At 42.1% G+C, this 112,565-nt stretch overlaps 5 protein-coding genes across 6 annotated transcripts; 2 read left to right on the top strand and 3 right to left on the bottom strand.

The window, feature by feature from the left end:
* Positions 1–7,940: 7,940 nt before the first annotated feature.
* LOC134802797 (uncharacterized) lies at positions 7,941–21,731 on the bottom strand. The gene is made up of 7 exons (XM_063775510.1): positions 21,672–21,731; positions 21,447–21,582; positions 20,785–20,896; positions 19,818–19,977; positions 11,167–11,283; positions 10,518–10,658; positions 7,941–8,094 (listed from the first exon to the last, which is right to left on the bottom strand). The coding sequence occupies exons 1-7, from the start codon at positions 21,726–21,728 to the stop codon at positions 8,026–8,028; spliced, it is 792 nt and encodes a 263-aa protein (XP_063631580.1). The 5' UTR covers positions 21,729–21,731; the 3' UTR covers positions 7,941–8,025.
* On the top strand, positions 12,683–15,539 carry LOC134802756 (differentially expressed in FDCP 8 homolog). Its single transcript, XM_063775446.1, has one exon. The coding sequence runs from the start codon at positions 12,999–13,001 to the stop codon at positions 14,322–14,324; it is 1,326 nt and encodes a 441-aa protein (XP_063631516.1). The 5' UTR covers positions 12,683–12,998; the 3' UTR covers positions 14,325–15,539.
* A 7,625-nt stretch (positions 21,732–29,356) lies between the features above and the next one.
* On the top strand, positions 29,357–45,380 carry LOC134802772 (uncharacterized). Of its 2 annotated transcripts, none has more exons than XM_063775469.1 (12): positions 29,357–29,591; positions 30,898–30,967; positions 33,294–33,337; positions 33,941–34,080; positions 36,090–36,199; positions 37,371–37,639; positions 37,937–37,987; positions 38,361–38,416; positions 40,390–40,546; positions 42,090–42,194; positions 43,422–43,464; positions 44,978–45,380. In XM_063775469.1, the coding sequence occupies exons 2-12, from the start codon at positions 30,907–30,909 to the stop codon at positions 45,109–45,111; spliced, it is 1,170 nt and encodes a 389-aa protein (XP_063631539.1). In that variant the 5' UTR covers positions 29,357–29,591; positions 30,898–30,906; the 3' UTR covers positions 45,112–45,380. The 2 variants fall into 2 exon arrangements, with proteins under 2 accessions (XP_063631539.1, XP_063631540.1); XM_063775470.1 differs by having other exon boundaries at positions 29,357–29,639; positions 30,906–30,967.
* Positions 45,381–51,339: 5,959 nt separating this feature from the next.
* LOC134803016 (actin-like protein 6A) lies at positions 51,340–77,477 on the bottom strand. Its single transcript, XM_063775743.1, has 9 exons — positions 77,115–77,477; positions 76,167–76,318; positions 75,041–75,267; positions 74,054–74,171; positions 73,513–73,644; positions 71,338–71,488; positions 70,116–70,229; positions 53,093–53,179; positions 51,340–51,575 (listed from the first exon to the last, which is right to left on the bottom strand). The coding sequence occupies exons 1-9, from the start codon at positions 77,314–77,316 to the stop codon at positions 51,472–51,474; spliced, it is 1,287 nt and encodes a 428-aa protein (XP_063631813.1). The 5' UTR covers positions 77,317–77,477; the 3' UTR covers positions 51,340–51,471.
* Positions 77,478–95,687: 18,210 nt separating this feature from the next.
* Positions 95,688–106,138, bottom strand: LOC134802594 (uncharacterized). Its single transcript, XM_063775231.1, has 7 exons — positions 106,039–106,138; positions 105,456–105,576; positions 105,254–105,329; positions 105,064–105,186; positions 99,298–99,363; positions 97,371–97,610; positions 95,688–96,005 (listed from the first exon to the last, which is right to left on the bottom strand). The coding sequence occupies exons 1-7, from the start codon at positions 106,136–106,138 to the stop codon at positions 95,808–95,810; spliced, it is 924 nt and encodes a 307-aa protein (XP_063631301.1). The 3' UTR covers positions 95,688–95,807.
* Positions 106,139–112,565: the final 6,427 nt, after the last annotated feature.

Raw genomic sequence — 112,565 nt, 5'->3', positions numbered from 1 at the left:
TGTAAAATTATTGTGATACGTTTACAATTTAACAATATTGTCGAATTGTACACTTGTAAAGTTTCGTGGTATAGGCCCCTGAACTTCATTTTCTAGCAATAATGATTGAATGATTTTTCTAATAGTTTAACCCTTTACCAGGCTAAGGGATATATATTTCCCACATACGGATACGGCACTTCAACATGTGTTCTATTTTCGATGAGTAAGACTAACATTCGATTGTCATTTTTGAAGCCTGATAAAGGGTTAAATAGGCAATGTTCGTCGTGGCCAGTAGAATAGGATACTATGATATCCGTTTTTAATTATTAACCCATGATGAAACTATTATCAAAATCGTTCACCCAATTTACGTTATTGTTTCTACGGAACTTGCAATATTAACTGCCTTAAGTAGTTGTACAGTAAGCTGCAGAGCTATCTGACCCCCCTGCAAATGAATTTCTATACATGGGTCAGTTATCTATGCAGCTTACTGTACCAGTGGAGTTTTATCCAAAAAACATTAAATTACTGGTACTGGTACCTGTATACTAAATACTGCACAATCTTGTTTCAGTACACAAACTAGAATAATCTATACGCTTAGAATAATTGACGAATACGATTTTTTTACAATGGATTATGTTGGAATAGAAAGGTATATTATACGAGAACCAAGGTAACTTGGAAGATTTTAGGGAAAGGCGTTTTGTACAGTGACAATCAGATGTGGTCGAGATTTCTTGTTGTCAATGAGTGCATTCAGGTATTGATGAGTACATTGGACGTGCTCACAAATATCTGAACACTATTGTCAAGGCGTTAGAGCGCGTGTTCAGTTATTTGTGAACACCTTGGCCGCTCCGATATATCTGATGGTGACTGTATAAAGACAGTGCTACGGAATAAGTATCGAGATTCGAGAGAGTATCGATATACACTGGATTAACAATATTTGTAAATTTTGTATTGAGATGCATAATATTAATTTGTTACGTGTTGTAGCCCAAAAGTCAGGGCTACAACACGTCAAAAAACCGGGCAACTGCGAGTAGGACTCGCGCACGAAGGGTTCCGTACCATAATGCAAAAAACGGCAAAAAAAAAAACACGGTCACCCATCCAAGTACTGACCCCGCCCGACGTTGCTTAACTTCGGTCAAAAATCACGTTCGTTGTATGGGAGCCCCACTTAAATCTTTATTTTATTCTGTTTTTAGTATTTGTTGTTATAGCGGCAACAGAAATACATCATTTGTGAAAATTTCAACTGTCTAGCTATCACGGTTCGTGAGATACAGCCTGGTGACAGACGGACGGACGGACGGACAGCGGAGTCTTAGTAATAGGGTCCCGTTTTACCCTTTGGGTACGGAACCCTAAAAATCAAGTTTCGGTCTTGTAGGATTCGATTATGTTGTGGTCCTATCAAAAATAGGTAGTTTTCGATACTTACTGGTGCATTTTGCTACTAGTCCAGTCCATTGCTCTACCTTTGGATCGAGAGAACTAGAGACCAAGCTAAGTTGGCAGCGATTTTAATAGCCCAGGCGATGCCAGTGTTATTTACACGTCATAATCTCATAGGAGTTTGACGTTTAAGTTAACACTTGCACCGTCTGGGCTATCGAAATCGCTGCCAACTTAGCTTGGTCTAACTCTACAAGTAATTTAAAGAAATCCAGTGTATGCATGGCCTGCGAAGGATTTAGAGTAACATACAATTTGGTTTCGCCAAAGTAGTCAGAGATGTAGATTTCATTTAATACTTAGGAATTAATTATGAGTACGAGATAATGTTAAGGTAACGTAAGGGTGCTGGGCCGAGCAGCGATCTTGGACTTACTGTACTTTATGTGATTCAACAAATCTATTTTTCGATATTCTCTGCTCAATTATTGCAAGAGTGACAGAGATGGGGACAGAATTTCGAAAAAGGATTGTGCTGTTATAATCTATGCTTCTATTTCATCAATATGACAATTCTCACCATACATATGTAGTGATTAATTAGGCATAATTGTTTTCCATCGTTCTCGGAAACGTTCGTATTTGTCACGCTACTTCAGTCAACCTCAGTACTTTTTGTACCGAGACTGACTGAAATAGCAAGACACGTTCGTAAGTTTACGCGAAAATACGATGGAAAATAATTATGCACTACATCTGTGACAATAGTCAGATGGTAAAATAGGGGTGAGGCGGGGTAAACTGGTCGCGTATGAGAAACATCACATTTACTCCAACGGGTGCCACTTACCCCAACTGACAATGTTAATTTTGTATTCTATTTTATAATGTCGGAATATGTATGTCATGTTTAGATCGACTAGGACGTGTGAGCGAACTTAAAATCTATTTTAATGGCATATAAGCGCAAAATTGCATGCGGCAGTGCAATAATGTAAGGTTGGATATGACGCGTAGATTTTGTAAGAATTGCTATAAAATATTAGAATTAAAGTTTCTTAGAATGCTCGGGAACGATTTGTATAAATTTTGGGTTTCATTATGTTCGACAGTCTCGTCACTGTTTTTGTATAAAAATATTTATGAATATTGTATTATATGTAAAATATCTGTTATCAAAAGAGCGAACTTGACGCAAATATGATTTCGCTGTTTACAATATTCTTTAAATATTTTATACCTATGTACGGGCATAATTTCTTTAACTGAAACCTTGTGTCAAAAGTAACCATGTTTGTATATTTTCAATGAAATTGTAGAACAATTGGTTATGAGTTTAGTTTAAATTAAACAACTTACGTTCAGTATGATTAATTTTATTTCTAGATTATTACATGGAATGGCGGCGGCTGCTGCATACAGAAATTATGTAATCTCGAATAAATTGAAATTTAATTTCCTTGAATCGTTTTATTTTATTCTACTTTAATATCAGAAACAATTACAACTTTATCGATTATTATTTTTCTGGACAAATATGTAGAGTTCGACCAAGCTAAATCTGCAGCGAACTTGATAGAACAGAGCGAAGTGTTATCATAAACGCTAAATAAGTATCTATAAAATTATGACGTTTAAAATAACACTTCCACGCTCTGTGTTACCAAATTCGCTGCAGAGTTAGCTTGGTCTAACTCTAATACGCATTGAATATTTGTCCAGGGAAATCAGAATCTTTGTAATTGAAATATCTTCCATGTTTTATTAATTAAGTAGAGTCACACACAACACCACCTTTCCGCTATCTGGACATATATGGCACTCTAAAGTCTCTAAACTCTAATAATGTAAAACATGGAAGATATTTCGATTAGTCTAAATTATCCCCCTGCGCCTTTTTACTTTATATTAGACGCGCGAAATTGCTAACTGTTAGTCTGTCTGTATCTGTTATACTATGCCTACTAGACCTATTTCAATGTGTAATTTCTTCCTTAACCCTTTACCAGGCTGACATTTCAAAAATGACAATCGAACGTCAGTCTTGTTTATCGAAAATAGAACACATGTTTGAAGTGCCGTATGTGGATATATATTTCCCACATATGGCACTTCAAACGTGTTCTAATTTAGCCTTAGCCTGGTAAAGGGTTAAGTGGATAACAGCAGAATAGGCAAATACCGTGTAGGTACATCTGCAGAAACGGCAGGACGGACATAGAATAAATGTATATCTTATAGTTATTAAATACTTTAAACTTTTCCTAACTCATCGCCCTTGTGATGGGAAAAGTGCTTTTACTGAACACATAATATTTATAAATAGATAATATTTATAGGTAACTAAATTAGCATTAAATAAAACTACTATAAATTAAACTAATATTAGGTACATAAAACTATGTTTAAATTTAAGACATATAGTATTCCGAATATACAATCCACTTCTCTAGACTCTAGGATAGTATTATGGCCAGTTGCAACAACCACACTTAACAGACTGATCAACATCACTCAACAGAGTATGAAAATTCCCATACAATAAAATTTAGCGAACACTAACGGTGACCGACGGTTTGGTGCCACCGGGCAGTGGCGGATTTGCAGTCTTTGCCGCCCTAGGCTAGGCCCCAGGCCCTGTAGTAAGCACTAGCCGCCCCTTTCTCACGACCCACCATAGATTGCCGCTCCTAATATCTGGCCGCCCTAGGCCCGGGCCTACTGGGCCTTAAGGGAAATCCGCCACTGCCACCGGGGTCGGTGAACATTGTTTATTGGAATATAATACTTTGGAAAACTCGTTACGAAATTAAACTAGAGTGAGACCAAGCTAAGTTGACAGCGATTTTGATAGCCTAAACGTTGGAAGTGTTATTTTAAACGTCATTCTTCTATGAGATTATGACGTGTAAATATGCATTGCATTTACTATGAATCGCTAAATATTGCTTTATTTTTTATCTACAATTACATAATTATGAGTAGGTACTTAATCTAATTAGTGCGTTTTCATTTTATTAGCCTACAATTATCCATCTAATATATACATATAACTTGCAAGAATTATGATTAATCCAAGGCAAATTATTAATACTTAATAAGTAATATAAAGGCAATAAATACTTTAAATGTAATGAAAGTCTTTTAAGTGTCATTAAATATTACAATAAGCAGTCTGTTTGATTTAGCTTATTTTTGATCGAAAATTAACTAATATTCTATTGTTTGATGATTATTTGTTAGGCCTTTTTGCCTTGACTAGACCTGGTAAATTAACTTTGCCCACCTGGGCAAAGTTACAAGGCGTTGGCAAAGTTGTCAATCCACTGTTTACAAATAGAAGAAATAAATAAGAGCTTTAACGTCTATATGCCTAAATACATTAATGATTTAATTAAACTACTTTATTGCACATGAATGACCTTAATTTCTTAAGTATGAATTAAGCACCTCACGACGTGCCTACTTTTAACCTTCTGGCAAAATTGTAGGGCATTTAAGCATTCTTAGGTCGGCAATATTTTAACCCCCCAAGTAACAATTTGTGGTACTATAGTGGTCAATAGAACGTTTCCTAAATACCACCTAAGGTCCTATAAAAGACCTAAGAAGGTTGTATAAAGCCGAAATGGCGTATCTTTAGTGCCATTCAGTGATATAGTAGACCTGTAGCAGTGTCAGCCGTGACGTTTTAGGTCTATAAAAGTGATGTAATGCATGACTCTTGTGCTAATTTGTTGTCAGAAACGCCATTATAGTGTTAATTTATACTATAGTAGCATTTGAGATTCCATTATAGTGCTTGTTTTATACTATAGTAGTATTTGAAATTCTATTATAGTGCTTTTTTATACTATTGTAGAATTCATAGTTCCTTTACTACTTGTTGTGTGTTTACTTCACAAAAACGGTACTAAGTAAAATGGTGATAAATAAAGACGTTATATTAATATGCGCCATTTAGATGTCGAATAATTCGGTCTTTAGTGCAAAAAGTATATGGGACGGAAGTTTTACCGTTAGAATAGTATTAGGTTAATGAGGAATTTTAAATGCCCCCTCGATTTATTTATGTTTTTAATAAAATAATTTAATAAAATATATGATATTCACCATAGTTACTACTATACAGCCAAGAAGTAAATCCGACGCTTTTATAGGCTAACTATAGAACTTAGGACGAAATATTCACCGCCATCATGATTAAAATTAGGGTTCCAAAAGAATTTTGCTGTGACCCAGTTGCACCTACAAACTCTTTAGAAAGATATAGGATTTTTTTTTAATTTAGATGTAGTCATTACTGTTGTTTCCTTTTTCAATGAGATTGGTAAAAAAAATGTGCTAATAATGGATGTCGATAAATATCTAAACCGTCACGATTTTATGCTTGTATTAAATCATTGATGATAAATCTCACCTACAATCACTAATATCACTGGGGTCTTTTTTATCAATTCATTAAAATATAAAAATATTTTGTACGGAACCACATTATGTGGCTTAGGCCTGAACTTATATAAGCAAGATATAAGTAGCCATTACAGATCAAATTGATCATTTACAAGTAGTCGTTTTCTACCTTTATGTATCTAACTCGGTTTATAAAAGACATAAAAACTCAGCTATAACGCTGTTGTCTTTTAAAAGAAAAAACAAAACCACTATACAACAGTTTTGTGATATAAAAGAGTCATTGTGACGTTTACAGCGATGAGATATAATAGGGATTTTAAAACTACTAAAGCGCTTTTTAACGCTATAAATATGTCCCAAAAACGCTACTATAGAGCAAAACAGTTCTATAATAGTGTTCATATGACTACTAAAGTATTATGTACTATAGCAGTGATCTCTAAAGCCACTATATCCTATAATCGTTGTATAGTTGGGTTTTTGTCACTGTTTAAACACAAAACTATAGCGGCTTGCAGGGAACCTTAATAGCGCAAACTACTAAAGTATTATGTACTATAGCAGTGATCTCTAAAGCCACTATATCCTAAAATCGTTGTATAGTTGGGTTTTTCTCACTGTTAAAACACAAAACTATAGCGGCTTGCAGGGAACCTTAATAGCGCAAACTACTAAAGTATTATGTACTATAGCAGTCATCTCTAAAGCCACTATATCCTAAAATCGTTGTATAGTTGGGTTTTTGTCACTATTAAAACACAAAACTATAGCGGCTTGGCAGGGAACCTTAATAGCGCAAATTAGTTGCATAAAAGTGATTCCAAATACTATTATACAGTAATATTGCTCTATAGTGATTATATTTGAACCTGTTATAGTACACGCCTGTAACGGCTCTATAAAATGATGATGTAAACCTTTACATCAATTGCTTATAGAATATATATTATTAGCTGTATAAGCCTATAGAGCAAAAAGGTGTTGCCAAGCGCTTTTATACGACAGGTGGTCATCTCTGAAACCTTAATACGACGTCTATACAAGCTTTTAGCGATAAAAACTAAAATTATAGGACTAAAATGTTACTTGGGCCTTTTCCAGGCATAGTGCACATAGCGACCACATACTCGCCATTAGAATTTCAACCTTAGGAATCCGATTTAAGGTTCATATTCGATTGGTCTTTCATGGGAAAAGTTACTTATCATTAAATGAATCATCAAAGCTGCATACATTTTAATATATTTGAATTTTTTGGAAAAACCTTGTAGTTTGGTGCGGCATGGAAAAGGGTTAAGCAAATGAGTCAGTCACAGGCAAAATCAAATCACATTATGATTGGAAAACAGTGTTATACCCTGAAAGAGCCGCAAAAAAACGAATCTGGTTGAGAAATGAGACTATTGTAGAGGAGAACAGCAGGTTTCGGACTTTCGGCATAAACATCATGTTTCGGTCGAAACCACAGAATAACTAATTCGAAACTAGAGCAAAACCGAATCTTCGGTTTCGGTCGGACGTTCTGTAGCCAGCTTAGAGAATATAACCAAACGGAGTGGTCATTAACAGGCGTTCCCCTCTGTCGAAAATAGGCGGCCAATGGTCAACCACATGTATGGACTGGCGTTTATCTGACATGACTATGTTTACGTTACGTATACATTTGATGTGCCCCTCCCCCGCAAAAAACGGCAGACTATTTTGTACCGAAAATTATAGACATGGCGTCTCCGTTGGTTATATCCTCTAAGGTAGCCAGAGTTAAATTTAAATAAAATAGGGCAGCCGTATTAACCCTTTTCCAGGCATATTACGATTTATCAACCACATACGCGCCACTAGAATTTCAACTTTAGCATTCCGATTTATGATTCAAATTAAATTGCACTTTCGGGAAATGTGACTTGTCTTCAAATGAATCATCAAAGCTGGATTAATTGGAATATATTTGGATTTTTCGGGAAAACCTTGTAGACGGCCTGGAAAAGGGTTAAATACAGATAAGGCGGCGAATAAAGGTGATGGTATTTCTTAAGCTAGGGCAATGCCCCAAAGACCCCCCCTCCCTTTCCCCCTAGCTACGGCCCTGCTAATTGTTGCCCAAGCTGAAACACAGACGCTTCTCGCTCGCACGTTCAATGACCAACGGTCAGGGAAAGCACGATGACCCAACTTGAGGTCAGGGTCGGGGTCAAACACGCCCGTTTTGCTGTCCTACTGGATACAGCAGTGGAAGGGATGGGTGAGCAGATAGTTGAGGACTATCGGCGTGCCGGCTGCGACCTGAAATCAAACATTATAACTCGTACTAGTCGTAACCACAGTGCAAAAAGTAACAGTGGACCGACGCCTTTGATGTTTGCGTAAATGCCGACGCCGCACAAGAAGACAGTAGGGTTGTCACAGACTTTTACACAACTGCCCAAAAAACTGCACAATTCAAATAAGACACGTTAGCCCTGTAAGTAGTACCGAGCTACTAACAATGGCGATGTATGCAGCTCGGGTGCGCGGGACCCACCCCTCGCCTCTCGCACCCCGCACGATTACCCTGTCTAGACGGCTTCGTCGAATGACTGTATTATTTTATAGACTGTGGTATGAACTAAACCAGTGGTGGGCAAACTTTCTTCATGAGGGGCCAAAACTTTAAGGAATTTCAGAGGAGGGCCAGATTTACAGCAAAAATGTATTTTTATTATATTGCTGGCCATATTATACATTTTTTTAAATGACCGGCGGCGGGCCAGATAAACCCTTTCGCGGGCCGGACCTGGCCCGCGGGCCGTACTTTGCCCACCACTGAACTAAACGAAGACACAGTGTCAACAAATACCTAGAAATAACCAACAGGATTCTTGAGTGGCTACGATCCTGACAATGACCAGTGTAGGTGGCATTGGTCCATCTGCCAATCTGCTGATTAATTTCGCATCGGTTGCTTCAAGGCAAGCAGGACCAGTTGTTGTGAAGGTCCTTTATTAGAGGCAGTACAGTAACGTCTTTACCATAAGGGCACACGGGACCCGTGCCCAGGGCCCCCATCCTCAGGGGGCCTCGAAGGAAGGGCAGTAACAGTATATTTGATTACCCATAATAAATAAAAGATCATAAATAGTACAAAAATGTTAGTTTGATTAGCTTTCTTTACTTTCCAAAAGGATCCCAAATTCTTATGTGCCCAAGGGCCCCAGCATAGTTGAAGACGGCCCTGATTAGAGGTCCAGGTCTCTATTAGAGGACTTCACAACAACTGGTCCTGCTTGCCTTGAAGCAACCGATGCGAACTTAACTTCAGCAGTGAAGCATTTTAGGGTGGTATTCCATCTGTCCAATATCTTGGTCCAATGTAATTGCGTCTCACTCTCTCATTAAGCAAAATGTGAGATATAATACACATTGGACAAAGGAATTGGACAGGTGCAATACCACCCTTATGTACCACCTTACTACCTTCTCTCGAGGTGCGCGTCCGCTTCAGGCTCCGTGTTACCGGACACGTTGTCCGACGAGACGGACTTCTCTTTAGTGAAACTACTGAGCAACTTGTACCTACCTCCATCTCGAGGTGCGCGTCGGCTTCAGGCTCCGTGTTATCGGACACGTTGTCCGACGAGACGGACTTCTCTTTAGTGAAACTACTGAGCAACTTGTACCTACCTCCATCTCGAGGTGCGCGTCGGCTTCAGGCTCCGTGTTATCGGACACGTTGTCCGACGAGATGAACTTCTCTTTAGTGAAACTACTGAGCAACTTGTACCTACCTCCATCTCGAGGTGCGCGTCGGCTTCAGGCTCCGTGTTATCGGACACGTTGTCCGACGAGACGGACTTCTCTTTAGTGAAACTACTGAGCAACTTGTACCTACCTCCATCTAGAGGTGCGCGTCGGCTTCAGGCTCCGTGTTATCGGACACGTTGTCCGACGAGACGGACTTCTCTTTAGTGAAACTACTGAGCAACTTGTACCTACCTCCATCTAGAGGTGCGCGTCGGCTTCAGGCTTCGTGTTACCTGACACGTACGTTGTCCGACGAGACGGACTTCTCTTTAGTGAAACTACTGAGCAACTTGTACCTACCTCCATCTCAAGGTGCGCGTCAGGTTCAGGCTCCGTGTTATCGGACACGTTGTCCGACGAGATGAACTTCTCTTTAGTGAAACTACTGAGCAACTTGTACCTACCTCCATCTCGAGGTGCGCGTCGGCTTCAGGCTCCGTGTTATCGGACACGTTGTCCGACGAGACGGACTTCTCTTTAGTGAAACTACTGAGCAACTTGTACCTACCTCCATCTCGAGGTGCGCGTCGGCTTCAGGCTCCGTGTTACCGGACACGTTGTCCGACGAGACGGACTTCTCTTTAGTGAAACTACTGAGCAACTTGTACCTACCTCCATCTAGAGGTGCGCGTCGGCTTCAGGCTCCGTGTTACCGGACACGTTGTCCGACGAGACGGACTTCTCTTTAGTGAAACTACTGAGCAACTTGTACCTACCTCCATCTCGAGGTGCGCGTCGGCTTCAGGCTCCGTGTTATCGGACACGTTGTCCGACGAGACGGACTTCTCTTTAGTGAAACTACTGAGCAACTTGTATACCTACCTCCATCTCGAGGTGCGCGTCGGCTTCAGGCTCCGTGTTATCGGACACGTTGTCCGACGAGACGGACTCCTCTTTAGTGAAACTACTGAGCAACTTGTGCCTACCTCCATCTCGAGGTGTGCGTCGGCTTCAGGCTCCGTGTTATCGGACACGTTGTCCGACGAGACGGACTTGTCTTTAGGCTCGTCCGCGTCCAGCAACATGTCGGTGGACGCGTTGTCTTCAGGCACAGTGTCTATGAATACCTGGAATTTAAATGAGAGATCTTTATACACAGATCTAGAGACAGAGGAAGACCAAAACGGAGATGGTGACACGACCTTGACACATTTTGTAAAGAGTGGCGGGAGTGTGCATCGGATAGGACCAAATGGCGGGAAAGAGGAGGCCTTTGCCCAGCAGTGGGACTGTCCTATAGGCTAAGAATAAAAAATCTTTATACACGCTTATGTTGGTTTGGACACGTGGAAAGAATGATTAAAAGGCTAACAAAGAGAGTGTATAAGGGAGAAGTAGAAGTGGGAGTTGGAAGGGGTAGACCTCGGTGAACTTTCTCTGATCAGATCGGGGAAATCCTGAAGAAAGGCCAGGTCAAGAGGACCCTAAACCGGCGAGCGTGTATGAGGAATGTTATGAAAGTGAAGGAAGCGAAAGAGGTATGTCAGGATCGTAGCAAGTCGAAATCCGTGGTCTCTACCTATCCCTCCTAAATAAGCGTGATTATATGTATGTATGTAACCCTTTTGGTCATACCTCATCATCATCATCATGCTGACACTTATTGACCTGGCTCGCGTAAAGAGCCGCATAATACTCGTACTCGTCATCTTCCGAGGATTCCTCATCCTCGTCGCATTCGAAGTAGCGGCTCTGAAACAGTGATAAATAAATTATTAACCCTTTACCAGGCTAACATTTCAAAAATGAGAATCGAATATCAGTTACTCAGCGAAAATAGAACATATTATTTATTTATTTATTTAGAAATTTAAATCATGGCCTATATCAAATACCTTACAGTAATAATACCTACACCTACCTATACCTATACCTACATATGTATTTTATAATATAAACTTAAAACTAAACACTAATTAGGCGACAAAACGTAAACATATGTTTGAAGTGCCGTATGTGGGAAATATATGTCCATTAGCCTTTTGTTTTGACGGAGTGGGAATGCATTTACGCACGGCGTGTGGGACTCGCCTCGAGGGGGGGAGAATTTGGCCCTACCCACTAAACCCACTCCGGCGTTTCACCCTCTTTGCCGTTCGTGAGGGCGCACTGGGATCGATGTCATTACATTAGCTTGGTAAAGGGTTAAGCAGAAACTTCTGCAAACGATACCATAAAGCTTAGAAATAAGTGGAAAAATTAATTATCTCAAGCGAGACAAGAACTCGCTCCTCTGGATCACTAGCCCATGGATCTGCCAACTGAGCTACTGAGACTTCACTCAATGACAGCGAATCCACCATATCACTCATATACTTACGCCCAAATTAGTGTTTTTTTTTTATATAACATATTTCAACTATAACACTGTATTTTTTATTATTTACGTTGTTGGAAAACAAGCTTACGGTCCGTCTGATGGAGAGCGGTCATTGCAGCCTAAGGACGCCTGCAACAACCAGAGATTCACATGCGCGTTTAAGGATACCTGTACACTACGTTTTTTATCCTAATCTTTCTAGCACCCATGATTGACATATAGATAGTACTATCGACTGGTATGCCTAAAAAATACAGTATCCAGCTAGTCAGCTACCTAATCCACCCTACATAAAAAACATTTTTTACGTTATATTTACTCTGCAATGAACATATATGTTCCGTCTTCTTGACCTAATAATATATTTAGCTCATTTTATGTAAATATAGACGTCATGAAAACGGAATACATGAATAATTAGAATTGTTTATATTATATTATTCAAACGTTTTCAAACAAGGCATCAATGTGCACTGTTCATTATTGCGTTATGTTGGTATAAATACGTTTCGTTCCACTTCACAAACTTAACTAAAGTTACGATTTATACATTGAAAATAAATTATATTTTAATCTTTAACTTTAAATACATACTTTAGTTTAATAAATTGTAAATATTTAAATAATATATTACCTATTTATTTAAAAGCTTTACCGTTTGAACTTTTACTCATAAATATAATTTAGTGAAACGGAACGTATTGATCAGTTAGTCCAACATAACGACGCGAACCATTCTGTCAATGTTCTGTCATGTCAAACTTATATCACGCCCCTTTTCGTCTAAATTACTAAAAAAACACTTTGCATCTAAATTCTATCTTATTCCAATAGCATTAAAGATGTTCAGTTGTCGACTTTATCGTGTAACATAATAGAAAATAGTAAAAATAGTCTCAGTCGTATTAAAAAATGACGACACTAGGGAAATATTTTCAATTGGTCAAAACAAAGGGAAATACTATTGAAGACGCATGAATGGACTGCGTTGCGTAGTGTGTTAAAACTAGGCGAACGCCCCACCAGACTTTAATTGTGTCACAGAAACAGTTAAAAGATCTAGTTAATGTGATTATAGTGCTCAACAATGGCTGCAGCGTTCGACTCGCCGAAATACCGAAACAGTTTAATATGCTGCAGCCCAGGAACTGCGGACGCTTACTCGAAATCATCCTCATCGACCTCGGGTTGTGTCTCAGCTGATGAGAGCTACGATTCCTTAAATCAAGTACCTAAAACGATCGCGATAAAAAAATTAAAAATTCATAGCACAGCGACGAAGGAAGAAGTCGAAAAGGCGATAAAACAATGCAAGGAATTAATTCTAAACAGCCAACAGTGTTCCGATGAGCGTAAATGGCTGGTTAGATATCTAGTCGAGCTGCGATTACGTCTAGAAGATATTAAGGACACGGATGGACAGCCTAGATTAGGCGTGTGCATAAAAGGTCACCATTTTAAGCAACAAACGACGCCTCAGAACAGAAAACAGTACTGCGACCATTGTAGTGGTGTAATATGGAGTATTGTACAAAGCTCGTATATTTGCAGCGACTGTGGCTATTTATGTCATTACAAATGTGTAGACTACATTTGCAGAGTCTGTGCGCATGTTGTTATGACGGATAAGGGGCAGTTTGAGATGGATATCTGTCCGGAAAAAGGTTTAGCATCTCAAGACTATAAATGTGCTGAATGTGCAACAGCGCTGACCTTTAAAGACACTTGGAACGAGCCACGGCTATGTGACTATACTGGGTTATACTTCTGCGCAACATGCCATTGGAACGATCAATCCGCGATACCTGCTAGAGTTGTACATAATTGGGACTGGGACAAGCATTACGTATCACGTCTCGCCTTCCAGATGTTAAATCTAGCTTGGAATCTGCCTTACATAGATATAGAGAGCATCAATCTGAAGCTGTTTAACTTTATAGCGGAACTTGAATGGGTGCATAAGATGCGGAAAGACCTTGAATGGATGAGGAGATACTTATGTGCCTGTCCAGAGGGCTCCGCTCTTCTTTCACCATTGTTTATGCAGCTAGGTGACATAAATAAAAAGTACAGTATGGCACATTTGCAAGCGATTAATGACGGGACTCTAGAAACAAAGCTAACAGAGTTGACTGAAGTCTGCCGCACTCACATAACCAACTGTAGTTTATGCTCAGGAAAGGGCTATTTATGTGAAATTTGTAGTAATAATGAGATTATCTATCCATTTGACAGTGGGGCCATAATGTGTAACAAATGTAACACCATGTTACACCGTGTCTGCTGGCTCCGCAAGGGACAGAAATGCCCTAAATGTGTCCGTCTAGAAGAACGTAAGAAACTACATGTGGTTACCGACGAAGCTGACACAACCGCTGAACACGAATATGACATCGACAAATTTGTTGAATGATTTGACATGTATATTTTATTTTCTACAGATGTAGTGCATATTTTCCATTGTATTTTCACGGAGATGTACCCCTCTTGCTATTTCAATCAGTCTTGGTACAAAAAGTACTGAGGTTGACTGAAGTAGCATGACAAATATGAACCTTTCCGAGAATATGATGGAAAACAATTATGCACTACTTTTGTACCTTATTTTTGCCAAACTAACATTTATAAGTCATTGAACTTGTAAAATATACATGCAATTTTGTAAACTAACATTTTAAATGGTGCTGTACATTTTAGCAATAAAATATGTTCAAAGCTTTAAATAAATGGCTTAATTAATTATGAAAAGAGGTTCACAACTTGGAATTACTTTTAGCTTCCTCAAATATAGTTTAGACTAAAATATTAACTCACTTTTATATTTTAAATTATACTATTTAATGATTAATGATCTAAACCATGTATTAATTGATACATATAATTAAAAAAAAATCATTTTATGTTATTTAATTTTGGCTTTTTGTGTAAGTATAATCTTTTGACCACTAATAATTTGTTTATTGTACTTTCAATGTATTTAACTATTTTTTATTTACTTTTTTTTGACATAAAAATTATTTATGGCCTGGCGCTGATCTAAAAGTCCTCATCAGAGATATCAGACCAAAAAAAGATACTCATAATCATCTGAATATGATTACCATCAAGGATTTACATAGCACATTGTGTTCAATCAATAATTCTAGAGCATACATCTATTATCTATATTTGATGATATTGTTAAAATAAAATAACATCAGCCTTGCTTGAATTTATATGTAGATTTAAAAATTGGACTTCCAATAAAGGTTGACACGGTAGAATGTAAACATTTATTTATAGTGACATTGTTGTGTTTATGTATTTGTATTAGCCAGGGGTCGGCAAACGGCGGCTCTTTGAATGTACAATTACGGCACTTTAAGCCAAAAAATGACACTTGAGAGTTCTTAGACCACTGAAAGTAACACTTGTGGATCTTTGAGCTACATATTATTGCTGATCTTTGCTGGGCTTGGCTCTTTCTAAAAAGTTTGCCGACCCCTATATTAGACCATACAAATGTCAAGGGAATAGACGGCCTGTGATTTTGTATGTATGTTGTTCCATTATCTCATATGTTAATGTTAAGTTAGATATTTTGTTAAATTTATATTTACAGTAAAATATTAAAACTATTACAATAAAATTGTATTTAATTCAATGAATCAGTACAACCAATTCTCCATCAAACATAGTGCCCATTTTCCTCACTGGATATTGACATTGTGGAAAATAATTTTACAGCACAATTTGATGTAGGTAGTATACCTATATTCCTTCCACGGCGGGAAGAAGTTGATAACTCGAGATATTCTATTGAAGAAATATGAACTTAAAATAAAATTACTTAAGGTTCCAATTTCTTTAATTTTTTCCCGCCAGTTATCATGTTCTTCACGCTTTAACCATAGCTTTGCCTTTTCGTTTGACTTTTTTCGATCTGTCTTCTTCATGAACCAGGTTGGCATAGGATATTTTTTAGACAAGACTTAAAAAAAAACCGCTGTAGCTATAATGGCCTCTACTCATCTCACAGATACTAATTGCATGCGATTTCCGTTACATTCAGGGCCGGATTTCCGCCTAGGCCCAATAGGCTCGGGCCTAGGGGCCCAGGCAACCTAGCAATGGTTTTGAGAGGGCCCCTTCTCCCTCTCAAAACCATCCTAAAATTCCTAAATCTAGGGGCCCTAGTTCTCTAAACCCGGACCTGGTCACGTTGAAGCATTTGATCGATCACCTACTTAGCAATGATCGGCGAGGACTTGAGAGTAGAGGCCCTAGGTTTTATCTGTTCTAAAAATAGGTCACTGGGCCACTTGTAGAATATTCCAATGCTGTTGGTCACTAAACTCGGTCGGATCTTGTCTGGACACGTGCTAATCTGAAGGCCGGAAGATAACGCGGGGCGTATCATTAAATGCATATTGCAGTTTAATTAATACATAGAGAAATAAGCAAAGAGAGAGTGGTAACTCCATACATCAGCTTTCTTACCAAAACACGAGTTCTTCGAGCCAATCGTGCAGTCTAACGCAACAAAATAAATACAAAAATACTATAGTCTGTATCTTTAGGTATTTAAGAAAAAGTAAACAAACAATTTGTACATTTTCGGGGTAGTTATAACATTTATTGGTTAACCAACCAAATACAAAACCGCCTGGATTAGTCACTGAGCGACCTGACTTTAACCTACATTATTTGATCATGTACCTAATGTTTTGAACTGGCCTAAGGAACCATTTGAGGGTAGATTTTGTTTACTTTTTTTTAATACCTAAAGATACAGACTAATATAATAGTTGCGACCAATCGCGCGCGTGATGCTAACTCATCAACCAATCGCGTTGCGGCTTTCAGACTGCACGATTGGCTCTAATTCGTGTGCGTGACACTGACACCGCTGTACTGGTCCCATTCTCATTGCTCGTAAGGCCCGTCCTTAGATATATGCTATGTAATGCTCTTATCAATCACGCACGACACGTGTCTGGTCATTGTCTATCATATAACGGCTTATCTAACTATAGTAACTATTACATCATATTTATTTAAACTTTATTGCACATACAAATAAATTATAAGTGCAAACAAATGGCGGACTTAATGCCATTAGATAAGGCATTCATAAGGTATACAGGGTGGAAAGATAAGTCGGGCCCTGGAGCGAAACTACCTTAAATCCTTAAGCTGGCTCATTTTACTTAAAGGAGACATTCCTTTATTTTTAAAAAGAAACAAAACTGCATTCAAAGCATTTTTCTTTTTTTCTTCAATTTGGTTTGTCTATAAAAATCTTGAGTACTAAATATTAGATTTTATGGATATTTTGTACGACGGTAGCAAACTTTCGTCGTAACGACGTCCATTCACGGTCATTTCAGACGTAAATGACGTCGCTACTTTCGTCGTACACACGTACTAAATGACGAACATATGTCATAGCCTCACGACGTCTTATAGGACGTCTAATAGTAACGTAATATGGACGTCTTCCAACGTCGTTGGTAGGACGTCCAATAGTAACGTAATATGGACGTCTTCCAACGTCGTTGGTAGGACGTCCAATAGTAATGTAATATGGACGTCTTCCAACGTCGTTGGTAGGACGTCTTTTAGTAACGTAATATGGACGTCTTCCAACGTCGTTGGTAGAACGTCTTTTAGTAACGTAATATGGACCCGATGTCGTCAGGCCGTGGTTGACGTCAGCACTGCACTCGGCAGCACCCGCACTGTGCCGGACGGCGCCCACTGCCGTCGAATCCTAGAACCGAATAGCCAACTATCCGGTTCGAAGGACCATGTACGAGGTCCAAAAATAACACTCTGTATAAAACCACCACTTTATTACACTACTGTACACTGTCTACAACATTCACTATTGCTTTTGAATTGACGACCTATTGTTCCTCGAACCTAATATAAACCCGGAAAAATCTTAACACCGCGTTGTAGAACAGACGCGTTGGGAACAAAGTGCCACCTCTTGACTTATTTGGTAATTAATAATGATTGTGACCAAAAAGGTACGTCCTGATAGTGACCCCAAATAGACGTCAGTGAAACGTCAACTTTGTGACTAAAATAGTACGTCCTGATATTGACCCCAAATAGACGTCAGTAAAACGTCTACTCAGGACGAATAAATGACCGACCTTATTATGACCTATAAATGACGTCGCCTGTGCGTCGCTGACGTCAGTTTGCTACCTGGGAGACGAGTGTAAGACCTAATGTTTCTTGGAGAAATGTTATCATTAACATTAACTGTATCGACTAGTAGAATAAAATTGCGAGTTTTTATTTATTGGAATTATTAGTCGGTTCGAGCCCCGGGCGAGTCAAGCGAGTTTTAGAAAATCTTTGAATGCAGTTTTGTTACTTTTAAAAAATAAAGGAATGTCTCCTTTAAGTAAAATGAGCCAGCTTAAGGATTTAAGGTAGTTTTCCTCCAGGGCCCGACTTATCTTTCCACACTGTATATTAGGTACATCATACTTTATTCATACTTAGGTACTTACTTACTTGGTTGGCGGGCGCTTATTCATACAAAGTTCTTTTTTTTGAGTCGTCGATGTGAGTTATTCGGTCCTTGCGGACGGCCGGTTATGTTGTGTTTTGTGGTGATATTCATACAAAGTGATTTTGTTGTGTAGGTATGACCATACTCTGAGGGGTGAGTTGTTCGGTATGACTTATTTTACCCAGAGTATGGTCAGGTCAAGTCAAACAACAAAATCACTCTGTATCACAAAATCGAACCAGGGGTGGCCGGGGTCTCGGTGTCACATACGCGTTGCCGACCCTCTAAAAATCTGTATGTAGTCTCCATTCTTGAAGAACGTCTTTCTCTAGTTTTTTTCTGTTCCTTTTCCGTGGAACCACCCGTCATTATAAAAACTGCTAGACCGATTTCGATAAAATTTAAATGGGACTCTACCTTGGAAGGAATTTTCCAAATCGGTTCAGGCGTCTTTGAGTAATCGGGGAACATACATAAAAAACCGGGCAAGTGCGAGTCGGACTCGCACACGAAGGGTTCCATGCCATTATCTATAAAAACGGTCACCCATCCAAGTACTGACCCCGCCCGACGTTGCTTAACTTCGGTCAAAAATCACGTTTGATTTGTGGGGGGCTCCCACACACTCCACACACTTAAATCTTTATTTTATTCTGTTTTTAGTATTTGTTGTTATAGCGGCAACAGAAATACATCATCTGTGAAAATTTCAGCTGTCACAGATCACGAGATACAGCCTGGTGACAGACGGACACCCGGACGAACAGCGGAGTCTTAGTAATAGGGTCCCGTTTTACCCTTTGGGTATGGAACCCTAAAAATGTCCAATGCCAAAGACCGATTAATCCGTCACAGACCACAGAGCAACACAGACCTACGTGCATATGCATAAAGTTCAATTTCAGTTTTGACACTTCGGTGACGTGGCGTCCGAGTGACAGCTTTTGTGTTTAACCGCTCGTGCTAATATTGATACCCGAGCAAGCGAAAGATCACAAAATTGACACACGAGCGTAGCGAGTGGTTCGAAAAATGGAGTCTTGAACTCTTGAGCGTTGCGAGGGTTTCAAAGCACGACTTTGCCCCCGAGTGAAACACAAAATTGTTCACCACACCAACCCAAAGCAAATATTAATTGTAAGATATCAAACAAAATCAAACCACACGAAATCCAAATGTATTTTATTAAATATTTATCATTCAAAATCATCATTTAAAAGTCAATTCTACCAGCAAACATAAGAAAACAACTCAAAATTTGCATTTGATTACTTTGCCTCATATGTGAATAAAATGCAACTTCGCTATCAGTTTTTGAATGATCAAGAGAGCCTTTACCAGTTGGTGTGGTGTGTGGTGAAAACTAACTTGAACCATTATTACTTTATTACCTACCTGACATTCTAGACACCGGCAGGAGTCTCTGTAGGTGCACGTAGTGAGGACGGCCAAGTGTTTCAAATAGGTGTGCGACTGTAACCGACGTTTGCGTCGCGCGAGGGAAGTTATTGCGTTGAAGAAGTTCACGCGACGGCCTTTGGATTTTGGTGTGTCGCTGTTTACAAGAAAATAATAATATTAGAGTTTGGTTAGCCAATCGTGTTACTATATGCTATACGTGTGTTAATAGTGTGTTTAATACATAAATTAACCCGTCGAACGTCCACCATACAACAAATTGATGTAAAGCAATTTGACCCATATTGATCTGTAGTAACACATGTCTGATACTGAGTCGCTACGACCCAAACTGAGTTAGTATCACACGTGCGATACTAGGGCGATCCACGGGTACGATTACGGGACAGTCATACACAAATCGTTCTAGGTCTGCATTAAGAAAATAAGCTGTCATTCCATAGCATACTTTAGACTTTATTGCCAGATAAGGCTTTTTTGGCCAGACTATACCTATTGATAAAATTTTTCCTACATTTTTTTAACATAATGTTACTTTCGAAACATCCATCGAATCACATTTTGAAATCTTTATTTTTCAATTATTCTCCCTTTTTAGTGTCAACGTCCTGGATGGTTAGCATTAGGCAATTGGCACAATCGTAAAACTCGGAGTAACTCAGGGCTCAATATTAGGGCCTCTTCTCTTCCTTCTATTTGCTTATCTAATCTAATACCTTTAAACAAGCAACTCTTGTTTATTTATATATATATATTTCGGGGATCTCGGAAACGGCTCTAACGATTTCGATGAAATTTGCTATATGGGGGTTTTCGGGGGCGATAAATCGATCTAGCTAGGTCTTATCTCTGGGAAAACGCGCATTTTTGAGTTTTTATATGTTTCCCGAGCCAATCTCGGTCTCCCAGATATTTTACATCTAATAGACAAAAGAGAGGTCACCTGTCATTAACATTGCCGTTTAGTTGCGCCGGTCTCATGTCCTCGCATAGCGCCGTCTCGCTCGGCCGCCGTTTAGCTCGCCTCTTCACTCCCGTATCTTTGTCCTCATTTACTTTAACAATGTTAATATTAAAATTATATTATGGAATTGACTTGCAAATTCAAATACAAAACGTTGGGTTAGGGTGGTATTCCACCCGTCCAATGTGTATTTTGTCTCACATTTTGCTTAATGAGAGAGAGAGACGCAATGACATTGGACCAAGATATCGGACAGATGGAATACCACCCTTAATTACCAAGTGTTCCATTTAATTTTTTCTACATCCAAGGGACGGTCCGGTTGCTTAAGTAGGGATATAGTAAGGAATATACGTTAATATCGTTGTCTTTGCACCATCGCTCGTTGTTCTGCGAGTCCGTGTCTGGCCAGAGAGAGCTGGCTGTGGAGCCTGTTTGAGAAGAGTTCCCGTTTCCTGCATCCAAGGTTGCTTAAGTAGGGATATAGTAAGGAAGTACCGTTAATATCGTTGTCGTTACACCAGCGCTCGTTGTTCTGAGAGTCCGTGTCTGGCCAGAGAGCTGGCTGTGGAGCCAGTTTGAGAGGAGTTCCCGTTTCCTACATCCAAGGTTGCTTGAGTAGGGATATAGTAAGGAAGTACCGTTAATATCGTTGTCGTTGCACCAGCGCTCGTTGTTCTGAGAGTCCGTGTCTGGCCAGAGAGAGCTGGCTGTGGAGCCAGTTTGAGAAGAGTTCCCGTTTTCCACGTCGAAGGGGCGATCGGGTTGGTTGAGGACCTAAAAATTTCAGAGGAATAAATTTTGGCCAAATTAGGAATTTTAAACATATTTAATTTGCGGAAGCCAGATGCATTTATTATACCTACCTGATAATGTGCTCTAGTCCCCAAAAAAAACACCGCTCCAGAATTTCCGCCGTTCATTTTATTCCTAAAACAAATACATCCTATATATTTTATATATATATTTTATTCCTAATACATCCCGCAAAAACCGTAACGTAATACGTAAAAATGCCTCACATTGCCATAATTCTCATACTGCAACTCCAATAACTTCATAAATCTTCTCCATAAATGAAATGTAATTAGAATATAACCAAGTTACACTAAGTCCTGGTGATCCTGGTCATCGAAAATTCATGTTTATAGTTTGTTAGGGTTCCGTACCCAAAGGGTAAAAACGGGACCCTATTACTAAGACTCCACTGTCCGTCTATCCGTCTGACTGTCACCAGGCTGTATCTCATGAACCGTGATAGCTAGACAGTTGAAATTTTCACCGATGATGTATTTCATGTTGCCGCTATAACAACAAATACTAAAAAGTACGGAACACTCAGTGGGCGAGTCTGACTCGCACTTGTCCGGTTTTTTATTATCCATAACGAAGTAAGACGGGGAGTCGATATGCCATTTGTTTGTCTTTTTGCTTTACTTGGCAGGATCACTGCCGTGCCCCAAAATAATTGTCAAGGTCTTCACAATTCGAGTGATAAATACCTATTAAATGTACAAATTGTGGCGTCATTCTAGACAAATTATAACTAATGTAAAAACAATTATGAATATTAGAAAACACTAGGAACTAATAACACTTTATCGCACGAAAATCTAACCAAACGTTGGTAGTTATAACAAAATTAAAGTAACCTTATAATATATTAGCACTCACAGCTTATTATTTGTTTCAATAATTATTAATATACGTCTTAATTACGTAATATTTGAATATCTTTTTGTTATTTCAATATTTTTTGGGTTTTGTTGACAGATCCACTGAGTCAACTCACTGACGTTTGAAATGCGCGCGCAGGATATGCATTCTTTACGCGTACCGTGCTCAGGTTAATGTTATCACATAAAAACCAGTGTATGATGATCTTCGACTACGCCTAGGTTTAACGGGTCTTGTTTATGTTGGTTAAGCTATCCTCAACATTAGGCTGTCACTCGCTTCTGATTTGCGCGCATTAGGAATAACAGCCCAAATTCAGTGTTACCAGTAAATTAAAAGCCTACCCTTGTCAGTGGTAAAACAGTAAATTTATTTATTTATAAATTTCCAAAAAATAATGGAACGCAGTTTTAATACAAATTATTGTTTTGTATAAATTATAAAACCACAAACAATAAAATCACACCATAATCGTACCTAATACACAACACACACTACACACAAACAATTATTATCATTTTTTTTCTGTTTATCGATATGCACAATATGCAATGACAACTGCGTTACTACGAATTAATGTACTTGAACTTGTAAACGTTGATTTCATGAGTTTAATCACGTTTATTTGTTTAATTTATAAAATAATGCATCAATACTGAGAATATTTGACTTATTTTAATTAAATTTATGTAGGTACTCTTACAGTGACCAAAATTGCCCTTAAATAGGCATTGTTGAGTAGCCAACAATGAATTCAAATATATGCATGCTTAAAATTAAAAACATGGTTAAACTTAAATACAACTACTTAAAAAAAAATAACGATAAGACGTCCAAAAAAAGGAGTCAAATCTACCACATCAGCACTGTAAGCAGTCGTCCTCAAGTTCAAGCATTCGTCATTCTACAGCGTCGCGGGTATCCAAATACAGTCTAGCAATTTCTTCTAGTCGACAGAATGGCAAATGTTGAAGTCATGCAACATGAGACAGGGTCAGATTTTGGGTGTGTGTGCAATTACGTGAAGTGGCTGCACAGAACCGCTTTACTGTGAGGTACTGGACTCCCCGAACTGCTTGGCTCTAAGCTGTTTTATATACGAAGTGAGTTAAGAAACTTCGATAGCGCGATGCAGAACATCAGGTTAGGGTTACAAAACAGAGACATCTTATAGATCGTTTTTTTTTAGCATTAGAAAGAACTTGAAAGAAGGTAAGTGATCTTGACATGTCTTTTAATTGAAAAACGCTTTTTAAAACTCAGTAACTATTACTTATGAAAGCAGAAGAATATAAATGATCGTATTAGATTCATAATTGTTACATATTTGCCTTAACTTATTTTTAAAATGTGTTTTTCAATTAAAAGACACATCAAGATTGTTTACCTTATTTCTAATGCTAAAAAAAACGATCTATAACGTTTTTCTACTTGGGTTCTGTGTTGAAGCTTATTTAATTAGATACCAACTTTGTAACTTATTATGTAGGCTATGAAAAACTGTCTTGTCAATAATAATAAACATTGAATGTGTATCATGGGTCTCGTTAAATACTGACGTGTCAGACTAAGTGTCCTTAAATAAGCAAAATATACCGTGCTACCGATACAATTATTGATAATTTCATATCCGAATGAAAGTTTCTTGGAGAGCTTTTTACCGCTAAAATAGCAGTCTACATTTCTACAATGCTACGTTTGGATGATAAAACAGCATAAGTCTTAAAATGTTCATAATTATTTATTCATTGCATTAATGTACGACTTTTTAAGACAAATATGCGGCTCTCATCTTAGCTAAGTATCAGACACAAGTATTTATAATTTACAGACGTTGGATCTGGTTTACTCTACTCTGAGCTGAGATATCTGTGGAGGGGTTGAATCAGGTTTCTTCAATGCACTGTTAAGGGGATTGTCTATAGACAGCTAATAAAACTGCTTGCTGTCTAGAATGGTCTCAGACAGGCTTTGTCCTATGGCTATACGGAAACTTATTTAAGTTCAAAGTTTACGTATTTTCTATCGGAGCCTCGTAAAGTCGTAAGATGCATTTTAAGCTGATTTTTTAAGCTCTCTATTTTTTTTGTTAAGTCGTGTAAGCACTCGCACTTTTATCTTTTGTGTAGAGTTTTGTAGAAGGATATGAGGTTTCCTGCTATGTACTAACATGTTTCCGCACTTAGTTCGTAAGTATTGAGTCACTATGCTTGACAAGTATGATAGCTAGTGCTAGGCTACAGCAAGGAGATCCTTGGATCCTCCTGATATTTTCAGCAGGCTTCCCAAACTTATCTATCGCGCTTATTATTAGTATGATTACTCTTAAGTATATGATTTCATGTGCAAATTGACATAAAGCCCTCATTTTGGGACGGTACAAATTACAAGTTCACAGGTTTATTTATCCACTTTCAAACCCATGGATTTTGTCAATATCACTTGTCACTAAACCAGCATACTTAGTATAGTCAATCGTTTAATAGAAATAGTGTCACTATCTTGCTATTAGTACATTGTGTACAAGTATGTAATATGCTGATTACAACTGTTTGTGTTCTAAATAAACCAAAAAAATATAGATCATATTGCTTTGCGATTTGCTTCTACTGCTACAGTTCAGCTGTTGGTCTATATTTTAGTTAAAATGGAAGTGAGTTTGCAAAATACAAATTCGCCATGTAACTAAGAAAAAAAAAAGAAACACAAACAAAAAAGAAAAAAAAAGAAAAGAAGAGAAGAAGAAAGAGTGACTCTGTCAAAATATATTATTTTATAGCAGCTAGTTGATAGTTCACGAGTAGGTAGATGAGCCTTAACTCACTTAACTGTTCACGGTAGTTGGGTGCATTCGTGCATCCGTGCATGCGCAGAACTATAGAACAATAAAAACGATAAAAAGGTACTATAGTCATCTGAGGCTAAGAGATTATTACGCCGTTTTTAGTTTTTACCAGTGGCAGTAACGCATGGTTTGCTGCATCCGGATGATAATAAGCATCGGATCTATTGACCAATAAAGATATGGACTTATTGGGCTTCCGCCAAAATACAATGTGTTTAAAGAAGAAAGTTATCGATGCCAATAATAAGCCAAACTATCGAAAAAATTAAGAACCTTGGGTTTCCCTTTTGGATTCTTCTACTTTCTTTGTCTGGTCAATATACTAACATAAACATTTAAAGTAAAACTGATGACGTCTGATCCCTGCCGAACAATTTATTCCTCTGTCCTCTTTTATACACAACACTCACAGCAGTATGAAGGATTAGACAAGGTCAGCCAGTTAAACGTAGCCATTAACCTTTATTCCATTAGTGCACTCAAGTAGAACGAGGAGTGACCGTGCGGCCCAGTTTATAAATATAACAGCAATGAACACCTCATCAAAAATGTTCGCCTTGACGACTTATTAGTTATTACCTTAATACCTACAAGGATTTTATCGGTGATTAGTAATTACTGCTAACCACACTACTAAACAACTGTTATTCAATGTGCATTGTTTATTGTGTTTGGATTTTTATCACGAATGAACAAATTATATTATATATACATGTATAGTAGAGTTTTAGTTATCGATATATTACTAAACACAATGGATTTGGATTCAATACAACATACAGAGTTAGACTAAGAAAAGTCTGCAGCGATTTTGATAGCCCACGCAGTGCAAGTTTTATTTAAGTATACGTCATAATATGATAGAAGTTTGACGTTTAAAATAACACTTGCACTGTGTGGGATATCCAAATCTCTGCATTTTTCTTGGTCTAACTCTACCTATGTATGTAGCTCGACATTCGACAAGCCTAAAATTGACGACCTTTGACCATTGAGAGTAATTTGAGACGTAATGAAATGAAACGCATGGGACATCTAGTTTGAAGAAGTCAGCAAAGTATTAAATGCATGTAGCTTTTATCTAAACTACGATCCAAATAAGCAGTAGAGCCCACAAAATATTGGTTTAGAGGTGCAAGGTGTGTTTTATTATTATTTCTGAAGCAGGCAGGCAGTTGAAATAACTGGTAATGCCTGTATCCAGAGCCATCAACCGAGTTTTCAGTGTTGAGTAGAGTTTGAGTTTTATTTAGATGATAATCTATTCAAGTTCAGATATGCTGCTGCCCTGCATGGATTAGACTTCCAAGTCGTAGATACTATTTATAGAAACGTCGATTCCTTTTACGTTGCATGACGTTGGACTACGTTTACGGTGCGTGGGTGGCAGGCGTAATTGGTTGAATCATGAAACGAAATTGGCAATAAGGTGATAAGATACTATTTAGTTTAAACTTTGTAGGCTTTTTTAATGTTTAAAAAGACATTTTATATATCCTCAGTGCAGTCACCGCTTAGAGCTTATGTAAACAGGCACATTATGAACACGACCACTCTAACAAGAGAGCAGAAATAAGGTGACGGAGAACGCTATACCGAATTCAGTTATTTTTGCTTTTGCATGAAAAATGTAGAGCGTAATTTAGCATATCTTCAAAATGCAGTTCATCTGCCTGTTTAAAGTTCTGGTTATACTTGCTTTAAAGATTCGATCTTTGATCATTTATTGCAAACTACTACTCAAAATCCTTATCTTATTATAAACTCTACATTTACATATCCCCCGATCAAATACGTTCATTGAAGTCTAAGCCTATTATATTGCAAAATGCAATAATGAAACTTATACACCTTTGTTCACCGGCCGAGCGTAACCCACATCGCCGCGATACTACGTCACATAAACCGACCAATCAGATCGCTGGGTCTACATCGCGCTTACGAAGTTTTTCGACTCGGCAGCATAAATACAAAGCGCGTTTCTATGTGCATGGGGAGTCCGTTGCTACACGGGAAACCGGTCGTGGTGGGGGGCCGGCTTAAGCCTCCACCATCTGAATATGTCGCCTTGAAAAAGTCGTCATGTATGGGTTTAATATAAAAATGATTAATAAAAATAATGTCAAACAAAACAGCAAAATGAAATGAGACTTGTCTCACACATACCGGTGTAGCGTCTTTGACTCTCTTTTTTGTTCTTATCTCTTACATCGTATACAGTTAGTGAACAGTTAGATTTTTTAAGTAAGCTATTTATAAATTATTTAATTTTTTCATATGGATTACTACATCATTATGTATCTCTCTATAAATTATTATAGTTTTTTATTTACAAACTTTTATAGAAACAAAATGTCAAATATCAACAGATTTTAGGGGTTACACCACTTTTAAATTGAACAGCTATAATCAGGATTCTTATCTTTATGAATCAAAAAATCAATAATTTAATCGTGTTAAAAAGCGAAAATCAAAATATCGACCTCACATTATTCATAAAAGAGGAAGTCAAATCAGCTACTTCAGTATGGGTGAGACCAATGTCTCTCTTTATCATTTTTCTTGACAATTAATTGTTTACCATATATGAATTGCTTAATACGCTTCAACATATTTGATGGCAAGGAATTAGACCGGCTCCCTGCCGACACCGGCTCACTGAGTAGCTACGGACCTCCCAAGGCAAATTCCTAAAAGCTTGCTTATATAGAAACGGAGTTAAAAAACTTCAAAAGCGCGATGTAGAACGGGTAATTAGATATTTTATAACATCAAAACCAAAGATAAACTGGGCACAAAAACTAGGTTTTCATATTTAGAATGTTGGACAGGTTTTGCTTATTTTTTTTAACTTAAGGTTTTTTGTTTGTAATGAACAATAAACGCATTTGTTGCTTTTTTGACGTTTGCAATGGCGTTTTGTGTAAGTGCGAGTGAAATAGAGCAACCAAGTTTATATTTTAGGGTCGCAGCCAATGGGAGACTGGAGTCATCAAAGTTACACAGTATTATTGATTTTATGAGCGGGATAGAAGCCCAGTCTTCGTGATGTAGAGTTCTGAAAATAGTACCATGTGTACAAACGGTAGTTTTACATTTGATAACAAGAAAAAATCCCATACTACTGAACAAGTTCACTCATCTCTCGGTATATACTCGAACCATTACAAAAAAGTTACGGTAATAGGTAGTGGGTATTTTTTTTAATATAAAATAAAAGTATAGTTTTAGAATAATTGGACTCAAATCAAAATAGTTTTTTGCTGCAGTTGAAAAGTTGTACAAATTAAGTTTTTTTCACTTCAGCCATACGACAACAATGTATAACTAACGTAACAAACTATTTTTATTAGTTTTATTAACAAGAGATATGTAAGTATAGCATACCTACGAATCCTACGATTTGCATATTCATCAAATTAAAAGAGCAGGTCTATCATCAACTTTACGATGTAGTGAATTGAGATGAGATGCAACGCAGCACAGTGATGAATCAAGTGAAAAGAACGTGAGGTGAATAGGACTCGTAGTAACTCCGATGAGTCATTGTCCGAAGTGTTCCACATTCGAGTAGAAGCTATTTTAAACTTTCTTGTAGTTTTTTAGAAAACTTAACTCTATTACCAAAGAATAAGGTCGGTATCCCAAAACACTATCTGAATAAATTATTTTAACAAAATATAAACCAAATCGATTATATTTTGCGATTTCAATTATATGAACTATATTATATAATAAAAAGGGAATTATCACACAAACAATAAAGATTTTAAATAAATTAATAATAGGTAAATAAAATAATAAATGGGGTAAAAATTTTATACTGGCAACACTGGCATTTTGCTACAAATCATTCTACATAGAATAGAATACGATATTACCCTGAAAAGGCGATTAATGGCGTCGATTTTCACGTAGTTCTCTTGATTTCGTGTCGTGAAGTTATACCATTAGCGGTTGTATGTTCATACTGGTGTTATTTAAGGATCATATCAACAAATCAATTGTTGCCATCAAAAGTAAGTGGATGTGGATTGTTGCAATAATAATAAAATTAAAAACACCGTCATGTAGAAACACCGATTTCACTGGTGTTGCAAGATTTTTTTGAGGGAATTTGACATTTGGAGAGCAGAATTAAGTTTTTGCAGTGATATTTTGTTATTGTTTATTACATTTTCTGTATAATTACTGAATATTTGGAAGTTTACTAGGCCTGGCTAATTCTCGAGTTGCTCTATCAGTCCCTAACCAAAATGTCCATGTATGTATGTTTACCGAACATTTGTTTGTGTGTGAGAGTAAGCTTGTGGTAATATTGAATCGTGCTTTGTATTGTGTACTTTTATAAGTAAATGTAGTTAAGTAACGATAGTTAAAAGTACCAGTCCAACCAAAATTGCCATGTCTTTATATGTTCTATTCCCAAAAACTAGAATACTTAATGCTTTGAACACTATACAGTACAATCTTACTAATCCGGCACTAATGCTGACACAAGAGCCGGATTACTGGAAAATTCGGTTTACTGGAAGTTAGAGCAAATCTGCATATTATTGATCTGTTTTTTAGTATGTTGGAGAAATACATTTTACTAAAATAAAAAATCAATCAATAGAAAAATCTACTCTTATCTAGAACGTAGCCATTTATAAATAGATTGAAGGGCGAAAATGTTAGCGTACATAGTAAATTAGGACATAGAATGATAATTTGTATCCCAATTTTAGTGCCGGATTACTGGGTATACCGGACCATTTAAGTGCCGGATTATCGAGATTATTTGTTGTCAGTGATCATGATCAGATTTGCAGGCAACCATAAATTATAGATAGACAGTTTAACCTTTAGGCAGAGAAGGCCTACCACCTGGGGGCCTTGCATCAGCTAGGGTTCCGGTGCGTGTACAAAACAAATTGAAAATGTTTCATAGCCAATACGCATGGCAAAAAGAGGCCCCGATAAGTGCATTGCCTAGGGGCCTCAATATGGTTTATCCGGCCCTACTTATAAAATATTATGTATTCACATCTGGAAACAGCTAATTTGTTGATACTGTCAGTAGAAAATTTAATTGTCACAAATAAAATAATAAAGCATATATACAATCTATTAAAAGTAAGTAAGTAAACAATTATACGAAAAGAAAGGAATAATGGTACATCAGATAAAACATAAATATGTAGTACAAGGGCGAACTTATCCCTTAGAGGGATCTCTTCCAGTTAACCTATAGGTAGACAGAAAGTCAGTAGAAGTCCACTCCAACAGCTTTATATAGGTATAGTTGAAATCTTTTCAGCTGACCGTCTAGGACTATGAGCTCTCATAGTCCAAAACGGTCAGCTTAATAAATATCAAGTATAGTTTAATTGATAATTTTTCGCTTAACACATTCAGTGCCGAAAACCCGACTATCGGGTATTTTATGATTTCGTTCCCAGGCCGGATGACTCCATGGCTGGACTCGATCGAGTCGGGATCATAGTACTACAGCTTTATATGACGAAATTGTTGTAGCCTGGCGCGGATGTCTTTGTTAATTGTGTAATGTTGTTTTGTTTTTCCAGGGTTGAAGAATGTCAGACGAGGAACAGGTGGCCTCAGAGACGCAGGTGCTCACGGCAGAGTTTAAAGATGGTATATAATAATAATAAATAAATATTATAGGGACATTCTTACACAAATTGACTAAGTCCCACAGTAAGCTCAAGGAGGCTTGTGTTACAAATACTTAAATACATAGTATACATCCATGACCCAGGAACAAATAACTGTGCTCATCACACAAATAAATGCCTTTACCGGGATTCGAACCCTGGACCATCGGCTTCACAGGCAGGGTTACTACTACGGTTGCCAACTTTTTTTTGGTGGAATATAGTATTTTCCAGAATAAGGAATAAAAATATAGTACATTCCAAAACAATATAGTACTTTCAGATAAAATACTAAACATGAGTACACTATACGTTTAATCGGAAATATAGTATTTTAGCGTACTATATATTTTTCCAAAAGTATATAGTACAGAGAGCCAAAATATAGTACAATACTATATAATATAGTACGGTTGGCAACCCTAGTTACTACCCACTAGGCCAGACCGGTTGTCGAATTATTATTCATAAAATTTAACGGGCCTGATTTAGTTAAATTATGTTTTATCCCTTTCTTACAATTACATAAGTCAAAATGACAGATAAGGACAACCGATTATTAGCTAATTGAGGTTTGTAGAGCGTTGATGAATAAGGGGGGGGTGTATTATTTATGTTTTAACTAGCTTCTACCGCTACTTCATTTTCATAGAATATAGAATGATGATGATGACGCTAAAGCATTTGACTGCGTGAGATGGCAAAGCATGCTGAACGTTCTCTTGGAGATGGGTGTCCCCGCTCATTTAGCTTACCTCGTCGAAAACCTATACGCAGAAAGTACTGCAAGGCTTCGCATCGAGAGTGCTACATCGAGTCAGTTTAAACCGGAGAAAGGTGTGAGACAGGGCTGCATATTATCACCAAAGCTCTTTAACATCTACGGTGAATATATCCTGCGCAAACTCACAGAAAACTGGAACGGAGGCATTTCGATTGGCGGTAGGAAGATCTCAAACCTACAATATGCCGACGACGACTTTTGGCTTCTGACGAGAGTGAGATGAACCTGTTGTTCCGACGAATAGAAGCAGAGAGCAGCAAGCTGGGACTGCACGTCAACCTTGCCAAAACAAAGCTGATGTTTGTCCACAGGGATAACTCACCCCTCCGTACTCTTGAACTTCAGGACCTAGAGTGCGTCGATAGCATCACCTACCTGGGCTCACTCATAACGAGTGATGGGAGCTGCGACAAGGATATCGTCCGGAGGATCCAGATGGCTAAGGGGGCGATGAGCCGGTTAGACAAGATTTGGAGGGATCATGCTATCCAGAGGAGCACAAAGATCAGACTAGTGCGATCCCTAGTATTCTCGATCTTTATGTATAGCTCAGAGACCTGGACTATCCGAGCCAAAATGAAAAGTCGCATCGATGCCTTCGAAATGTGGTGTTGGCGTCGACTTCTGCGAATACATTGGACTGCAAAGCGAACAAACCAGTCCATTCTAGAAGAGCTACGCATAAACCGCCGGCTGTCGACCTTATGTCAAGACCGCATCCTTGCATATTTTGGCCACCTCTCACGACGTTCTCCTGATAGCCTAGAAATGACGACTATGACGGGCAAAGTTGAGGGCCAGAGGACTCGCGGCAGAACACCCGCTAGATGGAGCGCACAAGTTACTACACCGTTGCATCTACATCTGCAGGAAGCCGTACATATGGCGGGTGACAGAAGCATATGGAAGAGACTGGTCAGCAACATTAGGACAGGATGTCACGATCCTCAGCATTGAGGGAACGACTGATGAAGATGAGAATGATGATGATGATTGATAAAATTATTGTATGTCCCCAAGGCCTCAAACTACCTCCATGTCAAATTTCATCTAAATCAGTTCAGCGGCTTAACTGAGAAGAGGTAACAGACTGACAGAGTTACTATTGCAGTTATCTTATACCTTTAAACAAGCAATTGTTGTATATTTATATATTTCGGGAAACAGCTCTTGCGTTTTCGATGAAATTTGCTATATGGGGGTTTTTGCGGGCGAAAAATCGATCTAGCTTGGTCTTATCTCTGGGAAAACGCGCATTATTGAGTTTTGATATGTTTTCCGAGCAAACCTCGGTCTCCCAGATATTAATATAGGGATATAACAACTTTCGTAAGGGTTCCATTTGTACCTTTTTGGTAAGGAACCCTAAAAATAAAAGAGGTTCTTAATTTATCAGGATGTTTCCATATTTCTTCTCAGATAGATCTGATAAATACTTATAGAATGTCATTTCCTGTCCTGTTTGTCCTATTGTCCGTGTCCTATTTGTATCATGATCATGTTTTTATTATTTATTTTTCAGGTCAACTTGAAATCGTGGAGGTGACTCCATTTGACAATAATGAGGTAAATTTTGAATTAATATTTAATAACTTAGAAATAAAATGCCAATGCTTGACACCTTAACTGCAGCAATTACTGTAAAGGGGCCCACTGATTAACAGACGGCCGGACCGGCCTGTCAGTTAGAACACAATTTTGACAGTTCCGCACAACTGACAGGGCGATGCCGTCCGGCGGACTGTTAATCAGTGGGCCCCTTAACTCGTATTTAACCATACTTTGCATTGGCTCTTTTGACCCCATCCTACAGTAAACATGTTGTAACACGATTCTCTCACTTTTTAAATGTTATGGCAGTAATTAGATCATTCTTTACATTAGGTATTTCTTGATACCAACCAACCTTCCAACCCAACTCCCATATAATTCCAGGCTACAATAGGGTAATTTACCCTATTTTGTAAAAGTATTTACACTACCCTGTAAAAGTATTTACCCTACTTTGTAAAGTATTTACCCTACTTTGTAAAAGTATTTACCCTACTTTGTAAAAGTATTACCCTACTTTGTAAAAGTATTTACCCTATTTTGTAAAACTAGTCAAAAATGTTTATTACTTTTACTATTCATGTTGTAACATAAAATAATTGCCTATCTATATTACAGACTAACACAGTGGAAACTATCCTCCCCGACATGGCCACCTTGTCGGAGAGCAGTGAAGACCAGGAGCCTAAGTACCAGATCCTCACGGACTCCGCCCGGGGTCTGATGCACTTGGACCTCTTAAACCTGACCCTTGTCAAGTAAGTGACTAGTCCTCTACATAGAAATACGTAAATCCCTAGCTTATAAACTAGTGTCATTTAATCGATATTAAACTTTCGTGAGACATGTTTTAAATTGTTTATACGACAACGTGAAACCAAGTGAGTGAAACCGTTGTATAAACAATTTAAGTGTCATTTACACAGTTTTTCATTGCAAATGCCATGCAGTTTGTTTGGTCACACTATACAGTACAACCAGAGATGGGCATCATTCGAATAAACTTTTATCGGAATAATCATTCGAATAAACAATAATTCACGGATTTTTTATTCGCGGATGATTTATTCGCGAATGATTTATTCGCGGATGATTTATTCGCGAATAATTTATCCGCGGATAAATCATTCGACCACTTTTCATTTATTCGTTATTTCATCCGAATAAATCCACGAAAAATATATAAGGTTTTTGGCTTATTCCATTCAAAAAAACAACACAAATAATAACACGTTTAATATGACTTGTTTATATTGCAAGTTAAAGATTGTTAAGGGTTAAAGGATAAGCCCGGGTAGTATAATAAACAAGGGATTAGCGTGAACAATGAATTACTCACACACAAAGTTATATTAGTAACTTTCTAGCCAGACATAGAAAGAGATAGCTATATACTAAAAGAGTGAGTAAATCAAATTTTCTTAGCAGTTGTTTGCTTCAGAGCGAATCTCACATCACAACGCGTAATTTATATTTACAGTAACTAGTTAGGTAGTTGCAGGACTTGCAGGTAGTTGTATTGCACATCAGACAGCGCTATTATTAACGCCGCGCGCCGCTCCAATATTATTGCGGCGCTATGCGACGTAAGCGCCAGCCGCCATAAGGTACCTTTTACCGTGGAACGTCACATAACTTTACTATTTAATATCTAGTGAATCTCTAATTAATTTCCCGAATCGCGGCGCCAGCCGCCATAAGGTACCTATTGCCGTGGAACGTCACATATCTTTACTATTTCATATCTAGTGAATCTCTAATTCATTTCCCGAATTGAGCCGACAGTTGCCAAATCTTTCGAAACCGTGAAAAGTTTATAAGATATTCCAATAAACAAATTATTCGTGGCAATTCAGTCGACGAATAAATTATTCCACGAATAATTTATTCAATTAAGAATAATCATCCGACATTTTTATTCGTCATTCGCGATAAATTTTGTTATTTTCATTCGTTATTCGTCATTCGAATAAAATTTGCCCATCTCTGAGTACAACACCGCGTGCCCTGTGTGCCTCATTATTCTTGTAGGTGGCGCCACATACTATTTTTAAATCCCGACGTAAAAAAAGGGATGCTAACATCCCTTTTGCTCTAAAGCAGCGTTCGGCAACAAGCGCCCGCGAGCCGCATGCGGCCCGCGAACCTCTCGCTTGCGGCCCGCGAGCCTCCCTGGCTATTTTGTTTGTAATATTGACAAACGACAATGTCTGCTAAAATCACAAATATTACCAAAGTGCGGCCCGCGTCAACTTCGTTAACTACTATGTGGCCCTTGGCTGCTAAAAGGTTGCCGACCGCTGCTCTAAAGCCAAAGAAAATTTAATCACTACGTTAGAGCTAAACAAAGATAAGTCTGCAACGACTGATAGCACACGCAGTGCAAGTGTTATTTATACGTCATAATTTCATAGAAGTTTGACGTTTAAAATAACACTTGCACTGCGTGTGCTATCAGAATCGTTGCAGATTTTTCTTGGTCTGACTCTTTGATGTTTGACGCCAATGTCTGTCTGGATGGACCAATTTCGATGCGGTTATTTTACGCGAAAGCGAGTTTCTTTGCGGTGGTTCTTAGTTACGTTTGATGGAAATCGATCCAGCAGTTTGAATAGGATACTTTTCCAAAATTATATAAGGCATAAAATGGATTTTTTTGGCGTATACCTTTTTTTTTAATAGTTGTATTATTTTATGACTTCAAATTCTACCACTCTCTACAATATTTTTAATATTGTTACTTGAATGTTTTTATTCTTATCTGCAGGTGTGGTGACGGCGAGGAGTCATACCGTTTAGTGACCAATCAGGAGGCCGAAGGAGAGCTAGGAGAAACCGTCACATGTGTCCTGCAGTCCAGTGATGGCGAGGGTGAAGGTGAGATTATCACATTCACTGCCCCCAACGCACATGTGCGTTCACCGTCATACAAGTTTGTTCCTAGGCCACGCCCCCTGGCAGTGAATGCGTTATACATTTTCCAAACTATAGTCTGGCAAACACAAAGAAAACTATAGGCCCTGTGCATGAACTATAGGGGGCAGCATAGGAGCCGTCAGATTTGCCGCGATTTTATTATGTTTTGACGCGAGTGACGTTTATGCTTCCGATGTAGCCAACAAAATGGCAGAACCTACTATGCACAAGGAAACGTACCGACGAGAACGGTAGATGGTAGCACTTGCTTTGGCAATGTACATGTGCACATATGTTTCCGATTCTAGGCCACTAGATGGCAGACCCTCCAACGCGCACGGTCCTTAAGTCCCAATACTCATCCGTTGCTAGTACTAGCGTAAGACAAAGACAGTATGATTGTCTCTGTGTATGTTTGAAATTGACAGTCCTGTGGCAAACTATACATTTATACAGTATATATAATAGTTAAACTTCTAACTAAAAAATGTTTACCGAAAAATAATCATGAAATGCGGTTTATGCAGACACGTCACATGTGTGTACTTTTTTATGAACCGACTTAAAAGGGGGAGGTTTTCAGAGTGTCTGTATGTTTTTTTTACGTATTTCCACCTGTTTCTCGTAGATAAGATAAATAAAATAAAAATAGTTTATTTACCAGAACGAGTACATATGGTCAGGCGTGGCTCACTCCGCGATTTCGTCGCTTAGCTACATGTACCTAAAAGTATACCCGTTCCACACCAATTTTGGTGGCTAGCCATAAGCCGCGCGTGGCGCTGTCGCCACCTAGCGGCCATATCTGTCCTGATCGTAACAGACGCGTTTTGTTAGAGAGTGAGTCTTCTGTACCTAGTACTATTATTTATTCTGTGATATGGTTTACTTAACCTATGACCGCCACACTAGACTAGGCCTGTCTCGTGGAGTCAGTTATGCCAATTAGGTGTCTGGGATATAAAATAGCTTATTTATTCAATTAGGTATTCTTTGTGTATCTATTTAGAAACTATTTAAACAAATATTCCTCTAGGACAATTTTAATGAAGTCTGTCAAATAGATATACATTTGAAAATAGTCATATATATAAAATGTATGTACCTGTTTCAATAGAAACCGATGTTTCAGACGCGCAAAACGCCTACGTCGGCAAAAAGCAAGTATACATAACCAGAGAAGATCACGACGAATACGTCATGGTCAACGGGGAGGACGGGCCGGTCGTCATACTCAAATCATCGCTAGAGGGCGTTGAGGAAACTGAGACGCCACCGTCGAAGACTGAGAAGCCAGTTAAGGTACAGATCACTTATTTAACTCGTCATTATTATGAACAAGATCACGTCATGGTCAACGGGGAAGACAGGCCGGTCGTCATACTCAAATCATCGCTAGGAGTTGAGGAAACTGAAACGCCACCGGCGAAGACTGAGAAGCCAGTTAAGGTACAGAACACTTATTTAACTCGTCATTATTATTAACAAGATCACGTCATGGTCAACAGGGAAGACGGGCCGGTCGTCATACTCAAATCATCGCTAGAGGGCGTTGAGGAAACTGAGACGCCACCGGCGAAGACTGAGAAGCCAGTTAAGGTACAGAACACTTATTTAACTCGTCATTATTATTAACAAGATCACGTCATGGTCAACGGGGAAGACGGGCCGGTCGTCATACTCAAATCATCGCTAGAGGGCGTTGAGGAAACTGAAACGCCACCGGCGAAGACTGAGAAGCCAGTTAAGGTACAAAACACTTAGTTAACTCGTCATTATTACGGACCGGTCGTCATTCTAAAATCATCGGTAGGAGTTGAAACTATGTTCTAGTCCGTACCCAACTGGTAAAAACAGGACCATTACTAAGACTCTACTGCCCGTCTGTGTGTAACCAGGCTGTATCTCATGAACCGTGATAGCTAGTCAGTTGAAATTTTCACAGATTTATATTGCCGCTATAATAACAAATACTAAAAACAGAATAAAACTAATATTTTCGTGGGGCTCCCATATAACAAACATGATTTGTTTGGCGCTTTTTCGCGTAATGGTATAGAAGCCTTCGTGCGCGAGTCCGACTCGCACTTGGCCGGTTTTAATTATATTTTTTTATTTACAGAAGCAACTAACAGCTGTGGAGTTACTAGAAAAAGCGAAAGCCCTTCAAAAGGCCAAGTAAGTTACTTATTTTAAAAATACCACAATAATAGAGTCAGACCAAGTCTGCAACCATTATGATAGCATACACAGTGCAAGTGTTATTTTAAACATCAAACTTCTATGAAGTTATGACGTATAAATAACACTTGCACTGCGTGTGCTATCATAATCGTTGCAATCTTTTCTTGGTTCAACTCTAACGCCTCTCTTTTTAAAGCCTGACCAGGAATATATGATCACGCGCCATGTTGCGGAATTTCTCTGGAACTATTTTTTTCATACTATTCTGAATTTTCACCCTATACATAAGAATAACAGCGCCCTCTTGACAATGATCATATATTACTGGTCAGACTTTACTTTCTTTCTTCTTTTCTTTTTTCTTTTTTTTTTCTTGGTTAGGGTTCCGTACCCAAAGGGTAAACGGGACCCTATTACTAAGACTCCGCTGTCCGTCCGTCCGTCCGTCCGTCTGTCACCAGGCTGTATCTCACGAACCGTGATAGCTAGACAGTTGAAATTTTCACAGATGATGTATTTCTGTTGCCGCTATAACAAAAAATACTAAAAACAGAATAAAATAAAGATTTAAGTGGGGCTCCCATACAACAAACGTGATTTTTGACCGAAGTTAAGCAACGTCGGGCGGGGTCAGTACTTGGATGGGTGACCGTTTTTTTTTTTGCCGTTTTTTGCATTATGGTACGGAACCCTTCGTGCGCGAGTCCGACTCGCACTTGCCCGGTTTTTTTTTGCGTTGAGGTTTAAAAATAGTATGTGGCGCCACCTACAAGAATAATGAGGCTCGCAGGGCACGCGGTGTTGTACAGTCGGCATCAGATATATCGGAGCGTCCGAGGTCCTCAAAAATATCTGAACACGCATCGTTCATATATTTGTGAGCACCTTGGCTTGGCCGCTCCTATATATCTGATAGCGACTGTAATGTATAGTTTTAAGTGAGACAAGTGGGCTTCTGAAATTATATTACAGTCTCACCAGATGGAATGTAGGTATAAGTAACATAATATATTATTGTAGTAGGTACATACATATAAGGAGAGGCATGCAATATGACTCTCCTCCATATTAGGTTAGGAATGTAGTCCATATACGGAGAGTCATGTAAGATGACTCTCCTCTATATAAGGAATGGAATTTAGGTCAAGCTATTGGACACCTTCCACGTGCAAGCCTCCCCACCTAAACTCCCAAGTTTATATGTATACTAGTTTTTAATGAATAAATGACAGTATTTACTCGGCACTCCTGTGGTTTACTACTGTCCTGGGTCCCATCCTTACATGGCGACCTTGCCAGTGCCGTATTAGGAACCCATACTTACATTTTTGATTTATTGACAATAAATGTGTTTGTTAACAAAATGGTATATATAAAATGATTTTTCTCAAAAATGGACGGCAAAGTCGACTTTGCCGTTTAAAAAATAGGTCGCGAAGCGCGTAGTTTATGGTCAGTCAAAAATTAAAAAGTTAAAAACATTGCAGTCTCGATTTTGGGACTGCAATGTTGCATACAAATTCCATTATTTGTTGAGTTGCAAACTTTTTAAAAGTTGAAATGGCCATATCAAATGAAGGCACAGGCCCATTAAACAGCCAAACAGATGATTAGTACCGCGACTATTTAGCTGTCTCAAATAGGTTGACGTATTTTCGGCAGAAAAATACACTTCTATTTTTTTATTAAAAAAATAAAAAGGCGGCAAAGCTAATTTTTTCAATTGTTTCTACTTTTTTCTGTGAAAATATATACGTAAGAAAGTTGCTTTTGTAAAATATTTCTATGATATTTATATTTCTTGCACCAGTTTTGAGAAAAGCACTATATATGACTCGGCTGGAAGGCTACTTGCTGGCTTCGGATTCAATTAAACGGACTCCCAAGGTCGTCCGTTTAAAACGAATCCTCAGCCTGCAAGTAGCTACTTCCGAGCCTCGACAATAATGTACTATTATTTATTCCAGGGCACAAATGGTAACCCAAAAGCGTGGTCGCAAGCGCCGCGGTACCCTCCCCCCGCCGCACGAGCTGCTATCGTCTCCCAATTTTAAGCTGTTCCTGTATTCGTGCAAGCTGTGCGCTTTCAAGTGTAACGCTATAAAGGAGCTAACAGCACATAAGGTTGGTATTGAATGAATAAACGAATGAGTGAATGAATATCGCCCAACTTTAGGGTGTTACTATACTCTTGCAAGGGGTCGTCCAGAAATCGTGTGATCATATTTGGCCGATTTTTCTTACTCCCACCCCCCTCTAAACGATCACATGATTTCTGGACGACCCCCAAACTGTGCGCTTTCAAGCGTAACGCTATAAAGGAGCTAACAGCACATAAGGTTGGTATTCTTATATTGAATATGAAACACCTACTGACATGACGTAAATTTATTAATTTATAAAAAGCTGAAACGTCAGCGAACGATGCTTTAAGCTTAGAATAAATTTAAAAATGGAAAAATTACTGTCTTGGGTGAGAAGAGGCCAGAGGTCCAGAGGCCGCGAGTTCAAGTTTTACCCAAGACAGTAATTTTAATTTTTCCATTTCAAAATTTCAAAATTTATTAATTTTACGCTACCTAAAGGTTGTCTGGAAGAGATCGCTTTTTAGCGATAAGACCGCCTGTTGTTTAATCTTCCTCCTGTATTATTTGTATTGTTTACTGTAATGAGGTGTGCAATACAGAGTATTTGTATTGTATTGTATAGTAGTGAGTGAATTAATGAACAAATGAGAGAATGAATGTCGGCCAAATTAAGGGTGCTGCTGTACTCTTGCGAGCTGTGCGCTATCAAATGTAACGCCATCAAGGAGCTGACAGCACATAAGGTTGGTAGTGAATGAATGAATGAGTGAATGAATGTCGGCCAACTTTAGGGTGCTGCTGTACTCTTGCGAGCTGTGCGCTATCAAATGTAACGCCATCAAGGAGCTGACAGCACATAAGGTTGGTAGTGAATGAATGAATGAACGAATGAGTGAATGAATGTCGGCCAACTTTAGGGTGCTACTGTACTCTTGCGAGCTGTGCGCTATCAAATGTAACGCCATCAAGGAGCTGACAGCACATAAGGTTGGTAGTGTATGAATGAATGAACGGATGAGTGAATGAATGTCGGCCAACTTTAGGGTGTTACTGTACTCTTGCAGGCTGTGCGCTTTCAAGTGTAACGCTATAAAGGAGCTAACAACGCATAAGGTTGGTATTGAATGAATGAACGAATGAGTGAATGAATGTCGCCCAACTTTAGGGTGTTACTGTACTCTTGCAAGCTGTGCGCTTTCAAGTGTAACGCTATAAAGGAGCTAACAGCACATAAGGTTGGTAGTGAATGAATGAACGAATGAGTGAATGAATGTCGCCCAACTTTAGGGTGTTACTGTATTCATGCAAGTTGTGCGCTTTCAAGTGTAACGCCATCAAGGAGCTGACGGTACATAAGGTTGGTAGTGAATAAATGAATGAATGAGTGAATGATGGGATGAGTGATGAATGAGTCAGTTCATATGGCCGATGGCCAAGGGGAGGGGCATTTAGTTTCGAATTATGTTCTTTAGGATGGAAGGAGGAGCTGCCCCCATTGGCGATGCCCATGGGTCTCGGTGTTCAAGTGGTGTTAGTGTTGGTGGTGTGTAAGTAGTTGCACGGTTGTGTGTTGTGTGCAGGCGGCGGAGCACGGGCCGGGCGGCGCGCGGCTGAAGGGCGCGCGCGCGGCGGCCACCACGCTGCAGTGCGCGCGCTGCCCCTTCCGCGGCGGCTCGCACTCGCAGGTACTATATCCTATATCAGTTGACTCCATGTATGAACAGTTTTTTTTTACAAACAGAATTTTTGCAGTCTGACAATATAAACCTTATCACTGTACAATTTAGAGGTAACTTATACGCTACGGGACACAACACTTTACAAAAACAGTTTTATAAAATACCACTACCATCCATCGCCTCGTAATACCTCAGACAGATACTACATACACTTGCCTAGGTTCTGTATGACTAGGTTCGGTAGTTAATTATATTTGTTTCTGTAGTTCCGTTTTTAAAAATAAAATCAATAATGGGGCGGAAGTGTGAAGAAGCACGGTATTGGAAACAGAGATGGGCATCATTCGAATAAACTTTTATCGGAATAATTATTGGAATAAACAAAAATTCACGAATGATTTATTTGCGAATGATTTATTCGCGAATAATTTATCCGCGGATAAGTCATTCGATCACTTTTCAAATGACGAATGATTTATTCGTTATTTCATTCGTATGAATCCACGAATAATAATGGGTTTAATGTGACTTGTTTTTAGTGTATATTTGTTCTGACAAGTTAAAGATTGTTAAGGGTTAAAGGATAAACCCAGGTAGTATAATAAACAAAGGATTAGCGTAAACAATGAACAGCCATATTCGAACTTTAAGATACGTCAAATAATAGATATAAACGATATAGATTGGATATGTCAGTGTCAAAAGTGACGTTTTTGTTTGTAGAAACCTCACTTTTGACACTTGTTTGACACTGACATATCCGATCCATATCGTTTTCATATCTATTATTTGACGTATCTTAAAGTTCGAATATGGCTGTTACTCACACACAAAGTTAGTACCTTTCTAGCCTGACCTAGAAATAGATTAAAAGAGTGAGAAAACCAAATTTTCTCAGCAGTTTTTTGCTTCAGTGCGAATATCACAACGCATAATTTATATTTACAGTAACTATTTAGGTAGTTGCAGGTAGTTGCATTGCACATCACAGTTGCCAAATCTTTCTAAACCGTGAAAAGTTAATAAGGTATTCCAGTAAACAAATTATTCGTGGCAATTCATTCGACGAATAAATTATTCGCGGATAAATTATTGGACGAATAATTTATTCAAATAAGAATAATCATCCAACTTTGTTATTCTTCTTCGTTATTCGAATAAATTTATAAAAATTACCCTAAAACCTGTCAAAACAATAAAAACACTAAGTAAGTTTGAAATTATTATTTTCAGTTAATGAAACACGTGCAGGAGCAACATTTAAAAGACACAAATGGTAAGTGTAAAATAATAATTTATTCTTTTTATTTTTTATCATGGCAAGTTGGCAACTAACATGCCACCAAGAATAGTACATTGTGCAACCTGGGGCGTAAGTTAAACATTGCAAACGAGAGTATAGTTAAATCGCGACGTCTTGCCGGAGCGATTTATAGACTAGAGTTTGCAATATTATTACGCCCCGAGTTACACACAATGTTTTTCATCACACTTGCGATACAAAAATTAAGTATAAAGACAAAAAACTGTTAATTATGGCACTAGAAACTTCATAACTCCCTTGGGAGAACGCTTTTTCTATAACTCCCGCTAAACCTGCGTGCAATTCCACATTTACTGAGCGAGTGTGATGAAAATATTATTAACCAATAGCAGAATAAATATATGTGGCGTTTCCAACCAAACGGGTACATATTGTCGGTTCTCAATAAGACGCTATTAAGCTTAGAACCACCGGTGGTGGTGGTCGTTTAAGAAGTGTAACACTCTTACGGTAGATGTCGCTAGGGTCCCCTTGACCCATAATATGGTGGAAAGATTTGCTGGCTATGGATGAGGTCTTGGTGGCTCAGATGGCAGAGCGCTGGCGTATCGATCCAGATGCCGTGAGTTCAAGTTTCACCCAAGACTGTAATTTTTCCACTTTTAAATTTATTCTAAGCTTAAGAAGAGCCCATCAACGTGCACACTAGCGCCACTGCTAAATAATCGTGATTATTAAAATTTAACGACAGGTATTTAAAAAAGGGGGTCGCTACGTACTGTATTGTGTATTTAAGTACCTTTTGAATACATCAAACTAGTTTTTATGTTGCTGGATTCGTCAATCTATGCGTCCAAAGTTAAAAGTTCATAGATCGAAGAATCCAGTAACATAAAAACTAGTTTGATGTATTCAAAAGGTACTTAACCTTTTGAACGACAAACGGCGCATCCATTTGACGTGCCACTGACGCCACGGGGGTAAAATTTAGTTTTGTGAATAAATAATGCCAACCTAAGTGGGGTGTTTTTCAGTAGATTTTCATCAAAAAACGATCGACGACAAATGCCGTCTTTGGCGTCGTTGTCGCGATTTTGCGTTGACGTCAATTGCCGTCTGCGGCGTTCAAAAGGTTAAAAATTAAAATAAGACGCTATTTCCAATAAAGCTTCACTTTAGGCGTTATCTTTTGGCATTTGTAAACCACTTGTCTCTATATAAATTCTTAGTCTTTAAGAACAACCACTGTACCATGGTATAATAATATACTCCGCCTGTTACTCCATTCCCGTCTTTTCTAGGTCACCTAACTGACACGGGCTTACGTCATCATGCGACAGCGCTATATGATAATATGCGATAGCGCTATATATAGCGGCCATGTTGTTGTGACGTAGCCCCGTGTCACTCTGGGAATGGAAGACCATGTTTTATTAGACTATGCACTGTACTATACTTTTCTCATTAAATTATTTGTATTTGTATCTTAGCGTTTTATACCATAGATAATTTTCTTTGATTTCAGCGGAAGTATACTTGAATTCAGCGGAAGCGGAAGCAGCGGATGTCCTGGTCTGTGGCGCGTGCGGGTTCGAGTCCGCGTCGAGGCCCGAATTCCGGCGCCATATTGAAGACAAACACAATGTCAACGTCAGTTGAGACCTCTAACTATTGTTACTGCTCTTATTAAGCGTTTTATCAACGTCAAGTAGGATTTTGAGTCTTAGGACCATGTTATAAGTTTCGATTTTGATTGAACTTATGAGGAGAGCGTTTCTTTTATTTTTTGCCATTTTTATATATCATGATCTTTTTTGCCACTTTTGTGTTATTTCTACTCAGAATCACGAGTTCTTTCGATCCTAATGGGATGAAAAATGTCCCAGAGTTTTTTTCATATTGTGTTACCATTTCCCCATATACTTTGTATGGCGGTAACAAAAAGGAAAGTTTCTATATAGTCTCATATAAGGATGAAAAGGGCTCGCGATCCTGACTACAATAACCCAAAAGTGGCAAAAAAGGTCACAATATATAAAAATGGCAAAAAATAAAAGAAACGTTCACAAAATGAATTTCTATCCGAGAGCATCTTTAATATTCAATAGACTCATCTAGATTAAAGCAGCCTGCTTTAGAGGGAAGTGTAGCTACTGACAAAAGGCACTTTTTTCACACAATTTCCATGTCGGGAGAAAACTTTTTCCACTAACTAAATCTTAACAAATCACTTTGATTTTGATGTCGATCGCTTCAGCATAATATATTCTAGGTTTCGCTTAAAAAAAAATGTTTTTTTTTTGTATCGCAAATTTTGAAAAAAGGAAAACCTATAAACCTAGTTTTTCATTGTGTCAATAATGTACAAAAAAAACATGGAGAATGGAATTTTTTTTGAAGTGGACAAACTTTTTTCTTTTTTTATGGACGAGTACGTACTATACTTACCTCTTAATACCCGTGGTAAACATTACCCTCTTTATCAGCAGTTGAGAAAAGAGCCTAGAGATCATGATAGATAATATACTACAAATATTTCATATTAAAGACCAATTGGACCTGAAATGGCCCTCAAATAAAAAAAACAGAGTCGCACCATAAGGGTTCCTTTTGTACCTTTTTGGTACGGAACCCTAAAAAAATAAGAAAAGCATCACATCAATCAAGGCCGTCTAGAACTATGCTGGGGCCCACGGCACTCGAGAATTTGGGGCCCTTTTGGAAAATAAAGAAACCGAATAACATAAGTAAACTAACATTTTTCTACTTCTTCTTCCTCGTGTTATCCCGGCATTTATGCCACGGCTCATGAGAGCCTGGGGTCCGCTTGACAACTAATCCCAAGAATTGACGTAGGCACTAGTTTTTACGAAAGCGTCTGGCATCTGACCTTCCAACCCAGAGGGGAAACTAGGCCTTATTGGGCCGGTTTCCTCACGATATTTTCCTTCACCGAGCATTTTTCTACTATGATCTTCTATTTATTATGGGTAATCAAATATACTGTTACTGTCTGTCCTTTGGGCTCCCCTGTGGATGCGTCCTGTCCTGCCCTTATGGTAAAGACGGTATTGACATCAAGTACAAGAAAATTTGTATCCGAATTCCTAAATAGAAGACTTGACTCACTGAGATTTAAAAGGGCGAAGAAGGAAGAAGGGTGGGTCACGGGGTCAACGTCACTTGAAACGTAATGTAATCTAATCTATCTAATACCTTTAAACGAGCAATTCTTGTTTATTTATATATATTTCGGGGATCTCGGAAACGACTCTAACGAATTTCGATGAAATTGGTTATATATATGGGGGTTTTCGGGGGCGATAAATCGATCTAGCTAGGTCTTATCTCTGGGAAAACGCGCAGTTTTAAGTTTTTATATGTTTTCCGAGCAAAGCTCGATCTCCCGGATATTGTTAGGAAGGATCAACTCCGGGGAGTGTAAATTTCATTTGATAGCATGACGTGACGTACGCGTTTGCGTTAAGTGTAATTTTGTATGGGATTTGAGTTTACAAAACGTCCCGCTTGGCCCGGTGTTCAAAATCCCATACAAAATTTGTCATAACGCAAACGCAACTATCACTCTTGCATATTCGAGCGATAGAGGCAGATAATAGTAGTTTGTGTTACAACGGATCAAAATGATATATTTCCGTCAAGGGCGTACATTGAATCCTGAGCGTAATGAGGGATTCAAGTGTTAACGCCCAAGACGAAATAATTTTGATACCGTGTGACACATACTGCTTTTCACATCAACTATGAGAAAATTGTTATGTTCCAAAATATGTATTATTTGACCAAAAAAAATTATGCAAGAAAGAAAAAATCGTGTCTTAGAACAGAAAAGTACCTGTACTTTTCTGGTAGTAGGGAAGAAAAGTGTCACTTTGATCCCTCCTAGCGGGGAAGAAAAAGCCCTTTTTCGAATAGGTGATGTGAAAAGGAATTTCGTATTTCGTGGTAGGGCCTCATCCCTAACTAGGCCTTATTTAGTAATACAAGCTGATGACTGTATCATATTAGGCAATTAATGTTATGTAATTTAATTAGGATAATAAATTATACAAATATTATTGGTTTTTATTTCGGTTCCTTTAATATGATTAGACTCTGACCACTTTAACTTTGCACAAACTTGGTAGTAAACTCCATATTTGACGTAGCACTTGGCATGAAAACTTAGTCTGGTCGGACAAGGTTTTTAAGATATCGTAATAAAAACTAGCTAGGATTTGATTAAAAACTTTATTTCAGTCATAATACACATTCATTCAATAAAATTGTATTTCTAGTTCAATATCTAGACATTATGAAGAGTTTTCTGTAGAAAACGTAACCAAATAAATGCGTATGTTTTACAATTTTAGGTTTTTATTTTGCTAATTGCATACTTATACCGTTTATTTGTTGGTTTTTGTTTAATATTACACTAGAAAAAACAGTTTTTTGCTGAAATAATATTCAAAATTACATGACTTAGGGCCACTTGCACCATCTCACTAACCCGGGGTTAAGCAATTAAACCGTTAACGCAGTGTCAAATTGTACTGGTAACCATGGTAACTCCAGGTTTAACCGGTTAACCACGGGTTAGTGGAATGGTGCAAGTGGCCCTTAGTGACATTTCCAGATGAGGATTTGATGGGGTTATGTTTTATGGTACATCCATGTCTAATACTTTTATCTATATGTCGCAGAATGGCCTGGATCATCAGATTATTGTCTATTTATGGGCATCGTAATGGCTAATTAGTCCTAGGGTTCCTCGAGATAATAAAACAGTCTAGATTCAACTGAGACACAATATAATTCCACGGAAGTCAATAAACAACATACAACGTTCTTGTATTGCCAAATCTCTAATCAAAATCACTAATTAGGTAATCAAAACTAATATTCGGAAATCAATGCGTCTACACGTGTCAAGGGTCGATAGGAACTGTCGCAGGGCACCGCCCGCGCGCCGGCGCTGGCGCAGCACTTGAGATTAGGTGACGTCATCAGGCTTGACCCGTGGTTTGTGCACTGGGTTCCCGACATATAATATAATATTGAATACCAGTTCAGCGACCTCAATACACCTCATACACTTCTAGATAGCTATTTCATTTATTCTAAAAATTCACATACATAAGTAGTCTTAATCGTGCCTAGTACTTCTGTCTGCGCCCGTTTTGCTCTTAATGGGCGTCCAGTCGAGACAATCAAATTGACAATTGGCGTCAATTTCATTAAGCGTCCACAATTCAATCATCGATTTTAAATTTATGGTGACATTCGAACGCTTAAAATTAAAAAAAAAAATGTCCCCAAACACGCATACTAACGTCGAAAATTGGCACTATTGAGCGGTGCGACCGCACCTCCATTTGATCGGTCATAATCTTACAATCGAATCAAGTGGAATTGGCAAGCCAATTGAATTTTTGCGTTCATACGTCCTGATTAAATTGTCAATTTAGTCAGATTGTGCTCAAAATTGGGGTTGGTTTTATAGATGCTGCCGGCATAGGTTTTACCTGTATCTAGTTTTGTTTTATACGAGATTTGGCTAAAGGGCTAGAATCCGGACCATAAAAAAAAACAAGATTGTAACACTAAACGTAGGATTGACAGGTAAAACCGGCCGGCCAACCACATGGTCCCGCCTGGACAACGCATTACTTTAATACAAATCCTCTTATTCTTATTAATAAGCGAGCTCTATCTTAAGGCCTATTTTTACATGGTGCGAAAACTCGCATGCGAGTTTCATTACATTGCGGTATTTGATTGGTTGGCTGAATTTGATGTAACCAAATAGTCCGCAATGTAACTAAAATCGCATGCCAGTTCGCGCGCCGTTAAATCAGCCCATAACCTACAGGTCGTTTCACGAAAGCTGGCACGAATGGAATGACATATGTATCGGTATACAGTCTGAGCCGCCATTTTATTGGTTAATGTGATACCGAGAGATAGTGAGGAGACACTCCTGCCTTCGGGTCTCTCGGTCGCCGTCGATTCTCGGCTCCGTTCGGCTCAGCATTGCTCCGAGCAATTATTAGGGTTGACACATCTTGATTCCCTTTTCGTGCACGACAGATAAGAAAATGACTTGAATTTGGAGAAACCTAAATAGCCGATAGGCATAGTGACCAGTAGCGGCGGCTTCATACAACCCGATTCCCACCGGCTTGCCTAAAATTTATTGCTACATATATATCCATAACGAAAACACTACGACAACACTATTTACTAAAGCTTCACTATTGATTAAATTTCAACTAATCATAGCGGGCGCGCGGGCGACTAAGTTTAAGCTTGAGTATTCATTCATGAGCCACCACACACATACGAAAACTCACGCACACGCTCATAAAGTTTGCTAAAGAAAGTCCGCGTATTTACGCATCAAAATAACACGGTTTTGTATCGAGTTATTCATTTAAATAAAAACCTTAAATGTAACGTGATAAGGTTTATATTGGAAAAATGCACGCACACAGTCAAAGTCCGCGAGTGGCGTAAGTGCAGCACCACAAGTACCACAACGGTGTGCTGCTTCATTTGAATTTAAACCTTAAATACAAATAGGTAAGATTTATATTGGAGTGTAATGTTTCACAATTTTGAATCGAGTCGCGTTTGCCGCTCGTGTGGTTAATGTTGCCGTACCAAAACATTGAATTGAATTAATGGGTAATTTTTTTTTGTATTTTGCTATCATTAATACCAAATTTTCAAAAAACCTTTAAAAAAAGAAATTTTATTACAAAATCTAAGAATATTATGGAGTCGCAAGTTTAGTTAAGGTAATTTGATAACGAGGGTTTCTTCAAAGAAAGTACTGTTTATAAATTTGTAGTAATAGGTTTTGGAAGTCCGTAGGTCGTGGGTGAAAATGGAATAATATTATGACAACACTTCCGTTCCGGTTATTGCCAAGATTTGTTGTTATTGTTGTTTTTATTAGAGTTTTATAGGTTTTAATGAGATTTTACTTAGTTGTGTGCATATATTTATATATAAAGACTAAATCAGTGAATTTTTGAGTGTTATTAGTGTTGCGTATTGTTCGTGCAGGTGTTTCAAGGTCAGTCCTTGTTTTTATTAGGTCGATCTGTATGTAACTAATGTAATGGAATCTAAGGTAACTAATTTAAACACCTTCCAAGGATCGTAGCGTCATGAAAATTGGCAGCTGTATGTAGTTCTGCTGACAATACAATAATATCATACTGTCGAACTGATCTGATGATGGAGACAGGAGGTCGCCATAAGAACTCTGTGATGGAACAACGCAACCTAATTGTGTTAGGGGTTTTTAGAATTGTCTCGATGAGTATTAGTTGTCTGTCGTAAGAAAAGTATAGTCAGCGATAAAAGCTTGTACCAAAAATGAAATTTTTGCAAAAAACTTATTAGTTAGGATTGTTAGGAATTTAGGAGTAGGAATCCGCTTTTGTCATACACGACATACACTGTTTATGTGACGTCAGTGATGACAAGTATGGCAAAGGTGGTTATACACTAACTGCAAAAGAACGAACTCAAGGACACACCTAGCGCTTTACTTTACCTTCGCTTATCATGAAAAAATAAGTACATAATGTAGGTGTTTCATGTAGGTGGTTTTTTTTTGCTCCGAGTTGTCTAGAGAAAAATTCCACGCGCCGCCACTGATAGTGACATACATTAGAAAGGGAGAGCATGATTCGACCCTGAATCGCTGTCAAACTTCGGTTTTGTAGGAAGTTTCCTTTCTGTACGGTAGTACTATTACTTATAACTTAGGGCTGAAATAGACGGCGCGCGAACTCGCATGCGATTTTAGTTACATTGCGGACTGTTGGTAACGTCCAATTCAACCGACCGATCAAAAACCGCAATGTAATAAAACTCGCATGCGATTTCTTGCATCGTCTAAATGAGCCCTTATTCTGTGGTGATAAACACATAGATATTTTCATTCACTCATTCGTGCCAGCTCTTGTGAATTGACATCTACATCGAGATACTGTAGAACGGTTCCTAAGGGCATTTCCTCTCGAGCTGCCCTTTGCCGCCCTCGTCGTATTCTTGTGACGATATCCACATCTGTTGGAACGAGCCGATTGATGCTAGGATGGACCCGCCTGTGACAAAAAGTGTGTATTTGGTTACAGCATAGAGAAATATAACTATAAGTAGAAAAAGAGTGGTAACTCCATACATCAGTTATCTTATCAAAACGCGCGTTATTTCGTAGTCGACATCTAGCGTCAAGTAGTGGAATTTATCAGTAATGTTAGTTGACAATAGATGTCGCGACGAACGAAAACTCTAATGTTCAACAATTTTCAGCTAATTTTATAACCGGATTAATTGTAACTATTTTAACTCCTTCTGTTTCTATTGTAAATTGTTTTAGCAGTAAATTTTTCGTCAGTAGCGATACTTGTGCCATCTGGTGTCAAGTAGCGGTACTGATAGTTCCGCTACTTGACTTTAGATGTCGACTACGACTAACGCGCGTTTTGGTAAGAAAACTGATGTATGGAGTTACCACCAGGAAGAATGGGACAGTCTGACGGGTCTAAAGCACGCAAAGCTCTTTATGCAAGGAGTAGACTCCGGTTGGAGCAAAAAGCTTTGGAAACTTAGTAAAAGACAACTCCAAATCATAACAGGGGTGTTTACTGGCCATTGCGGGGTCAAAGGAAATCTGGCCAAGATGGGACACTCTGACAACACCGATGTATGTGTGGCGAAGAGGAAGAGACAGTAAAACACCTAATGTGTGAATGTCACGTCCTCTCCAGACAAAGAATGAAGGACTTTGGAGTAGGATATCTGGAATCAAAGGACTTTAAAACGCTACCCATGAGCTCCATCTGTCGGCACATGGATATGGTGGGAAAAGCTCTCTAGTCGACGGATCTTTTCTAGGGGGTAATTGCACAAAAGATCCCTATGGGTCGAAGTGTATCCGCAGGGGCCCCCGAAAACAATAAGATAAGATAAGATGTTACCACTTTATTCTCAAAAATGGACGGCAAAGTCGACTTTGCCGTTTAAAAAATTGGTCGCGAAGCGCGTAGTTTATGGTCAGTCAAAAATTAAAAAGTTAAAAACATTGCAGTCTCGGTTTTGGGACGGCAATGTTGCATACAAATTCCATTATTTGTCGTGTTCCAAACTTTTTAAAAGTTGAAATGGCCATATCAAATGAAGGCACCGGCCCATTAAACAGCCAAACAGATGATTAGTACTTATAATTATAATGTTGGTACCGCGACTATTTAGCTGTCTGAAATAGGTTGGCGTATTTTCGGCAGAAAAATACACTTCCATTTTTAATAAAAAAATAAATAAAAATGCGGCAAAGTTAATTTTTTCAATTGTTTCTACTTTTTTCTGTGAAAATGTATACGTAAGAACGTTGCTTTTGTAAAATATTTTTATTATATTTATATTTCTTGCACCATTTTTGGGAAAAGCACTATATATGACTCGGCTGCAAGGCGACTTGCTGGCTTCGGATTCAATTAAACGGACTCCAAAGGTCGTCCGTTTAATACGAATCCTCAGCCTGCAAGGAGCTACTTCCGAGCGTCGACAATAATGTAGTATTGTTTAGTTATATTATATTAGTGTAGCTGTAGGGTGTTACCGATCCAGGCGGCGAAGCGGCGCTCGGCGGGCGAGGGCGCGGCGTGGGACTTGAGGCGGTGCGCGGACGGCGCGCGCGCCGCCAGCTCTGCAAGTTATACATACACTCCATTCATCCCGCACCAGAAACCCCGATGTATGATAATTAGCAGTATTATTGTAGTAAGGCCCACTTGCACCATCCCAATAACCCGGGGTTAAGCGGTTAAACCGTTAACCCAGTGTCAAATTGTACTGGTAACCATGGTAACTCCAAGTTTAACCGGTTAACCCCGGATCAGTGGAATGGTGCAAGTGCGCCTTATTCTAGTAAATGTATATCAGTATTGTCAGGCGTGGCTCACTCCGCGATTTCGTCGCTTTGCTACAGGTAGCTAAAGGTACATCCGTTCCACACCAATTTTGGTGGCTAACCATAAGCCGCGCGTGGCGCTGTCGCCACCTAGCGGCCATATCTGTCCCGATCGTAACAGACGCGTTTTGTTGGAGAGTGAGTCTTCTGTACCTAGTAGTATTATTTATTCTGTAGTGTTGTATAGGTTACCCTTGGCGAGGCGCTCGAGCCAGCCGGGCGCGTTGGCGCCGCCGCCGCACGCCACCACGGCGCCCCACAGCGCCGGCCGCGCGTCCGCGTGGCGCTGTCGCCACCTAGCGGCCATATCTGTCCCGATCGTAACAGACGCGTTTTGTTGGAGAGTGAGTCTTCTGTACCTAGTAGTATTATTTATTCTGTAGTGTTGTATAGGTTACCCTTGGCGAGGCGCTCGAGCCAGCCGGGCGCGTTGGCGCCGCCGCCGCACGCCACCACGGCGCCCCACAGCGCCGGCCGCGCGTCCGCGTGGCGCTGTCGCCACCTAGCGGCCATATCTGTCCCGATCGTAACAGACGCGTTTTGTTGGAGAGTGAGTCTTCTGTACCTAGTAGTATTATTTATTCTGTAGTGTTGTATAGGTTACCCTTGGCGAGGCGCTCGAGCCAGCCGGGCGCGTTGGCGCCGCCGCCGCACGCCACCACGGCGCCCCACAGCGCCGGCCGCGCGTCCGCGTGGCGCTGTCGCCACCTAGCGGCCATATCTGTCCCGATCGTAACAGACGCGTTTTGTTGGAGAGTGAGTCTTCTGTACCTAGTAGTATTATTTATTCTGTAGTGTTGTATAGGTTACCCTTGGCGAGGCGCTCGAGCCAGCCGGGCGCGTTGGCGCCGCCGCCGCACGCCACCACGGCGCCCCACAGCGCCGGCCGCGCGTCCGCGTGGCGCTGTCGCCACCTAGCGGCCATATCTGTCCCGATCGTAACAGACGCGTTTTGTTGGAGAGTGAGTCTTCTGTACCTAGTAGTATTATTTATTCTGTAGTGTTGTATAGGTTACCCTTGGCGAGGCGCTCGAGCCAGCCGGGCGCGTTGGCGCCGCCGCCGCACGCCACCACGGCGCCCCACAGCGCCGGCCGCGCGTCCGCGTGGCGCTGTCGCCACCTAGCGGCCATATCTGTCCCGATCGTAACAGACGCGTTTTGTTGGAGAGTGAGTCTTCTGTACCTAGTAGTATTATTTATTCTGTAGTGTTGTATAGGTTACCCTTGGCGAGGCGCTCGAGCCAGCCGGGCGCGTTGGCGCCGCCGCCGCACGCCACCACGGCGCCCCACAGCGCCGGCCGCGCGTCCGCGTGGCGCTGTCGCCACCTAGCGGCCATATCTGTCCCGATCGTAACAGACGCGTTTTGTTGGAGAGTGAGTCTTCTGTACCTAGTAGTATTATTTATTCTGTAGTGTTGTATAGGTTACCCTTGGCGAGGCGCTCGAGCCAGCCGGGCGCGTTGGCGCCGCCGCCGCACGCCACCACGGCGCCCCACAGCGCCGGCCGCGCGTCCGCGTGGCGCTGTCGCCACCTAGCGGCCATATCTGTCCCGATCGTAACAGACGCGTTTTGTTGGAGAGTGAGTCTTCTGTACCTAGTAGTATTATTTATTCTGTAGTGTTGTATAGGTTACCCTTGGCGAGGCGCTCGAGCCAGCCGGGCGCGTTGGCGCCGCCGCCGCACGCCACCACGGCGCCCCACAGCGCCGGCCGCGCGTCCGCGTGGCGCTGTCGCCACCTAGCGGCCATATCTGTCCCGATCGTAACAGACGCGTTTTGTTGGAGAGTGAGTCTTCTGTACCTAGTAGTATTATTTATTCTGTAGTGTTGTATAGGTTACCCTTGGCGAGGCGCTCGAGCCAGCCGGGCGCGTTGGCGCCGCCGCCGCACGCCACCACGGCGCCCCACAGCGCCGGCCGCGCGTCCGCGTGGCGCTGTCGCCACCTAGCGGCCATATCTGTCCCGATCGTAACAGACGCGTTTTGTTGGAGAGTGAGTCTTCTGTACCTAGTAGTATTATTTATTCTGTAGTGTTGTATAGGTTACCCTTGGCGAGGCGCTCGAGCCAGCCGGGCGCGTTGGCGCCGCCGCCGCACGCCACCACGGCGCCCCACAGCGCCGGCCGCGCGTCCGCGTGGCGCTGTCGCCACCTAGCGGCCATATCTGTCCCGATCGTAACAGACGCGTTTTGTTGGAGAGTGAGTCTTCTGTACCTAGTAGTATTATTTATTCTGTAGTGTTGTATAGGTTACCCTTGGCGAGGCGCTCGAGCCAGCCGGGCGCGTTGGCGCCGCCGCCGCACGCCACCACGGCGCCCCACAGCGCCGGCCGCGCGTCCGCGTGGCGCTGTCGCCACCTAGCGGCCATATCTGTCCCGATCGTAACAGACGCGTTTTGTTGGAGAGTGAGTCTTCTGTACCTAGTAGTATTATTTATTCTGTAGTGTTGTATAGGTTACCCTTGGCGAGGCGCTCGAGCCAGCCGGGCGCGTTGGCGCCGCCGCCGCACGCCACCACGGCGCCCCACAGCGCCGGCCGCGCGTCCGCGTGGCGCTGTCGCCACCTAGCGGCCATATCTGTCCCGATCGTAACAGACGCGTTTTGTTGGAGAGTGAGTCTTCTGTACCTAGTAGTATTATTTATTCTGTAGTGTTGTATAGGTTACCCTTGGCGAGGCGCTCGAGCCAGCCGGGCGCGTTGGCGCCGCCGCCGCACGCCACCACGGCGCCCCACAGCGCCGGCCGCGCGTCCGCGTGGCGCTGTCGCCACCTAGCGGCCATATCTGTCCCGATCGTAACAGACGCGTTTTGTTGGAGAGTGAGTCTTCTGTACCTAGTAGTATTATTTATTCTGTAGTGTTGTATAGGTTACCCTTGGCGAGGCGCTCGAGCCAGCCGGGCGCGTTGGCGCCGCCGCCGCACGCCACCACGGCGCCCCACAGCGCCGGCCGCGCGTCCGCGTGGCGCTGTCGCCACCTAGCGGCCATATCTGTCCCGATCGTAACAGACGCGTTTTGTTGGAGAGTGAGTCTTCTGTACCTAGTAGTATTATTTATTCTGTAGTGTTGTATAGGTTACCCTTGGCGAGGCGCTCGAGCCAGCCGGGCGCGTTGGCGCCGCCGCCGCACGCCACCACGGCGCCCCACAGCGCCGGCCGCGCGTCCGCGTGGCGCTGTCGCCACCTAGCGGCCATATCTGTCCCGATCGTAACAGACGCGTTTTGTTGGAGAGTGAGTCTTCTGTACCTAGTAGTATTATTTATTCTGTAGTGTTGTATAGGTTACCCTTGGCGAGGCGCTCGAGCCAGCCGGGCGCGTTGGCGCCGCCGCCGCACGCCACCACGGCGCCCCACAGCGCCGGCCGCGCGTCCGCGTGGCGCTGTCGCCACCTAGCGGCCATATCTGTCCCGATCGTAACAGACGCGTTTTGTTGGAGAGTGAGTCTTCTGTACCTAGTAGTATTATTTATTCTGTAGTGTTGTATAGGTTACCCTTGGCGAGGCGCTCGAGCCAGCCGGGCGCGTTGGCGCCGCCGCCGCACGCCACCACGGCGCCCCACAGCGCCGGCCGCGCGTCCGCGTGGCGCTGTCGCCACCTAGCGGCCATATCTGTCCCGATCGTAACAGACGCGTTTTGTTGGAGAGTGAGTCTTCTGTACCTAGTAGTATTATTTATTCTGTAGTGTTGTATAGGTTACCCTTGGCGAGGCGCTCGAGCCAGCCGGGCGCGTTGGCGCCGCCGCCGCACGCCACCACGGCGCCCCACAGCGCCGGCCGCGCGTCCGCGTGGCGCTGTCGCCACCTAGCGGCCATATCTGTCCCGATCGTAACAGACGCGTTTTGTTGGAGAGTGAGTCTTCTGTACCTAGTAGTATTATTTATTCTGTAGTGTTGTATAGGTTACCCTTGGCGAGGCGCTCGAGCCAGCCGGGCGCGTTGGCGCCGCCGCCGCACGCCACCACGGCGCCCCACAGCGCCGGCCGCGCGTCCGCGTGGCGCTGTCGCCACCTAGCGGCCATATCTGTCCCGATCGTAACAGACGCGTTTTGTTGGAGAGTGAGTCTTCTGTACCTAGTAGTATTATTTATTCTGTAGTGTTGTATAGGTTACCCTTGGCGAGGCGCTCGAGCCAGCCGGGCGCGTTGGCGCCGCCGCCGCACGCCACCACGGCGCCCCACAGCGCCGGCCGCGCGTCCGCGTGGCGCTGTCGCCACCTAGCGGCCATATCTGTCCCGATCGTAACAGACGCGTTTTGTTGGAGAGTGAGTCTTCTGTACCTAGTAGTATTATTTATTCTGTAGTGTTGTATAGGTTACCCTTGGCGAGGCGCTCGAGCCAGCCGGGCGCGTTGGCGCCGCCGCCGCACGCCACCACGGCGCCCCACAGCGCCGGCCGCGCGTCCGCGTGGCGCTGTCGCCACCTAGCGGCCATATCTGTCCCGATCGTAACAGACGCGTTTTGTTGGAGAGTGAGTCTTCTGTACCTAGTAGTATTATTTATTCTGTAGTGTTGTATAGGTTACCCTTGGCGAGGCGCTCGAGCCAGCCGGGCGCGTTGGCGCCGCCGCCGCACGCCACCACGGCGCCCCACAGCGCCGGCCGCGCGTCCGCGTGGCGCTGTCGCCACCTAGCGGCCATATCTGTCCCGATCGTAACAGACGCGTTTTGTTGGAGAGTGAGTCTTCTGTACCTAGTAGTATTATTTATTCTGTAGTGTTGTATAGGTTACCCTTGGCGAGGCGCTCGAGCCAGCCGGGCGCGTTGGCGCCGCCGCCGCACGCCACCACGGCGCCCCACAGCGCCGGCCGCGCGTCCGCGTGGCGCTGTCGCCACCTAGCGGCCATATCTGTCCCGATCGTAACAGACGCGTTTTGTTGGAGAGTGAGTCTTCTGTACCTAGTAGTATTATTTATTCTGTAGTGTTGTATAGGTTACCCTTGGCGAGGCGCTCGAGCCAGCCGGGCGCGTTGGCGCCGCCGCCGCACGCCACCACGGCGCCCCACAGCGCCGGCCGCGCGTCCGCGTGGCGCTGTCGCCACCTAGCGGCCATATCTGTCCCGATCGTAACAGACGCGTTTTGTTGGAGAGTGAGTCTTCTGTACCTAGTAGTATTATTTATTCTGTAGTGTTGTATAGGTTACCCTTGGCGAGGCGCTCGAGCCAGCCGGGCGCGTTGGCGCCGCCGCCGCACGCCACCACGGCGCCCCACAGCGCCGGCCGCGCGTCCGCGTGGCGCTGTCGCCACCTAGCGGCCATATCTGTCCCGATCGTAACAGACGCGTTTTGTTGGAGAGTGAGTCTTCTGTACCTAGTAGTATTATTTATTCTGTAGTGTTGTATAGGTTACCCTTGGCGAGGCGCTCGAGCCAGCCGGGCGCGTTGGCGCCGCCGCCGCACGCCACCACGGCGCCCCACAGCGCCAGCCGCGCGTCCGCGTGGCGCTGTCGCCACCTAGCGGCCATATCTGTCCCGATCGTAACAGACGCGTTTTGTTGGAGAGTGAGTCTTCTGTACCTAGTAGTATTATTTATTCTGTAGTGTTGTATAGGTTACCCTTGGCGAGGCGCTCGAGCCAGCCGGGCGCGTTGGCGCCGCCGCCGCACGCCACCACGGCGCCCCACAGCGCCGGCCGCGCGTCCGCGTGGCGCTGTCGCCACCTAGCGGCCATATCTGTCCCGATCGTAACAGACGCGTTTTGTTGGAGAGTGAGTCTTCTGTACCTAGTAGTATTATTTATTCTGTAGTGTTGTATAGGTTACCCTTGGCGAGGCGCTCGAGCCAGCCGGGCGCGTTGGCGCCGCCGCCGCACGCCACCACGGCGCCCCACAGCGCCGGCCGCGCGTCCGCGTGGCGCTGTCGCCACCTAGCGGCCATATCTGTCCCGATCGTAACAGACGCGTTTTGTTGGAGAGTGAGTCTTCTGTACCTAGTAGTATTATTTATTCTGTAGTGTTGTATAGGTTACCCTTGGCGAGGCGCTCGAGCCAGCCGGGCGCGTTGGCGCCGCCGCCGCACGCCACCACGGCGCCCCACAGCGCCGGCCGCGCGTCCGCGTGGCGCTGTCGCCACCTAGCGGCCATATCTGTCCCGATCGTAACAGACGCGTTTTGTTGGAGAGTGAGTCTTCTGTACCTAGTAGTATTATTTATTCTGTAGTGTTGTATAGGTTACCCTTGGCGAGGCGCTCGAGCCAGCCGGGCGCGTTGGTGCCGCCGCCGCACGCCACCACGGCGCCCCACAGCGCCGGCCGCGCGTCCGCGTGGCGCTGTCGCCACCTAGCGGCCATATCTGTCCCGATCGTAACAGACGCGTTTTGTTGGAGAGTGAGTCTTCTGTACCTAGTAGTATTATTTATTCTGTAGTGTTGTATAGGTTACCCTTGGCGAGGCGCTCGAGCCAGCCGGGCGCGTTGGCGCCGCCGCCGCACGCCACCACGGCGCCCCACAGCGCCGGCCGCGCGTCCGCGTGGCGCTGTCGCCACCTAGCGGCCATATCTGTCCCGATCGTAACAGACGCGTTTTGTTGGAGAGTGAGTCTTCTGTACCTAGTAGTATTATTTATTCTGTAGTGTTGTATAGGTTACCCTTGGCGAGGCGCTCGAGCCAGCCGGGCGCGTTGGCGCCGCCGCCGCACGCCACCACGGCGCCCCACAGCGCCGGCCGCGCGTCCGCGTGGCGCTGTCGCCACCTAGCGGCCATATCTGTCCCGATCGTAACAGACGCGTTTTGTTGGAGAGTGAGTCTTCTGTACCTAGTAGTATTATTTATTCTGTAGTGTTGTATAGGTTACCCTTGGCGAGGCGCTCGAGCCAGCCGGGCGCGTTGGCGCCGCCGCCGCACGCCACCACGGCGCCCCACAGCGCCGGCCGCGCGTCCGCGTGGCGCTGTCGCCACCTAGCGGCCATATCTGTCCCGATCGTAACAGACGCGTTTTGTTGGAGAGTGAGTCTTCTGTACCTAGTAGTATTATTTATTCTGTAGTGTTGTATAGGTTACCCTTGGCGAGGCGCTCGAGCCAGCCGGGCGCGTTGGCGCCGCCGCCGCACGCCACCACGGCGCCCCACAGCGCCGGCCGCGCGTCCGCGTGGCGCTGTCGCCACCTAGCGGCCATATCTGTCCCGATCGTAACAGACGCGTTTTGTTGGAGAGTGAGTCTTCTGTACCTAGTAGTATTATTTATTCTGTAGTGTTGTATAGGTTACCCTTGGCGAGGCGCTCGAGCCAGCCGGGCGCGTTGGCGCCGCCGCCGCACGCCACCACGGCGCCCCACAGCGCCGGCCGCGCGTCCGCGTGGCGCTGTCGCCACCTAGCGGCCATATCTGTCCCGATCGTAACAGACGCGTTTTGTTGGAGAGTGAGTCTTCTGTACCTAGTAGTATTATTTATTCTGTAGTGTTGTATAGGTTACCCTTGGCGAGGCGCTCGAGCCAGCCGGGCGCGTTGGCGCCGCCGCCGCACGCCACCACGGCGCCCCACAGCGCCGGCCGCGCGTCCGCGTGGCGCTGTCGCCACCTAGCGGCCATATCTGTCCCGATCGTAACAGACGCGTTTTGTTGGAGAGTGAGTCTTCTGTACCTAGTAGTATTATTTATTCTGTAGTGTTGTATAGGTTACCCTTGGCGAGGCGCTCGAGCCAGCCGGGCGCGTTGGCGCCGCCGCCGCACGCCACCACGGCGCCCCACAGCGCCGGCCGCGCGTCCGCGTGGCGCTGTCGCCACCTAGCGGCCATATCTGTCCCGATCGTAACAGACGCGTTTTGTTGGAGAGTGAGTCTTCTGTACCTAGTAGTATTATTTATTCTGTAGTGTTGTATAGGTTACCCTTGGCGAGGCGCTCGAGCCAGCCGGGCGCGTTGGCGCCGCCGCCGCACGCCACCACGGCGCCCCACAGCGCCGGCCGCGCGTCCGCGTGGCGCTGTCGCCACCTAGCGGCCATATCTGTCCCGATCGTAACAGACGCGTTTTGTTGGAGAGTGAGTCTTCTGTACCTAGTAGTATTATTTATTCTGTAGTGTTGTATAGGTTACCCTTGGCGAGGCGCTCGAGCCAGCCGGGCGCGTTGGCGCCGCCGCCGCACGCCACCACGGCGCCCCACAGCGCCGGCCGCGCGTCCGCGTGGCGCTGTCGCCACCTAGCGGCCATATCTGTCCCGATCGTAACAGACGCGTTTTGTTGGAGAGTGAGTCTTCTGTACCTAGTAGTATTATTTATTCTGTAGTGTTGTATAGGTTACCCTTGGCGAGGCGCTCGAGCCAGCCGGGCGCGTTGGCGCCGCCGCCGCACGCCACCACGGCGCCCCACAGCGCCGGCCGCGCGTCCGCGTGGCGCTGTCGCCACCTAGCGGCCATATCTGTCCCGATCGTAACAGACGCGTTTTGTTGGAGAGTGAGTCTTCTGTACCTAGTAGTATTATTTATTCTGTAGTGTTGTATAGGTTACCCTTGGCGAGGCGCTCGAGCCAGCCGGGCGCGTTGGCGCCGCCGCCGCACGCCACCACGGCGCCCCACAGCGCCGGCCGCGCGTCCGCGTGGCGCTGTCGCCACCTAGCGGCCATATCTGTCCCGATCGTAACAGACGCGTTTTGTTGGAGAGTGAGTCTTCTGTACCTAGTAGTATTATTTATTCTGTAGTGTTGTATAGGTTACCCTTGGCGAGGCGCTCGAGCCAGCCGGGCGCGTTGGCGCCGCCGCCGCACGCCACCACGGCGCCCCACAGCGCCGGCCGCGCGTCCGCGTGGCGCTGTCGCCACCTAGCGGCCATATCTGTCCCGATCGTAACAGACGCGTTTTGTTGGAGAGTGAGTCTTCTGTACCTAGTAGTATTATTTATTCTGTAGTGTTGTATAGGTTACCCTTGGCGAGGCGCTCGAGCCAGCCGGGCGCGTTGGCGCCGCCGCCGCACGCCACCACGGCGCCCCACAGCGCCGGCCGCGCGTCCGCGTGGCGCTGTCGCCACCTAGCGGCCATATCTGTCCCGATCGTAACAGACGCGTTTTGTTGGAGAGTGAGTCTTCTGTACCTAGTAGTATTATTTATTCTGTAGTGTTGTATAGGTTACCCTTGGCGAGGCGCTCGAGCCAGCCGGGCGCGTTGGCGCCGCCGCCGCACGCCACCACGGCGCCCCACAGCGCCGGCCGCGCGTCCGCGTGGCGCTGTCGCCACCTAGCGGCCATATCTGTCCCGATCGTAACAGACGCGTTTTGTTGGAGAGTGAGTCTTCTGTACCTAGTAGTATTATTTATTCTGTAGTGTTGTATAGGTTACCCTTGGCGAGGCGCTCGAGCCAGCCGGGCGCGTTGGCGCCGCCGCCGCACGCCACCACGGCGCCCCACAGCGCCGGCCGCGCGTCCGCGTGGCGCTGTCGCCACCTAGCGGCCATATCTGTCCCGATCGTAACAGACGCGTTTTGTTGGAGAGTGAGTCTTCTGTACCTAGTAGTATTATTTATTCTGTAGTGTTGTATAGGTTACCCTTGGCGAGGCGCTCGAGCCAGCCGGGCGCGTTGGCGCCGCCGCCGCACGCCACCACGGCGCCCCACAGCGCCGGCCGCGCGTCCGCGTGGCGCTGTCGCCACCTAGCGGCCATATCTGTCCCGATCGTAACAGACGCGTTTTGTTGGAGAGTGAGTCTTCTGTACCTAGTAGTATTATTTATTCTGTAGTGTTGTATAGGTTACCCTTGGCGAGGCGCTCGAGCCAGCCGGGCGCGTTGGCGCCGCCGCCGCACGCCACCACGGCGCCCCACAGCGCCGGCCGCGCGTCCGCGTGGCGCTGTCGCCACCTAGCGGCCATATCTGTCCCGATCGTAACAGACGCGTTTTGTTGGAGAGTGAGTCTTCTGTACCTAGTAGTATTATTTATTCTGTAGTGTTGTATAGGTTACCCTTGGCGAGGCGCTCGAGCCAGCCGGGCGCGTTGGCGCCGCCGCCGCACGCCACCACGGCGCCCCACAGCGCCGGCCGCGCGTCCGCGTGGCGCTGTCGCCACCTAGCGGCCATATCTGTCCCGATCGTAACAGACGCGTTTTGTTGGAGAGTGAGTCTTCTGTACCTAGTAGTATTATTTATTCTGTAGTGTTGTATAGGTTACCCTTGGCGAGGCGCTCGAGCCAGCCGGGCGCGTTGGCGCCGCCGCCGCACGCCACCACGGCGCCCCACAGCGCCGGCCGCGCGTCCGCGTGGCGCTGTCGCCACCTAGCGGCCATATCTGTCCCGATCGTAACAGACGCGTTTTGTTGGAGAGTGAGTCTTCTGTACCTAGTAGTATTATTTATTCTGTAGTGTTGTATAGGTTACCCTTGGCGAGGCGCTCGAGCCAGCCGGGCGCGTTGGCGCCGCCGCCGCACGCCACCACGGCGCCCCACAGCGCCGGCCGCGCGTCCGCGTGGCGCTGTCGCCACCTAGCGGCCATATCTGTCCCGATCGTAACAGACGCGTTTTGTTGGAGAGTGAGTCTTCTGTACCTAGTAGTATTATTTATTCTGTAGTGTTGTATAGGTTACCCTTGGCGAGGCGCTCGAGCCAGCCGGGCGCGTTGGCGCCGCCGCCGCACGCCACCACGGCGCCCCACAGCGCCGGCCGCGCGTCCGCGTGGCGCTGTCGCCACCTAGCGGCCATATCTGTCCCGATCGTAACAGACGCGTTTTGTTGGAGAGTGAGTCTTCTGTACCTAGTAGTATTATTTATTCTGTAGTGTTGTATAGGTTACCCTTGGCGAGGCGCTCGAGCCAGCCGGGCGCGTTGGCGCCGCCGCCGCACGCCACCACGGCGCCCCACAGCGCCGGCCGCGCGTCCGCGTGGCGCTGTCGCCACCTAGCGGCCATATCTGTCCCGATCGTAACAGACGCGTTTTGTTGGAGAGTGAGTCTTCTGGACCTAGTAGTATTATTTATTCTGTAGGGTTGTAGAGGTTACCCTTGGCGAGGCGCTCGAGCCAGCCGGGCGCGTTGGCGCCGCCGCCGCACGCCACCACGGCGCCCCACAGCGCCGGCCGCGCGTCCGCGTGGCGCTGTCGCCACCTAGCGGCCATATCTGTCCCGATCGTAACAGACGCGTTTTGTTGGAGAGTGAGTCTTCTGTACCTAGTAGTATTATTTATTCTGTAGTGTTGTATAGGTTACCCTTGGCGAGGCGCTCGAGCCAGCCGGGCGCGTTGGCGCCGCCGCCGCACGCCACCACGGCGCCCCACAGCGCCGGCCGCGCGTCCGCGTGGCGCTGTCGCCACCTAGCGGCCATATCTGTCCCGATCGTAACAGACGCGTTTTGTTGGAGAGTGAGTCTTCTGTACCTAGTAGTATTATTTATTCTGTAGTGTTGTATAGGTTACCCTTGGCGAGGCGCTCGAGCCAGCCGGGCGCGTTGGCGCCGCCGCCGCACGCCACCACGGCGCCCCACAGCGCCGGCCGCGCGTCCGCGTGGCGCTGTCGCCACCTAGCGGCCATATCTGTCCCGATCGTAACAGACGCGTTTTGTTGGAGAGTGAGTCTTCTGTACCTAGTAGTATTATTTATTCTGTAGTGTTGTATAGGTTACCCTTGGCGAGGCGCTCGAGCCAGCCGGGCGCGTTGGCGCCGCCGCCGCACGCCACCACGGCGCCCCACAGCGCCGGCCGCGCGTCCGCGTGGCGCTGTCGCCACCTAGCGGCCATATCTGTCCCGATCGTAACAGACGCGTTTTGTTGGAGAGTGAGTCTTCTGTACCTAGTAGTATTATTTATTCTGTAGTGTTGTATAGGTTACCCTTGGCGAGGCGCTCGAGCCAGCCGGGCGCGTTGGCGCCGCCGCCGCACGCCACCACGGCGCCCCACAGCGCCGGCCGCGCGTCCGCGTGGCGCTGTCGCCACCTAGCGGCCATATCTGTCCCGATCGTAACAGACGCGTTTTGTTGGAGAGTGAGTCTTCTGTACCTAGTAGTATTATTTATTCTGTAGTGTTGTATAGGTTACCCTTGGCGAGGCGCTCGAGCCAGCCGGGCGCGTTGGCGCCGCCGCCGCACGCCACCACGGCGCCCCACAGCGCCGGCCGCGCGTCCGCGTGGCGCTGTCGCCACCTAGCGGCCATATCTGTCCCGATCGTAACAGACGCGTTTTGTTGGAGAGTGAGTCTTCTGTACCTAGTAGTATTATTTATTCTGTAGTGTTGTATAGGTTACCCTTGGCGAGGCGCTCGAGCCAGCCGGGCGCGTTGGCGCCGCCGCCGCACGCCACCACGGCGCCCCACAGCGCCGGCCGCGCGTCCGCGTGGCGCTGTCGCCACCTAGCGGCCATATCTGTCCCGATCGTAACAGACGCGTTTTGTTGGAGAGTGAGTCTTCTGTACCTAGTAGTATTATTTATTCTGTAGTGTTGTATAGGTTACCCTTGGCGAGGCGCTCGAGCCAGCCGGGCGCGTTGGCGCCGCCGCCGCACGCCACCACGGCGCCCCACAGCGCCGGCCGCGCGTCCGCGTGGCGCTGTCGCCACCTAGCGGCCATATCTGTCCCGATCGTAACAGACGCGTTTTGTTGGAGAGTGAGTCTTCTGTACCTAGTAGTATTATTTATTCTGTAGTGTTGTATAGGTTACCCTTGGCGAGGCGCTCGAGCCAGCCGGGCGCGTTGGCGCCGCCGCCGCACGCCACCACGGCGCCCCACAGCGCCGGCCGCGCGTCCGCGTGGCGCTGTCGCCACCTAGCGGCCATATCTGTCCCGATCGTAACAGACGCGTTTTGTTGGAGAGTGAGTCTTCTGTACCTAGTAGTATTATTTATTCTGTAGTGTTGTATAGGTTACCCTTGGCGAGGCGCTCGAGCCAGCCGGGCGCGTTGGCGCCGCCGCCGCACGCCACCACGGCGCCCCACAGCGCCGGCCGCGCGTCCGCGTGGCGCTGTCGCCACCTAGCGGCCATATCTGTCCCGATCGTAACAGACGCGTTTTGTTGGAGAGTGAGTCTTCTGTACCTAGTAGTATTATTTATTCTGTAGTGTTGTATAGGTTACCCTTGGCGAGGCGCTCGAGCCAGCCGGGCGCGTTGGCGCCGCCGCCGCACGCCACCACGGCGCCCCACAGCGCCGGCCGCGCGTCCGCGTGGCGCTGTCGCCACCTAGCGGCCATATCTGTCCCGATCGTAACAGACGCGTTTTGTTGGAGAGTGAGTCTTCTGTACCTAGTAGTATTATTTATTCTGTAGTGTTGTATAGGTTACCCTTGGCGAGGCGCTCGAGCCAGCCGGGCGCGTTGGCGCCGCCGCCGCACGCCACCACGGCGCCCCACAGCGCCGGCCGCGCGTCCGCGTGGCGCTGTCGCCACCTAGCGGCCATATCTGTCCCGATCGTAACAGACGCGTTTTGTTGGAGAGTGAGTCTTCTGTACCTAGTAGTATTATTTATTCTGTAGTGTTGTATAGGTTACCCTTGGCGAGGCGCTCGAGCCAGCCGGGCGCGTTGGCGCCGCCGCCGCACGCCACCACGGCGCCCCACAGCGCCGGCCGCGCGTCCGCGTGGCGCTGTCGCCACCTAGCGGCCATATCTGTCCCGATCGTAACAGACGCGTTTTGTTGGAGAGTGAGTCTTCTGTACCTAGTAGTATTATTTATTCTGTAGTGTTGTATAGGTTACCCTTGGCGAGGCGCTCGAGCCAGCCGGGCGCGTTGGCGCCGCCGCCGCACGCCACCACGGCGCCCCACAGCGCCGGCCGCGCGTCCGCGTGGCGCTGTCGCCACCTAGCGGCCATATCTGTCCCGATCGTAACAGACGCGTTTTGTTGGAGAGTGAGTCTTCTGTACCTAGTAGTATTATTTATTCTGTAGTGTTGTATAGGTTACCCTTGGCGAGGCGCTCGAGCCAGCCGGGCGCGTTGGCGCCGCCGCCGCACGCCACCACGGCGCCCCACAGCGCCGGCCGCGCGTCCGCGTGGCGCTGTCGCCACCTAGCGGCCATATCTGTCCCGATCGTAACAGACGCGTTTTGTTGGAGAGTGAGTCTTCTGTACCTAGTAGTATTATTTATTCTGTAGTGTTGTATAGGTTACCCTTGGCGAGGCGCTCGAGCCAGCCGGGCGCGTTGGCGCCGCCGCCGCACGCCACCACGGCGCCCCACAGCGCCGGCCGCGCGTCCGCGTGGCGCTGTCGCCACCTAGCGGCCATATCTGTCCCGATCGTAACAGACGCGTTTTGTTGGAGAGTGAGTCTTCTGTACCTAGTAGTATTATTTATTCTGTAGTGTTGTATAGGTTACCCTTGGCGAGGCGCTCGAGCCAGCCGGGCGCGTTGGCGCCGCCGCCGCACGCCACCACGGCGCCCCACAGCGCCGGCCGCGCGTCCGCGTGGCGCTGTCGCCACCTAGCGGCCATATCTGTCCCGATCGTAACAGACGCGTTTTGTTGGAGAGTGAGTCTTCTGTACCTAGTAGTATTATTTATTCTGTAGTGTTGTATAGGTTACCCTTGGCGAGGCGCTCGAGCCAGCCGGGCGCGTTGGCGCCGCCGCCGCACGCCACCACGGCGCCCCACAGCGCCGGCCGCGCGTCCGCGTGGCGCTGTCGCCACCTAGCGGCCATATCTGTCCCGATCGTAACAGACGCGTTTTGTTGGAGAGTGAGTCTTCTGTACCTAGTAGTATTATTTATTCTGTAGTGTTGTATAGGTTACCCTTGGCGAGGCGCTCGAGCCAGCCGGGCGCGTTGGCGCCGCCGCCGCACGCCACCACGGCGCCCCACAGCGCCGGCCGCGCGTCCGCGTGGCGCTGTCGCCACCTAGCGGCCATATCTGTCCCGATCGTAACAGACGCGTTTTGTTGGAGAGTGAGTCTTCTGTACCTAGTAGTATTATTTATTCTGTAGTGTTGTATAGGTTACCCTTGGCGAGGCGCTCGAGCCAGCCGGGCGCGTTGGCGCCGCCGCCGCACGCCACCACGGCGCCCCACAGCGCCGGCCGCGCGTCCGCGTGGCGCTGTCGCCACCTAGCGGCCATATCTGTCCCGATCGTAACAGACGCGTTTTGTTGGAGAGTGAGTCTTCTGTACCTAGTAGTATTATTTATTCTGTAGTGTTGTATAGGTTACCCTTGGCGAGGCGCTCGAGCCAGCCGGGCGCGTTGGCGCCGCCGCCGCACGCCACCACGGCGCCCCACAGCGCCGGCCGCGCGTCCGCGTGGCGCTGTCGCCACCTAGCGGCCATATCTGTCCCGATCGTAACAGACGCGTTTTGTTGGAGAGTGAGTCTTCTGTACCTAGTAGTATTATTTATTCTGTAGTGTTGTATAGGTTACCCTTGGCGAGGCGCTCGAGCCAGCCGGGCGCGTTGGCGCCGCCGCCGCACGCCACCACGGCGCCCCACAGCGCCGGCCGCGCGTCCGCGTGGCGCTGTCGCCACCTAGCGGCCATATCTGTCCCGATCGTAACAGACGCGTTTTGTTGGAGAGTGAGTCTTCTGTACCTAGTAGTATTATTTATTCTGTAGTGTTGTATAGGTTACCCTTGGCGAGGCGCTCGAGCCAGCCGGGCGCGTTGGCGCCGCCGCCGCACGCCACCACGGCGCCCCACAGCGCCGGCCGCGCGTCCGCGTGGCGCTGTCGCCACCTAGCGGCCATATCTGTCCCGATCGTAACAGACGCGTTTTGTTGGAGAGTGAGTCTTCTGTACCTAGTAGTATTATTTATTCTGTAGTGTTGTATAGGTTACCCTTGGCGAGGCGCTCGAGCCAGCCGGGCGCGTTGGCGCCGCCGCCGCACGCCACCACGGCGCCCCACAGCGCCGGCCGCGCGTCCGCGTGGCGCTGTCGCCACCTAGCGGCCATATCTGTCCCGATCGTAACAGACGCGTTTTGTTGGAGAGTGAGTCTTCTGTACCTAGTAGTATTATTTATTCTGTAGTGTTGTATAGGTTACCCTTGGCGAGGCGCTCGAGCCAGCCGGGCGCGTTGGCGCCGCCGCCGCACGCCACCACGGCGCCCCACAGCGCCGGCCGCGCGTCCGCGTGGCGCTGTCGCCACCTAGCGGCCATATCTGTCCCGATCGTAACAGACGCGTTTTGTTGGAGAGTGAGTCTTCTGTACCTAGTAGTATTATTTATTCTGTAGTGTTGTATAGGTTACCCTTGGCGAGGCGCTCGAGCCAGCCGGGCGCGTTGGCGCCGCCGCCGCACGCCACCACGGCGCCCCACAGCGCCGGCCGCGCGTCCGCGTGGCGCTGTCGCCACCTAGCGGCCATATCTGTCCCGATCGTAACAGACGCGTTTTGTTGGAGAGTGAGTCTTCTGTACCTAGTAGTATTATTTATTCTGTAGTGTTGTATAGGTTACCCTTGGCGAGGCGCTCGAGCCAGCCGGGCGCGTTGGCGCCGCCGCCGCACGCCACCACGGCGCCCCACAGCGCCGGCCGCGCGTCCGCGTGGCGCTGTCGCCACCTAGCGGCCATATCTGTCCCGATCGTAACAGACGCGTTTTGTTGGAGAGTGAGTCTTCTGTACCTAGTAGTATTATTGATTCTGTAGGGTTGTATAGGTTACCCTTGGCGAGGCGCTCGAGCCAGCCGGGCGCGTTGGCGCCGCCGCCGCACGCCACCACGGCGCCCCACAGCGCCGGCCGCGCGTCCGCGTGGCGCTGTCGCCACCTAGCGGCCATATCTGTCCCGATCGTAACAGACGCGTTTTGTTGGAGAGTGAGTCTTCTGTACCTAGTAGTATTATTGATTCTGTAGGGTTGTATAGGTTACCCTTGGCGAGGCGCTCGAGCCAGCCGGGCGCGTTGGCGCCGCCGCCGCACGCCACCACGGCGCCCCACAGCGCCGGCCGCGCGTCCGCGTCGCACGCCGCCGCCGCCGCGCATGCTGGTCGAAACGAACACAAAGGGTTTCATCATAATAGGTTATTTGACTATGTACTAGTCGAATCGGTTTCTTTCTTCGAACTGTCAAAACGCTGTCGCTTTTCCTACTATGGAATTTATATGAAACACTAGCATATGACGTCACAATCAAATTACCTACTCTTTATAGTTTATACTGGTTTTAAAATAGAAATTGTGTCTAAAAATAACTGCTATCTACGTTTCTCTATTCTTCTGGTGCTTTGTTTCATGCGTGGTGTAAAATAATTTATTTTTAGTACAGTCAAATGTACAATTGAACTGACTCTAAACGACTTACATCATTTTAGTCAAATAATCGCTCGAAATATTTTGATCCATTTCGAGAATCATCAACTGGAGCGACGTCTATAACCAGTGCGCGACGTATACTGCGAGCTGAACGACAGCGATTATTCGACTAAAATTATGTAATTCTAATATTTTTCACATAACTTGGGTACAGTCACCTGCAATAATATGTTACAGGCCGCAAATATATCTGACACGATCTTATTTGTAAAGCCATAAGAACGTATCATATTATTTTGCGACCTCCGAAGAGTAACATATTATTGCAGGTGACTGTACGGTGACAGGTATCATCACATACAATTTATATCCTTAAAATGCAAAATGTCACAAATTGCATTGAGATGACATCTGTCCCTGTACCCAAGCTGTTTAAAAAATACTATAATAACCACTCGACATATTTCGATCCGTTTCGAGCATCTTCAACCGGGGTAAAGTCTATAGCGAGTGCGCAACGTGTACTGTGGGCTAGGCGATAACGATTATTCTACTAGAAAATATGTGACTAACAACTGTAACTGACTGTTTATCCTCGTAAGACCCAGCATATAAAGTTTTCATATTTTTAATTTGAACCTTATTCTATAAGTAAATTGGAACGAATTTCGTTTGTTTAAAAAAAGCAATGAAACAAAAGAAATGCTACTTTATGTGGTTCATGAAAGGTTCAAATTAGATTGCACGATTATGTGCATTGTAATGTACATTTAGTCTCAGGAGGTTATGATAATATGTTCGAGTCTCACGGAAGTTTTAGAATATGACTGAAACTGTACCTAAATGTGGTGCCCCCAGACTCTGCTCGAACAGGCACTCGGCCATTTTGAATCTCTCGACGCCGAAGTCCTGATGGTAGCCGCCGGGGAACTCGTAGTGCACGCCGGGGATCGTACTCGCTACCCGCTCGTCATACGCTGATTCTGACACCTGTTTATAAACAATTTTATAAATTGAAACTAGACTTTTAACACTTTCGCAACCAGGCAAAATTTCAAACAATACCCCAGAAACCGACAGTACTCGCTAGTCGGGCAACGACGTGCAACTCAATGCCGCACGCCGCGAACCCGCTAGTCGGGCAAGCGGCGGACGCTCAGGGCTGTGCCTAGTAACTTTCGTATAAGTACGTGGATAAAATTAAATCTGCTGTCTCATCTGTTTAGGCTCCCCGTTTTGTTCTTCTCCTAATTCTAACTCCTATTGATACATACCCGTGTATGCAATTTCACGTAACCAACTAATAAGAATTTTTATTTTGTAATCGCATTAGGTAAAGTAAATAAAAATACAAAGTGAAGTAATAAAATATAATAATCAACTGTACCAACTTTTAGACCACATAATAATCAGAAGACTTACAATTTTTTCTGTTAGTGGCAGTGGCAGCCCTGAGGTAGTGAAGATGCAATGCTTGCCCGCCTGTCGGGCACTTCGGCGTCGCGTGTAGGTTTATAGCTCTTGCCCGACTAGCGGGTATGCCGGCATCTGAGTTAGTTTACGAGTGCCCGAGAGTCGGGTACGCGGTGTCGAATGTGTTAATACAAGAAATATGGCTAAAATTACAGTATAATGGTATAATTCATGGAAAACTTTTTTCAATTGGGATATATATCGACACTACTTTGAAAAAATCTGGTATCTCACACTGCTGCTCAAAGTTGAAAGGTAAGTAACTCTGCCTGCATCCCATACATAGATACCACATTTTTCTTTTGATTGACAGAACAAGATACGAGATTTTTTCAAAGTAGTGCCGATATATACTTGGTAGACACTATAGACCGAAGTTATCAAACCTCCCTACCCCTCCCCCCACTGCGTCACTCCCTCCCCCCTCCCGCACCCGCGCGAAGGGCCTAGAGAGGAGAATTCAGTTGAGGGGATATAAATTTGAGATTTTATAGTGCTCACACCGTGACAGAAAACTAAAATTCTATGTATAGAGTGAGCAATCTATGCTTACCTATTTGTTTCTCTACGATCCTACCAGCATTTATCTTTGCATCAAATTACTTTGAACTCTAGAGGATAAAATGCAAACTGGTTTAAAACTAGTGACATTCGTTTTTTTAGCATTAGAAAAAAAATACGCGATCTTGACGTGTCTTTTAATTGAAAGACGCTTTTAAAAAATCAGTAACTATTACTTATGAAAGCAAAATAATGTAAATAATCGTATATGATTCATAATTGTTACATATTAGCCGTGACTTATTTTTCAAGTGTTTTTCAATAAAAAGACACGTCAAGATTGTTTACCTTTTTTCTAATACTAAAAAAAAACGAACTATAGGGTATTTGACTGTTTAAAATAAATTATTTTACACCATGCATGAAAAAAGCACCAGAAGATTAATAGAAAAACGTAGACAGCAGTTAGTTTTAGGCACAATTTCTATTTGAAAACCCGTATAAAACTGTAAAGAGTAGGTAATTTGATTGTGACGTCACATGCTAGTGTTTCATATAAATTCCATAGTAGCAAAATCGTTTTGACAGTTTGAAAAAAGAAAATGATTTGACTAGTAGTTAAATACCCCGTAGCAGGGGGGTGTCACTGCGCAGTTTAGGTACATTTGGCCGGCGCGCCGCCCGGGCAGGCGTATGGCAGTGGCTGCCGCGTGCCGCTCGGCTCGCACGATAGTCGTGTCACGTGGCGCTCGCGCAAAATTGAAAATACACAATGGCTTCGAAACCTAAATCTCAATCTAATCCGTATAAAAGATATTGAACTGTTTACGGATGTCTGAATAAACGGAAGAGCAACGAAGCAGAAATAACATTTTTTAAAATTCCGCACGATATTGAAAGGTGAATTTAAACTTTAAAACATAACATAAATACTAAGTACTTAATCAAATTCGATGACTTATTGATTCTTACGTAGGGTCTTTAAGGTATATCTGGCTCGCTCGCTCTCTGACTACTTTCTACTGTGATATTGTATGTACCTGTGCGATGCAGTGACAGAAGTCTTCATACTGCCGTTTGAGCATGTACTGCTGCCACGAGTGCGTGAGGCCGGCAGGTAGGGTCTTCAAGGTGTATCTGGCTCGCTCGCGTTCTCTGATCACTTCTTTACTCTGTGAATAATAAATAACGTTAGATATGTCGTCTGAAAAAGTAATGCTGTAACGTTGTAATCTTTGTTTGGTAAAAAAGTCACAGTTATAAGATGTGTACTGTGTAAAGTGTATTCATCGTTACTTCTCGGAGATATTATCACACTCTTCTCTGGAATCACACAATAATCGTCACTTAAAATGTTGTTGTATACTTAAAGAAACTCACAAAGTATTGAAATCAAATCAACCAAATAACCACTGAAAAATGTCATTTCAATAAGATTTTCATCAATAATCGCAGTACCGAACGGATCACCTAAAAAAATCTGACATTACAATGTGTAGATTGTCTGTGAATCGTATTGTTGGAATGACACTTTGACGTCACGTTTGTTTACATGATAAGACACGTAAGGTGAATACTAACCTGTATGCTGTATACTGGCAGCATCTGTATGTGCATACTGCTGAGTAGATGCTTAGCTTGAGCTGCAAGATGGTCGCCTCCAATAGGCGACCGGACGGCTGCGTTTACAAGGGCGTAGCTGTAACAAACATACATACAGTGTCAAAAGTAACAGTGGACCGACGCCTTTGATGTTTGCGTAAATGCCGACACCGCCACAAGAACACAGTAGGGTTCTCACCGACTTTTACACAACTGCTTAAACATTGCACATTTTAAATAAGACACGCTAACCCTGTAAGTAGTACCGAGCTACTAACAATGGCGATGTATGCAGCTCGGGTGCGTGCGACACACCCCTCGCACCCCGCACGATTGCCCTGTCTAGACGGCTACGTCGAATGACGGTATTGTTTGGGTAGGTAGAATTTCACTGGCTCTGTTACTCTATGTTCATTCACCCTATATGTTTGAAGACATCTTCTAAATTGTAATTATCAAGAAACATAGACGGTGGTGAATTCCATTCCTTAGCAGTTTGTATTAAGATCATTAAGATGATGCAAATTACTATATGCGAAAAAAAATTGCACTTGCAACTTTTCCAATGCCTTTACTAATGGGGTATGTAGCTCCAGAGGTTGAAATATGCGGGTAAATGATTACTTACCCATCTACCACCGGCACAGCGGAAGTCTGACTAGCCCCAGCATCCATACTACCGCCATAGAGAAAAAAAGTACATAGAGTACTCACTCCATACATCAATTTTGGTACCAAAACGACTATTATTTTCGTAGTCGACATCTAGCATCGAGTAGCGGAATTATCAGTACTGCTACTTGACTAGTAGTTTTGGTACCAAAACTCATGTATGGAGTGAGCACTCTACTCTTACTATTTTTCTCTATGCTACCGCACAGCATTCTTCACTAAGAAGAAGGCAGGCGCCTGGTACTTCTTGACAATTGGCAAAGCTGCTTGAACTACATACAGTATGTAACTCACCCATCTACCACCGGCACAGCAGAAGTCTGACTAGCCCCAGCATCGACCACCAGCGCTGTGGACTTCCCATTAGCGAACGCGCAGAGCACAGCGTTCTTCACTAAAAAGAAGGCAGGCGCCTGGTACTTCTCGAAGAGCAGTTCTGCCAGCTTCTCACGGGCTGGTCGGGTGGTCCACACTGCTTCCGTGAACAGGGCTGGGTGGTGTTCGGATGGGGAGCGGATAACCTAAATGAATAAAAAAAAGACTTACAAAACTGTTTGGCTTTGGAATACCATTAAGGGGCCCACAGATTACCAGTTTGCCGGACGATATCAGCCTCAGCTCTGAACAACTGACAGGCTGATATCGCCCAGCAAACTGTTAATCTGTGGGCCCCTTTAAACCCATTTGAAGTTGCAAAGGGATGCCCGCCCGGAGGGCTGTCAATTGCTAAATCTACCTTGGCACTTTTGGGCTGGGCGGGGATCGGAATGGGGCTGATAGTGTAAGTATTGTATATTAGTAATGTGTTTAGATTTTAAGTTAGGACATTTATTTTAATATGTATGTAATTTGTTAAGGGGTCATCCATTAATTACGTCACACGTTTAGGGGGGGGAGGGGGTCAAGAAAATGTGACATATTGTGACATGGGGGAGGGGGGAGACACAAACTTTGTGACGTCACTTTAACTTCATCAGTAACCGAAATTTTTTTTTAAATTATTTTATTCGCTGTACATTTAAATAACAAGTTTTTAAAACGATAATCGTTTTTATTCTTTTAATTTTCTTTCCTAAGCAGATTTGGGTTATAAAATTACTAATATTTATATCGTCAAAAATATTTTGATAAAATATTAATAATACTTAGGTACTTACTTAATTCGATTTGGCGATTTCGTAGAAAAAATGTGACGTCACACTAGGGGGGAGGGGTTTGCCAAATGTGACCAAATGTGACAAGGGGGGGGAGGGGTCAAAAAACCTAGAAATTCGTGTGACGTAATTAATGGATGACCCCTAAGTAGATTTAAGATTGACTTTGAATGTACCTAGGTACCAATAATGTTTATGAATAAATGAATGACTGATTAGTTGGTACATGGAGGATGTTGTGACGTGAATGTATTAAATATTCTTACCTTAGCATAGCAATAGTCTAGCATCTTCTCAAAAAGATCCCAGTTGTCGACCTGTCCGTCCTTCATGTATGTCTGCACCTCCATGCCCGGTCGGGGCACGTGGAGTTCCGTGACATCGATGTAGTGCCGGAGCTCACCGCCTGCTTTGGTTCCTATATTGAAACAAAGTTTCAAATGAGATTACTGGAAACTATGTTCTTGTTTGTGTGTTGTGTGTTTATCTTTTATCGGCTATAATTCATTATTAATTTTTGCAACTATGGAACAATATGGCCACATACAGAAATACGAATATTTTTATTCAATAAACATGAACGACAAAAACATACAAGGAAGAAAGATCCACAAAATTATCTCATCTTGGCATGCTGCTGGCAACTTCCAGTCCTGAAGAATTTAAAGGACCTTAAGAGGTGGTGAGGCATGAAGCGTGTCCTTTTTTAAAACAGGACCATTTAAGGGTTAATTTATGTACTAAAGGTGGATTACCAGGTTTGATATGACACAGGGTTCGATTTGACCCCAAGCGCTTCATTATAAAGTAAAGATTGGCCCCAATTTGTTTGGAAAAGGTAGATCCCAATAATTAAAAGTGCCTTCACTTTTGTTTCATTAATTTCTAAATTTATTGAATCATTACTTAATTAGTAGTAGCAATACACGCTATTTCACAAAAACAATAACAACATTTGTAAAAGGCAAATTTATCTCTTTAATAATTTTGCTTTACATACAGGAATTTGGCATTATTAGTGACATTCAAGTTAAAAATGTTCTTTTAATTGGAATTCGATACTACCTAATACGTAAAGCGTTAAATATTTTGTATAATGCAATGCATCTTCAATGTTTTTGTGTTAGTAATTTATAATGTGCTACAAAATAGCACCACAGTATCATTATAGCTAGTATATCATGACAATTGTTTTTATTGCGGAAAATACTTACCGCTCTGTGTGACATTGCCATCAGGGACTTTTTCCTCGCTCTCTGGGATATGAGTAGCCGGTCCTACACCAACCACAGCAGGGATATCGGCTTTCGGAGTATCTTCCTGAGCATAACCTACTCGCAAGCTGTGGTGCCCTGGATCAAACACTAAAGCTCCGATCTCGTCACCACCGTACAACATGCCGTTGGGTCCACTCATTTTGCACTCAGTTCACGTATTTTAACTGAAAATAATGAATTAAATCAAGATATTCACGGATTTTAGCGCGTTGTTGTGTTCGATTAATGACAAACGAAGCGTAAGTTGATCAGTTTTGGGTGAAATGGAACGTAAAGTACATTTTATTTTTGCTTATTTAATTATTTTTTTTCATATGTGATACAAATGAAATCTATAGTTATACTTAATAGCTAAATCACACATTTGTTGAATAATAATGAAATCCTTAAATCTAATATTAAAATAAATTGTTTCTGAGAAGTAACGTCGATGAATGCGTAGAACGTGGCGGTTTTTATGGCCACAGACAAGAAATGTTTTGTCATAGCGTTTTAGGAGACTTATTTTAAATGTCAGTATTTTAATATTAGTAATAGAGTAAATATGAAAAATAAGTTGATTGCAGAAATAACTAGATCATTCTTTAAAATTATAAAGTATAGCTTGGTATACCACTTCTATCTTATAAAATATATTTACATTAGGTATGGGTTATGGGTTCAAGTTCAATGCCGCAAGCGGAGGTTTTAGAAGGATTATTATTTCTATAACTTCTATTTTTTTATTTATTTCATTAATTAGTAGGTATGTTTTAGTTTAAGTAGTTTTATTTTAATATTAGTTTAGTTTTTAAATGTTTAGATCATAGTTAGTTTTAATGTTTTTTTTTGTACTTATTGGTTTATAATATATTGAAAAACGATTTACATTATAATTTATAAGGCATATATTTTACGAGTGGAAAATGAAAATACTTACTCAATACACCACAATATTTTTTTATTTTAACGCAAATGTTCATCCGAAACATGTATAATGCTACAAAACACCGAATAACATAGAATCTAACACAATTTCCACTAAACATAGTACTTAGTATTTCTGTTATAGGTAATGCTACGAAGACTAGTAGTAGGTACACATAAATTTAATCATATTTACAAAAGCATAAAAAGAAAGAACAACATTTCAATTAAAGGAATATGGTGGAATTATTCAACACGACACACATATTTCATTTCAATTCACACTGTAGCAGGAATATTTCTTAAGTAGGTAGGTATATAAATTTAGTACAAAATACAAAAAAAACAATTGCCAAATTACAAATTATGAAATATCTTTTTAGTAGGTATCTAAAATATGCAGCCTTAAAATTAAAAAGAAGGGGCCGATTTTTGAATTTCGATCGCTCGATTTCGTCACTCGAAAATCGGTGGAAAACGGCGAAATGCTAATTTTTGAAATACGAGCGATCGAAATTTGGAATCTAGTGGTGTGGTGGTGGTCTAGTGGTGGTGGACCACTCGATTTCAATTCTATTAGTAGAATTTAAATGCCTAGAAGTGGAGATATTATTGAACGACATACACGAAATCGAGCGGTCGAAATTCAAAAATCGGCCCCCATGTCGCTATGTCAAGTTTACAGAATAGGCATGTCTCAAATTACAAATAATTCAAATAATGTTTATATTAGAACTTAAGCCGTTCTAACTTAATTATGCCTAACTTATGGCAGTTTGATTGAGTTACAGAAGGACAAAAAAGTTTAAATATTTCGCTTTAGTATAATAATATTAAGTATTATATAAATAGGTATTCATATTCATATTCATATTCATTTTATTTATAATATTAATAATATTACATGTCAATTGTGTACATAAAATAATTTACAATTTATTAAATTTAAATAAAGGTATTAAAAATAAATTTGATTAACTATTCGTTAATTTATAATTTAACATTTAAAAACTCTTCAAAACTATAAAATGTGTGCTCGAGAAGCCAACTTTTAAGTCTTCTTTTAAAACAACCTACAGAAGGAGCTGAGGTTATAGATACTGGCAGCTTAATTGTTATAGACAGTTGGACACATGATGTGTGTTATCTTCCCAGATCTCGCAAGTCGTCGCTTAACCGGCAGAATCCTGTTTGGGTATCGGAGCGGACGGGCTGAGTCTGCGCGTTTTTTATAAGTGTGTAGATTAATGTGGGCATAAATAGCAATCTGTTGTATTAGTATTGACGGCATAGTCAGTATGCCCAGTTCTTTGAAGAAGGGCCTCACTGAAGTATCCTGAGACACCTGCATCACCGCGCGCACAGCTCTTTTTTGGAGTCGGAAAGCGCGTTGCCAGTCCGCTGCGCGCCCCCACAACTCTGTGCCATACTGCAACTGTGAGTGAATGGTTGCGAAATAGCAGGTTCGCACTACGTGCCGCGGCACGACTCGAGCCAGGCGGCGAAGCGCGAAACAAGCACCACCGAGTTTCCCGCAAAGTTTATCAATGTGCGGGGCCCACGATAGTTTTCGGTCGATTTCGAAGCCCACAAACGTGATGATATCTACCTGCTGCATGCATACGCCACCAGACTGAACCTTAAGGGACCTCGGTGTGCGGCCTCCAACGTGGAAGTGAATAAAATGCGTTTTGGTCAAATTAAGCGCGAGGCCGTTCAGACGAAACCACCGTGATAACTGGTCTGCTGCGTCATTAAGCCGGGTCTGCAGGCTATTCTCGTCTGGTGCCGTTACAATACCCGCCACATCATCAGCGTACATTAAGATCTCGGCCGCCGTTATTGCTTCGGGGAGATCATTAATTATCAGGGAAAACAGTATGTTTGAGATCGACGATCCCTGGGCCACACCCATAGTTGTAGTCAGCGGGTCCGACCTGGATAACCCTCCATCTCCCACGACTACCTGCGATCGACCGCGCAGACCGTCAGTGAGGAGGCTAAGAGCATTTCCACGTACGCCGTAATGTTTCAGCTTAGCCGCGACGACGCTGTGGTCGGCCACGTCGAAAGCCTTGGAGAGGTCACAGCAGAGCATCGCTACTTGCTGTTTACTCTCCAGAGCATCCAAGACCCTGCGTACGACTTCGCGTGCTAGGTCGGTGGCACAGCGGCCGGACCTGTACGCATATTGGCGGTCGGAAATTGCATTTGTCGAGTTTAAAAACGTTGTGAGTCGGCAACACAATCCATTTTCTAACACCTTAGCGACAACCGGAATGATGGATACTGGCCGGTACCCATCCATATTTTCTGTTTTTCCTTTGCCTTTAAAAAGAGGGGACACCTTACTAATTTTTAAAGACTTAGGGTACGATCCTTCTTTAATACATAAGTTGTACATATGAGTGAGAACAGGTGTTATAGTAGAGGCAATTGTGTTTAACAATTCCATGGACAGTCCATATACGTCTTTACTCGTTTTATGTGGTATTCTGGCCGTTATTATATTGTAAACTTCAGCGCAGGTAAAACGGGTAAGTCGCATGGAGCAGTCAGTCGGCGCACGCACTGCACTCAGCTGATCGCGCACTCGGTCAAGGTCAGCGCGGGGCGCTCCGCATGCTATCGCGGCATCAACGAATCTAGCGTTCATGGCATCCACCGCTTCTTTCTTAGTGCTATACTTTACGCCCTGCGAGTTTACTACGAGTTCTGTGAAGTCGGTAGGAGGCCGTATGTTTTTTCCTCTTTCTTTATTTACTACTTGCCACATAGTTTTACACGAGTTCTGTGACGCGGCTATCTGTTTTGAGTAAAATTGCGTTTTGCTTTGTTGAATCGCATGATTATATTTTATTTTCAACTTATCTATGCATTTTTTTAACGCATCATTTAAAGGGAACTTACGTTCGAAATTAAGACAGTCGAATAATAAAGCTTTAATATTTAATATCTCTTGGGAAATCCAGGATTCGGTATTTTTTGAGCGACAGTTTTTTTTCAATGGGAAACTAGTGTCTATTCTGTTCGATAAAATATGATTTAACTGAGCCGATAATAATTCAGCTGTATAACTAGTATTCGATATAAAATTGGTCCATTCTATACATTCTATCGTGTAGATGAAATTGGCGCGATTCATTTTGGAGTAATTTCTGGATAATCGTGGCTGTGTGACAGGTTTTATACACTTACTTGTCACCTCTATACGCACTGCGAAGTGGTCACCTATATTAGTTACGACAGGAGACGTTGTTATCAAGCCTACATCCACGTTCGTGTATGCGTGGTCAAGTGCAGTAGATGAGTTAGAACTTACGCGAGTGGGAAACGTTACTTCGTTCCTACAGTCGTGGGCCGTCAGAACCTCCTCCAGATTTTTAAAGTATAAGGTTTTTTCTCCTATGCAATTAATATTCATATCACCTAAAATGATGTAATTTTTATTTAATTCAGTGACTTTATCGAGCACACATTCAAGGTGGGTCAGAAACTCCTTAGTAGTAATTAGGTTGGTACGGTATAAACAAATAATAATGATATTAAAATCTACCAAGTGAATAGCTGATAGCTCGCATACTAATTCTTTGGACATGTCAACAATTTCAGGTACATTCACAGCTTTAATACCATTTTTAACATAAAGGCATGACCCACCGTGAAGAGATTGTTTACGGCAAAAGTATGATACTAGATTGTATTTGTCTACACTAATACATTTTAAATTAACGTCAGAGAGCCAGTGTTCCGTAACTGCTAACACGTCACATTTAAGATCGGTACTTAGTAGAACTTCCAACCTGTCTATTTTATTGTTGAGAGATTGAACGTTTTGATGGCATACGATTATTGGCGCACTCGATGCATCCCGTGTGTGTGAAGTTGTCGCACGCGCTGGCGCGCAGTCACTGAGCCGTCGTCGCGGGCCGGTCGGTGGTGGGGCCCCGCTCTGAGCGGGGACGGACGCGAAACCAGTCGGAGAACCGAATGCCGTGTGGCCACGAAGTTGGTGACTTTAGCCGCTCGTATATGCTTTCGGGGAAGCCGATTACAAACGCAGAGTGCCGTTTGGTTTTTATATCCCTTTTTTCGACAGTGTATTCTTCAGACTCATGAATCTTCTTTAGGAAATTCATAATTTGCTCTTCAGTGGTGTCCGGCTGGAAATTCCATGCTTGGATATATTTAAATCTCTCAGCTGATTGCAGGATGTTGTCCTTGCTGCCAACTCCGATAACTACAGCAGGTTTACATTTTCGGTTCTTAGTTCTTACGCCGAGGATGTTGCCAATCACCAACTTTGTCGTCTTCGTCACTTTCTGTCAACTTAGTAGTTATAGTCACTGGCTCTGAGCAGATCTCTTCAGACCTTAATATCGGTGGCGCACTATCTACGAGCGTCATCGACTCGGGCTTGTTTAATGGCCCAACGTCTAGTTGTGACGTCACCGCTGGTGCGCTCGCTGCATCCTGCCTTTGCGCAAGTGCGGTAGGTGGTGTTGTTATCTTCGTCACACTTAATGCCGCCGCTTTTGGTTTTTGTCGTGTTTGATCCTTATTGGTAGAAGCCGTCTTACTCGCACGATCAGCCGCCCTTCGTGCGCGATCGGTGGTAATCGTAGGGGTTGTCGTCATGCTCTTCCTACTAGCTGTAATTGCTGATAGGTCTTCGCTGCTCTTACCCGGAGCCGATTTCACCGACACACACATCGACATATTGGCTGTATCGACACTCGACAAAAATTGTTCAAGTACCTCCTTTTGGCTTTCTATAAGCTTTTGTTGAGCATGAATTTTCTCATTTTGCTCTAAAATCAGGGCCGCTTGCAGTGAAATTTTTTCAGTCAACGAATTTAACTTCTTTTTCGCTTCGTCTAGTATACTTTTTAAATCGGTTTTGGCCATTTTACAGAGTAATCCGGTAGAAATGGCCAAGAGCTTTTCACAACACGTCTTGTTAGTAACACACGCACACACACGTATATCACGTACGTATATCACGCACACACAGGTATAAGTAAAAGTATTCATATATAAACACGTTTGAATTCGATTCGCACTTGATACTTGTAGTTTGCACAGACAAATTAAGAATATAATGAATAAAATATAATGATAAGTAGTAGAAATATAATAGGAACTGACTATAAAAGGCTGTATAGTATCATAAGTCCTTTTTTTTCTTACCGCTACAGAGTAGGTATAAAATATGCGTTATAAATTACTGATACAAAATGTATATTTAAACTACATCATAAGTCTGACTATAAAATTTGACTAAGTATAGCATCTTAACCTACCAAAGTCTAAGGCCTAGGGCTACATTTTGATAACTTAAAAAAAAAAAAAAAAATCATATAAAAGAATGTTGCTGAATAATTTATTTAAGTCTTCCAATGAAAATAATTATTAATTACCTACTCAATAATTTTAAGCATAAATATATAATTAATGCATGAGATCTACTTAGCCTTTACTCAATTAAAATCTAAATAATAATAGATTAACAACCTAGTGTTTGATCCTTTCGCATTTTCTCAAAGGTTAGCTAGAAGAGATCCCTTTTAGGGATAAGTTCGCCTTTGTACATAACATTTTTATTTTTGTTTTGTTTTTGTCCGTTTTATGTAAACCTGTTTATGCGCAATAAAGTGACATACGTACATATTTTATTCAAATAAATAATTATGTACTTATCTTAAAATATGTATTATTTAAGAGCTATCAAAATGTACTCATCTAGGCTTAGTTGAATAGAACCGTCGAATTTTTGATCGATTACGTTATCAAACTATATAGGTTTGCTAGAGTAATCTAACATCGAGATCTTTTAAAATAAGGAAACTAGTTTCGTTGCTGATCAAAAACTTGGCGGTGAAATATTTTTACCAATGAGCATTGTAGTTCAAACATTTATGTCAGTACCTACCTAAAGTTACCAGAGGGTCAGAATAGGGTATTTGACTACTAGTCAAATCAGTTTCTTTTTTCGAACTGTCAAAACGATTTTGCTACTATGGAATGTATATGAAACACTAGCATCTGACGTCACAATCAAATTACCTACTCTTTATACTGTTATACGGGTTTTAAAATAGATATTGTGTCTAAAAATAACTGCTGTCTACGTTTCTCTATTAATCTTCTAATGCTTTGTTTCTTGCATGGTGTAAAATAATTTCTTTTTAATACAGTCAAATACCCTATTACGATTAAAGTTATAGTTAGATGTTGTCATATTATAAAATATCAACATGATCATCCTTTACAAACACACATTTTTTCGATCATAAAGATATTATTGAAACATCGCTCCATTTGCAATAGGTATAAGTGAGTGAGGGTATAACTTTAGCCTCGTGAGTCTAAATGTACATTAAAATGTAGGTACATATTCGTTGCAATCTAATTTGAACCTTTCATGAAACAAATAAAGTAGTATTTCTTTTGTTTCATTGCGTTTTAAAACAAACGAAATTCGTTCCAATTTATAGAACAAGGTTCAAATAAAAAATTGGAAAACTTTCTATGATGGGTCTTACGACCGGTATCGTTTTCCAGTAACGAGTCGAGGGGGTCGATTCCAATTCAATAATTTGTTATCGGTTTCTGGTTTTGATGTTACCTTGATAATCTTAATCGTCTTGGCGATTAGCGCTTCTCACGCACGATTTTCACTTCATTTCTCATACACCAATCAGGGTTAGAGTTAGACCAAGACAAGTCTGCAACGAGTTTGATAGCACAGTGCAAGTGTTATTGATACGTCATAATTTCATAGAAGTTAGACGTTTAAAATAACTCTTGCACTGCGTGTGCTATCAAAATCGTTGCAGACTTTTTATTAATATATCATAGCTTTATTTATCCATACACTTAGTTACATAAGTTACATAATTGAAATATTTATAAATAAATAATAAATAAATAAATATTATTAAGGACATTAAATTTTTACACAAATTGACTAAGCCCCACGGTAAGCTCAAGAAAGCTTGTGTTGTGGGTACTCAGACAACGATATATATAATATATAAATACTTAAATACATAGAAAACAACCATGACTCAGGAACAAATATCTGTATCATCATACAAATAAATGCCCTTACCAGGATTCGAACCCGGGACCATCGGCTTCATAGGCAGGGTCACTACCCACTAGGCCAGACCGGTCGTCAAATAGTAGTTGATATGAATACTATTGTATGGCCCCTATAGGGTAGAAAGCCTCCTCCATCTTATTCCATGTTTGTCTGTCTTGGGCTGTGGTCATCCAGTTTTAACCAGCTGTTTTTACAACATCGTCGACCCATCTTGCCTTTTGTCGTCCATCTCGTCTTTTTCCAGTGCAGACTTATCTTGGTCTAACTCTTTTCCAGTGCTATCAAGATGAAATCAAAACCGTAATAAATTGATACATCTGAATCGGGGCGCCGGTTCAAATAAAAAGATAATAAAAAGTTTTATGGCTTACAGTACGTGAGTTCTAATAATGTCCTCCGGCTTTTTTAACTCTTGACTCACCGTTGATAGCTCTTATGTCGTCGCAGTAAGGTATAAGAATGGTCAGTTAACAGTATCGACGACGATACTTCGGCCATAATTTTTTATGTTGAGAGGAAATAAAGCCAATTCAACCCTATCAAATTTACTTCGCCGTATTTGTGCAAATATTTCTTTGTATCTGCAACTCTTTTATTTATGTAGAAGTACTAATATAAGGGATGCTTACAACACGAAAATTTGGGTAATTAAGACGAAGTGATATGCGAAATCGCATTCAATTGTTCATCTCTCTGATTTTTATATAATTACACCAATACAAACAAGAAGGAATAGCGCTGGTGGCCTAGCGGTAAGAGCGTGCGACTTTCAATCCGGAGGTTGCGGGTTCGAACCCCGGCTCGTACCAATGAGTTTTTCGGAACTTATGTACGAAATATCATTTGATTGACCGAAGCGAAGCGAAGGTCTACGTTTTGACTCGGGCATTTTGCTTTCGTATGTCCGGATGTTCTCCTCTACAGGTCGCAATTCTTAACCGATTCTCGTGAAATTTTGTGACCGAATTTTATGACTAAATAAATTTTTTTTGTCAATCCGGTTTTTGGAAATTTTTAAAAATGGCGGAGTCGTGATACCTGGCGCCTAAACAAATAGTCGTATCGATATCATAAGACTTTTTTCTTTTTGAAACATGTTTACAGAGTTAATAGCAAAAAATGCAGAAAAAAATTATCGCTGGTTTAGGCGGTATTTAGATATTTAATTTTAACTAATTTTAATTTGAGAAGGAGTAGCTAAATTTCGTCAACCCATCTAAGAACTATTTGGCTCAGTTTGTAAACGTTCGCTTTTTCTGTTCTTTTTCAGAGGGTCTGGGTTCGATCCCCAGTAATTGTATGCTGGGATATTATAACTTTTTGTATTTTTTTACACATAAATTTCGTATTGTTTTTCTTTAATTTACTATACACCGTGTTTTTATTGAATTCCGTTAACTTCGGGGTATAGTTAAGTACGTTTATAAGAACTAAATGGCATAGTTAATTTTCAAAAAAAAAAATTTTTTTTGTTTTCTTTTTGTTTAAAAAGTAATTAAATGTAGCATATAGCGTTGTTGTAACACGGGCATTACATTTAACTCAACCAAACAATTGAAATCTGTGACATATCAATGTCATTTCGTACATCAATCGACCGAGATTGTACTTAAGTTTAGTAGCAAATGTATGAACTCATTCTAAACACTAATCAATATGTAAGCCGGCCCTAAGGCAAGTGTACACGCTTGTAGAGGCCTTATAGTAAAAAAATAAATTATGGATTATCTCCGAAATGGACTTAATTAGAACATCGGTGTCTTTGAGAAAGTTACTTGATTTAAGCTCAGGAATGCACCCTTGAAATTAACGGAAATCAAAAAAAACACGGTGTATTTAAAGCTCTTAGCACCATGTTATTTCAAGCTCTGCTCGCGAGGTCTACAGCTCACAGAGCCACTAGTATTTACCAGTCGCTTTTCGGTGAAGGAAAACATCGTGAGGAAACCGGACTAATCCCCATATGGCCTAGTTTACCCTCTGGGTTGAAAGGTCAGATGGCAGTCGCTTTCGTAAAAACTAGTGCCTACGCCAATTCTCGGGGTTAGTTGCCAAGCGGACCCCAGGCTCCCATGAGCCGTGGCAAAAATGCCGGGATAACGCGAGGAAGATGATGATGACACCAATACAATTAGAAGGTAACTATAACTACATAATTTTATTGTATATTATTTAATTACCTAAACTCTCTCTCTAGTATTGAAATCAGGTATCAGCATTAGGGCGATTACAAAGTTTTGAGACAAAATTATTAAACAATTAAAAGGGTTATCGATAAAACAAAAATTCCAAATAAAACTTAATTCTTAAGTCTCTTTACGGAATTGATCATGTTCTAAGTACAGTCGAGTTCACAAACCAACAAGCGAACTTTCTAAACATAGACATTTACACGATCTTAATGTCAGTGTCTTATGGCTCCTCTACACGATGGGCCATCATACTGGCCCACTAAGACGGGCCAGCATGTAGAGAGGGTAGTGGTGTCGGATGGCTTATGGCGCGGCGGGATGGCGATGGGATGGCCACGGTGTCGGTTTTGCGTCCGCACATCAAAGGTAGTGCGTAGATGGTGCGTACGCATCTACACGTGGCCCGCTCCATAGTGCGTGCTCTCAACCAGCGCATGGCCATCTCGCTGGTCCAGTGTTGGGCTATCGTGTAGAGGAACCATAACCATCACATGGCCATCACGCTGGCCCAGCGCTGGGCCATCGTGTAGAGGAGCCATTAGACTTCTTAGACGGCGTGTCAAAAATGTTCACTAGGTAAGCCGATGTTTATTTGGCTCGCTATTTCCTTGGGATTTCTGATCATCAGAGAATAATGTTCTAAGATGTCTTTAAATGGGCAAGCCGGTGGGAATCGAGTTCTATGGACGCTCCGCCACTGCTTCTTAGAGGCGTGTAAACATATTTTTGGAAAGTTGGCTAGTAAAGATATTTGTGATCTCGACTGTACATCGCGATAACACACGATAAATAGGTACCTACGTCAGAATAAATTATCCCTTATTACTATGACAAAGGGCAAACCACGACCTTCAATTTTCTACATTCGTCTGTGGGGTTGTGCACAAATCACGCGAGGTGTTTTCGGCTACTTTTTGACCCCCCCTCCTCCTTGGTGATATTTGGTGAGGTTTTTGGCTACCCCCCTTCCCCACATAACCTTACGTATATATTTTTTTTCTATCCGTCCGGTCAAGACCACGCGCTCCAAAATTTCGTAAAATAGACTCGCTATTTTCAAGTGCGGATTGAAGATTTATGTTTAACGAAACCCAGAAAAAGTATCTACCCATGTGGTAGACTCTGACCGTGAAAAGTCTGCAGCGATTTTGATAGCCCACGCAGTGCAAGTGTCATTTTAAACGTCAAACTTCTAGGAAAGTATGACGTATAAATAACACTTACACTGCGTGGGCTATCAAATCCGCTGCAGACTTTTCTTGGTGCGACTATAGGTATTTTTTCTTAGTTTCGTTCACTGTAGAAAAATACACGTGAGGTCTCCTTATACGCCCCCTCCCCCAACGTGATCTGTCGTGATTTTTTCGTGACGCCCCTCCCCTCCGATCAAACCTCGCGTGATTTGTGCACAAGCCCTTTCTCTGTTATTGCAGGAGCAAGAGCGAAATATTAAAGTCCGTGAATATGGCCCAGTTTTCGAAAACATCGTGGTAGTTAATTTGCTCCATTATCTTACTATACTAGACTATAACATACAGACATACATTATTTTAATACACCGTTCTAACTTCTAAGTATCTAGAAGAAGAATCTAGACATCCACTTATGTCTAAAAGTTTTGATTTTGTAAAAATACTTTTTTTTTCTATTACATCTATTCAGACCATATTGGCACAATCACTCTTTAGTTAGATAGCTATAGTTTTCATGAATCACAATCGTTATAAAACAAATACTGATTTTAAATCAAAAAAAGAACTATAAAAAATGTTAAAAACAGAGCAGTACTTATAGATAAAGTTAGACCAAAAAAAGTCTGCAGCGATTTTGATAGCCCACGCAGTGCAAGTGTTATTTTAAAATTCACACTTCTATAAAATTATGACGTATAAATAACACTTGCACTGGGCTATCAAAATCGCTGCAGACTTTTTTTGATCTAACTCTAGGTAATTTTTGGTTTAGGTTAGAAAAAAAAATCTCTTTTGGTTGATTCCTCATCAGTTGGTTCTCAATAATTTCTTATTAAATATGGTTTACAAAAATCTCCCTTCTGGCGGCAATTTTAATTTCATCTATCTTCATCCGTGCTAGTTTTCAAACGCTTTCAGCAATTTCTAAATTTGTCAGAATCAGAATATTTAAAGTTTTACCGTAACACGTTTCTTTTAAACGTTCGAGTAGACGCAAAAGCAAAACTCGAGTCGTCTGAAAAAAATAAAACTTCAAAATGGCGCCAACTATCTTCAATTATAAATATAAGAAATTAGAACTTGATTTAAATACTGGAAATTCACTGAATTATTTATCAAGTACATAGTAAATTCAGAATTTTGTAAGTTAAGTACGAATAACAATTAAAGTTACCACAGCTTAGGGCTGATTTAGACGGCGCGCTAACTCGTATGCGATTTTTATTAGTTATATTGAGGACTGTTGGTTACGTCCGATTCGACCGACCGATCAAAAACCGCAATGTAATGAAACTCGCATGCGAGTTCTCGTAAATGAGCCCGCGGTTAATAAAGCTTGTATGAGGTAAGTATACAGTAACAGTCATTATCATTAGCCTGTGAGATGGTGTAATCTGATACTCTGTACAAATCACAGCCGCGATAGCGAGCTAATGCAGACACTGGCGGCCACTTTGAAATGTACTTGGCAAAAAAGAGTAGAAATTAAAAAGTGGCAACACTGTAGTGTCGTCCTTTTTTCTTTATATTAATTGGTTTGAAAGGGACGGCACTATACTGCCCTCCTAACGAAAAGTGCAATAACTAGAGTCAAGCTAATACTTTCGAGAAAAACGCGGTAAAAGATTTTAAATTTGTTTAGTTGATATCTTCAATATTACACATCCTATTGACTTGAAACTTTGACCAATAAATAGATAATATTTTTGAGTTTATTTGTACGTACCTAATAATTATTTATGTATTTATTTATACTATAAAAAATGAGCAAACGCACTTATGCTTAGGATGGTCCACTACAGACATGATATAATTACAAGCCATAACTGCAATAAGTAGTCTACTTATTGCACTTATCGTTAGTAATTCAAGATATTACGGTTATTTTAAGCAATTATAGTATGGTGCTGTACTGTATGCTTGAATCTTAAGTACAATAAGTAGTTTACTTATTGCAGTTTTAATTAGTAAGACGATGTGTTTAATTTTTTCTTCTATTATGGTTGTTGCAAAAGTGTATTTTTAACCGACTTCCAAATCTAAAAGGAGGAGGTTATCAATTCGGTTGTATGTTTTTTTATATTTTTTTATATTTATTTTTTATGTTTTTTACTCCATACCTCCGTCATTACAGGACCGATTTTGAAAATTCTTTTTTTAATTGGATGTATGCGTACAGATTGGTCCCGTGTTTGTCAAAACCCAGTTCTGATGATGGGATCCATGAGGAATTGAGGGAACTCCTCAAATCAAGCATATACATTAAGAAAGGTGACATTTGATGAAGTGGAACTGCTGATGATGATCAGAAGGGAACTCCTCAACGACGCATAGTTCACGTTTGACGATTGGTCCTCTTCGTTATGTTTGTTAAGCAAGTTAAGTTTTTAAGCCATATTTTTGTCAGGCTCGAGTTCTGATGATGGGTTCCACGAGGAATCGAGGGAACTCCTCAAATCTTAAAGGCATATCAATTATTTTTAAATCAATTATTTTCATTAAAAGCTGTCGCATTTGATGAAGTGGAAGTGCTGATGATGATCAGAACAGAACTCTTCAACGACGCATAGTTCACGTGTAGTGATTTGTCCTCTTCGCGTTATGTTTATTAAGCAAGTTAAGTTTTTAAGCCACATTTATGTCAAGCTCGAGTTCTGAACATGGGATCCATGAGGTCGAGGGAACTCCTCAAATCTTAAAGGCATACGTATAGAGATTTTTGTATTTTCAACAGAAAATCAAGCGTTTACATTAAAAACTGTCGCATTTGATGAAGTGGAACTGCTGATGATGATTAGAACAGAACTCTTCAACGATGCATAGTTTGGCGATTTCGATTTTGTGGGTTAGGTTAGGATAGAACTGCGAGTACTGCGACCCTTAGAGAAACGAAGTGCTACTAGAAAAGAAGGTAAGGTTAGGTTAGAACTGCGACCCTTACAGAAACGAAATATGCTACGAGAAAAAGGTGACGAAGTGGATTACTATGTCAGTTAAATACCAGCCAATAATGTATATATGGCATTTCAAACTATTTTGAGAAGTCGGTTTTTTTCTATTAAAGATTATATGACATAACATTACGAGTACAATAACACAAGTAATAAAAAAAATTAACATTTATTTTTAGAGTCCTACTTCTGGTAAATAATACTAGTTTTTCATGTCTCACTATTGCAATTATATTATTTGGTAAAAAAATCTAACAAAAATAGGCGACTGATGGATGCTCATGGCACAAAATGGAAACTTATTCCGTACCCTTCGCCCCGCAGTGAACATTTTACTACTCATAAATGCGACAACTTGCCATCATATTGCACCGTTATTGGTAAAACTATACTGTATGTGCCCCATTGTCCTAAACATAAATGCAATAACTTAGTTGTATTGCCTTGTTATTAAATAAACTTATCATTAACATTTCTACAATCCTAAACATAAGTGTAACAACTTCACTTATTGCGTTTATGATTAGTTATTGAACTAACATTTGTTATCACAATTTTACTAAGCATAAGAGCGATCACTACAGCTATATCGTTCTTCATAAGTAAATCACAAGTCATTGCCTCAGATATTGCAGTTTTGATTAATAAAAAACATGTTTACGTTACAGATACCTTAAAACTGTCAAAGAAGAAAATATAGAACTCGTTATGCTCAACGCGAATATGTATATAACTCAACTTGACCCAAAACTCGAGTTATTGCACTTTTCGTTAGGAGGGCAGTATAGTGATGCCACTTTTTAATTTCTGCTCTTTTTTGCCAAGCTGTATACTGTTGTTTTATTTAGGTACTTACGTACTTTTTTATGATATCTTGTTTTTAATAGTTATTTACGATATCGTACAACGTTTTACAGTACATACGGCCTTTTAAATTTTCGACGTAGTTACGTAATGTGCTTATTATAGCACATGGTGTCGTAATGGAGCACCAGATGTGCTGTAAAGTTTATGAAATTATATTACATTGCGTAAATTATAAATTTGTGATGCGTGAGTGTGAAGTGGAAGTGTGAGTGATAGTGTCATTGCGTCAGTTCACCGTCCAGTGCCTGTTTCCGTCCACTTGGCGTAGTTGCTACAGAATTGCGTATAATTTAAATTATGTGGACGGAAACAGGCACTGGACGGTGAACTGACGCAATTACCCTACATGTGCGAGTAATCTTTTGCATATGTTATTTCACCTCCCCGCAAAATTCGACAGAAATTTTTGTACGCAAATACGACATAGGTATAAGGCTACTACAATTATTGTATGCTTTGTAGGCGTGGCTCACTCCGTGATTTCGTCGCGTCGCTACAAGTACATGCGGCCCACACCAATTTTGATGACTAGCAGTAGTACTTGCTGCGCACAGCTACGGAATGGACGCCTGCTCGCGCTTGCGCCACCTGGCAGTCATATCTGTCGTAATAGACGCGTTTTGATAGAGAGTGAACTGCTGTAAGTGCCTAATACTAGTATTTATTCTGTGGCTCTAAGCTAAAACCCTATGCCGATATTTTGCTCGCCACTGTATCTTTTATAAAAGAACGTCGCAATATAATATAATAAGGATTTTCCTCCACATATCTACTTGTATGTATTCAAACATTCCGTCCACATTTTAATAATCCGATATTGCGGGTAGCGTGGTTATTCAATTTCTCTGCTTCATATTTTATCTTTATTTACCAGCGACCGCGTATATAAGGTGCTAGCTTTTGCCCGCGACTTCGTCTGCGTGGAATTAGTGACAGCAGCTAAAGTAGGTATAGCGCCTCGATAATGCTAATAGCAACATTCAATTCGCGCATTGCTTACTTAAATTATTAGGCAATTCATTAACTCTTTCAATTCCACCCCCTTTGCACTCTCTTCAGGGATGATTTCCGACATAAAAACTACCGACCTTCCCCGGGACTCAAACTATCTCTATACCAAGTTTCAACTAAATCAGTTCAGCGGCTTAAGCGTGAAGAGGTAACAGACAGACAGACACACTTTCGCCTTTATAATATTATAGTATGGATTGGAGTTCCATTCGAACCATGAAAATCTGTTCTTGTTAAGATGTTTATGTACGAGCGAGAAGATAGCGAGTAAAGTCAGATTATTTTTTTCAAATAAAACGCGCTCTTCATCATGGTGGTTTGGTATCACAAGTAAAATCTGAATATACCTCAATTTACAGGCGTATTCTAATTATAATAACAGGTTATGAATTAGATCTGGATTAGATTATGGGTTGGAAGGTCAGATGGCAGTCGCTTTCGTAAAAACTAGTGCCTACGCCAATTCTTGGGATTAGTTGCCAAACGGACCCCAGGCTCCCATGAGCCGTGGCAAAATGCCGGGACAACGCGAGGAAGACGAAAAAGATCTGGATTAGATATGGACGTTTTTAAAATCAGTATATATGCCTGTTAACTAAACTCGCACCATCCCGGCATCATCCTACTAACCCGGGGTTAACCGGTTAAACCTAGAGTTACCAAGGTTACCAGTACAGTTTGACACTGGGTTAACGGTTTAACCGGTTAACCCCGGGTTAGTAGGATGATGCAAGTGACGCTGAGTGAAATGAATTGATAGTCACTTTAACAACAGAATGACGCTACGTGTGCTACGCCGCTACGGCTGCGCTACGCCGTAGACAACCTTGTTGTCGTATAATTTGCGAGCTATAAAATTAAGCCGTGCTACGCCGTAGCCGTAATTGTATAGAGGTCGATTCGCAGTGTAAAATGTCTACAGAAATGATGTAAAACAATCTACGAATGCACTACGCATTAGTAGATTGTTAAACAAGGGATGAAAGGCACTCATTTCTGCCGAGGTAGTTTGACGCTCGAACGCAGTGAGAGCGCCAATAGTCCGAGGCTGAAATGATGCCTTTCACCCGAGTTAAACACTCTACTGTTCATTTCGCATACGAGGAAAGTAAAATGCATAGTGTTTTTTTAAAAACATGACTATAGTACATTGTAGGAGAGGATGGAAAACCGCTAAAAGATGGACGAGTCGTTTGAGGGCCGACACGTTAGTGGAGCTCAAGCTCCTGTGCTAAGCTAACTGATATTGCTTTCCGCTCATCTCGCTCGCACAAATTTTCTTAACACATTCAATACCACTAAGTGCTACGGGTTACGCTCGTAGCGCGTAGCCACGGTTTCGTCGTATGTAGCGCGTAGTCGCTACGAACAGTGTACCCGACAGTCGGGTTCTTGGTGTTGAATGTGTTAAAATAATAGGTATAAAATAAAATAAAAGCGAGACGCACAATGATAATGTCAATATGGCGCGAGGACACGGTATTTTAGAGGTACCTATGCATACATAATTTGTTTTAATTAGTGCCCCGAGGGCTGCTAATGGGAACTCATTAGTTTTAATTACGTTTAGAGTTCATTTATACCATTAAGGCTTAAGTAATGGTAACTTTGACTTTGGTTTTAATAGTAGGCAGTTTCTGACCGTTTCTGTACAGCAGAAGTTGCTAAGCGGGCGAGGTGTTCAAAATTACGTTGACGCGCTCTTATTCTCTTAACAATATAGTCGCGTCAAGATCATTTTGAACACCTCGCCCGCTTAGCATCGATTGCTGCTGACTTTACATACAATATTTTAGTTAAAAATATTTTTTTATTACAAGTGTTTTCACTTTTATTTAAAGTACCTTTTTTCTAACATATTCAGTAAATTTCATTAAAAATCAAGACACACTACGCTCAATAAGGCGCCGCGCTCATTCCGTTATCCCCTCTAAGTACTTAGCACGTGTACAATCCGTGCAAGTGCAATTGTCAGTCAGAAGTCAGAGTGCACATTATCTGTCTGTCTAACCCATCTGCGATAGAACCTTACTGTAAGACGCAACCGACACTTAACAATGGTGCTGCACTCATCCAGCCATCGCCGCCCGCCATCCCCGCTAAGTACTTGGCACGTGCACAATCCGTGCAAATGCAGTTGTCAGTCAGAGTGTATTTGTCTGTCTAACCTATCTACTCTTTTAGTAGGAGATATTGAAGAAATATCAACATAAATACCAAAAATTATTCGCAATGTCACACTTAAAATTGAGAAACATTTTCAATTTTTTGTCATTGTCACATTTGAGATTGAGAGATTGTCATTATTTTACTGCTCTGTCTTTACAATATTCGAGAATAATTCAGTAGAAAAAGAATACATCTTAGTCTTTTCATTTTCACATACTTATAGCCCGATAGCTTTACTGCAAAACGCAACCAACACTTAACAATGGCGCCGCGCTCATCCCGCCGTCTCCGTCCGCCATTCCCGCTAAGTACTTGGCACGTGCACAATCCGTGCAAGCGCAGTTGTCCGTGAGTGTGCAGAGCCCTCTGGCTGTTGCGATGGCCTCCCATTTGAACTGCTCGTTAAGGTTGCCGCTCCGGCTTAGGAGGTTCTGTTGACGATTGAGTTTGGTTTTTATTCGGAATAGATTATTCTAGGATGACTGGTTTTGTAAATTATTACTTTGTACTATCAAGTGTAAAAATATGGGTGCACAAATAATTATGTTCCATAGCTTTTATGTCAGGGAATTAAGAACTATGGGACATATTTTGGAGTAAGTTGTCTACACCCATATTTTTACACTCGTACGGCGTACACATGAGTAGAACCACAGAATAATTAATAGTACTATCGTACAGAAAGGAAACTTCCTACAAAAACGAAGTTTGACAGCGGTTCAGGGTCGAATCATGCTGTCTCTTTCTAATATATGGCACTATCCCTTTCGGCTATTTAGGGTTGTCAAAAATCAAGTGATTATCTTATCTATGGTCGTGCACGCAAAAGGAAGTCAAGTGGTGCCAACCCTAATAATTGCTCGGAGCAATGCTGAGCCGAGCGGAGCCGAGTGTGACCGAAGTCAGGAGTTTCGCACCCCTGGTAGAACTAACAATAACACTGTCAACTAACCATCGTCTACCATATGGTTTTTGCAATAAGGTTATACGAATTGGTAAAAATTAATACATTGGTACTTTAAAAGTTAGGCGAATGAAGGATGACTCACGCTAGACCGGGCTGTGCCCGGGCCGAGGCGTCCGCCATGTCATTTTCTATAACGGCTGATCGGTGATCACGTGGTACTTTAAATAGAAAACGAAGGGCTGGAAGCTCCGGCCCGGCCCACGCCCGGTCTGTGAATTATCCTTTACGGGAACAAGTAGGTACAAAGTTATTTTGATATCATCAGCATCACCTGCACCCACACATTCAATTATATGTTTGTTAGAGGATATTTTGAGAATTTCCATTTCTGCGGCATTATTAGGTCGAATGGTGGTCGAATGTGAGGAGAATCGGTTTGGAATTTAAGGAGTTAGGGAGATTAAAATGGGAACATGCATTTTTGCTGGTGTATCTCGAGTTCTCTGTTCTCTGTGACTAGTTAATCATTTATTCGTCGCAATCCATGATATTAAGTACAGATGTTTTAAGTTTAAATGAGTACAGCATGGACCCTAGAAGGGCGTGGCAACATGTTATACGTACATAGGGTACACACTTTTCTATGGCACATAAAAAATAGGATATAGGTAATACAAAAAACAACGGGTTGCACTCCGGGAGTGCCGGCAGAAGTGAAAACTCAATGACATTGTAACAGTTTTTCGATCAGGTCACGTGTCCGTCTTACGAATCTTATGGTCACGTGACCTATCGCGAGTTTAACATTTTTTCGCCATTACAAAAAGTGCACAGCGCCGCTAAAGAAGTTTTCACTTAAAAAATAAACAAATATTTAAAAAATCCTCACCTGCATTACTTCGACATCGCTCGCCCTCCACATATCCAAATCCCTCAGCTGCTGCACCTCCTTGGCACTCCTGAGATTCTTCTTCTTCTTCAGACAGTAGACCGACAGGTCTTCGCTCGGCGCTAAGGAGGTTTCGTCAAACTGTATGGAGTTGGCATCGCAGGAGGTCGCGTCGTCGTCTATGGGGAGGGTGTCGTCGTGATCGATGGATGATTGGTTGGTTAGGTGTTGATAGTTCATCTGTGGACATTGGCATAGCCTGAATTATCAGTACTGCTGCTTGACGGACCGAAAAGTCCAATGCTCAACAATTTTCATCTAATTTATAACCGGATTAACTGAAAATCTATTTTCAACTCCTTCTGCTTTTAATATTAGTTGTAAATTGTTGTTCAATACATTTCGTGAGTCGCGACATTAGAGAATTCTAGTAATATCAAGTAGCGGTAGTTATTGATAATTCCGCTACTCGATGCTAGATGTCGACTGCGAAAATACTAGTCGTTTTGGTAATACAACTGTATGGAGTGAGCGCTCTATTCTTACTATATTTCTCTATGACATTGAACAATTAATAGGTAAAATGTTACGTCTAGGCCACGAAACATTTATTTTAACTAGAGATTAGCTTGAAGTGAGCACGCACGGAGCGTGCGTTCCGTGGATCTCGGGGTATTACTGAGTAGAAAAATAAATATACGACGGTGTATCCCAGGGGTCTCCAAACTTTTTTACCTGAGGGCCATATTGCTCCTCAGAAATTTTCTCGCGGGCCACCGTCGGTTTTTGCGCCGGGGAGGGTGTTTGGTTGCTGCTGTTAGGAACAGTTCCACTCCCAACAGTGGGCCAGACAGGGGGCCGATTTTTTAATTTCGACCGCTCGATTTCGAGTATTTCGTTCAATAATATCTCCACTACTAGGCATTTAAATTCTACTAATAGTATTGAAATCGAGTGGTCAATACCACTAGACTCCAAATTTCGATCGCTCGTATTTCAAAAATTAGCATTTAGCCGATTTCCACCGATTTTCGAGTGACGAAATCGAGCGATCGAAATTCAAAAATCGGCCCCCAGGTCGGCGGAACGGAATGGAGCGCGACGCGGGCCGGAATTAGCCCCCGGGCCAGGGTTTGGAGACCCCTGGTGTTTGGAGGGTTTAGAGACCCCCAAACCGCTTTGCGATTGGAAGCAAATTAAATTGTAGGGCTATAATAGTATAAAAGGGAGATAAGTGGTGAATATGTGGTTGTTGAAAGTTTGTAACTTTACACGGCCAGAGCCGCGAGCGAGGGCTAGTTATAATGTAAATCACCGCGATATCTAATCTATCTAATACCTTTAAACGAGCAGTTCTTGTATATTTATATATTTCGGGGATCTCGGAAACGGCTCCAACGATTTCGATGAAAATTGCTATATAGGATTTTTCGGGGCCGAAAAATCGATCTAGTGGTCTTATCTCTGGGAAAACGGGAATTTTTGAGTTTTTAAGTTTTCCGTACAAAGCTCGCTCTCCCAGATATTAATATATAATTCGGGACTGTGTAGGTATCCTGCAAATACGAGGGAAAGCCAGCAGACTAGTTAAATAATTAATTTATTAATTTCTGGAGAATCTGTCCACCCAACTCACCAAGGGAATTGTTCTTAAGTAAGGCTAACGAGATAAATAATGTAAACGAATCTTCAGAGATCATTTATTATATAGATTATGCAGTATGTATCATTACAGTACATACGGTGCTACTCTACCGCCCTAGGGCTGGATTAAGGACAATACTGCCTATGTCAAAAATTTAAAGGGCCATATGTACTGTAAAACTTTGTACAATACACGTGCGAAAAGGTAATTCACAACACGTGTACATTTAAAACACTCGGTCGGTCGTGTTTCGCACTTGTATCGTAATGTACTATAACTTACCAGTGGATCCTCTATAACACTGCTATGGCTGATTCGTCTGGTAGGCGTAGCCTTTTCTGAACCGATCTGAAACAAAATTGGGAGTTCATACTGTTACAATCAGAATTGAGTTCACATTTTTGAAGTACGTACACGGGTAAGGTGTAGTGCATAATCTTTTAACATCGTATTTTCACGGAAACGCACGAACGTGTTATGCATATTGCATGTGTAACATGACAAAAACGATGCTTCCGAGAAAATATGATGGCAAAGGATTTATAGTCTTTGTACAAAAAGTGATCGCTGACTGAAGTAGCATGACAAATACGAACGTTTCCGAGAAAATACGATGGAAAACAATTATGCACTACATCTGTAGATCTGAGGTGCGGTGGTTTGGTATGAAGTAGGTATTAATTTGTTTTTCGTGACAGAGTCGAAGTTTTTGGCCGTTTGTTTACCGGATCGATAAAAAGTAATCATCCGCGTAAATATTTGAACCAAACGCTTGTATAACGAAGGTTCAGTTACAGTTGAGTTCACAACAGGGATGTTGCGGATGCAGATTTTTTGACATCCGCGGAAGCGGATGCGGACATGCGGATGTCAAGATTAGGTACTTAGAAAACGTCAAATATCACATTTTTAGTATTTTTTTATTAAAAAAAACGAAACGCTTAGTATTTAAGCAAGAATATAAGGTGCGTTATATTTAATAAACAGTAATTTGGCCGACTTTTCTGGATTTAGGCGATTTCGTTATAGGTAATGACGAAATTACGTAGCACTTACGCCGCCGCTAAGACGTTCCTGTACCGACTTGTTCGACATCCGCATCCGCATAAGCTCCGCATCGATTTTATGCGGATGCGGATGCAGATGCGGATGTTAAAAATAATGCGGATGTTCCGCGGTTGCGGATGCGGATGCGGATGTTCGCAACATCCCTGGTTCACAAACATCTTTACTAGCCAACGTTTCAAAAATATATATACACACCTCTAAGACACTGACAATAAGGTCGTGTAAATATATTTTTATGACGTTGGCTTGTAAAGACAATTTTGAACTCGAAAGTACAGTCAGCTAAAGAGGCAGCAATACTATATTTTTTCCACTCTATGGTGACAATTTGACTTTATTTATTAATACTGCTTTGCTGCTGCGGACAACTTTGAAAAGCGCATTATGGTTGGCATGGTGGATGGAAGACGGGGTAGTGGACATCCACCAACCCGCCGGGTGGACACCGTAAAAAAGGCCTGCCAGGGATCTACACAGGCGCCTATTATTAGGAAAGCGGAAAATCGTGCAGAATGGAGAGCCTTGGTGCACAAAATAACGACCTCATGTGGTCGCGACCCTCAGTCATGAGGAATCGAGGAAGAAGAAGAAGAGATTAATACTGCCCGCCCGCACGGGTTAACAAATTATGAAATTATACACCTAAACCTTCCTCGAGAATCACTCTATTGATAGGTGAAAACTGGGCGCCGATTTTTGAATTTTGAACGCTCGATTTCCTCACTCAAAAATCGGTGGAAAACGGCGAAATGCTAATTTTTGAAATACGAGCGATAGAAATTGGGAATCGAGTGGTATTGACCATTTGTTTTCAATTCTATTTAGTAGAATTTAAATGCCTAGTAGTGGAGATATTAATTGATATTATTGAACGAAATACACGAAATCGAGCGGTCGAAATTCAAAATCGGCTCCACTGCCCGCCCGCACGGGTTAACAAATTATGAAATTATACACCTAAACCTTCCTCGAGAATCACTCTATTGATAGGTTCCGTAGTTTTTGAGTTTATCGCAAACATACAATCATACAAACAGACAGACGCAGCGAGGGACTTTGTTTTATAAGGTGTAGCGATTATTTATTTGTGAGCCCATTGTGTCCCACTGCTGGGCAAAGGCCTTTCTCTCTTCTAAGCATTACTGTGTGTAAGTAGGTAGGTATTCCAAGTTCAATTCACGGCATCATGTTTCACGTCGTAGGTCTTCGCGGATTCGAACAATTATTTTTGTGAATCATTCCCACACGTAGGAACAAGGTCTTTGATATATTAATGATGACAATGATAACTTTGACAATTACGTGAGTGACGGATTGATTTACTATGGTCCGATAACTTTTATTATGCGATGACTTTACATTCAGCCAACGAGAAAGGTCAAACTAAGGTCATAAGGATATTTGTTGAAATATCTTCAATCCTCAATTATTATATCGCAGCAAATGTCGGAAACTGTTTGAAAACCTCATATCTCGAAATGGTTTTCGAAATAGAACATTTAAAAAAAAATGAACAATCCTAATACCCCGTCACCCTGTATTATCTTACGTCACTCTCAATTTACATACTGATAGAAAGTGACGTCAACGATGACATACAATTAAAACGCGACAATCTTTCGCACAAAAACGTTGTAAAGGCGTATCCAGATGGGGACAATTTTTCGCCAGTCTGATTAAATTGTCTGATCAACCAATTTGTGACGCTAGTATTCGCGTTTGGGGGCATTTTTTTAATTTGGAACGCTCAAATATCACCATAAATTTAAAATTGGTGAAAGTGGCCAAATTGGCGTTTACGTCCACACCACCTGATTTGATCCGACAATTTAATCAGATTGGCGAAAAATTCTTCTCGTCTGGACAGGCCTTAAGACTTGTAAGTATCATTGGTATCATGTGATGTGAGTAATAATTGGTATTTTATGACACAAGTCACCCGATAACCAATAAAAATGCTTTCAACTTTATATCGTTGTACTGCGAAGCGTTCATTCCTTTAAGTACCTATTGAAGCGTGTATCGGAGTATACAGGACGGAATAAGCGATGTGAATTAAATGTAACGAGTAACATAAAACCCCTTTAGTACACCCCTTTAGTAGTAGTAGATGGTAGTAGTATTGTTATGCACTTCGAATTTCGAATGCTCATTAACACATTCACTGCCCCCGACGCACATGTGCGTCCACCGTCATACAAGTTTGTTCCTAGACCACGCTCCCTGACAGTGAATGCGTTAAGTTCGTCTTTATGCGTGGGTTTCATATAGTTACTTTATTGTTTTTATGGGCTAGAGTTTAGTAGTACGAAAAGTCCGTTTATTCCATCAGGTATCTGAGTTCTGGCAGGCGTGGCTCACTCCGCGATTTCGTCGCGTTGCTACAAGTACATGCGACCCACATCAATTTTGGTGTCTAACAGTGGGCCTGGGGGCCGATTTTTGAATTTAGAGTGCTCGATTTCGTAGTTACCCTTTAATATATCTCCACTACGAAGCATTTAAATTTTAAATTCTACTAATATAATTGAAAACGAGTGGTAAATACCACTAGATTCCCAATTGCTCGTATCTCATAATTATCAAATCGCCGTTTTCCACAGACTATCGAGTGACGATATCGAGCGCTCGAAATTAATAAATCAGGCCCCAGCTTATATTATAACTTTTTAATCGATTTTTAATTGTGTTCGCTTTTTCAGCTGACTAAATTACCCTGTATAACAAGCCACCAACGAAGTTCCACGGGTGTTATTCGATGCCGCGAAGTTTCTAGAAGCTTTTAAAGTAATTGGGCCGAACGTTTTGGTGTAAATACGTTATTACCAATACGTTTAGAAAGTTATTTCATAAATAATCCACTGTGTTAGTGGGGAAGGGAACTTTTGAAATTAGGGGAGTCCTGGAGACTTGCCCAGGAGACTGGAACCATTCGATAAATACGGAACCCTACAAAATGCCTAAATTTTTGAAGAGAAAACTTCTTTAGCGGCGCTGTGCACTTTTTGTGATGGAGAAAACGTCACGTGTCATTGAGTTTTTCTTTATTGATTTAAATTCCATCTAGTGAGTTCCCTCTAACTGGTATAATATAACTCGAGTACTAACAGTGATGTGCTTAGGGGTTTCAAGTAATGCGACGAAATAGCGCCAGATGGCGTTAACCTCAATTATACATAGTGAAAACTTCTTTAGCGGCGCTGTGCAATGTCATTGAGTTTTCACTTCTGCCGGCACTCCCGGAGTGCAACCCGTTGTTTTTTTGCATATGCATGCAAAAAATATGTGTCATGACAGAATAGGCATCGTTGGGTGATATTGGAATGATGATAAAATAAATATTTTGTTGATAGCACTCTTTTCAATAAAATGTTATTGAATAAATAATCTTCTCAACTGAACAATTATGCAGACGATCTCGGCGTAACATTTCCTTTTTATAACTAATCAATCACTTTTTGTTTATAGTTGAATTATCGAGAAGATGGAATTGCATTTGTAGTGGTTGTATGCTGATAGTACAAGAAAATAGAAAATTCAAATATAGAATGCCTGTAAACAAACAATACTACTACATATGCAATTCCACGCTCTCGATGATTCAACTATACTAAATCATTGTACTTTTTTGTCAAAAAAGCCCTAGTGTAAATTTCATTAGATATCGTGACGCGACGTAAGTACCTACTCGTTTGCGTTAAGTCTCTTTTTGTATAGGATTTTGAACAGCGCGCCAAGCGGGACGTTTTGTAAACTTAAAATCCCATACAAAATGACAACTCAAACGCATACGTCACGTCACGCTATGAATGAAATTAACACAGGGTTACAATATATCTTATGTGCCATCACCAAAACTTTCACTTAAAACTTTACAAACTCAGTACCATCAGTTTGTCACTGACATAAACGCCGTCGAGAACGTAATTTACTTTCTATACATCCCGTTTGCTACTAATATGCGAGTGCGAGCGAGATGTATAGCAAGTAAATTACGTTCTCGACGGCGTTTATGTCAGTGACAAACTGATGGTAACCGTACAGTTTTAACGGAACCCACATAAATAATAAACAACCTGATGAACTGGATATTGGAAACGGGAACTTCCAACATCGTTCGCAGCAAATTTATTGGAAAAGAAAAAGGAAAGTCGAGGGATTTATTATAAAACTTGGCTTTTAAAAGGAAAAGGAATCGAAATGTTATTTAAGTGATTTCCTTGTAGCTTTAAAAGAAATAGCTTGTAGCTCTTATTTTACATTGTTAGTGTCCGATAGAGAGTAGAGAGAGTGGATGCCGGTAGAGGGACGTGGACGCGGCAGGCTCAAACGGAGATGGCGGGATGACCTGCACAGCTTCCTGAATAACTGGCCGGAGGAAACAAAAATCGGGAGTCATGGAAATTAAGGGGAGAGGCCTTTGCCCAGCAGTGGGACATTCAAATAAGCTAGGAAAAAAGTGTTCGATAGTCCGACAGAAACCGGATTTTTGTGCCGAAACCGAAGGTTCGGGTTTGCTCTTGTTTCGGCCGAAATCGAACCTTCGGCCGAAACATGATTTTTATGCCGAGACCTGCCGAAACCAAAACCAAAAGTTTGGCCGGACACTACCGCAAATACAGTTTCTGCTCGGCCGAAAGGTTCGGCAAATGTCTTAGTCGAAACCGAACCTTGATTTCAAATCGAAACATTTTTTTATGCCGAAACTAGTGTTTGTATAAAGTAATAACTCTTGCGACTATCGTGTGATTGTTTTTAGGGTGCTATGCGATTGTCGTGCGAAATTTGTGTATTACAATAAACTAACACCTTCATTGTCGCTATTGAGCTGAAATACCGATATGTCTGGCGAGTAGAAATCGGCATCTGCACTCTGTCCTTTACTCGATCGTTTATCTAGTGGCGCCTGCCGGCTATTGTGCGACTGTCGTGTGATTGACGTGCGATTAACGTGCGGTTATAAAACTACAATAAACTCACATCTTCATCGTCGCTATCGAGCTGCAATACCGATATGTCTGGCGAGTAGAAATCTGCATCTGCACTCTGTCCACTACTCGTTAATTTAGTGTTGTCTGCGACCATCGTGCGACCGTCTAGCGACTATCGTGCGACTATCGTGCGCCTGACGTGCGATTAACGTGCGGTTATAAAACTACAATAAACTTACGTCTTCATCGTCGCTGTCGAGCTGCAATACCGATATGTCTGGCGAGTAGAAATCTGCATCTGCACTCTGTCCTTTACTCGTCGATGTAGTGGTGTTTGTTTGTAACTATCATGTGGCTGTCTTGCGACTATCGTGCGATTATCGAGTGACTATCGTGCGACTGTCGTGCGACTGTCTTGCGATTAACGTGCGGTTATAAAACTACAATAAACTTACGTCTTCATCGTCGCTGTCGAGCTGCAATACCGATATGTCTGGCGAGTAGAAATCTGCATCTGCACTCTGTCCTTTACTCGTCGATGGGATCGGGGAGCCGGGGGTCGCTGTTGAAAAACGAATACGATTACAAGAAGGAAAAAATATTAAAATGGGGCCGTTCCATTCCTATACTTGTAAAGAACGCCCTTTTGCCCCATTTTGAATGTAGTTGGGGTATATAAGGTAAACTTACTAGTGCTCGACATGCTAATTCCCAATAGATGACACCCTGCTGTCACCTCTATTGACAATGACTTAAGTTTAAAGATGACATGTACTGGGATTGTGACGAGCACTAGTACGTTTACCTTACAAGCACAGTAAAGATATAGTGCATAATTATTATCCATCGTATTTTCACGGAAACGTTTTAACGTGTCTTGCTATTTCAGTCAGTCTCGGTACAAAAAGTAGGTACTGAGGTTCGCTCGCGGCACAATAGGTACACAATGCAGTAATTTTCGAGGCAGACTTCTATAGGTAGTCGATAGAACTATTCTAGTCTTATTCTAGTTCGTTGTGTATACCTAGTTCAGAGCTGGTGCTGTGCAGTAGATTCTCAGTGGAAGGCTGCTCCTGTTGATCCCGACTCCTCGTTTTAAACAGCCCGAATTTAACTGGCGCCATCACCTAGCAATCATAGACACATTTTGTACAATCGCCATTACAGGATCATTGCGTCAGTTCACCGTCCAGTGCCTGTTTCCGTCCACTTGGCGTAGTTGCCACAAAGTATTCTTGAATATATGGGGCATTATCTATGAAAAGGGACCTTATTGTCGATGGCGCTTACGCCGCACAGCGTCGCGCGGCATCCAGTCCCTCACAAAGGTCATTATAAAAATTATATAAAACAAAAATTTAGTTTGTAAAATTATTCTTTGTGAGGTGAAATAAAAACATTTTATTTTTTATGTTTATTTATTTATATATTCAAATTATACGCAATTTTGTAGCAAGTACGCCAAGTGGACGGAAACAGGCAATGGACGCGCGGTGAACTGACGCAATTACCCTAGCAGAGCGGAATACGTGTAAACAGAATCAAAGCCCCTATTATAAACGTTAACGTGCATGTTCAGATATTTTTGAGCGCTTCGCCGCTCCGTTGTATCGGTTCTTATGCACATGAAGGGTCCTTGTGCTACATGTGCATAAGGAACCCTTTCCTAAGGAAAGCCACATATTATATGTGGACGATCCTAATTTAACAATTTGTTATTTGGGTTTGAACTGGTTTTGATATGACCTTCACAATTACCTTGGTGAAGCAATTTTTAGGGTTCCGTACCCAAAGGGTAAAACGGGATCCTATTACTAAGACTCCGCTGTCCGTCCGTCTGTGCCACCAGGCTGCATCTCATGAACCGTGATAGCTAGACAGTTGAAATTTTCACAGATGATGTATTTCTGTTGCCGCTATAACAACAAATACTAAAAAGTACGGAACCCTCGGTGGGCGAGTCCGACTCGCACTTGACCGGTTTTTTATATCATTCGTTGGCGTCGTTGGCACGAAGTGATATATTTAAAAAAAAGTTGTAAGTACTTATTCTTGAGGTGATTACTTAATTTGTTTTCTTGTAATTACGGACAAATTAAATTATTTATATTATAAACAATAGTTCTTTCGATTATCCTAGCCGTTAAATTAAAAAAATCAGCATACTGTTCTAATTATAGCTAATTAACTGTATTTTGTATCATATTTTAATTATAATTTATTTAATTAGTACGTTCTTTGCTTCAAAATATTATCTTGTGACACGTGACCCCTAATAAAACAATTGTTTTAATTACCTACTGTAATTTTCTAAAACATAAACGTAAATAAAAAAATAAACGTTTTATTTAGTTCTTCGTAATAATATAATAATATCTTGCATTTAGGTACATCATTTACATATACGTACCTAATCATTTTTTTATTACCTATAATGCATTAACATACACTTACTAATATTAAAAAAAAAACATATTATTAAACTGCATTTTTAAAACTAAATACTCACTTACAAAAGATCTATTAAAAAAACACAATATCACTGACACTACACTTTATTTATTTTTTCATCACACTTGCTCGGAAAAGATGTATTTACACGTAGGGCTTGCGGGCGGGAAATTGAATTTTTCGCCCTAGGGCGGAAAAAATCTTTTCCGAGCAAGTGTGATGAAAAACACTTATTTACACGTAGGGCTTGCGGGCGGGAAATTGAAATTTTCGCCCTAGGGCGGAAAAGTGTTTTATACAGAAGTTTGTTTTTATTAATTCTCCTTTTTTTCCTTACAAGTGTGATGAAAAACATTGTGTGTGCCACGGGCGGTAAAGAAATTCCGAACTCGTGAACATTTTAAGCCCTCGCTTCGCGTCGGGCTTAAAATTGACACTCGTTCGTAATTTCTTATTTCCCGCCCTTAATACACAATGTACTATTTCTACACCACACACTAATACACATCAAAAAGGTTAAAAATACGGGTATACGTCAAAATTCTAGAAAGTTCAGTTGAAAAATATACCACGAATAGATAAACTGGAGTAAAAAATAGTGGTTTTATGTGAAAAAGGGTAAAATTGAATATTTTTTTGGTAAAAATATGCGAGCTCCGTCGCCGTACGAAAAATACTGCGAGGTTCTACTGAGGTTGTTTATGGGGGGACACAGTACTTAGTATTTTGGATCAGGTATTTAGTAAAGAGTATTTTTCATTGATATTTTTCACAGTATGCTTCTGAAAACTGGAGCTGACAAAGAAAATCGATCCGTTGTCAATAAAAAATAAAGAAAAAAAAATAACTAAAAATCCTACGAACTAAGAAATTAACTATAAATATTAAAACTACATTAACTAATCGCACAACCCACCCCGCATCGCTCCCTATTTTTTTAAAGAAATAAGTTCTTGCAATGTTTTCTTTACTTAATTTGTTTCCTCGGAAAATAAAAGTTCATGTAGGTACTATTATTAGGTAGTATAGTAGCTTAGGTAGCTACATAAATTTTAAAATCGTGTGTACATGAAACTACATGTTTATAACTTTTAACGTAAGTATACCTTAATATTTAGTTATGTAGTTCTTTACTACTTAAGCAAAGACACACACAAGGAACTGTACAACCTATGGTAGATTGTACAGTTTCTTGTGTGTGTCTTGGGTGTATATATACAGTGTGTAAATAAAATTTAAATATTTTATAATTACCTATAGAGTCTGGCTAGCCAAAAATTGTTGTCAGATATTTCGTTGTTGTATCACCAATTGTCTATGATTTAAAAAAAAGCTAAAAGTCAGTTGTCAATTTATGTCATTCATTCAAATTGTTTGCGGTTTATAAGGGGTTTATTTTAAATAATATTAATAATTTCTATACTGAAAGAGGTTCGCAAACCATTATTTAAGCTCGTAAATAATTACGACAATGTGCGAAGTCGACGTGTAGCGTTGTATAACGAAAAACTGCAATGTTTACAACTGCTAAACAAATGTAAACAAATTAGGAGGTTGGTGCTCTATAAATATTTTGGTACTTAGCATTTAGCATTTGGCATAGTAGTAGTAGTAGTTAGTTTGGTATTTTTTTTGGTGATGGATTAATATTACGGTATTATCGAGGTAGGTCTTATTTACACTACATTTCATTTTTCGCCTTGTTACAATGGTATATGGTGAGAATGTGTTATCATATGTGTTTATCGTCGAGTCGACCCTACCCTACCAGTCGACGACGTCGACTGTACTTTACATAGTGGTAGAAATTATGTGAGCTGACTTTGAGTGCACGTCAACGTATATTTAACTTATATCATTATGTACCTTACGTGTGCACAGGAAATCAAAAATATTTTCTAGTATCAAAACTATAATTCCTACTACACGAAGTGTAACCAGCCCAAGATTTTTTGAATTTCCCGCCAAACTATTGGGTTATATTTCAGTAGCCAGACTGTATGTTACTGTAGGTATTATTATATGCATTTATTCTTTATTTGTTTTATTGCGGTCCGGTTTTTTTTCTATCAAGCTTAAAATTTTATTATTTTTTTTTGTTTTAATTCACTGTTATTTTAACTAAGTATAAATACTCGCACCAATGTATGTCCCATAAAACACCTTCCGACTTTATGGCTGCGCGCGCATCGTGTTTATAATCCACTTTGCAGCGCCACAACGTATTTAGGGAGACGGGAAAATTTGGAACTAAGCTTTTCACATGACTCTTAATTCTTTCATTTTAAGGTCTATAATTGTCAAAACAACTCGATTCGTGAAGTGCAATAATATACGCCACTGTCAACTGCAAATGTAAGTTTGTTTTGCTATAGATTCGATGAAATCGAACTCTAGACTTGGCTGTATTCAATATTAGGATTTATTTCTAAGATATTAGCGTACTGTTTTAAGGGTTATACTTGGGACACTATTTGATTAGTATTTATCGAAGTCACACAAGGTCATAAGTCATTTTGAATTTCGTATGGGAATACTTCCATACTATCAATATTATTTAGTCGTATGGCACAAGTACATAATATAGGCAATAAATTAACAATTAAAATTACAACAAAACAATTATTAAGTCAGATGTCAACATTCAGTGTGTTCAGCCATGCGGCTGCATGGGTTGTGAGATGAAGGAGGTCTTCCGGTGGTCCAGAGTATGAATGCAGAGGGCAGCGCTGGATAATGTGTTCCATGGTTTGGGCCTCTTCACCACATTCACACAAGGCTGAGTCCTTCCATCCCCACCTGTGCAAGAGGTAGTTGCATCGGCCATGTCCCGTTCTAAGTCTATTCAAGCGACACCATTGCTGTCTAGGTAGATCAAAACCGGCAAGTCGATGTGCTGGGTTAACAACTTTCGAGTCTACATTTGCGGCGCACCATTCATTTTCCCAGGCTTCAATACAAAACATACATACTATCAAAATAAAAGTAAACAAATAAACAAATAATTTGTATATTTTCGGGTAGTTATAACATTTATTGATTAACCTACCAAATACAAAACCACCTAGATCTGTCACTGAACGACCTGACTTTAACCTACATTATTTGATCATGTAATGTTTTCATCTACCCTCAACTAGCTTAAGAAGCCATTTGAGGGTAGATAAAGATACAGACTATAACAACAGCTTTGCAAATTTCCAGTATTACTCATTGGCGCCATAAATACTGTGGAGTATTAAAGGGGTTATCCAAATGACCCCACGCCAAATTAGATAAGAAGCTTGTTATTGGGTAACAGACTAACGATGTGACGGGATTCCCCAGAGCGTAATAACCAAGTAATAACCCATTTTTTGAGGAAACAGACAACTGTATTTTTTAATGAGAAGGAAAACTGAAATTTTATCACGCCAGCGGGCTCAGCATGGTTCCATTTTTATCGACTATCACTATGCGCGTCCCTTTCGCACTTACATACTTGTTAGAACGTGACAGGCATGGTGAGAAGGGATAAAAACGCGACCGTGCTAAGCCGCCAGGTGGCGCCTCCATAATCGTTTGCTGTCACTGTTAAAACACGTACATTCTTTCAAATAAATTGTAAACATTCTCCTTTTTCTCCAAAATACTTCAATATTGTGCGACAAATTGTGGAAATATAGGATCTCCCTTTTTTCCCCAAGTACCCGATATGCATCGTCTTCAAGCACCAATTGGTGACGCGGAATTACTTGCATACCTTAAACTCGTGATTATACTCCAGGAAATGATGGATCATGTCTTGAAGAGGAACCTACCTATTCATAAAGATCAAATGAACTCCTCAACAAAACTTTAGACATTAGGTACCTATTGAATTTGATATGTCTTAAACATTATCTTTTTCTTGTCAACGTGACCTCTGCCCCTACCCTCTTATCTCTCGCTTGTACAGTGTACAAGTATTAATCTGAATATAAACGCCGCACACGCCATATTGTGAACATTCGAGTCGACAATTTGAGTCTGAACCATCGCGTCGTTCAAGAAATTATGGACGTCTTCAGATCCTTTGGCGTCGTCATACTTATACTGGCTCCGGCAGTCATCGGGACTCCTATTTCTTACTCTGCATCGATCGATCAACGTGTGGCTCGTGAGTTTAACAACACCACTGCTTTCACAAGAATAATACCTTCTAAAGACATAACCATCCGTGATGCTATCTACATCACACCTGAACTCATGTTTGTTGGCAAATCGAACGGCGATATTTTAAGATGTCTGTACAAGGACCCCAGTGTGTGCGAGATGTTCTACTCCTATAGCAGCTCTACATCTGTCACTGCAATAGTTATTGATGGAGAGTATCTTTATGCGTCGTTGGTTAATGGGGTAATGCTGAGATGCGGCTTATATGAGAAAAACTCTTGCACGACTTTCAATAACCACAACCAGATGAATGCCTTGGTCATATCGGGAGGATATATCCACGCGGGTATGCAAGATGGACGAATGCTGAGGTGCGAGCTTCATCAACCGAACACTTGCAGGAGTTTCAATAATTTCAACACTGCTGTTACAGCTTTAGCAGCCACGGACAACTACATCTACGCCGCGTTGGTTAATAAGGAGATCAGGCGCTGTTCAGTTAGTTCAGAAAACAGCTGTCGCTTGTTTGAAAGTGGCTCAGCTTTCGGCAGCGAACTCCGAGGACTGACAGTGACAGCTAGAAAAGATTCCGTTATTGGTGTTACGAAAGGTGGTACGTCGTGGAACTGTACTCATGGCCATCCTTGTAAGGCAATTTCAGTGCCTGGCTCCGATTACACGAATACGGCTGTTTTTGATGGATACCTTTACGGGGTACAGTCTACAAACATATGGAAATGCGAATGGGGTACGTTTAATTGTTCTATGTTCGATACTCACCCAGGAGCCGTAAGCATTGCTTTTGCCTACAGAACTTATAAAATGCAAGAGAGATTCGCAAACGAAGGGAAGACATGTTTGTCGGACGCTCGGTGTCCGCCATTTATGACTTACTACAAAGTTAATGAAAGACCGATTCTGGAGGTGTTCATCAAAGGCGGAGGACTGTATAATTCGCAAGGGGTT

This window comes from Cydia splendana, chromosome 25 (assembly GCF_910591565.1).
Source record: "Cydia splendana chromosome 25, ilCydSple1.2, whole genome shotgun sequence".
Classification (NCBI taxonomy): domain Eukaryota; kingdom Metazoa; phylum Arthropoda; class Insecta; order Lepidoptera; family Tortricidae; genus Cydia; species Cydia splendana.
The sequence above is the reverse complement of the archived record's forward strand: the minus strand, read 5'-3'. Positions and strand labels throughout refer to the sequence as shown.

What these genes read in the sequence shown, in the direction of transcription:
- LOC134803016 (XM_063775743.1), bottom strand. Translation starts at nt 77,316, where the DNA reads ATGAGTGGACCCAACGGCATGTTGTACGGTGGTGACGAGATCGGAGCT. An exon ending in TGGCAATGTCACACAGAGCG is followed by an intron (nt 76,319 to 77,114) that starts GTAAGTATTTTC and finishes GTTTCAATATAG; the next exon opens with GAACCAAAGCAGGCGGTGAG. An exon ending in TCTGTCACTGCATCGCACAG is followed by an intron (nt 71,489 to 73,512) that starts GTACATACAATA and finishes GTTTATAAACAG; the next exon opens with GTGTCAGAATCAGCGTATGA.
- LOC134802594 (XM_063775231.1), bottom strand. Translation starts at nt 106,138, where the DNA reads ATGGCGCCAGTTAAATTCGGGCTGTTTAAAACGAGGAGTCGGGATCAA. An exon ending in TCGATAGCGACGATGAAGAT is followed by an intron (nt 99,364 to 105,063) that starts GTGAGTTTATTG and finishes ATTTTGTTTCAG; the next exon opens with ATCGGTTCAGAAAAGGCTAC. An exon ending in GTGTTATAGAGGATCCACTG is followed by an intron (nt 97,611 to 99,297) that starts GTAAGTTATAGT and finishes CAATGTCCACAG; the next exon opens with ATGAACTATCAACACCTAAC.
- LOC134802756 (XM_063775446.1), top strand. Translation starts at nt 12,999, where the DNA reads ATGGCTGCAGCGTTCGACTCGCCGAAATACCGAAACAGTTTAATATGC.
- LOC134802797 (XM_063775510.1), bottom strand. Translation starts at nt 21,728, where the DNA reads ATGAACGGCGGAAATTCTGGAGCGGTGTTTTTTTTGGGGACTAGAGCA. An exon ending in CAACGACAACGATATTAACG is followed by an intron (nt 20,897 to 21,446) that starts GTACTTCCTTAC and finishes ACATTGTTAAAG; the next exon opens with TAAATGAGGACAAAGATACG. An exon ending in ACGCACACCTCGAGATGGAG is followed by an intron (nt 8,095 to 10,517) that starts GTAGGCACAAGT and finishes GTTTGATTTCAG; the next exon opens with GTCGCAGCCGGCACGCCGAT.
- LOC134802772 (XM_063775469.1), top strand. Translation starts at nt 30,907, where the DNA reads ATGTCAGACGAGGAACAGGTGGCCTCAGAGACGCAGGTGCTCACGGCA. An exon ending in AAAGCCCTTCAAAAGGCCAA is followed by an intron (nt 38,417 to 40,389) that starts GTAAGTTACTTA and finishes TATTTATTCCAG; the next exon opens with GGCACAAATGGTAACCCAAA. An exon ending in AGGAGCTAACAGCACATAAG is followed by an intron (nt 40,547 to 42,089) that starts GTTGGTATTGAA and finishes TGTTGTGTGCAG; the next exon opens with GCGGCGGAGCACGGGCCGGG.